This window comes from Taurulus bubalis (genome assembly GCF_910589615.1).
Source record: "Taurulus bubalis genome assembly, chromosome: 1".
Lineage (NCBI taxonomy): Eukaryota > Metazoa > Chordata > Actinopteri > Perciformes > Cottidae > Taurulus > Taurulus bubalis.
In genome coordinates this window covers 35436551-35572301 of record NC_136589.1, presented here as the reverse complement: position 1 = coordinate 35572301, position 135751 = coordinate 35436551, and the positions used below count along the sequence as shown (strand labels likewise).

At 44.5% G+C, this 135751-nt stretch overlaps 5 protein-coding genes and 1 pseudogene across 6 annotated transcripts; 3 read left to right on the top strand and 3 right to left on the bottom strand.

The window, feature by feature from the left end:
- Window positions 1-737: 737 nt before the first annotated feature.
- On the bottom strand, window positions 738-20716 carry LOC306749064 (phosphatase and actin regulator 1-like; annotated as a pseudogene). The gene is made up of 11 exons: window positions 20368-20716; window positions 17978-18142; window positions 12080-12160; window positions 10207-10410; window positions 9510-9849; window positions 8026-8222; window positions 7231-7387; window positions 4337-4392; window positions 3209-3270; window positions 2141-2281; window positions 738-818 (listed from the first exon to the last, which is right to left on the bottom strand). The product of its transcript is annotated as a phosphatase and actin regulator 1-like (transcript).
- A 16905-nt stretch (window positions 20717-37621) lies between these two features.
- On the top strand, window positions 37622-44483 carry LOC306736321 (NAD-dependent protein deacylase sirtuin-5, mitochondrial-like). The gene is made up of 9 exons (XM_079217939.1): window positions 37622-37723; window positions 38908-39017; window positions 40550-40683; window positions 41144-41369; window positions 41862-41949; window positions 42120-42173; window positions 43559-43682; window positions 43815-43930; window positions 44135-44483. The coding sequence occupies exons 2-9, from the start codon at window positions 38918-38920 to the stop codon at window positions 44202-44204; spliced, it is 912 nt and encodes a 303-aa protein (XP_079074065.1). The 5' UTR covers window positions 37622-37723; window positions 38908-38917; the 3' UTR covers window positions 44205-44483.
- A 10789-nt stretch (window positions 44484-55272) lies between these two features.
- Window positions 55273-89254, top strand: LOC306747874 (adenylate cyclase type 1-like; the record flags this gene model as incomplete). The annotated part of the gene is made up of 20 exons (XM_079230974.1): window positions 55273-55881; window positions 58929-59078; window positions 59430-59548; window positions 69360-69471; window positions 77270-77397; window positions 79414-79572; window positions 80006-80147; window positions 81306-81461; window positions 84578-84775; window positions 84889-84986; window positions 85118-85202; window positions 85788-85877; window positions 86226-86488; window positions 87159-87285; window positions 87692-87808; window positions 87928-88074; window positions 88179-88277; window positions 88369-88483; window positions 88598-88722; window positions 88832-89254. The coding sequence occupies 20 exons, from the start codon at window positions 55273-55275 to the stop codon at window positions 89252-89254; spliced, it is 3462 nt and encodes a 1153-aa protein (XP_079087100.1).
- A 6327-nt stretch (window positions 89255-95581) lies between these two features.
- Window positions 95582-96714, top strand: LOC306741286 (insulin-like growth factor-binding protein 1; the record flags this gene model as incomplete). Its single annotated transcript, XM_079223557.1, has 4 exons — window positions 95582-95930; window positions 96042-96178; window positions 96347-96475; window positions 96589-96714. The coding sequence occupies 4 exons, from the start codon at window positions 95582-95584 to the stop codon at window positions 96712-96714; spliced, it is 741 nt and encodes a 246-aa protein (XP_079079683.1).
- A 1909-nt stretch (window positions 96715-98623) lies between these two features.
- Window positions 98624-102394, bottom strand: LOC306736410 (insulin-like growth factor-binding protein 3; the record flags this gene model as incomplete). The annotated part of the gene is made up of 4 exons (XM_079218042.1): window positions 98624-98749; window positions 100329-100448; window positions 101239-101489; window positions 102016-102394. The coding sequence occupies 4 exons, from the start codon at window positions 102392-102394 to the stop codon at window positions 98624-98626; spliced, it is 876 nt and encodes a 291-aa protein (XP_079074168.1).
- A 6411-nt stretch (window positions 102395-108805) lies between these two features.
- Window positions 108806-131832, bottom strand: LOC306745241 (tensin-3-like; the record flags this gene model as incomplete). Its single annotated transcript, XM_079227994.1, has 26 exons — window positions 108806-110392; window positions 110517-110546; window positions 110748-110816; window positions 110913-111081; window positions 111279-111356; window positions 111528-111605; window positions 112630-112725; window positions 113877-114008; window positions 114115-114201; window positions 114322-114890; window positions 115536-115668; window positions 117197-117280; window positions 117377-117509; window positions 117601-117758; window positions 120582-121832; window positions 126353-126454; window positions 127559-127624; window positions 127881-128010; window positions 128132-128207; window positions 128399-128459; window positions 128956-129068; window positions 129553-129636; window positions 130664-130728; window positions 131046-131168; window positions 131417-131467; window positions 131683-131832. 26 exons carry the CDS (start codon window positions 131830-131832, stop codon window positions 110248-110250), a joined length of 4233 nt encoding a protein of 1410 aa, XP_079084120.1. The 3' UTR covers window positions 108806-110247.
- Between the last annotated feature and the right edge of the window lie 3919 nt (window positions 131833-135751).

Below are 135751 nucleotides of genomic sequence, written 5' to 3'. Positions count from 1 at the left end.
GGCAGGTGCAGTAAAGATGGATCTCCTTCTGATGTAGTGAGCTCAGAGAAAATCAAGCCTGCGTCCTCTCACAGAGTTCTCCATGAGGACTAGAGGCGACAGCGTAGTTAAGGAGAGGGTTTAAAAACATGTCCACTGAGACGAATCCACGGGTGTTGTCGATGAACCGAGGTACGGCTGCCCCCGGCAGATGTCGGAAGTGTCAAATCAATAGCGAAACAAAAGCTCTCCCGCGGTCCGAGCGCCAGCCTGAGAGCCCAGCGGAGAGAGAGAGAAAGAGAGAGAGGTTGAAGAGACGGTCAAGCTAATTCCATGGAGGGGGGGCCAATGTGAATCAGCTGGAGTCATTCGTGTGCTACTACAGTGGATGGAGTGGTGGGTGTCTGCGTCTTGTAAGCGTCGTACCGACTCAGTCGTGTGGGTCTTGAAAAAGGCATTTCAGAAGACATGGCCTTATTGTAGAAACGGGCACCATTTTACTGTCCAGCACTTAAGGTTCTCAGTGGAAGAGAGCGCCAGTCCGGCACTGCTCAAGACAGTGGTGGTCTACTATGGTCTGTGAAACCTGAGAGATGAAGAGGAAAAAGAAAGAAATGAAAATAAAAAGTGTTTTAAAACATTTTCAACGCATTTCATCACCTCAGCCAGAGCTCCCTGCAGCCGCGACCTTCAGCAGTGAGGGCAGCCCCCACACCAAATAAGGCGTGCCCGCGGGCGGGACTAACGGATTCTGTACGTTACCTGGTTAAATGGCGACTTGACTCGTGCACTTCCATCTCGTGGCTCTTGAAATCGTTGAGCTCCTTCCGTATCGCCGCCTGCGGTGGACAAACGAAAAGGACATTTGAGAAAGAGCCGTTGAGTCTTGGCACACAAACTGCGGCCTTCGCGCCTCGACTCTGCCTCCTTTTAAGCGTGCTTCATGCATCATTTACGCTTATCTGGAGGCCACAAATTGAAAATATTCGGCAGAATTCTCTTCTCGCATCACAAGAGCCCTCATTTTCCTCCCCTTCAAGACATCAAAGAGCATCAACAGTACTATACAATCTGTTGCTGTTCTACCTGGGTAGCCAGCCTGTGCTTTCTAAACTATTTATAACGATTTACATAGACTTAAACACGCATCGGGGAAACATTGAGATAGCATTTTTCTTTTTTACTTTCGACCAGTACAGGTTTATTTTTAGAACGAAGAGAGTGGAAGAGTGCGTTACAGGTTGTCAGTACTTGGATAAACATTTTTAAAAAATGTATTCCCAGGTTAATAAATATCTGAAGTCAGTTTAGTCAGGGTTTTTTAAGCACAAACCAAAAGCAGCTTCCATTCATGTAGTTACACACCTCCACATTTGGGACAACACCCAGTGAATCATGGCGTCTAAGTAGCACCGCTGGAGCAGTGCAGGGCTGAGTGCCTTGCCCAAGGGCAGGATGATTACAAGAGATCTTCTCAAAGTGAGGATGAGTCAAAGTTCCAGGGAAAAAAATGATGTGCTGTGCGTTTTTTTATACACTTATATCCCTCTCTAAAATGTTATGTGTTGTGACAGTAACCCAGGCAGGTGATGTCACCGCTTTTGATATTCGGCATGACTCAGAAAATGGCGCCCCATTCTCAGAGAGGATGCTTCTGTGACAGGAGAACAAACACTATTTAAATCTTTACTAGATGGTAGAAGGAAGATAAATAAATCTCAGCAGAGCTTCGCCGCGGCTGAGGGGTCCCGAGGCAGTGCTTGTACGATCGCTCTCTTATGTAAGGGGACTTGTTGCATAATCAAAAACGCTGAATCCCCGTGATTTTTCCCATGAGCGCTCCTCAGGTGTGACCTGCCGTGTTCAGAACTGCGCATCATCAAAAGCCAAAAGGAGGCAGCTCTGGGAAGAAAAAAAGAAAAATCAAGACCTCATTAAAAGTGAGACTCATGTACCGCTGGGCAATGAGCAGCAGGACCGCTACAGGGCGTTCACCCACAACGGGGTGGGGGGACAAAACAGCAGAGGTGGAACATGACGTGATGAGGAGGAGGAAGAACACAACACGTCCTGTTATCATTGCTCTCCTGCCTAAGGGATCGCGTCACAAGAGACGCAGAGAGATCTTGAGATCATATAGGGAAGTGCGAGCGATACTGGCCTTGTCAGCGGCTGTGAGCCGGGTCCAGGGTTTATCCGCCCGCCTGTCGTAGTCCTGGGCGTCTGACACGTCCACATAGTCACTGAATCGGATGAGAATCTTGGCCTGTCTCAGCTCCTCCACAGTGGGCCTCTGGCTCAGCTGGAAAGAGAGCATGAGAAAAAAAACAACAACAAATGAGTTGGAGAACAGATAAAACAGGTAGAGCTTTCCCAGTAAGCCGTCACGGTTAGCAGCATGCTTGCCAGATTCCTCGTAGATTCACTTCCTCTTACACATGCAGTCTTTCTTCTTACGTGGTTCAAGATCACACTGCTCTGGCATTCAGAATATGCATTGAATCAATGGGCGAAGATAATCTGCATATAAAAAAACACCACATCTATTGGTCATTTCAGAGAAGTGTCTCATAAATGAACCAGTTTTAGATGGAAAGCGTATTCCAATATTAGCTTATCACATTATCAGTATCGGCTTGGAGGACGTTGATGAATAACAAAGCAACACATTTTCAATCAGAAGTATTTTTCTGCGATAAAATGTTAGCGGTATCCTGATCAGAATTCTTAAATAAAAGTGTTACCTTAGAGTTATACACACAAATAAATATGATTCATTATGTTATATCGTTATCGTATTGGCCCGCGCATTTCGTCAAAAAACAAACACACGTATTTTGTTCATCGCTGAAAGGCATGTGATGAGGTCAAATAAAATCCCTCCAACAGCTGTGAGATATTTTTGTTTTGAGCAGCGTGTCCGCAGGTGAGCAGAAAGTGCGAGAACGTAATCGAAAGTGATGGGAACATGCTCGACGCCTCGCTACGGAGGGGGGTCGAAGGATTTGGCAGCCAACACGCTGGAGGGGCCAAGGGCGACAAGGGCGACAAGGGCGACAAGGGCGACAAGGACGCCGGCGTTCCCTGGGGGAGACCTGAGCACGACCACAGGGCCCGCTGCAGATGAGTCACCGTCAGTGTTTCGTTTCTCCTGCCAACCCTTCACCCCCCTCCAGATGCCCGAGGACCACGTGCGGGTTCGCACTTTCCGGAGCTATTTTGGACTCACCTTTCGCGATAGCCTTCTTTTTAACTCCCTCTTCTCTTCTATTTCCTCTTGCTCGTTGCGAGCTGCAGAGAACGAGAGGATAAGCGGTTACACTGAGAGTGTGCACAAAACGCTTAGACAACAGTGAAAAGGGGGGAAAAACACACTGTAATGCGTAATGTGGCTCATTAGATTCACATTAAACTGGATAAGTTTCAAACAGCCGAAGATAGTTTCCATCATTTGCCGTTTGATGCTTATTAGGAATGGGCACCAAGGGAGAATGATTGCTCTGTTCCTTTCAATTCGTCCCGGGGCTTTTTTGGTAAAGTGATTAACCCATTTAAGCATAAACATTCCTTTCTTCGTCTACAAATGAATTCCGATCACGTAAAAGCTCTTGCATTTCCCCACGAAACGTCAGCCATACTATACATATATTCACAGAGACCAAAAAAACAACCTCCAGCTCAGAGGCGCAAGTTAAAAGGAGAGACGAGAGTAAACAAAAAAGCATTCTGGGACACGGCCCCTGTTTGCGAAAGCTTTGGCAGGCGAACTGCGCCTGTGCTCTTGCTGAACACACACTGTAGCCGTAGTGCTACTCGCAGCTCTGGATTTTGCCCCAGAAAATGAAGCTTAACCTTGGTACTATGCTGCGTGCGAGTGGGGAGGATGCGACTTGGGAGGATGCGACTTGTCGCACGTGAATTCTTAGGCTTTGTCTTATCCTGCTTGGAGAGCCGGAGCTGCTAGTAAATGGGCCTTTGATGTGAGAAAGGCAGGGTCCCCGGCGACAGAGCTGCTGCTCTCTGATACTGCATGTGTTCGAGCAAAGCAACCAGTCTCCCCTGGACGTGGATCCTCGGGGAGCTCCACTGCCCGCCCGTCTGTCTGTCTGTCTGTCTGCCTCGGATGAAAAGACAGACCCACGGAGGAAGAGAAGATATATGCCACTAGCTTTCAAACAGATCGGCCTCTATGAGCTGAGGCCTGCATGCACAAAAGCCTGCGGCCAATATGATTTGATGAAGGGGTCACGTAGTTACTTCAAAGGTTTTGTCATTTAAAACTAATTTATTTTGTGTTATTTGTGAGCTCACCTTAGCTGCTTAGAGATAATGTTAATTACAACGAAGAGACACTCACGTTTGAGGATGTTCCTTTGCTCCAGCTCCTCCGCCGTGGGCCTCTGACTCAAGCGCCTGGTAAGAAACAAACATCCATCGTCAGCACATGATCCCTGGACACAGGTCAGCAAGGTAAAACTGTCAATATGGAGGGAGGTGGTGGGAAAGGCCCTAATGCAAAAATCAACCTACTTTACATGTAATATCATGTAAACATCAACTGTCATTTCAAGAGAAAGTCGAACATTTCACTGGTTCTGTGAAATAAATAGTTCAGAGAAAAGTCGCTTGTTTTTTCCTCCCGGTATTCACTTCCCTGCTTTGACAGCAGCTCCCGGTCAAGTTATCTTATTCACATTCTGCCTCTCAGCATGAGTGCTTTTACAACTGACAACGCTGGGCTTTGGAGAAAAAAGGCAATGCGTTAGTCCCAAGCTGAATTAAATAAAACATTAACTCAATGTGTCCTTACTTCCTGTACAACTTATTCATGAGCAACAGAGTCCAATGTTCCTTTCTCAACGGTAAAAGATTTGCATCTTCTTTTTTTTTTTTTTAAAGCTCTTGCTTAATGACGCCACTTTCCCAAGCCACGATCCCCAGATCCTCTTTTCAAATGGAATGATAATAGATTGCTGCAATGCAGGGAATGAGCCCATAAGCCAATATATTCCTGAAGACTCAGCTCTCATCTGATGCTGAATAAGGCAAGATGACGCGGCCACACACTCACTGAAAGGTTCCAGCGCTCGAGGCGGCTAAAAGCAAACCTGCCACACAGACGAAGACGCAAGGAACATGAAAGTCGGACACAGTTTCCCATCACATTTTTCTTATTTGCGGCAAGATCTGACGCATTCTGCATTCTGCATTATGCAGAGATTATCTCCAATATCTGGCTGAAATGGCTTGGATACAGAAAAGGTCACCGAGTGCTTTCAACTGGGGACTCTTATTATAGCGCTGTGTCAGGACCCTGCGGGAGTGGACCCGACAGTAGGCACCAGATCAATGATTGCCTCCATCTCGTTCAGATCTGGCAGCCATCTGGCCCTCTAAGCTCCTGTGTGCAGGGCTGGGTCTGTGCTCAGACCGGCTCGGCTCGAGTCATTTCTTCGTTATTGTTCGGGAAAAGTCAAAAGCACTGAATCCCGGGCCGGAGCTCTCTGGGACGGCCCCTTCCAAACGTTTTCCATCACATGCAGGTTTATTGAGGGCAGATGTCGGGACTAGAGACACGCGTATAATGACATTATATATGGAGTTACACATGGTTTTATGAAGTGGAAGCACAATTTGTTTGAAGCTGCACTAATCAATAGTTTGATATTAACAATGGATCAAATGAGTGTAATGTGAGAGCAGTTACTCTGAGGGACAAAGACTCCCCAAAGCTTCTGAAAGGACCAGGTTAAATTTTGTCTTGGGAATACGCTGATTTGCTTTATCGGAGTCTCTTTTCAGGAAATCAATATGCCTGCTCATGAAAAACAACACGCATAAGCTTTACATGTGCTGGTAGGTGGATGTTTTTACTGGCCCTCTTATACTAAGCTAAGCTAAATGTGGGGTATTCTTGCTCGCTTTGATATGTTTTAACGTATCATTTCATGTAATTTGTAGATTATGTCTAGAGTAACCATCTGCTAGCTGCTAGCTTCACATTTACCTGACAGATGAGAATTGGAATCAACCTCAGCTAGACAGCAAATAAGTCCATTTCCAAAAATGTCAAACGAGTTCTTTAAGAGAGACATAATCTACATATTACATGAAATGATACGTTAAAACATATAAAAGCGAGCGAGAATACCCCACATTTAGACAAAGACCCAGCAGTGCACTCTCTCAAGGGGACAAAGCAGAAAAGGCTTCCTCTCCAGGGTTCTGTGAGGTCAGTGCGTCCTCATAATCACTTCTGATTGGCCCGGCACAAGCGACAACATTACACCACACAGACGCTGATGACACCCTGCGAAGGACACTGTGACGGAGCCTTTTGGGAACATGACAACTAAGCAGGCCGGCCTTCTGGGAACAAGCTCTGCGATCCAATCACAGCGGGGCACTCGTGGGGCGCGTGCCAACGTCTCTCGGTGAGCCTCCATCCCTCTCCTTGCAACCATATTTCCCAAATCTCGCATCTTGTTTTGCTCTCCGGCTTTCATTTTTACCCGATGCGCTTGGCGGCCTTTCCCCACCTTCCCAACACATCCTCTCTCTCTTCACAGACAGTTAAGTCGCAGCGGAGTGGAATCAAATGAGGCGCGTGATGCGTTGTTTGATCTGGTGAATTACTAGAAGTCACATTTATGATCTCAACATATGTATACAGATTCCTGTGATTTGTACGCACTGCACCACTGTGGAGAGAGAGAGAGAGAGAGAAAACTGCTGGTATGAAGTGGATTGCGTGGTGCTGCTGTGTGGAGGAGTCGGGTAGAGATAGTTTGGCACATGCATCACCGTGGTGATTCAGTCAGCGAGGGAAGAAAGAGAGGAGAGAGAGAGACGAGTAAAATAAAAAAAGAGAGGGGGGGGCCATGGTGATGAATCACTGAAATTAGGTCAGCTCCATTTTCAGAGCCTCATTTTAACGAGATAAAGCGTTTATCCTTATCGGATGTTGAGACTGAGAGAAGAGAAGAAATGAAAGGATATAAAAATGTTTCAATGGAAGAAGAAAAAAGGCTCACATTTGAAACGACTTTGGACTGAGTCACAGCTCTACCAGCCAGCATAACGTCAGCCCAAAGTAAGACAAAACGGTCGGCTTGATTGAGGAGGGCTCAAGTGCCGCTTTTCCAGCAATTACTTAAACATTGTTTGGCCCATACATTGTGAATGTAGAAGTATTCACGTTTTTAAAATGCGAGAGTGTGTGAGAGTGTGTGAGAGTGTGTGTGTGCTCGCCTTGTGAGTTTGGTGCCGATCTGCTGCCAGGACTCCAGTCTTTCCTCATCCGTCTGCATGGGCAAGATGTTTTTCTCCTCCAGCTCTCTTTTGGATGGACGGTTACTCAGCTTGATGGCCAACGAGTCTTTCCTCAGCACCTTCTGAGCCAGGGAACCTGAACCAAACACAATTTGTATTTTGTGGTTTTGATGCTGAAATAAGTAGTTGCAAAGGTTTGAAGAAAGCTCCAAACATGGAATACTGCTCTACCTGACTATAGTCTAAAACCTACAGTGACTCTGATTTGATGTTTTGCACACTTCATGGAATGTTTGTCTGAACATATTGTATATTTGGGGAAAAACAAGACTCTACACCAAGTGTCCTGTACCTATAAGGGCCAACTCATACTTCCCTTAAAGTCGCACATTGAATGATTCCATCGCACACGGCTGATCACAATCTTTACGATCCAGCGTGCTCCCGTTTTAAAACAAGCGTGTGCGGCGCCAACGACACAAACAGCTTTGCACAGTTCAGCAGCTTTTGCTGGGGAGGTGGCGAGTGTTTCCACGGGCAGCAGCATGATTCAGTCCTGTGGGCCCGAAGCTTGGCATCCGCTTTGAAGGTCAAACTCCATCCGAGATCCAGGAGCGGTCAGGTGTGGATCAGGATGAGCCGAGCAAACGGGTGAACATGAGATGTCCATACTAACAGAACATGGGGGGAGGGGTGCTTTTTGTCACCTTTACCTCTTCGTTTGTGCGATCCAAACAAAGACTCCTCAAGGCCACCGCGACTGCAGCCACTCACTTGTAAATATGTCGTCGTCCTCGTCGTCTTCGTCGTCGTCATCCTCGTCGTCGTCCTCGTCCTTATACATGCTAGGCAGATCCTCGTAGTCGCACTCGTTGGGCATGTTCTCCTTGTCATCCTCGTAGTCGATGATCACAGACGGCATTTCTCTCCTGTCCAGGGGAAGACACTGGCCAACGCCGTGCAGCGCCGAGCTGGGGGAGGGAAAGGGACAAGAAATACATTTTAATCTTCTTTTTAAACAGTCAAAATAGTGTTTGTGGCATGTGGTATTACTGAAACGATCAGCCGCACAAACCTCTCTAAATCCAAAAAAGAAAGTGATTGAAAACAATAAAAAAGGGGCTTCTGGTACAATGATGGCTTAGTGGGTTTCTAATCCAAGCACAGAGGGAGAGGAGATGCAGAACTCCGGCTGAATGAGAGCGAGTACAAAGAGCCTGAATGCAGAAATACCAAATATGATTCTGTGCAGTCCTACGCAATGCCATGCAACCCTCTGCGCTACACGAGAGGCAGAGAGCTACTGAACTTGTATAATTCGACAACAGGGCGACAGAAATAAACTCACAGGAGCCGCCATTCACGCGCAAGTGCCGACCGCTCGCACGTTGGCTCGATCGATTCACCGCGGCCCAGTTGGAGCTCCTTTACGGCGAGCCTGCTGTTACGCAACCTCCTTTTGGAGCTTTCAATCCAATTGTGAGCAATGTCGCGGCCATTACTTCCTTATCCCCTGCCCAAATGGCTTTGGTGATGAAGAGATCCTAATGTCTGCGGTTACATAACGTCCAATCCGCTACCCTGTCCCTTTTTCTTTTTACTTCAAACGCGAAGAAAAACATTGCTCTTGTAAAGAGCAGCTGGTCATGTTATGTCAGGCCAACTGCTGGAGGGACGCCTCCTCCATGAGCCCGTGCCCACGCGTACACACATTTACTTTCAAAATTGGGCCATGGGCCGATTTAGACCTGTACACCGGCGCTCCATGGCAGGACGTGACCTCAATAACACCGGGATGAACTCGAGAGCAGCAGACCAGCCGGCACAAAAATACAGTCTGAGTAAACAGGGCGCTCTATGCTAATTATAATGCTTCCCCCCCCCCCACAGTAACTACTCTGATACGAGCAAGAGATGCATTGATCACAGACTTTACACACAATTATTTATAATATACAAAATAAATAAGGAAACTTGCAACCCTTTGAGGCCAATCAGTATCCAGCGATCGGTGAAATATATATATATATATATATATATATATATATATATATATATATATATATATATATATATATATATATATATATTTCAAATCCACACATTCCATACACAGTTTTGTTAAAATCCAAACAAGATATTATGTGATGCGCAGACAGATAAACAAATAGAGGCTGATCCATAGTCCCCCCGTCCCTGCCTGCCTTCACTGGGAGGACAATCAGATTGGATGACCCGAGCGCTGACGGCCAACCAACCTTTCAAACCTCTGCATGGAGAGCGCCAGGGTTTTATTGAGCTCCTCGATGATGCGGCTGGGCATGTGCAGGCTGCCGTACTGGAGCTGGAGCGGGTGGCCGTGGCTCTGGTGGAGGCCGGACAGCGCAGCCAGCTGGGAGGGCAGCAAGGAGCCATGGTGGAGGGGCATGCCCTGGGGAGGGCCACACTTTTGGGAGAGAGCGCAGAGGGGGTTGGGGGACGGACAAGGGGAGGAGTCCAGTCCCCCCTGAGGCACACAAATCATCACTTTCTTGGGAGGCAGAGGCGGGGAGTGCTTTCCCCCGGGCATACAGGGTAACTTCATTGGCTTGCAAGAATCTAGAAAGAAAGAAAAAAGAAAGGATTAATGGACATACATACTGGGTGCAACTTGTGTTATATCGCGGCCTTAGGACAATCAGACGTCGCAGCGCAGAGCGGTGGGAACTAGGCCAGGATAATGCCACTTCCCTCTGACGGATAATGACAGGGAGAGCCCAGCTGACATAACCACGGGGGACTTTAATGAGACTACTATAATCCTGTGCACATGTGGCAACGCAGGTAGTCATTTTAAAAGAGACAGCGGTCAAGGCTCATCTGACAAAACAAGAACTGCTGAAAGTAATAAGTAGGCCACAACTATTTCTGTATATGGGTTTGGGGGGGGGGGATAGAAACCGAGCATCAACTGACCTGTGCTATGGTTTGGGATCCTAGAGAAAGGCTTTGGAGGGAGAGCAGGAGGCTTTTTGTGGTACAGCGGCGGCTTGGTGGGTTTATCCTGAAGGTCACCCGAGTAGGTGACAGATTTCTTGTTGGAATGGACCATAGATGACTTAAGAGAGGGCTCCTGACTGCAGACTCTGCCGTCCATCGAGGATCCAAACTCAACGGTTGCTAAACATTATAAAAAGGAAAGAAAAAAAGAGAAGTGTCAGTCTGACAAGCATCAGAAACGTGATTTGACTGCACAAGAAAGACACGTCCCGGGAAGACCGTTCCAACAAAGTTTTAAATAAACTGCTGGGCTTTCGAGACCATGGGAAGTGGATTCAGAAAGCTCAGGCTGTTTAACGACCCGAGAGCCCTTTATCAGCACAAAGCAGACCAGGGAACGGCGTCAGCCAAGCAGTTTGACAGAACTTTTGCTCTTTTTTATTCTTTTACAGCACGAAGAACATTTGATTTTTTTTTGCATGATCACATTTTAAGGCTGACAGTATGATTCACAACACTGTTCACATATTCTGACAAACAATGCATTCATGTTGGGAGCACTCCCCCATTCCCAAATTTTCATCTCGACAGCCTTTTGAAGAGAAAACCACAAGAATGCTTAACCCCACTTATGATTAGGAAAGAAAGGTACTTTCTAACATTCAGAAAATCTTCCATGGGAGTTTTTGCTTATATTCAAGTCGTTGCTGTAACCAGCTGTCATACAAAAAGACCTTCAAAGGCCCTCATTTTGAAGCGTCCTCATGAGGAGATGGGATTGGATATTTAAATTCCGCCACTGAGAACCCCATCTAGTGATCTAGGGTTTGGCTGGCGTGTGCCACATTAAATCCAGGAACACAGAGTGGCAGTCAAAAAAACCGGCAAAGCCGATTTACAATCCAGCAACCAATCAAATGAAAGGTTAGCACATTTCTGCCAACATCATGGGATTTCTTTTATTTCTATTGTAGTTATATTTTTGCCCCTGCGGTTCTATTTCTATTTGGATCAGAGCCGATTCTTTGGACTACAAAGGGAGTTGTGTGGTATATCTATACATCAGAGGAATGAATGCCAGTGCTGATGGAACAATGCAGCTTTACTAGATCGAGGGACGCTTTGCTTTGCATGCATACAAATAACCACTGCTGATCTATCAAGCTGTGCACACAAGCTTTTATTTATTTATTATTTTGGGATGATGGAAACTAGGTTGTCACTGCAGGACACCTGGCCTAATTAATATGCACTGCATTCTAAGGAGTGGCAGCTATTGTACAAAAAAAGTGGCGATACTTTAAAAAAGGAGACACGGCGAACATTCTACAAATATAACAGTCTGGATTTCGGCACGTTTGAAGGCATTTGTTTTAGCCTTCTTCTTATTTTTGAACATTGTCCAAAAAGCTCAATTTGTAAAACAATAAAATATGGAAACGGCCACACATTTCCTCATCGTCTCTGTTCACATCTTGGCAGGAGGCTTTCTGAGCTTCTCCAACTTTGTTTTTGATGTCCCGTCAAGACTCAAATGTACTCTAGCTTTGAATATGGGGTGTCTAGGGCACATCAAATCAAGATCAAAGAGTGTATAAAACCCCACAAAATTTCTATAATGAAAGATTATATCACCAGATGCCCGTGCCAAATCTTGAAGAGCGCACTTCAGAGACTACTGATTAATGAGGAGATGAAATACTTCCAAATTCAGCACACTGCTTCTACCGCTATTACAGTTTCTGCTTAAAAGAGAGTCGGTTTCGAGCTCTGGTAAAAAAAAAAAATAAAAAAAAAAATCAGTCAATCAATTTTTAAAGCAGACTGGAACTGAAGAACATCGGCTCACCTTTTTCAAAGATCTCTTTCAGCACTCCTCTCTTGATCAACTCATCTCGACTCTGTCGCATTGACATCTTCCTCTCCAGAGCTGAGGGGGCAAAGGAGAACAACGTTAAAAGTCTTCACATTGGATAAACCTTTGAATAAACAAAACACGCCGAGAGATCTCCAGAGCCACGGCTTTGTGGAGATTTTTCACTTTTGATAATGAAATACCTGGACAACTATGATGGACATGGCCATTCCGATCTCCTTGTCTTTTTGCAAGATTAGTATTATTTATTATTAGTATTTATAGCAGCAGGGCGGCGTATGTGGAACAGACACAAAATAAAACGACAGTGCCCGTGCTCATTGACAGGACAGGACACATCACCCAGTACAACAATGTGGCTCGTTGAGTATTTAATAGCTTTTGGACAACAATGGAGGTAGATGCTAAAAGTAAGATATAGCAGGCTTTTGCCTGCACACGTGATACTTTTAATGGGATTAGACAATCAAATATCGGCCATCAACAAATTTATCCTAAAAGTAAATGCTCTTTTACCAATTTACCTGAACACAGCTGTACCACCAGTATATTATTGGCCTTGCAATACATCTATGCATGTCTTGTTTTTTTCAATCGTTTATCATATGAAAGATCTGAATTACAAGCAACTTCAGTTGAGAGATCAGTCGCATTAGTAACATCCTGGATGTTGTTGTAAAGATAATCTGGGAAACTGTGCGACTTCTCTTCTGATCACCTAAAGCTAAACCAAAAAAAAGAAAACGGGGCCTTGATGTATAAAAGAGATAAAGGGGTGGAGGAGCTATTCCAACAACACGTCTCATTGTAATGCATTATGCACAAGATAACACGTCCCAAAGCTACTGCTTCTATTCTTAGGCTTCAAAAGTTGAGGCACTTAACATCTTGTAGCAGTAGGCGGAAAACAAAAGCAGCTGAAAAAAAAAATCATGTTAGTAATTTCAGAAATTGTACCCCTGCATAGAAACAAATTAAGAATGTGAAATGAGGATCAGCAACGGCACTTGAGCGCACTGCGCCGGAATCTCCCTGCAGGCCTCTGTAGCGGCTGCTTAAGAGGGAGATCACAGATTGAGCCATGTGTGCTTTCCAGATGACCCAGGAGCCTCGTCTCTATCGGAGGGCGGTGTGTTCAATGCAAACACGTCCTCGCTGTGGATTCAGGAAAATACCCACAGCTTGACCTCTCTCTTTTCCTTGCCCCGAGTCACAACGCAGTGGATTTGAAACCAAATGCTGAGAGGAAAATGCAAAATAAATAATAATAAATAAACACAAATGAGAGTCATACAAATGTCAGACGGGCTAATTTGGATCCTCCGTGCTTCAGTGTTCGAAACTACGCCAGCAGAGCAAGTCATCATCAAACACTTTAACACTTTTTTACACATTATGAGTTCCTCCAGGATACCAGATGTTCAATATCACTCAATACTTCAAAAGGTTTTCAAGAGGAGCCCGTTTGAGATCAGCTCCGAGCCCGGAATTAGTTAAGCAGCGATGCATTAGGGAGGGTGGATAAAATATCCCCCAATATGTCACACAATCGTCTCCACTGGAGCCCGAGGAAGTGGTACATTGAAGAGTGTGACATGAAAGGAAATTGGACCATTTGTACATGTTACTTGGTATGCTGATGCAGACTGCTCCATAAAGAAAGTGATTATTTATTTTACAGATGTGACTAACTTAACATTGGGTCAAATCAAAAGGCAAATAAATACATCCATCAAACGGTTGACCCAGAATCAACATAGAGGAATGTATCTAATGCGGCCAGGCTATACTATTGTATTCATATTTCTATTAATAGTGTCTGTGCCAGATGAGCCTTACCTGGATAATGAGGAAAAATAAACCTCGTAGTACTCTGGAAGTGTGATCATCTCCTGTGCTTTTTGACATATAATGTCAATATACGATACGATATATATTTTCTTTCGGGATAAACGCCATTAAAAGACGAAAAAGACAATTTTATCCTCTGTAGCATCTGATTTCTTTAAATAAAAATCCTTCAATAAAAACTCATAAAATAAATAACTCATAAAAAAAAGATCAACAGTCTTTTGGATGACTGACACAATGTTCATCAAAATGATGAATGAAAACATCAGTGGCAACACTTTTCCAGGGTGGGGAAACCCAGGGCTAAAGGTCGATGCACGGCTGGTGTTCGCTGCGACATGTCCAGGGATTAATACCGCCGTCTCATCCAAAAATGAAAAGTAATTACTCAAAGCTTCATGACATAACCACTATGCCACGGGGATGTGCACGGTTACGCAATACCATTAGCTCAAAAGCCTTTGTGAGGATACGTCTTGACAGATTGTCAGCTAGAAGAAGAAGGTATTGTTGCGATGGACAACGCAGCTGGCCGAGCGTCCACTCAGGAGTTAAACCACTGGCTGTCCTCGTATGACATTTTGGTTTCATATTTAATGAGCGCATTAATAGCGTACAAGAAGTGGAATTTCATGTTTATTTCATCAGGAAGGTTTTGCAAGAGCCAGAAAAAAAGCCAGTAATGTTTTTTGTTTTTTTAAAAACAGCCACTCTCCTTAACTTTGATCCTGAATGTGATTGACTGGGTCACCTGAACATCATCAGCTGTGAGTCCACAATAAGGCCATGACTGGGCCGAGGGGCATTAACACCAATGGACGCAACGTATCTTTCATACCAGAGTCCATAAAGCAGACGCTGTCCTCTAAATCACCTTGAATGTCAGCATGCTCCATTTCGGACGATGCACCGCCGCGGACCAAGGCTGCGCCATCTGCACCGAGATGAGAAGATCAGACGCTCGTCTGAAAACTGGCAAGACTGAGTATACAGCCGGTATTGATCTGAGAACACTACGCTTTACTTTCTTTTCACAGAGAAAATATATTCCGCTGCGAAGTGACCCAGATAGTCAGAACGCATCCTACCAACCCTGAGGCTCAGTTGCTCAAAGTGGAGGCTTCTAGCGAGGCAATTCTCAGCCTCGCAAAACCCTGCATTAAAAAAAATACTTTCATGGAGCCTTTTATTCAATGAGAAGCTCACGCGTTAAAGGCTTGATGTGGCTAAACGCGTCCTTGCGGGGTGGAAAAAAAAAAAGAAGGATACAGCGGAGGAGAAGAAAAACGCCAATAAATGGCAAGAAACGGTGTGTTTAGACGACCGATGTTCACAAGAAAGAGCTTACTAATTGGATTATAAATAAAAAGAGGGAGATAGCGTCAGACTACCGTGTTCTTTTGATGAATCTCTGCTGAACGTACCGAGCGCGATAAGACAGCGTGATAGAGACACCCGACTGTCAGGCCCTCCCTGCTTCCTTCCTGAGGTGACGAGTACAGCCCCCCCCCCCCCAGAGCTGGCCTTCATCTGCTTAATATCACAATACGTTCATAATCCTCTACTGTGCTCAGTGCCCAATTATCCACAACAACATCTGCATGCCCAGTGGCTGGCCCGCTTCCCCGCTGGCACGGCAAACACGATCAACAGTGAGGCGTTCGCAGGCGTCTGCCGGGACAAGCTTTTGTCTTTGATGAGATGAATGTGAGGCGGCACACAGAAAAAAGGGACTGTTCAACCCTTTTTATCTATTTTCTTTTTATCCAATTATTCAATTATCAATCCAGATTGTTTGAGATATCGGCCGTGGAGACGTCTTCCTTCTCTTCCAATAGAATGGAACTACATGGATTGTGATTCTGCGGTACAAACCGTTGCTTTTAAGCAACAAGTTGAAGGCTGAAAGTATTAAGTGCGATAAATTAATAGTCTTATAGTATTTGTCATAATCATTTGGCAGCAGTTTTCTTATCCGTTAAAAAAAAAAGAAAAGAAAAAAGAGGTCATCCCAATCCAGGCTTTGAGGCTAGTAAATAAATAGGCTGCCATCTTAGCGTCGCCAAAGGAAATGAGGGCAAACGCACAGCAGCATGTGTAAGGGTCCATTTAAAAAATAAAAAACACACACAACACAAATCCATAGTGGGGCTACGGGGTCAACCAAAGTCGATACCGTTTCCTAGATGAAGTAAGCTGAATTTATGTCCTCTGAACACGGTTGTCATCACATGAGAAATGCTTTTTACAAGAGGGCTATAAGTGGGTAGTTACACCGAGCCATCTTTCTTCCTTGAAATAGTTGCGTTGCTCCTTTCTCCAAATGATCAGTTTTCCCTTATTTTCTGCTTTCCTTTTTTTGCCTAGCTGCTCGGCCTTGTTAGATAACATGCCTACTCAAAAATCCAATCTCGCTTCCAGCTGTCGTTCGCTATTCATGCATGCATACCACTGGATTCAGTGCTGTTCAAACCGCTGCACAGGCCCGGCACTCAGCCAGATAACACCGGGGTTCACCGAACTTTCCAGCAGGTGAACTTGGTTCCCTCCATTTTACAAAATACTGTGAATATGAAAAATAGCAAATCCGCAGAGGTGATTATAAAGATGTGAGACGTGGTTTCATAACGTTCCCCTTTGATGGGCTGTGGGTGCGATTTCAAAAGCCAGTCAGTTTGTCACTACTAGCGACCCCTTTGTCACATTACGCATTTATAGTCATTTGAGCCCCTGTTTAATATAAATGTATTTATTTGTGCAGCTTGAAATCCCTAGTTGATTTGTTGTTCAAATTCAACCCTGAGCCACTTCATGTCCCTTCAATAGGAGTTTTGCAGCGGCTCGAGCGACTTCTATACTCTGCCGGCCACAAGTGCAGGCCGCCATTACTCTTGTTCGGGGCTTTAAAAAATAAATAAAAAAAGGTTGGGTTCACACTTCTTGTTGAAAGTGACCGTGTGTGTTAGTGTCACTTTGGTTAAGGAACCTGCTTTAGCATCGGAACTACTTGCAAGACTGCCTGCAGCTAGAAAAAAACTAAAAGAAACACGGAGACTCCACTTAGGAGGCTGCTTCGGTAGGTCATAATTCCAGCATCAAAAAAGGATAGAATAGAACAAAAGAACCATTTGAAGAAAGCTGCATTATGCACAGAAAACAAGTGGAGAACAAAAGCGATGAAGAGCGCCTTTTCCACTCAACTCCACTGTGCATTAAGTCCATTGCAACGGGGGCTCAGCTCTTCATTGTTGTCCTTCACCACAACAGAGGAGATGCCGTTATCACACAGCATCCACGGTTGTTTTATCAAGTACTCATCTATCTTTGAAACTACAGTAGAAATGTCGGAAAGTCAAGCATCGAAAGCTCACAATTCAACAGCACTTTTGTGTTTTACTGGAAAAAAACGAAACAGCACTCTTGGGAACAGCAACAGTCAAATCCTTTAACCGACCAGAGAAGGTCAAATGCATGCTTTGTACTTGCGAGACCGATATTTTCAGGAAACTCACACCTGGGGAGTCACTAATTTTAAAATATAAAACAATTAAATGAAATCAAAACGCCCTGTCCTGTTCAGACCTCTGCGCATTTGCTCATCTTTTATGCAAGCAAGAATTCAGCTTCCCACCCGCAAGATGCAGTCTGACAAATTGTCTCCTCCTGTCCGCCGGGCTGACGGTAGAATTCCGGATGGTGTCAGCCGGAGAGAAAATAAGTATAGTCACATCTGAAGGCAGCGTGCCCTTCACTCGCCCCTCAAAAACACTGGCCTGCAACATCAAAGGAACTCTAAAAGAGACCTCAAAACCACGAAAAAACTCCACTTTGCTGCAGTTGCGATAACGCTGAAGCTTAATTATCTTTGGCCAAAAAAGATGTACACAGCATTTCTTCCCACTACCAGACGGGAGGGTATGACATCACATGGTTGTTTAATAGACATAACATGTGAGGAAGGGAGGGGGTTGTGCTAACATGCTGTGGAAATAAGAAGAAGAAGAAAAAAAAGACATGTACCAACGGATGTCTGCTTGAACTTCTCACTCTTCTTCTTCCTCCATTTCCAGGGCTTGAGGAGGCGTCTTAGAGTGGCAAACTTGCTCCGACGGCGGATGGGTGGAGTGTGGGAGCCGGAGAGAAAGGACTCGGAACGCATGGCGGCCAGCCTCTCTACTTCCTCAGCTGTAAGGGAATAAAAAGCAGAGGAAAAAACAGAAAGACAAGGTCTAGGTTAGATGAGGATGCAGAGGAGGTGATATTCTGGTGGTCATGCAGGAGAGACGGCACTGAATGCAGCAGACACTTTTGCTCACGTAGATCCAAGCAGTCAGAAGCCGGGCCAAGCGGCCCCCTGAATCCCCTCGTGACAGGATGAGGTGGGGAGAGGAGAAATAAACCTGCGGATCAGAAAGCATTAGCTCCAAGTCTAAACAGTTCGTAACCCAGCGGCTGGCATCAGCTTGCCAAAACACACTATTATAAAAAAAATAAAAACAGACTGATAAGCAGCACCTCATTAAGAAAGAGAAAAATTTCTGCTCCTCATCAAATATTCACAAGGCCCAGCTCATTTTGGGTATCAAAAGAGTTTGAGTCTAACACAAGTTATTAAATGAAAACAGAAAAAGGGTGTGTCAGGTTTGAGAGATTCCGCGATCCAGGAGTACAAACTACGGAGAACACTCGACTTACGAGCGGAGGTTTCAGCGGCAGAGGTTCGATCATAGCTGTGCTCTACCACTGTGGATGTCCTTCAATCAGAGGATTGGCGGTTCAATCCATGTCGGTCCTCGGACAAAGACACTTGAACCCAAATTGCTCTGGCGAGCTGTGTGTGTGTGAATGAGTAGGTTAGAGTTCCCGATGGGCAGGTGGCACCCTGCCATCCGTGTGTGAATGGGTGAATGATGACATGTGGCGTTAGAGCGCTTCGAGTGGTCGGATGACTAGAAAAAGGGCCATACGAGTCTGAGTCCAAGTCCAAAGGACCTAAAAACGCGGCAAACGAACAATGACGGGCCTTCAGAGATGGCCGCATCTTTCTATCGCACCCTTCGACCTCTAGAACCAATTTAAGGTGTATAGAAGGAAGTAGTATGCCCTGACAGATTTCAAAATCATTATGTTCACGTTCGTGGCGTTTTTCAGCACTGACCTATCACTTGGCAGGGCCAGTTGCCTCCCCGGGGGCGATGACACCAGCAGGGTAAATAATGTGACAGTAACGCAGTGGAAATCAGTCCTTCGACTGAACGCTCTGGTGCCTCAAAGCCAACCATCCTAGCACTCCCGCCACCACGCCGCTCTATAAATAGCTCCACACACACACACACACAATTAAAGCCAGTGGAGAGTCAAATTACTTCATTAGGAGGTCCAAAAACTCGATGAAAGACGGGAAGACAAAAGAGGCAAAGCAGAGTGACAACCAGCTCTGTGATAGCGAGAATGATGACACTTTTATGAACCGCAATAAAAGAAAGAAAAAGACATTTAACACTTCTTTGTAGGCCTCAACACATTAAGGAAACTTGGTGCATTCTGGGAGGCTGAACCCTCCGTGTATTCTCCACTGTGTGTCTGTATTGGTGCTGTGTGTGTTTACTTCTCCCCCAATCTTTCTTTTACTGGACCATTTCCAGGCACACAAAAGAACACACACACACACACACACACACACACACACACACACACACACACACACACGCAACCAGAATGACTACAACTCAAGTGCAAGGTGACGTAATTTTATCTCAATCTTTACGGAAATTCCTGGCAGAGTGGGAGAGAGCAGCTCAATCTGCAAAAGTATCCATGGTGATAACAAAAAAATGCTTTCAAGACATCCGGCCCATGTTGCGTTCAACCTGCCTTCTCCATCACTGGAACACAAACACACCAGAGTGGCTGCTTTTAATTAATAAAAAGGAAAAAGAAGAAGAAAAAACACTTGTTTGCATACCAAGATGGCTGAGTGATGATGTAATGACACTGGGCTGCTGGCTTTGTGCACACAGCCTGTACAGTTGCATGCCATCTAAATAGGTATAGTAAATAACAACTTTAGCTTCGATAATAAGCCACACACACCAATGTATATACATCTTTTTTTTTATGATGAAAAACCAACAAGGAGCCATTCAAGTCAGAGCCCAACCCCGACAAGAAGTTCTGATCCACTCAGAGGAGGCAGTTCCCACAACAGCGACAATGAATCCGCCGCGTTGCGTCTAAAAAGACACATATGAGTCACCGAACCGCCGTAACGAGCAGACACATCAAGGAAGAAGCAAAGCAACGCGCACTGAACGATGGAGCCCCGATGGAGCCATCGGCGCACCACGGGCATGGAGAGCATGAAGAGCACCCGGCAGCGCCGCAGGGCTCGAGCCTCTCCGCACACTCACCGTCCTGCGTGTCGTTGCCGCGGCTGCAGTTGCTGCAAATGTGCTTGATCTCCTTCCCGATGTGACAGTGGATCGCGAAGGGCATGTTGTTGTTGTGCTGGTGGAGCTGGCGGTGGTTGTGTTGGTGCTGTTGTTGTTGTTGTTGTTGTTGGTTGTTGTTGTGCGGATGCTGGCCATGTCCTTTCTTGTTGCCGAGGGACATGATTTTGACCAGGCTGAACGCCGCCGCCTTCTTCTTCTTCGGCTTCTCCACCGCCACGGGCGTTTCTCGGCACCCCGTGGCAAACCAGGTGCCGTGCATGATGGTGGGCGCGGGGTCCACTGTCGGGTAATTGGCCGTCTTGAACATTGGGGTGGCGGCGTGGAGGAGGAGGAGGACGCGAAAACGGAGCACTGCTCTGCGTTACCGACGGTTTGTCTTCAAATTAAGACGAAAAGAAGAAGAAGAAGAAGAAAATGAAGGGCCCATCAATTGAGTCCTGCCTGACCGACAGTAGCGGCTTCCATCGAGCCGAAAAACAGCCGCGCGCCTCTACTGCGTCCCGCACGCGCCTTTTACCTGAGATCACAATAACGAGCTGCTGTTGAGAAAGGAAAGAAAGATACGCATTCAAAGTGAGCTAATAATCACATAGAGGCTGAGCAGTGAAAGGCAGCGACTGCCTCTCCCTCTCAGAGCTGCGGACTGCAGTCGGTTGTAGCTAATCCACGATTAGTGGAGCTGAGCAGGGAGGCCTGTGATTGGCTGCGCGGCGCGCTCCTCTAATAGGCCGGCGAGTCCACGGAGGAAAAGTTGCCCGTGTGATAAGAGGATCCCACTATCTGTTCTTTTTATTCAAGCTACAAGACATGAGGGACCCTTTTCTTTGTTTAAAGAATATATAAATAACAAAACAGCTCCAACAATAACCAACATATTAATATTTAGTCAGAAGAGATAGATGTATTTAAAAAGGGAATACAGTCAAACATTAAGTAAGGGGATGGACAGGCTGATGATGCAGTTGCTGATGTCTTTAGCAGGTCATCATTGAGTCTTCCAAACTAGTAAGTACAAGTACTGCTGCGAAATCACTCACTATTCAAGTGTGTGTGTGTGTGTGTGTGTGTGTGTGTGTGTGTGTGTGTGTGTGTGTGTGTGTGTGTGTGTGTGTGTGTGTGTGTGTGTGTGTGAAATACGAGCATGTGCAAACAGTTGCAAGCGGCGCAGTAGACGTCCATTGTTAGTTCAGCATCATGCACAAATGGCGCCAAGAGCTCCTCGTCCTCTCAAAGTGCTGACTACAAAGGTAAAAGACTAGGTGAGATTTGGGAAGTCATCTTTAAAGTGCAAAGGAACAACGCGAACGACAACATCTGTCCAATAAGTGCAGACGAGAGCTCAGAGAATTCTAACAAAAGAAAAGTGCAGCAACAAGTGGCCATAATCAGCGGTCAGAGAGCTCAGCTGTACTTCAAGTGAGGAACAACAAATATTCCTTCTTTGAGTCACAAATTCCAAACAACAGCTGCAAAGTTTACCTCTTTATTTCGAAAGTTAAGGAAACTGGAACTGGCAAGAATGGGGATAGGCTTTGTTTGTGTGTGTGTGTGTGTGTGTGTGTGTGTGTGTGTGTGTGTGTGTGTGTGTGTGTGTGTGTGTGTGTGTGTGTGTGTACATTTTGCAGCAAAGAGTCAGAGGTCAACGGATAAATGAGCGAAAGTCTTCTTCAGGTAGAAAATACCTGCGACTCTGTCTGTGTGTGTTTGTGAATGAGAGCATATGAGGCTTTATAATACGGGTAGATCAAATCAAGCATTCTGATTGGTTGAGAGTGAGTCACGGGGTGTAGTTTATTCAGCCATAAAGTACTGTACAGCCTGTTTACATTTAGAGCGTTCCATATCAGTGCGCACTTAAAATAACAGGTAGATTTAAATTGCGCGACCGTTAGTTGTCATTTCAAAGTTGACAGTTACCAAACATGTTCGTGTAAACTTTGATATTTTGGGGGGAATGACTTTTGATGAGAATGTCAGCGGTGAATAATGTATTTGTGGTCCATGTTCCTGCTGTACAGTCAAACGTTGATACGGCTCACAATCAGGAGAGCAGAGCAGATAACGCTCTGAGAGCAGACTAGTTAGCGTGGAGCGAGTGCAGAAACTAAGATGAGGAATGAAAAGGGTTTGATCACAAAATCGTGATAATTTCCTGTGAGAGATAATTACGTCGGTAATTTCCCGACGCGAGTCAAGGCAAGTTCTCTAAACATCATGGAGGAGAAAAATGACGGAGAAAAGACAGACAAAAGCAGTGGAAGCACTTCTTTACATCGGTGTCATCCTCCACCCTGCTTTCAACCGGCAGTCAGTTTTATAGTCTGTGCGTATGTGCGTCCGTATGTGGACAACGGCAACCGCCGTACACATACGGGACTATTTACTCTGTCGCTGAAATGCGTTTGGTGGCTACAAATATTTTGTGCTGAAAGGGAGCTTACTATTACTATTTATAAAGTCGCAGATACCCGTATTATGAAAGCAATAAGGTACTCGAGGCAGTACTGTGTCTACAATAATGTACTGTTCAAGGGTGTTGTTAGGTCTGACGCGCAGCGATACAGTACTGCCTCTCATACCTTATTGCTTAATTAAAACACTCAGTAAACATGTGTTGCTGCCTCACTGCACTGCTCTCATAAACAAGGACGGCGTTAATCTGTTTACTTCCCTCAGTGCACATTATTCTGCCTGTAGACCTTGGATTACCTTAAAATGCACTCAAGGCCCGACGCTGGCATGGGCCTCCGAAGAACGTTGACCTGTACGGGTCTTACATCCTGTTAAGATCGGAGCCCACTTGGGCCTCAATTTCCTGTTAGAATCAGAGAATCGAAGCCACGAGACGTGTCATTTAGCAGCGCTAATCACTGCTGCGACATATCACTTGGCCTAATTCATAAATGAGAGCAGAAGAGAACATGCAAACCTATAACTTAACATAAAACGTTATCTCTACTTTGGACCGATTATTTGTCTTTTACTTTGAAATCATTCTATCCTTTGTGTCCGCTCTCTAGCTCGTTGTTTTCTGTCTCACTGTGCCGGCCCCTGCTGTCCATAGAGCTGTTATTTTGTGTTGTTGTTTCTTTTTGGAGGTGTACAAGTGACATTGTTCAGTATTACAAAATATTATAGAAAAACTACTTTCAATAATATTGTCCGGAAATTGGTGCTGTTGACCTATTTATATATATATATATATATATATATATATATATATATATATATATATATATATATATATATATATATGCTGCAATTTAAGCTTTGTTCAACACACATTGAAACATAATAGCATAATAACTGGAGCGTCTCCGTGTTGTGTGGTGGTTTTAAATTTCTTTCAGAAGCACTTCCCTCAAATTGTTTTTTGTGCATGTGAAACTAATTCAGCCTTAAAGCTTCTGGGTTCTTCAGCACCGGCCTTCACAAACAAAGTATAACTCCATGCAGTTGAGAACATACCTGACACGTGTCACACACTGTCACAATAAACTTAATCTGACGCGGTAAGCTCACCCAAAGCTGCTAAGAAGTATTTGCCAATCCTCTCTGACTCACAACTGATGGAAATGTTGGCTCATAGTGTTGTTGTCTTGAAGCCTCAGTAAAAGGTAGTTCTTATGTATCACCAAAAAAAATGAAAATATCAAGGAAATAGCGTAGTTTCTAAGGTAAAATAAGCTCTAAAATGGGTGACACTGCACTTGGAAGAGAGTTCCTTCATACTTCTGATTCTGGTTCTGACTGGTTCCGATGGATGTGGTGCAGGTTTTAAGCAAAACCTCCGACTGAGCAGCCTGTCACTACAAATCTGCTGTTCCTGTTCTCCCTGCATCTCTCTGTCTCTTCCCATCTGTCATTCTCTCTCTGCATTATTATCTGTCCTACTCTCTCGGAGTCACACACACACACACACACACACACACACGGTACCACATTTCCTTGATACAATCTCAAAGAGAACTATACATTTCGCAATACATTTTGACAGTGTAGCTGTTATCCTGCTGGGACACGATACAATATACATCTTTTTTAAAACACAAAAAAAAAAATGTCTGGCCTTGATGAACAGAAAATGATGAGATAACAAGATCATTATTTAGGTATCGCCAGAAAGCAAAAGATTGTTTCCTCATATTACTAAAAATGTTTGGGTCAAATCTTCTGTCGGTGAAGATAGCGGAAGGATACACATGTGACTACATCCGGTTTTCAAAATAAGATGTTAACAAGATATATATGTATTTTAACAACATGCACGTCTGAAAATAAGATTAAATGGATTATATAAAATATGTAAACATGTATCCCTGATGAATTAACAACAAAAAAACATCAAATTGGGAAGCATTGGTCTTCTTTCTTGGATTATTTTGTTGCAGGAAACATTTTTTTTTCAATTAAGCAGTTTCCTCATCTTCATCATTTTCAAATGATGTAGCAGAAGATGATCTCCGGGTTGTAACGCCTCTAAAGAGCTGTCAGGAATCCCAGCAGCAGCAGAAATAAAACACATCTTTGGTAAATACCATCAGTGAGTGTAACTTTGAGTGTCAGAGCTGCTGCTACCAGACTCTACACGCAGGACTTCATCCTCCTCGTCGTCGTCCTCCTCCTCCTCCTCCTGTCATTCTTCTCTCCTCATACCTTTCCTTCCTATCCCCTTTGTCTCGTCTTTTCACATCTCTCTGTTTCTAGATGTGCTGAATCTTGTCAGAGTAAATTCTGAGGCCGAATCCTTAGAAAGATCTTCCCAGAACAGGCCTTGATTGTTCTGTTTCCTCTCAGAGGTGGGCTTTTGTTTCAGAGTTGTGTCACTGAATGGCATAGAGTGAGTGTTGACACACCAAAACATCTTTTTACAACAGAAATAAAATATAAAAAGGACAAAAGAACAGTTTTGGTGGATACCAAATAACTGCATCGTACTGAGGCCAGATATCTTTGTTACTATAGCAACGGTGGCGCATGTACGTACTGCAGCTGGTCGCTCCCATGAATTTCCCTACATTTTTGTCATTTTTTCCCCTCCTGTTTATCACTAATGGCATCAACATCGTTGAGCTGTGTTGCATAGTGACATAAATGTCCCTCATCCCTTCTTTCCTGTCTTTCTCAACACCATTAACTGTCCAATAAAGACATGAAATGCAACAATAAATATGTGCCCACTGAAGTGCTCATTTGCATATTAATATCCCCAAGAAATGGTCCCATTTCATATTAGATGTTGGTATTTAATTTGCATTGTGAAGCTATAATAGTGTTGATAAAGAACACATCAAGTTCATTTCCAGGTTTTCTATCTATCTCCATTTTAGCTAATTTCAATGAAATTGCGTTGCTAGGGAACAGCTTGGATCCTTGTGTACTTCCTGTCAGCTGATGTCATTCACATAAACTGAAACAGGAAGTGGGAGACATTTAGAATGCTTACGTTAAAAATTGTGAAATGGTCTATACATTGTTGTGACATCACACCCGTACGGAAATGCTGACAACTCGTTTAAAAGGCACAGTTGCTGATTCACGCTTTATTGACTGTCAACAAAATGCAGTTGTAGCTTATTTGCCCCACAAGAAAAAAAGACAAACAAAACTCAAACAGTAATGCATTCCTGTTCCTCGCATCAGGAGGAACGGAAACAGCAACAAGAGGAAGTGCTCTAGTAATAGATACGAAGAGACTACACGTGTGTGTATTACGCAGTCCTCTGTTTGTGATGGACCGTCTTGAACTTGAGAGCAGCTATTATATCGCTTCAGAGACACATAGGTGACTCAAACGTATGCGATGGTTACCATAGAGATCTTAAGACTGGGACTGGGTTTTGAACAAAACTATTGGAGCACCTGGGTGGAGGGGAAGACTAATTCAGGAAGGTTAGAGTAGACAGGGATTTTCAACAAAACTACCCCGGCGCCTTATACAAAAACCATGAGTCCAATCAACAACAGAGCTAAGACTCTGCCGAACGTGGTGATGTAGTTTGTGGGATCAAGAATGTGAGCTTTAGAGCAGGTTAGAAAAGTGATACGATCGGCTTTCTTCAGGAAATCTGTGGTCAGAGTTAACATGGAGTCTAATGGAGCAAATGCTTCGAGTTCATGTCGCTTTCACGCTTCCTGAGCCAAATGTGTAAGTCTGTTGGATTCCATAGACACGTGTCTGCGACCAGCATAAAAGTTCCTACAATTTGACCTAAAAAAAGATGTATGAAGAGTAGAAATTGTAAGAATGATAGCAAGTTGTTTGGAAGAATCACAGAATACTTTTCGAGCTCCTTCTCCACTCTGCGATGTCACCAATCTAGCTCCGAACATTCCGTGCAATACACACCCATTATAACATCTGAAACGGACCGAACGTACACAGAGATTACATGGAAACTCTGCTCGCTATCGAGTCGCTATGTTGTCTTGACTCTTTTCACACAAGAACCCTACGTGTGTGTCTGTAAATCACTCTTGCCTGTCCGTTCCTCCTCTCTTCCTGTCTGTCTTGCCCTGTCTCAATACGTTTGACAAGTTCTGAATACCAAGGTGATAACACAACATATCAAGTGTTTTTGATATTTTCTTATATTCCTACAATTTTTTCCAATTCTTTTAAAAGTTACGGTAAAACTGAGCTAAATTAAATAAAATAAATTCATGTAGTTTTTATAAAACCCAACCATGACAGTATAGGTTAAGAATAAACCATTGTTACATTATATGAAGCAACCATTTATTTTGCAGTGATTACTGTTGTTGCAATGACAGGTTGGAGGAGGCCACTGCAAGCTGACAATGCTTGTTACAATGTGGCCATCTAGTGGGGCAATTCGGCAACAAATTATTTTACATCACGTGCGCACGTGACGTAATGCGTGCACTTCCCAAAGCGAATCACCTGTCAGATGTTTTCAGACGGATGTGATGTTAACCTATAAAACATGAAGCATCGTTCTGCTACCCAGCAGTATATACGGCAATCAAAATCTGCTCCATGAAGCCAGCTGCAACTCTGATGTGATGCACATTAATGCATCAACAACTACAACCTAGTGATTATTGTGGAATGGGACATTCTGCATAATCCTAACGCCGAATAATCAAACTCAGGGCCACGCCTCCACATGTGGTGCTGGAGTTGTGCCGCAACGATGATTTTGCCAGCCTCATCTGAGCAGAATAAACATGCTAGTTATTGGGACATAGATCTTTTTCCGGCACACTAAATTGTATGGTGTTATGGGTGCTTTCTTTTCCCCTTTTTTTTAGACCACAAGCTCTGAGGTTAAAGCTTCAGTGACAAACTTCCTGAAGCTTGTTCACACTCTAGTGGAAGATCGATGCCAGAGGGATATATTTTATCAGGTCAGTTGGTTAGTATACTATATCTTTTTAATTATCAAGATTATGTCTGATTGGAAAAATGCACACAAAAAAAACTCATTACAAAAGTCATTTTTTGATATTCGTTTGAATCAATTAAATGTTAATATTGTTGTTCTCTACAGAGCATTTGAGGCAATTTGAGGGACATAAGAAGGAAATTAACAAAACATATTAACTGAAACGCAAGGGCTCATTCGCCTATAATAGGATATAATACACTTATTCAGCATCACAAACATCCCGATCACAAAGTCCCACGCGGTAGGCGAGGAGCCTCTGTTGAAGTAGCACTCCCACCTTTTGACGAAAGGGAGTCAGACGGTGAAAAAGACGCCCAGACGTTTGAAAACTGCCGGCGGGACGTCCTCGAAAACCTTCACGTGTCTGGTTTGTGGCCAGGAAGTAGGCTTTTTAGGGAAGATCTATTTGCATCCTAATCCAAAGGCTCGGATCCAGAACAACGCTTCTAGAAGTGAGAAGAACTTTCCGGAAATCGTCCTCATGAAAAGACATTATTCCAAGTGGCACAAAGTCAGAGGCTTGAGGTTGTGCAAACTGGTTTGACACCAGCAAAACAAAAAGCTGTACCAGTGTGCGCCGCCTGCAAGAAGTGCTACACCAAGCCCGGGCTACTGAACGATCACGAAAAAGTGCACGCGGCGATTGCCACCTTAAGTAGCACCTGTACGAACACACGGGGCAGGAGCCGTACTTGTGCAGCGCGTTCGGGTAGGGCGCACATACACATCCCACAACTGCTGTATATGTATGATGGCCCTTTTTTCCCTTTTCCTTTCCTTTCCTTTTCTCTGTGAACTGTTTTTATTCACTGAAACGAGTTTTCAACCGAAAATGACGAGGCAAATATTTTGGAAATTGATCCGTTACTGGCCATTTTGAGATATTGCTTTCTTTGCTTCTTTCGCACTAGTGGGAAAAAATACATATTTGACTAAAACCAACAGATCCTTTACTAAAGTAAACCACACTGTCAAAATGCTCCATTACAAGTGTAATATCTGCATTCAGACTTGTGCAGAAGTATTGTCAGCAAACTGCACTTCTAATCTAGTGCATCTGTTGTAATATACCACTAGATGACAGACATGAGCAAAAGAGTTACTGAGGTTTCTGTTTGAGAAGTGATTGGGGCCAGGTCAGGAGCCACCGCTGCATCAATACCAGAAGATTTAAAACGACTCATATACTGTATGGATCATCATCATCATCAAACCATGGACGACTAATCGCTTCAGCCCTAACGTGTGCACACAGCTCCCCTCGTCTGATCCCGTGCTCTGCAGCAGAGATGGCATCGCTCCACCAGAGAGCAGTGGTGCTCCGGGGGACGACCTCGGCTCCATCAGCCAGAGGCCACCTGCATTTTATGAGCAGTCTCTGTTAGTTGATCCATTCCTTGCAGTTCTTCCATGGGCCAGATGACATATATAGAACAAATGACAAAATGACTTTTTTTTGACTACAGTGGCTGTGATCTTCTTTTAATTTGATGGGTTCAAGATGCAACTGATGCAAAATCTTTCATGAGGTCTGTTGTTGTCTCGAACATCAGACGTTTCATTTGTCTCTGGAGAGCTTTGCCTGCTAATTAACAAACAGCATCGCAAGGAGAGCTGACAGAGGGTGACAGACGGCAGCTTTATTTTGTTTGGAGGGGGGTCGTGTTAGTCATGTTTAAGCAAATAAAACATGATAAGGGGAAAAGGGAACGCCACATTCTATTTTGAGTCTTTTCGAAAGGGCCGTGGACAGGATGTGCTTCACAAAAGCACTCGTTTTGTGGTGTCACGGTTTTAATTACGTGCTCACTAAGAGTCCCGCTACTTGAAAGCAAGCAAGCGAATGGGAAATCAGAAAAAACAGAAGAAATCCCCTCAAAATGAGAGCAATCTTCAGTCGGGGCTTTGCAATGCTTCCTCTGGGACATGCTGGCTGTCTCTGTCTGCAGAGACACGCTGAGATGTTTTTTCTCTCCAACTGAAGCCTCCATCTGTCCTGCTCGTTCTTGATGAACACCACAGTGTGATGTGGACTATCATCTCCAGAGCTTACTTAGAGCCCCCCCTTGCTTCTGAAGCTGAGACTAATGTCCAGACACAGGTAGTTCGCTTCAGATGAGCCATTCTGTGTTTCTGCATGTCACAAATACAGAACAATTCTCCATCGACCATTTTACAATGATCCACAAACGGTATATAAGTCATTTTAAATCTTCTGGGATGTAGTGGTGGCTCCTGGTGTGGCCCCATTCGCCTTTTGAACCCAACCAACCAGACCAACAACTTTCTTTTTTAATATGAACAGAAACCTAGGTATCATTTTTTTGTTGATGTTAGAACTACCTCTATGACCTGAGAAAAAATGTTAATTGTTAGTATTTTTGTCTCTTTATTCATTTTATTTTCGTTATATGAAAAAAAACATTGTGTGCTTTTTGATACTATACCACTGGGAATCTTTGAAGCCAGAAATAAAATTAAAAAATCCTACACATTAAGCCTTTAAGTTTGATTTAGTCAATTGAAAAACATTATCTCTGCAGTTATTATGTGATGTGTGACAATACAAGATCAATTATAATTTTTTTCCCATATGATTTACTGGAGAAATGTCATATTGGCTAATTATTCTTCCTCTTCAGATCCCAAACATTTAGACACTTATAGACTATTCGTCTGTTCTAGTCTGCACACAACTGAAGATCACAGGCATAATTTACCATAATGTTCTGTGTCGAGCACACACTGTACATATCAAAAAAGGTTTATATAAGGGATTTATAAATGTAAAAAAGAATATCCACTCTATGTAGAATTATGGCAAAATTTAACCGGAGGGACGGTATGACAACATGATAACTAACACAGAAATCTTCATTATATTTTTACGAATGCTATATGGCAACGCTTTCCCAAAATGGAAGTAGCATTCGGACTAGAATCACATTTTGGAAATCGTAGAAATATTGACAAGGATTTTGAGATCCAAAAATGTATCCCGACTCTTCTCACGCGACGCGATTTTGAAGGACTGCTGAGTGGTGCAATGCAGCTTTGATTGAATTGAGTCCCAGGTTTGCAGCAGCGTTGAAGAGATTCTGACTCCGTAAAGTCTCGCACTCAGCAGAAATGTCCCCAAGAGCTCTGGGAGCTGCATTGGTGACGCCAGCAGCATTCTGTACACATTCATCATATACACATAATGGATGCCCCGAGTTTGTCCCCCTCCCATAACCTGCCTGACATTATCTTGCAGAGAATATACATTTTGTTGTCATTGTGTATCATATTCGGGATGAGACCCCACCCGTCATTGTGTTTTTTTTCCCCTTGTGCCCAGCAGGATCCACTGCGTGCTGCTGGAGTAGCAATGATTCAGGCGGGGAGAGAGAGAGAGAGAGAGAGAGAGAGAGAGAGAGAGAGAGAGAGAGAGAGAGAGAGAGAGAGAGAGAGAGAGAGAGAGAGAGAGAGAGAGAGAGAGAGAGCTCCCTGCAGGCCCTTGCAGATGACACCCTGCCTGTCGTTTCTTCATTGAAACCACCTCGCTATACAGAGGTTGGCCGGGGGTTTTTCTGGCCAGGTGACACTGATGGTGAATTGAACTTTCATGTTCAGGAGCATCCAGTACGGGCCTTGGATATAGTGTCGCTATTTTTGCTCAGATTTCCCTACTCATATTTTATTAAGACCTGGGACGCTTCACAAGAAGGCCTGTGTGCAACCAAGGAAGATGGATGCTCAGTTTTTTTGGTTTTGTTTTATGCAGGGCCGTTAGTCTATCATATATGGTGGAGTGTGTGTGTGTGTGTGTGTGTGTGTGTGTGTGTGTGTGTGTGTGCGTGTGTGTGTGTGTGTGTGATATACGAGAGATTGGAAGAGACAGAATTTGAGAACTGAGACAAACCTCTTGCCACTAATTATCACCGATTTGCAAAAACACGTATGCTAATAGCCTCAAGTTCTACAAACAGCTGGAGAAAAAAAAACGTACAAATTCAGCAGCCTCTGCAGCGGCTCCAGCCCAGCTAGTTAATCCCTTTGAAATACGAAGCTCAAATCGGTGATTGCAAATTCTGCTTGTTACTGACCTTGCAGTCACCTTTAGCTGCCTTAAAAAATTCCAACGAAGTGTGGGTCATCTGACTACCAGACCTTTAATCCGTGAGAGTGTGTGTGTATATATATACGTGGATACTTTCAAACTAGTTAACAGAGTTGTCAAAAGGCAACACTGAATATCACATGCTCTCTGAGGGGCTGCAGATAAATCTCTCCCAGTGGCCATGCGAAGTGTGTCTCTGATGTACTGTAAATCCTCTGGTAAACCCTGCAGGCACGCAGGGCTCTGCAGCAGAAATTTGTCCCGTCCCACCATGCATCTGGTGTGTATCGATTGTACTGTTTTGGACAGCGGGGATTGCAACGCGGAGCAGCAGAGAGAAAGAGAGAGAGAGAGAGAGAGAGAGAGAGAGAGAGAGAGAGAGAGAGAGAGAGAGAGGGAGAGAGGGAGAGAGGCAGGGAGAGGTGGGTGGGGAGAATGAGTTAGAGTTTAGCTTATAGCTTAATGTGGCTGCAACACAGAGCCAGGTTTGAGCATTGACTTATAAGGAGAGAGAGAGAGAGAACTTGTACAAATCCAAATACTGTATGTTCATGCATGCATTTACACGTGTACTTGCATCTAAATTTGCCATTTTTGTATTTGAATACAGCATGCATGTTGTATACGGGTAAGGATGAGGACTGCATGTTAGCTATCCCCCAACAACTGCAATGCAGCCAGGTCGGGGCTTCGGCTTTGTCTATTTGCATTCAGACCAGGCATAATGGTGGGAGCACCGGCCAACGGAGTCTCCACCCTGCTGCGCTTCACACAGCATCCAGCTGTTCAGCGCACTTCACATCTGCACAGAAGGTGTGCTGGGATTAAAGTCCCATATTATGCCAGACCAGACCTGAGAAATGGTGAATTTGGTAAATGGACTGTACTGTATAACGCTATAGTCATCAGAAAGTCAAGGAGATCACAGAACTCACAGGCCTGAACACACACACACACACACACACACACACACACACACGCACACACACACACACACAGATGGAGAGAGCAAACAGGCCACAGCGGGACCAAGTGGGCCTTAGGCCGCATTCATTCAGAAATCCGGCACCTTCCCACAGGTTTGTGAGGAGGTGTTTATTTGTACTTTTGAATGTGAAACAAATCAGACAATAAAGTTTTACACTTCCGATTCTTGGCTTTGTCCCCACTGACAAAGGTCCCCTCTCTTCTTCCACTCTCTAGCTCGTTGGATCTGGCAAGGAAAGTTCCATATACTTCCGGTTTAAATCACAATACAAAAGCATGCATGAGCACACAACTGCACTGTAAAACACAACTGCCACGTTTAGTGGATATATTCTCATACTATCCACTGAACGTACACTGACGATGACAGTAGAAGACCAAAAGGAGTCAGATACAGAGACCAAAGAGATGTAATATTTAAGGTTTGAGCAAAGGTGGTCGAAACCCCGAAGGAAGGAGGATGCTCGCTGCAAACCGGAAGCTTCTGTAATGTTGGAGAGTTTTGTTGCGTGTGTGTATTGCGCAGACAGAAAGCAGACGGGGAGGTAGTCGGGCTGCTGAACAATGGGCAAACAAAAACAAGCGGACCTCTTGCAGTGAGACGGATTCACGTGTCAGCAGGCAACACTCACACACGCGCATGACATGCCACACCAGCAAGGGGACCATTATGAGTGCACGCTCGGCACGCTCACAAGCGTGCACGTTGACACACAAATACACACGTTCTGCCTTTTTGCTAAAAATGAATAGACAAGATCTGTATCTATATAATAACAGGCAGTAATGATTGAAACCCGACCCCGTAAAAGTAGGTCACCCATCCATCTACACCTGAACCCGATAATGTTTTATGACAGGTGACACACAAGCATGTAAACGATGCCATATTGTTGTTCCGCCTTTGTGGCAGCGAGCAAGGGGCCATTTAATGGCGCAGGGCAAATTAGATTAGTGCAGGCGCTAAACAGGTCAGCGGCATAAAGCGACGTTTCACACGCGCTCTCTGATTCCATTACAGGCCCATTAGTACATGTCGTCTGTGTGCCATGATCCTGCAGAAGTAAAGCACGCAGGGTCTTCCACAGTACGCCACCATGCACGTGGGCCTCTGGGAATATAGCAAATTGTATCAGCTGCTTAAACACCGAACACAGTCGAGTTGGCTGTGGAGCTCCGTCTCATTGAGGCTAAAACGCGACTGAGTTAAAGCGACTCTATAATTGTGAAATGAAAACATGGATCCAGCAGAGGAAAATCACAATGACCCCTGGAGATTACAGGCAGTGGCAAGTCAGTGGCAAGTCTGTAGCAGGCGTCAGCTAGGTGTCAGGATAGCGGTAAGTCTGTGGCAAGCGTGTGGCAAGTATGTGGCAGGTGTCAGTCTGTGGCAAGTCTGTGGCAGGTGTCAGTCTGTGGCAAGTCTGTGGCAGGTGTCAGTCTGTGGCAAGTCTGTGGCAAGCGTCAGTCAAGTGCCAGGACAGCGGCAAGCAAACGTCACTCGTTCGGCACCCCTGGCATGTTAGTTAAAATGTATTTTGCCGTCTCTTATTGACACGTTAGGAAATTGGGAACACCCATTGTTGTTCCGACATCAGCTGCTGTAAATCATATTTATGATTTTAGTTGAGTCAATAGAGCCCCCATTCTCTGTATACATCCTGCGAGCAATCTCGTTGTACTTTTTTGTTTATCATTCATTTTGTTTATGTATGATTTTTCTGGTTTTGAAACTAAAAGGAACAAAATATACTCTTTCCAAATAATTACTTTTATAGTAATTTACAACAATCGGCTAAAATAATAAACATAAATCATCCTTTTTAATATAATTCAAAACTAGTTATCGAAACGTTTTTAAATACAAGTTGATACATATCTCCACTTGTCCTCTCCTTATATGTAATTAGGTGTCAGAGCTGGCAAAGCTGCCAGTGCCAGTAGTTATCACAGGAGTGCCACGACAAGTCAGAGACTTGCCACCAGTAGTCAGAGAGGTGCCACAGTCCTGACACCTGACTGACACCTGCAACACGCTTGCCACAGACTTGCCAGTGCCACAAGGAGGACCTTGGCCTTGCTGGACCCCTGGGGGATAAAAACATTTAGAGAAAGCAAAGTCACTGACTTGTACAGAAGTACAAAGAGATACGTAATTGCTTAGAGTTTCACCTCCTTGCCGCCCCCCATGTATGTCACTATTAAGCACCTGGGCACATACAACCACACAGCTTTTGGTTTCCTTGGCAATGTGCGAGCTAAATCCTGGTCCGCTTCTTCAGGTGGAAGTGAGTCAAGAGTGCTGTTGAACAAATCGCCCCCGTGCCGCACGCTATGCTTTGTGCGAGCTCGGTGTAGAGGAGGGAAATAAAAAAAGGAATAAAAAGGTATAACGAGCACAGAGACAGATGCCAGTGTCCTGCCGTTGATAACAGGCGCTTGTCTCCACAGGACAAACATGCGTTGGCATGAGCAACCAGAACTACAGAGGCTTATCTGAGACAAACATGCTGTTTGTTTTTTTGTTTTTTTTATTCATCGCACCAACCACCAACTGAGCACCATTGCTCCGTTGCTCTTTTCCAGCAGGACCTTGGCACACCTGGGATCCGTCAATACAGCAGAACTGAGCCACTGAGCAGTTGCAGAGGGGAAAGGTGCAGCGAAATCACAAAAAACCCAACCTCCAGAGAATAATAAATAACACACAATCTTCCACGCACATTAGTGCTTAAATGATTAGTTGATTATTATTATTGGATTTAAAGATGTCTGGTGAATTGCATGTTTTTTTTTATTGTGCCAGCTGCAACCATCACATATAGGGATTATTGAATGGCAAGCACAAGATCCGTAAAAGAGACAGCTGGATGCAGCGTGGATCTCAATAACACTGTAGTGCGAAGGATCTGAATCCTGTTGACTCAGTCAGCATAAAAATGCCACGTCACCATGGTAACAGGGGATGCGAAACACGCGCTTTGTTAAAGGGCGATGGAGCCAGAAGACTGTTCGCCACGAGCCTCGTCCCGCGGGGTCTATTTCAGTGTAAGGATGCGGTGATTAAAATGTACACACACACACACACACACACACACACACACACACACACACACACACACACACACACACACACACACACACACACACACACAAATAAATAAGAAACGTTGAACAAACCGGATATCCCATCAGATTGTGTGCACCGCTACCACGGGCAGGGCTTTTGGCCACTATGGGTCACGTTGAAGCTCCTTCATATTACATAACTGCGTTGGTAGAATTAACCGAGCGCTGACGACATCGAAATTCACACCCGACAGCTGTGAAAAATAAATAAAAAATGCTGCTTAATATCTGGACCCCCTCGGTGTTTTTTGTTGTTTTTCTTTTGCGCCAGACACGCGCCAGCAACCACCCGCTATAGTCCACAAAGTTGCGTAACATTTCTGTCACATTCCCCCTGCCTAACGAGCACATTTAGCGCCAACCATTAATATATCATGGAGGGATATCATCTCACGTTAAACTACAACACCGGCCCACAGGAACAATACCACGTCGGGATATTGTTGTCATTCTTTCAATTCGCGACAATCTCCCCCCACCCCAGTGCACCCGCAAGACATGGCAACACATCGAACATCGATTATATATTTAGGGGCAGGGAAAGGATGGATGCACGCCTATACCTGTCCGCAGGTTGAAGGAGAGCCGGGAGTCAACGAGGTACGGGGTGTCGCTCTTGGAGCGGAGTCTCCGGATCGGTCTGCGGTCTGTGCTGCTGTCTGGAGTGGTCGCCATCAATTTGAACCAGCGTCCGGGGAGGACTGCCGGCAGACTTGGGCAGACGCAGGAGCTCGGCCACTCACACAGAGAGGTGGCTGGAGAGGGGGAGGAGGGAGCTCACAGAGAGAGGGAGGAAGGGAGAGAGAGAGAGAGAGAGAGATGGAGATAGAGAGGGAGGGAGAGAGAGAGGGGGGGAGGGAGAGGGAGCGATATAGAGATATAGAGAGAGATATGGGGAGGGAGAGAGAGAGGGAGCAATATAGTGAGGGAGAGAGGGAGGGAGAGATATAGAGATATAGAGGGAGGGAGAGAGAGAGATGGAGAGATATAGAGAGAGATATGGGGAGAGAGAGAGGCGTTGGTGGCATGGGTGCAGGGTGAGGGGAAACATATATAATGATGACAATTTATGTGTGTGTGTGGGGGGGCTAAATCGAGCTCAGTTTTTAAGTGAAGAATTGGCTTGACCACAATTAAATAGGCAGTATTGTTGTGTAAATCATAGTAGACACTGCGTGCGATTAAACAGTAAAAGACAGATGGTACATAGTTGCACACTTACATATTTTAAAAAATGGTGAGAACCACAGAAGAAGAGATGCAATAAAAAAAGAGCAGATTTTAAGAGGGATCAGTGCAGATTAGATGTGATGTGTGATCAAGTTGTCAGTGATCGGATCTTGATCGTGTTTGTTGCAGCAGTGCAACATGAAAACACGGAGAGGAACACAGAGAAACACAGTGAGGCGTCCACGGTGTAGCTCTGGCCGTGATGTGGGGAATGAATGAATCATCCTGAATGAATAACACTGACGGCAGTCTACCACTAGGTGGCTCTCCTGAACTGCACTTTATTTTCTCTCTCTCAGCTTCAGTGCGTTTGTCTGTCAGAGCGCGGTTTACGACAGTGGCGGTGGGTTTACGGCCTCTCATGATAAACTGCAGCGATAGAGGTAAGAAGACTACAAACACGCTAACTCGGCGTGACTTTCTCCTTCAAGAAGTGTGGATATCTTCAAGCGAGGTGAGTACGATGAAGTTACCGCGGCGAGGTCATTTACATTGAGTTCACCGGTCCTGTTTTCAGCCGATATTATCCGTAAACACAACTGTTTGGATGTGAAACTTATAGTTCCTGTTTACGTGACAGAGAGCACGACGAGTTCGCGACGTTAACGTAACGTTAGATTTTTTTTTTTTAAAAGACGACACGCAACATGTAAGCTAAAGTTAACTTTGTGATATAAAAGTAAATGGTTGACTTGGTGGCCAACAAACCGCCATAACGACTAGCCGTTGTATTTGTTTATCGCCTCGTCAAACCTGTTGGGACACATTCGGCTCCCTGCACGAGGCGCGCCCATGTCTTGTTGTTATTGATAGTTTAAACAAGTATTAGGCCGTTTAAACCCCAGCTTACCTCTTAAGGCTCGGCCCCAACACAGTCAGGTGTTATGTTACTACAAGGCAGCGCACTAGCGTGTTACCCGGACTTGTTTTTATTGTTATGAATAGATTTTTGTTTTCACACACATGGTGTTTTGTAAAAGGTGTACACACACACATTCATGATCTTATCGGTGTCAAATCGCCAGGCCTCCTCAGGTTGTGGTGATTACCACTGCTCTTGAACGCACAGTCACGTGACATGCATTCCTGCAGCCATGTCCTGGTATTTACGTTTGATGTTCAAGTGTTGTACAAAGTGGAAAGAGTTGCACATACAGAGGCTCCCTTCTATTGACTTCCCTACTTAATAATAATAATAATCATTAAGTGTCAAAAACGTGTTTTCATTCATGGTAGAAAAGAACTAAACTAGACTACATGTTATTTATGGCTGCCCTGTTACACCAACTGTGGATGGCTGAAGATTTCTTTTGCATAATTTCGTATATACGTGCACCACAAATGTAACGTGACATAATTTGGTATCTTTGGACGCTTTTGTTTAGATCCCTGTTAGGATTTTACGGTAAAGATCCGTGGGTTTGAGCTACACGGCGTGAGTTTGTAAATAAAAGCGGATCGATTCGTTGACCTTGACGTTTGGGCACAGAAAAGTCACGAATGTGTGCATGTAATATAACAACTGCACAGATCTTCACACACACACACCACAAATGAACACACCCAGTTGGTTAGGACAATGCAATAATTCATTTTTCGTTTTGTGTTCTCCTTTCATGTCTTCCTCTGCCCTCTAAGGATAGCGACGATGCTTCTCCAAAATCGAGCCGCGCTGGCCCTCGGCCTTCGCATGTGCTCCACTCATGTGGCGAAAGGACCTTTGATGGACACAGCGAGGCCCGTTTCAGGTAACAGGAAAGCTGTTTGTGTGGGTCAATAGCGGCCCTTCATTAAACATTGGATATTATCAGCCATTCAGGTCGTCCTTCCTGACGGGCACTGTGCTGAATAATATCATTCAGCGAAATGCTGAAAATGAAAAGTTTTTTTCTTTTTCTTCCCTAAACATTTTGCAACAAGGTACAGAAACAATTCTAGCAAATGAGGTCGAAAATGAGTGAAACCTCAACCGAGTAGTAACTGCAAATGAATGAAAACCAAATATACCTAAATCAAGGACTATATAGATCATAATGAGTTGATATTGAACCGACTAGATTCAATGTTGATGAACCAGTGTTTAATGATTACATCTGTATTTGCATAAATTACCTCTTCCTCAGATCAATTATTCCTGAATCCATTAATGCATAGTTTGCAGCGGGGACACCAAAAACACTACAACACATGACTAAAATATTTATATAGTAATACTTACTGATATATTGGCCCTCCCAAGACCTGGCATGAATAGACATATTGTTTGGAGGACTGTTCAAATTGCTGCTGCATATCAGGACTAGCTCAAATAGCAGTATGGGGGAATACCACGATCTGGTATCAGATACCATTATTTTATTAAGTAACAATTCTGTACATTTTTATTGATGTATTTATTTATCATATTTTGTTGAACAAAGTTGGTGAGGTTTGCTTTCCACATAAAATAATGATCCCAGTCACTTTCACCCAGTGAGGATTGCAGCATGTCAACCACTCGGTACCGGAATCTGTATCTCGGGATCGGGCCGATACCCAAATCCAGGTATCGGGTAAAAGGTCGGCGCGGTCTCTCCCTGGTTTAAAAAAGAACTGTTTACCTCAAATCTCGGATCACTCAAACTCAAACTCAACTGCTTGTTGACCTGTCTTCCATGGTTTGGCCGGTTCATCCATCCATTATCAGCCGCTTATCCGGGGTCGGGTCGCGGTGTCAGCAGGTTCAGCAGGCCGACCCAGGCTTCCCTCTCACTCGCAACACTTTCCAGCTCATTCTGGGGGATCCCGAGGCATTCCAAGGCCAGCCGGGAGATATAATCCCTCCAGCGTGTCCTTGGTCTTCCCCGGGGTCTCCTACAGTTGGACGTGCCTGGAAAACCTCTAATGGGAGGCGTCCAGGAGGCATCCTGATTAGATGCCCGAACCACCTCAGCTGACTCCTTTCGACACGAAGGAGCAGCGGCTCGACTCCAAGCTCCCTCCTGATGTCCGAGCTCCTTACCTTAAGGCTCAGTCTTAGAGATACTAAAGCTGAGCCCGGCCACCCTACGGAGGAAGCTCATTTCGGCCGCTTGTATCCGAGATCTTGTTCTTTCGGTCACGACCCAGAGTTCGTGACCATAGGTGAGGGTTGGAACGTAGACCGACCAGTAAATGGAGAGCTTCGCCTTCAGGCTCAGCTCCCTCTTCACCAGGGGTGGCTGGTGTGGTTCAGAAAATATCCAGAGTCCTAGAAAGCACTTCGTCATATGCTGCTCTTCCTTGTGTTTTCTCTCCACAGACATGTCTGAATTCCGCAAGGTCTTTTCCAAAGCCAAGCACATAGCAATCATCACAGGGGCAGGCGTGAGTGCGGAGAGCGGAGTACCGACCTTCAGGGGAGAAAATGAGAAGTGGAGAAAGTGGCAATCTCAGGTAATTTCTTAAAAAGCAACACACAAACACACACAAAGTTGTGCGTGGGTGTATTACTTTACATTTCTTTGTCTTTTTTTATTTAGGTCAATGTTTCGTTTTTGGTCTAACATCCAGCTGTGGTCCAGAGTTGTTGCTGTGGAGTGGGTGTATTTAATGTTTACATAATACATCTTCACAGCTCAGTGGATTTATCTCGGCAGCAACAGCCAGCAAAGAGAGAAACGGAGGTTGTTGCATAATCTGGTTCCTTGTCGTGGGCTGCAGCAAGATTTACCTCCAGGAGAGAATCCAAAATAGTGTTTCATAAAAAATAAAGATAACCTCCCTCCCTAATTGAGGTGTTTAAACTTAATCTATGCTGCTTTTCACTCTGTCCAATTCTTGCCTCTAAACGTTTTGGATCTTTTTCTCCTTGAGTTTTGACCCAAAACTCACGCCTGTGTTGATGCATCCACAGGACCTCGCCACCCCAGAGGCCTTCTCTCGAACCCCGTCTCGGGTCTGGGAGTTCTACCACTACAGAAGGGAGCTGGCTCTGAACAAGAAGCCCAGTGCCGCCCACATGGCCATCGCGGAGTGTGAGGCCCGGCTGAAGAAGCAGGGACGCTCCGTGGTTGTCATCACCCAGTGCACGGATGACCTGCACCGGCAGGCCGGGTCCAAACACGTGCTCAAGATCCACGGTGAGTTGGGCAGACTTGGGCTGGAACCACAGACTGTATGCTGAATGCTAATTTTATAGGAACACATGTTTTGAATGTGTTGCCATTTAGAGACCAAATTGCTCAAGGAGGGTGAAATGAAGAGGATTCATTGCCCTATGGGCATTAGTAAAGTAAATCATAACTGGAATCCCGAAGCCGCTCCTGAGTCAGTGATTACTGGAAACTATGACTGCATATCCCATGGTTTTACTGGGTTATAGAAACATTTAGTGATTCACAGTTGTTGGTCTTTCAAACAAACAACCCATGAGCCCACAGAGCTAGTCACTCACTCAATGTCGGTACACCAACTCTGAAAAGTCCTGTTTAAAGTGTTGATTCTCTCAATCCGATCTTCAGAAGGCTTTTCTGTTTTCACACAGTTTTAAAGGGTGGAGTTTTTCTTTACGTATGAGTCAGCAAAACCAAACTACTAATAAAACAGCTGTGTTTTTCCCTGTGTAACTGCAGGCAGTCTGATGGAGACGCGCTGTGTGAGCTGTGGACATGTGACCGTGAACAGGCGCAGCCCCATATGTGCTGCCCTAAAGGACAAAGGGTATAAGGCAGCACATCTGGAGTACACATACGCGCACACACACACACACACACACACACACGCACCCTGATAAACATGCAGGACATGTAGCCTGATCTCTTCAGTTTGACCCCCAAAGTGGAGGGAAAAGTGTAATTTAACCCCACAGTGTTTGTTCTCTTATTGTGCAGTGCACCTGACCCAGATGTTGCTGATGCCCAGATTCCTGTGGATAAACTGCCACGGTAGGATTACTGTCACCTCATATTAATAACACTGAGGTCAGATTTACTAAGCCTTTTGCACTGCTTTTCTGATGCATGCTACGCATGGAGTTTTCCTTGTATTAAACAGGTGCTCCACCCTGAAAACACAGTCATCTTTGCATTCTGCGTGGCTGCAGAGAAGTGTGTTTCTCTCTCCTCCTCCCTTGGTCTTTGCATTTAAGGGGGGGGAGTTGTGTAAATACCGGACGATTTGGATTATTGCTTCATTTTGCGTGTGCCAGTTTTCTCTCCCTGTAAAGAGCAGGTGCAAGCATGTTTAAAAAAAGAAGATTGTTGTGGGAAAGAAAATCACGAGTGAACCTGTCTTGCACAGAAATATCTATTGCAGCAGACAAGTGTGATAATGAAAAACATCCAAATGTTCCATTGTACCAAAAGAAAATGCTCATTAAACTTTCACCCTAATGTTTAGTCAACGGTGGAACGTCTACGACGGTGTATTAGTGCCACTGTAGAGGTAGAAAATATATATTAATAACTACAGAACAAGAGGAAATATTCCGAAAAATAAACTCTGAAATTCCCAGATTAAAGTCATACATTTACAAACCTCACAAATCTGCAATATTATTATAATAAAATATTGTGGTGCAAAATCCATGGCGACGCCAGCCATCTGACCTCCGTTCCTCCTAAATTGATGAGTCATCGTGGTCAGGATGTCGTCTGAGTGACGCAAAGGTCCTGAAAGATGCAAACACGTTTTATTTTCATGCTCTTATACGACCATAAATAAATGCAAACATTGTGGAAGTCACAGTAAAGGGGAGAGTCCAACCGTTGAGAAGACGCTGCCCTGGACACGGCACAGGAAAAGGCACATGACGTGAACCACCGATTATGGTGAATTATGTCCTTAGAGGTCGCCGGGGAGACGGAGAACACCCGGCTTAGCCTGCTGCCCTGTGACCCGGCCCCCGCGTAAGTGGATGAGAACCAATGGATGGAGAGTCCGCTTCACGCTGTTACCACTTTAAGCTCAGAATATCCCCGGTTTGTTTATCCGTCTAGTAAATTTACGACTTTAATCTCAGAAGTTTTTATTCTCATTTCCATAATGATCTTATCATTTGTAAAAAAAATGTAAACTTATAATTACCCCCAATCCATAAATCTCTTTATTCTACCAGCACGTGTTTGTGAGATACTAGCTGTATTAACCTCCACCTTCCACCTGCTCCGCTTTGAGCTCCTGCTGGACCTGCTGCTCCTTCTAAGCCGCCCTCACCACCTGTTGCAGCCTCTTGTCTTTCGATTTCCGCTTATTTTGTGTTACGGACATTTATTCCGTGCTGAATGCAGAATGACACGATGAATTGTTGCTTGGTTCCGCTGTGTCAAAGGTGCGGAGAAAGCGACTGCCGCGGTCTGCTGAGGCCCAACGTGGTGTTTTTCGGGGAAACTCTGGACTCTCACATCCTGACTAAGGTGGAAAAAGAGATGGAGACCTGTGACCTCTGTCTAGTGGTGAGTCCTTCCTCGTGCTCATCATATTATTTTCCTTGTGTAATAATTGTTGCATCAGATCTCTCAAGGAAATGCTGTACAGTGGTATTGAAGCTGACACCCGTGTCACTGCTCTCTGTTGTGAACCCATAGGTGGGCACGTCTTCAATTGTTTACCCGGCAGCCATGTTTGGTCCCCAGATTGCATCCAGGGGCGTCCCAGTGGCGGAATTTAACATGAACGCAACACCAAAGACTGAGTACTTCACGTAAGTGACATGCCACCTTTCTGGTTCTCTAATGAATGAAGTTAGCGTGACAACATATGCGAAACCAGACCAGCAGGTTGGGCCTCTGAGAGATTTGTGTGTGTGTGTGTGTGTGTGTGTGTGTGTGTGTGTGTGTGTGTGTGTGTGTGTGTGTGTGTGTGTGTGTGTGTGTGTGTGTGTGTGTGTGTGTGTGTTGCGACGCAGGTACCACTTCCAGGGTCCATGTGGAACTACGCTGCCTCCAGCTTTGGCGCGTCACGAGTCCGAGGTTTAAGAAGCTGTTCGTAAAGAGAATGACTTGACGAACGGCAACCAGCGGCTTCTTCTATAGACTAATGTAATCCAAACGTTTGCCTTACAGTTCAGCTGTTGATGCTCGGTAGAGGGAGAGCTAAGTTCCGACCACTTCTTCTTCTTTTTCCTTTGATATAGATCTCTTTATACTTGAATATACTGTGTAGCGCAAAAAAACTGGAAATGATGGGATATTGTACGTTTTACATGTTGGCTGTTTTAAGTTTGAGGCAGTAGCTAAGCAGCTTTAATATATATATATATATATATATATATATATATATATATATATATATATATATATATATATATATATATATATATATATATATATATATATATATATATATATATACAAAAGAATGCACTATGTATGTAGTTCTTGGCATAGGATGGTCGTGTTATTATACACACACACACATCTTGTGTATTAGATGCTGGTGAAGGATCGTAATACTTTGCTCTAGATGGGAACAGATTACTCCTAGTGCTCGATGGAGAATACTCCTCTTTTTCCTCTCTCTCTCTCTACTGAATGAACAGATGTACGGAGCGTAACATAATCTTGTGCCTTTTCAAAACTGTTTACACAACCTTGACCAAATGCTCGCTTTAAACCTCAAGTGCGAATCAAATGTTACAGAGATTTAGTTGAGTGTACAGAGTTTGCTTCTGACCAAGGACAGAGAGGGGAGAAATTCTGTCCCTTCAATCCTGATTCAGCAATATTTCCATCTTGTGGTGTTTTGAATTAGTTTGACATCTGTACAGTTACATGTCATGGGGTTATTCATCATACATTTTTTTCATACGTTGGAAATCGTCTAAAAGTGTCTGCATTCATATATTTGAGAACGGGATTATGTCTTTTTTTTTTTTTTGGGCCCATAAACATCACGCACAATTTATTATGATGACTGCTGCCAATGCAAAAATGCATCATGTAATTATTAAAACACTAAATGCACGTGTGCTGTTTGTGTCTTTTATTATCATTGCATTGAGTGTACTGTACTGTGATTGCCCCAAATGGACAGCAGATGCCAGCATGTAGCTTTCTATCCCAACCGAAGCTCACGCAGTAAGGCCCTGCCCTGGAAAGACGGCACAGAAAAACAATATGGTATCCACTTAGATTCCTCTCTTAGTATGCATGAGTGAGAGGAAACGCAGACTTAAGTGCCCCAGGGCCATCGGTGAACTCCGATTTGTAACGGCTGAGCTGCGCCGAGGAGACGGTATCGACTTAAATCACACTACTGCTGAGAATGGAAACAGTTTGAGAAGTGAGACACACATCTGTTATCCTAGCTGATCTCTGAACATGGAGCTGCATACATTTTGGGATTTCATTCAGTATTAATTGAGGGGGTGTCATTTAAACATGATTGACTGAGTGAAAAAAAATACTGTTCATGGGTGTAATTTTATTTGTATTTTTAGGATTTAAGAGTCAACCTTTTCTTTTTGCCTTTTGACGGCTTAAATCAAAGCAACGTCAACTTGCGACCACTGATAAACCAAAAGAGTGACATTTGATTTATTAGAATATAGTAAGAAACTAACCGATGATTCCAAAAGAAAATGCATTTCGTGCATTGCAGATAAAGAAACCCCTTACATTGATATTGCGAATCCTTTTGGTTTCCTGGGTCCTGGCTGGAACGATCACGGCCTCGTCCATTGTAGAGGCAAAAGAAAGAAAAAAAATCCAACTCCTAAAGGTGTTCATCTTCATTGACTGACTGGACTAACGTGGTTAAGTCACCCAGTGGAAATGAGAGAGACAGCAGGGCTAAGTCATTCAAATTAGCAGTGGAAGGCTTTGTTCATTAGACAGTGCTACGATGATGTGCTGATAGTCGTAAAGGTATTATCTCCAGAGACACAATTTGCCTTGTTTGTTCAACAATTAGCAACAACAATCAAATCCTTCCGTCTGTCCACCAAGTATATCCATCTGTCAATGTAAATCATCATCATCATCATCATCATCATTGTTGGCATGATTAGATTTCCTCATTTCCTCTTCTACCGCCGCTGCTTCCCCTTCAAGGAGAGGTAAGGCCAAGTCCCATTTGTCATCAGGAGGTGAAAGTACATAGAGGGGCACTTAAGAGAGATCTCAGCCGTCTGATCGTCATTCCTGTAGCTGGTGTGAACAAGGCTGCCCGGAGAGCTGGCAGCTCCTCTTCCAAGTCCTACAGCTCATTCATGATGAAACGGGAGCAGTGCAGAGGTTTCTTGTCTGACCCAAAAGCCGCCGGGTTAATAGACTCGCCATCATTCAACTCTGCAAATATCCCTCTGTCTCTTCCAATGGGGTGGTAGATGCTGTCTCACTGTGTGTGTAGGTATATATTGGTTTTAATATGACACTTTGTGTGTGTGTGTGTGTACCGGTGTGATTTTTCTTTCTGTGAGCAGACCGGCGGAAGTGTCAGGCCACACCGGGTCGGGCTCGGTGAGAAGCCGCGGACATTACACAGACACACAGAGCTTGTCATCGTCCATTAGGCCAATTAGCGACGACACGGCCCATTCTGCTATTTCAGGACTACAGTATCAAACTGAGGAGGGTTGCTCAAATCCTACATATCAATTAACTTCGTGAAAACGTGTGAAACCAATGCCTGGGGGAGAGACGAAAAGAAAAAGGCCAGGACAGATGACACAGATGACAGCATTGCAGCCACATTTCTGAAGAATAGCTGCATCCTAAATCACACATATTAACAATGTGTCCACCATCATTTCATGTGATAATTCATTTAATGTTGTACAATACATTTGAGGATGGTTTAATCATATTATGTATGTACATGCATACATCATTGATAATGAGTGAATGTATTTAATTTTTTTAATTTTAGTAAAAATGTACAATGTGTAAATCATATTGAGAATCTCTGTCATTAGGTCTTTTTTCGGAACTGAATTTGTGTCTGTCGCTTGTTTTTCTTCTTTTTTGTTTTGTGAACATTTATAACATAATATAAATATACGTTAAAGATGTGCTTCAATCAATTGATGAGCTTCCAGAAAAATCGATCTCATTGTAAAATAATAATAAGCTCTCAATATTGAAATTTAGCTGCATGGTTCAGGGGAAAACAGAACTATACAGAGGCTTAGGTGTTTTCTATTTAGCAACTGTCAATTCACAGCACTGGCGACGAGCCAGGGGCTTGCCTCACATGCACACACACACACACACACGCACACACACACACACACACACACACACACACAAGCACACACACACGCCCAGTGCTAGCAACACATACTAATCTCCTCGTGGCCTCCTCTTCCCAGCCTTTCCTCGAACTCTTTGTGTTTAGCAGACATGGCTTCAACACCAAAGGTTTGCGGCTAATTGCTCCGTTGCCATGGGAACCATCGTTGTTTAAATGTGGTGATGGCACTCGTCCCCCGCCCCCCCGGCCCTCGAGAACTGACCGGACCCCACCCTGTACGGTGGGTTTTGAGACGCTTTAACTTTTACTCCCCGTGAGGAAAAAGGCTTCATATACAGAATATGACCCCAACCTGAATTATGCTGATTCGGGTGCTTTGAGGTATAGCCTGATTGGGAGGGAGCTGTTGTTTGAGAAAGGCTCAGGTGCAAGCTAATCTGCTCTAACTCTGCACTAATTAGGATCAAGGCCAGCGGCCACTTTCACCCGGTTATTGATCAGCAGAGAAGTATTTGGCTCCATTATGAGAACAGCGGCACACCAGAAGAGGAAGCTCTCCCCGCCCCGCCCTGCCTGCATGCCTGCCCGAATGTTGTTTGTGTCTTTGAAATTCAATATCCAGTTCCTATTCAGTGTCAGGCGTTCCCAAGTGTCTCATCGGTTACATCTCCAATCAGCCTTGCTGTGTTTTTGCTTGTTTTTGAGAGACTTCCTGTGCTCTTTAACTGACCCCGTCTGACCCACTCGGTAGTCACTGTGTTGGTTTGAATTAGCCGGCAGGACGGGCATCTCGAGCCGACCCGTTTTTTTCTTCTGTCGCTCATTACTTGCTGCCACCATCTCTCGCTTTCTCATTTCACTCCACTTGAGAAAGGCTTTGCTATGACATAAACTATTCCCGAAAGCTATTTCCACTCACAAAGTAAATTGCAGAGGTCTGGGCTATAAAGTCTGGATCGCAAGCAATCAGATTGTAGAGCCCCCCCCTTAAGTTAGTCAAACTTATTTGGAAGACAAAACAAAGATGAATGGTTTAAAAAAAATAACGATTACCGACAGTCTTCCAGTGGACAGAAGATGTTTGTCCGTATCGCCCAGCTCTACGCTCGTCGTTTTGTACTCACCAAAGTAATGGCTGAGGTCTGGAAACATGGTGACAATGCTGCTAAAGTCCAATGGGGCAAGAAACCGGGCAGTCAGACGATCAGACGGCCAACACTAAAGACTCCTGACCCGTAGGTCTTTTGATTTATCGAAAAACGACAGAAACGTCACGGTAGAGCATGTTTTCTGCAAATATGATAAATAAATTACCTTTCTTTAAAAATGTTCTTTACTCCTGCGTGGATTAAACACTTGTTAATGTTAAATACTCGTGTTATTAACAACTTTAGTGCAAACACTACAGTTTCGAGTGAAATTTTAGGGGGAAAAAATATTGCAGCAATAGACGCTGACTATGTTTAGATGCATACACACAAATACAGAGTGATCCGATTTCAGAAAAACTGTTGAATTTACCTCCACTCTGTTTTTGAGAAATTAGAGTTAGCATGTGCTCGCTATTATCAATTTAGATACATAATTGTAAATCTCGATTTGATCAGTAGTAAATAGTGCAGTGTTTTTTCATTACCAGGTATGTAAGTGAACAGGTAGATTTTAATGGAATCTCTATCTCTCTCTTTCTCTTTATTTCAGTGGGGCACGTGACAGCTTGGAGGAAGGAGGGAGCAGGAGGAAGCAAGGCACATGGACTGGACGCACTCACACATTGCCTCTCCCAGATTACTTGAACTATCAGGAGCTTTAAGAGGATTTCACAATGGGGAGGGTGTTGCACTTGAATCTCATGCACCTGATGGCTATTGATCCATTCTAAGCTTAGCACAGAGACACACGCCAAACAGCCACGGTTGTTACTTCTTGTTTTTTGAAAACAAGCCTCTGACCTTGCGTCTTCAGTTTACAGTGTTTAGAGGTGCGGGGGCCTTCTCCTTTGAATTCAAATCCACAGTTTAATACTTTGAAATAGCACCGCCCCGATGTGTCTGTATCACGGTTGTTGGACAGAAAGTGTTTACGCGTGTAATCCACACACCGCAGAAAAGGAGTGTATGAAAAATAAACTCCTGAGTCACTTTCTTCGCACAATCCCAATTCCATCATAGTGTGCAGTTAAAATGAATGGGCCCGTAAACAGTACACTCCAGCCGCTGGGCCTATTAGCATCGCCGATGTGAGTGGAAGATTGGAGGGGCGGTGTTGTCTGTTAGCGGAGGAGACGCTGATTGAGTCCCTCGGATGTGTTGGTTGATAAGCGAAAGGTCGCAATCAGCAAGCTGTCATGTGAGAAAAACGGGACGTCATGTATGCCGTTTAGGGAAAGGAAGGGAGATGACATGCGCTAACGATCCTCACCAAGCAAACCGAGGAGGTGTCGCTTCAAGATCCTGAGGCAAGTATTGCTTTTACATAGTATTTACCTCCAGATCTCTTTAGTTTAATCTCTCACATATAATATTAGAAGGCATTGCGAAATAATTAGGAAGGAGAAGACATCCGAGATTATCCGGATTTTTGCACATTCGTTAAATCACCCCTTGACCCCAAAAATAATGTCTTATTCCACTGTGTGGATAAGTGTATTGATTCCATAAATCGAGATTAATTAATTAATTAGGATTAAAAAAAAAAATTGCGGTTGTTTATTTTTTATACACAAAAAGCAAAATAGTGATACGGTCTAGCAGAAGGCGTCAAATTTTGAAATTCTGAGCACATAAATTGCCTCCACGCGGCTCTGAGCTAACCAGCGGGACACACCAGATGCACTAACGTACGCTATAAGGCACGCAAGGCCGGGCCAGCGATGTAAACAAATCAAGGAGAAGGTTGAATAACACAACCCTGTCTCCTAAAAATTACGTTCCCCCAGAACTAATACGCATTCTCAATTACGTTTGATCAGAAACGTATCTCCTCCCTGATTATGTTTGTGTTTGACGTATTACAAATACGTTGATTATACACGTATGTTGATTATACACGTATTTAGTTTTATTGTTTTTATGTTTGTGTTTGACCTATTACAAATATGTTTATAATTGTGTGTTTGTGTTATTGTTTTCTTGCTTTCCCGCTGAATTTAAGCATATTTTAATTTCTAAACTCTGTTGAGGAAAAAAAAAAGGATTCCCTCAGTAGCAGCAAGCAAAGAGGGGCGGGGTGAGGCCGGGTGACGGGGCCGGTCTTCAGACCGCTTGGCCGCCGTTGTGAGGCCGGTAACGGCACCCGGTCGCACCGGGGCCCGGTTTTCAGACCGATTGGGTAACAGCCTCTGTCGCGCCGGTTCCGGTCTTCTCTGAGTCGGGTTGTTTGGGAATGCAGCCCAAAGTGTGTGATAAACTCCATGGTGCAGTAAACCACTGCAATCATCAGCAGACACTCGTATCTCTGTGGTCAAATCAGCCGGAGAATCTGACGTGAAAAATATTCAAACGGCCGGAAACAGCCACGGGACACAACTTCCGGTTTTCAAAATACGAACTGATATGGATGTGTTCAGAACAATTCTGACTGCATCCACACATCTTAACTGTACTAGTATGTTGTGTTTCACGTATTACAACATGAATATTTTTCACGTCAGATTATCCAGCTGATTTGACCACAGAGATCCAAGTGTCTGCTGATGATTGCAGTGGTTTACTGCACCATGGAGTTCATCACTGCATTCAGTATAATCAACGTATTTGTAATACGTCAAACACAGACATAATCAGGGAGGAGATACGTTTCTGATCAAACGTAATTGAGAATGCGTATTAGTTCTGGGGGAACGTAATTTTTAGGAGACAGGGTTGAATAACAGCACACACACAGAGGGGGAGGGACTTCATCCTCTGAGACGTAACTCCACTATATCCTTAGCCAATAGCTTTGTGCAGCTCTAAGAACCTTTAATGTCCATCCATCCATCCATTATCCAAACCGCTTATGCTGTTTGGGGTCACGGAGCCGATCCCAGCTGTCATTGGGCGAAGGCAGGGTACACCCTGGACTAGTCGCCAGTCTATCGCAGGGCACGTTTCATTTCATGAATACATAATACTTATAAACAATACTTATAAGTGGCTGAACTGTTAGATCAGAAGTTTTTTGTGTGAGGCTTCTTTAAAACACAGTCCAAACCTGTCCGATGACCTTGTTGACACTGAACTGACAACTGCACCAACACACCTTGTGTTCAAATCCTGGATTCTGGTGTTGTATATATAGCAGCATCGAAGGGGACAAATCATTCTCGGTGCTGAATGAAGGATAAAGCTTGTGGATTTGTTTTCTCCCCCGCCCGCGTCCAGTTTTGATTTGGTAATTATGTGTGCATTATGTTTTCGGCCCTGGCAAATGGAGTTGTGCAGTCTCTTGCTCGAGGCCGGAATGGGACCCATTTCTTTCAAGTTGATGTGAAAACAGTGGACTCCTGGCCGTATTTGATGTATTCCTTCTGTTCTATTTCACAAGTAAAGGGAAAGAAGCCGATCCCACCATGTTCTGAATGTACAAATCTCATCTGTATAAATAAAGCTCTCATACCTCGTAGAGTTCTCCTTCTTTTCTTATCCTTCCAGAGACGTTTATCAGAGGAAACCAGGAGCAGCACACCTGACTGATAATCGTGGAAAAAGAAGAAGAAGGTGTTCTGTTTCTTAGCACATTTTAATTAAGGCTGACATTAGCTAATTCACAACATGCATTGCCGGTCCCTCCTGGGTCTGGCTTAGCTGTTTCATTTGCTGGTGTTGAGCCAATGTGTCTGTGATTATAAGATCAGCAATGCCTCAACCATGCACATCTGGACCCTGGTGGGACTTGCCTTCTGCTGGGCAATCATTACAGATGATCACTTGATGACAGCGAGTGGAGAGCAGTATTTAGATGGAGAATATTTTTCTGCTTTTTCACTGCTTTCCATCCCAATATCCCCCACAAACAAAAACAATGCTGTGGTTGGACATGGAGAAGACACATTTGAGAGCCAACTTGGTAACAAGCAAGATCCTTTATGTGTGTAGATCATCTTATTTTTAAAGAAGCTGCAACTGACAAGTGGCGGAGAAGGATTTAATTGCTCCGGAGAGCTCAAGCTGTTGAGTCATCAAGCTGTTATTCAAATAAACGATTTTGCGATGTAAATATGTCAGATACATAATCATCTGCTTCACACCACTTCGGATGCTCAGCTGTTTCATGTCTTTTCAGTCTGAGAGACGATTTTTTGTTTGTTTTCATGTGTAAAGAGCAAGAGACAGAAATAGAAAGACAGACGCATGAGGAAGCGGAGACGTTGTTTTAGCAGAGAGAGGAGGCACCGCAGCAGAAAGGAGGCACAACAGCAGAAAGGAGGCACAACAGCAGAAAGGAGGCACAGCAGCAGAGAGGAGGCTGCTGTCTCCTTGTCCGACGCCCTTGGAGTGCAGCGCTGTGGTGTGAACTCCCACAAGACCTCTCTTTGTTGTCACAAGATGAGGGCTGGCGGAGTGTGACCGCGGCGCTTACACCTGAAGCCATCAAAAAGGGGGAGCGGATGACACTTTTATCCCATAACCTCCTCCCACCAATGTTCGTGGTCACACACAGGCCAAGAGGTCCCCCTGCATGGAAAGACTGCACACCTTTCACACAAATGCAAAGAAAGCATCTGCCAATCAATTGGCAAAAAAAAAAAAAAAAAAATTACAAAAACAAGCACAAACCTGCATGTGCAGATACATAAATGGCAATCTGAATGTCAGATTTTCATCTTGTTTGACATTTGCATCAAAGGAATGTGAGATGTCTTACAAATTGGAAAGAAAGAAAGAAAGAAAGAAAAAAAAGAATGAAAGAAAGAAAGAAAGAAAGAAAAAAACGTCAGTGCTGATTCATTGAGATTAATTTAGGAGCTGCTACACGTGGGGTATTTAAATATTGATCAGGGCGATGGCAGGAGATCAATGCCAGATTAATTACACTCCTGCGGACTACACATGACGATGCTGTTTTGTTTCATTTGTGTGTCACCTCAGGCTGGTTGGAAGTAACCCCTGTCATCGACACACTGTCACAGCGTTTGAGTGCCATGAAGTCCAGCTGACAGGGGAGGAGGGTAAACACTGAAGCTGAAGCAACGTGTCCCACATCCGGATGTCTCACGTGTCTCTGCGGGAGCGAGGACAGAGTGAGAAGGGCCACGACAAAATCATTTAGTGTGGACAAAAGTTGGACTATAACTTTCATTATATTCAAATATTATATTTTGAGTCTGTATTTTATCTTAAATGTCCCCCCAAAAGTAAAGTATCAAAAACAGAGGACAGCAGCGAAGCCTGCACGTTTTTGAGAATAATTAATTTTCTGCCAAAGGGGCTAATCGATTAATCTTCTAATCGTGTCAGGTCTGGTGTGGACTCGGCATCGACTCGATCGAGCTTTTTTTGTTCTCTGATGTGTTGAAAGTGTTCTTTTCTTTTGCTCATAGAGAGACTGCATGGTCTTTTGTAGAGGGCCGTCGTCTCACAATGTGGTCGGTTGCCAAAATACTTTAGTTCTGTGTCTCCAGTCAGACCGGTGTGGAAGCGAGGACACAAACAGCTGAGAGAGAGAGAGAGAGAGAGAGAGAGAGAGAGAGAGAGAGAGAGAGAGAGAGAGAGAGAGACAGGGAGGTGAACAGAAGGCGTGCTAGTGTCCTGCAAAGCACGGCGCGGTGCTGGACTTTGGCATCCATCTGTCACTTTCTCGCACCCTGCCTGGCACTGTCGGGTCACGGCGACGGCAGCCTGTGACGGATGACTAATCTTCCCCTGGTGAATGAGACGCCACCCACTGAATGCCAAGAGGGTGCTGTTGGTGAGGGTAGCTGCCTCGCTGGCAACACAGAAATCCTATGATGAATGGCATGCAAGCATGTTATCCCCAACACACATGCATGCCAGCCACACACAGTATAGTTGCTGCTGCCAGCCTATAGTGAAAATGGAGAATTCCATGAATCACGGTCTGAAAGCATTGGCTATACTACAATATTAATTCTGCATCTTACTTCCTCTCCCCTCTCTCTCTCTCTCTATCTCTCTCTGTGTGTGTGTGTGTGTGTGTGTGTGTGTGTGTGTGTGTGTGTGTGTGTGTGTGTGTGTGTGTGTGTGAGAGTGGAGGAGACAGGAAAAGGAAGAGCATAAATGGATCAATACATGTAAAGAAACATAACTAGATTGCGCAGGCTTTAATGATGGAAACATGTCATCATGTGTAGGTGGAACAGAGCATCACATTATTGGTGATGTATGCGCGGCTCTGTCACATTAGTGCGCTCTGCAGCCGCACCAGTCACATCGTCTTGACTGTGTGTTGAGTAGCTGAGACCTGTCTTATCTTCACCTCATAATGCGCAGGCGTGATCCTATCTGAGCCTTGCAAAAAAAAGAAAAAGAAAAAAAAAGAAAAGCTTTTACCATCTGAACTAGACGTCGTGTGCGCTGCTCTTCGTGTGGCGCACAAACGACAGCTAAAAAGAACAAATATAAATATATAGCTGTATATATATATTATTTTATTTTTTTATTTATTTGCAGATCACGTGGAAAATACAGCCGGGACATGAAGGTTTCACTGGTCGCTGATCTCTCCTCCGAACAACACTATTCAACCTGTGGATAGTGTGGAGCGCGCCTGCGGCCACCTGCCAGTTCTCCGGCTATATCTGGGACGCTCTGCCTGCAGCCGGCTGTCCTGTGCGCGTCTGTTCCCAGTCTGCGTCGGCGTGGGATCCACTCTTCCGTTCGACCCGAGCCGTGAGCAGGTATTCAGTTTATGAATGGCACTGACATGGAGGAAATACCGTTTCAGAAAGTCAAAACCAGGCGGAAGAGAAGTCACTGTCCGACGGGCGTCCCTCTAACCACCATCGCGTGCGAGGACGAGTTCGATTGCAAGGAGCTCGAGTCCCTCTTCCAGAACTACAACCTGAAGCTGGAGCAGACGTCCACCCTCAAAGCCCTGGCCGTGCTCATCTTCATGTCCTCGACGCTGACCGTGATGGAGTTGCTGTCCGGCCCCAGCCTCACCATCTCCAAGGGGTCCCATCCGGTCCACTGTGTCGTCTTCGTCTCCCTGTTCATCGTGACGAACGTCAAGTACCTGCAGGTGACTCAGCTCCAGCAGATCGTCAACCTGGCGCTTCTCTTCGGCTTCACCTTCTCCTTCCTCTGCTGCCCCTTCTCGCTGGGCGCCATGGGCATGGAGCCGCCGACGTCCCCGGAGCAGGGCGTGTGGCAGCTCATCCTGGTCACCTTCGTCGCGTACGCGCTCCTACCTGTGCGGACGCTCTTGGCGGTCGTGTTTGGAATAATGGTCTCCATCTCGCATTTGATTGTGACCGCCACTTCTGTCACGGCGAAGACGCAGAGACTGTGGAGAACGGTGCGTATGTATGTGTTAACACACGTTGCGCCTTTTTTTGGTTGTTGGTATGTTAAATGTGTGGTGTAGACTCGTGCAGTGAAACAAAAAAAGAAAAGAAAAAGCAAAGTTCAGCACCAAGGACAGCTCCCCGTGGTTGCGCTTGATGGAGTTTGGTCAGGGTCTGATCACGTTTGAGAAAAGTGTGTATTTCTGAAAACGTTTAGGGCAACAAAACAATTAGATACACATCAATTAAGTGTAGTTCTTGGTTCCAAAAAGAACAAAACTAGCTCAAAGAAGACTTGATCTAGTGGGCAAACACAACATGAGACTGAATTGTCTGCTTGGTCACTTTTCCCCACCTGTGAGTGAGTCTCCATATCCTTTTACAGAGGTTGGGAAATACTGATGTACTTGCATGGGGCCGTTACTGTGGTGATGCACATGTATACCAGTGCCCCCCCCCCCCCCCCCCCCCCCCTCCCCCCCCCCTCCCCCCCTCCGCACCCGCACCCGCCCAACCACCCAAAAAAGAAAACTTGATTCAGGCCCAAAAGAGCTGCCTAGGAATCAGAGTGACATCCTGCTAGCACCAGAAGTAGGGCAAACACCGAGCCCCCCCCACACACACACAAACACATACACACACACACACACACACTATATATATATATATATATATATATATATATATATATATATATATATATATATATATATATATATATATATATATGCTTCCGTTATAGAAAAAGAGGGCACAGTTATTCATGTCATTTCCGAGCCGAAATAGAAATCGGTGTGCCGCTCTCTGTGCGTTTGTATCTTATACCCCCAGTCACAATACTCCCACTTCTGACTGACTGTCACCAGGTGTGAGGAGGAGAAGATATGTAACATCAGTCAAACCCCTCTGGGGGCGGCGCAGGTGGAACACGTCTGCCTCCTCCGCGCAAGCAATATGACACAAAGATTGTGCGCTTGGTGGGAAGCGAAATTGAGACGTGATTGGTTCATCGCGTCCTTGCACGATGACAAGCGTTGTTTGCGGAGGAGAGTGTTTCCACCTGCATGCAGGGGCTGTGTGAGCTACCTGCATTGCCATGTGAAGGACACTGCTAGCTGCACTACCAGAGATGGCTAATCCATTAAGCTGAGAGATGAGCTGTGTGACCTCGCGTGGCCCTGGGCTTGTGTCGGCCACACACCTATAGGTGCTGGGCACTCCGCCTGTGGCTCAGTCCACCTGAAATATCTTACGAAAAATCAAGAGCAAGAGCAAGAGTGGGATATTAATTGAAAAAAATAGGATATTGCTAGTGCCCTATTTCAGCTGTCTGCTCTTATTCTTTGTAGTGCCCTGTTGTGCTGGTGCAACAGAGAGTTGGGAGTAATACAATTGTCACATGGCATTAGTTTACAACATTGAATGTAGCTTCGATTGGACACTGAACAACCATTATAATAAATCCAGAGCACATTCACGCCACATACCTACACAGTGTCTGCTATAAATAATGTAACCAGTGCCAGAGAGTTTGTTTATACCGCTGTCCATTCACATTAAGCACAGCAGTAATAGCCTGCCTTATTTAATAAAATCCCTATGGCACAACAGAATACTACAGATGTACATATTGAAAATCATAATTTTTTTACATAATCAACGCCAAATGTAAATGTTTCCTCGCTGTGTAAAATTGTGGATGGGTGAAATAGATTTGGAGTGAGTATACAGCACATTACTGTCAGTTATTGCCATCTCAGGGCAAAATTGGGGTTTACCACGGCACAGAGGCAGAGGAGTGTTCTCCGCCACTCATTTCAGATGTCCACATTTACTTACTGGAGGCTATGAAGTAACTTGAGCAGCGTTTGAACATGTTGATGTTTGCCAGCGCTGCTGCCGAGCACAAAGACAGACTGCTGCTGCCAAACATGCAATCCATTATTCATTGGACTGGGAAACAAGCCTGTCTGTGGAAAGAGGAAGTTTGTTCAATTTGAGAGTATATCACGTGAAACTTTTCACGTATTTTTTTTTTTTAAATAAGTGAAGTGTAAAGTAATTGGTTATAGATTTATTTATTTTTGAGGGAAAGCTATGCTGTGGAAAACACTTATGATGAATGGCCGAAGACATGAAGAGAATGAGTTCCTTTAATCTTGTGAATATACGACCGCTGCCCCCCAGTAACAGCTAGCTGGTGGACACTGGAGGTAGATCTTGTTTGGTTTGGATACAAATTCATAGCCAGCTGACCCCAGTCAAGTAGAAAGAAAAGAAAACAACAACTCTCTTTTCTCAGTGTCCCGGACAAGGTTGAAGCGGTCATGCTGCTGTGCATCTGCTGTGATGGATGAACCAGAGCACGGGTTCTCAGACGCTTTAATGTTGCCCGCTCCAAAAGAGAGAAATGTTCGGCCCCTCTACCCTCTCACCCTTCTCTCGTATAGGAGGATGCCACATATACAGTGTGTGTGTGTGTGTGTGTAATCCAAATGCAACAGGATGGAGAATAGTGCCTTTATTCTATTCAACACAACTTTGTTTATCCGTGTAAATAAAACCTAAGCACACTTCAGATAGGAAAAGAAAGACACTGAAATGTAATTAATCCAAAAAACAAAACTTTAATAATACATTTAACTCACAACATGTGGAATTACGCACGGTAATGAAGCCACAGAAAAACATATCTATGAAGACTTGAGGGGACCCATTTAATACTTAAACCTTTCAAAGGCCCTTTCAAAGGTACCTAATCCCCAGTTATAGGACCTCAGAATTAGAGGACACAATTTCACATCTGCAAGTGTACATGCATATGCACAGCTCTTTCACCAAATACACACATTTAAGAATGTTCCGACACACACAGACAAGCTCGCAAACAGAATACCAATCAAATCCCTCTTAAGCAGTCAGGAGTATATAAAGCAACACACGTCTCTTAATGAGTCCCTAATACCGCACACGTGTCTTTAACAACTGTACTAAATGATTTGAAACAGTGTGTTTTTATGTTCCTTTTTTAATAAAAAAAATCTCCTTCTGTTTGCAGTTGGTTGCCAACACAGTGCTGTTCACCAGTGTCAACCTGTCGGGGCTGTTTGTGCGCATCCTGACAGAACGAGCCCAGCGGAAGGCCTTCCTGCAGGCTCGCAACTGCATTGAAGAGCGACTCCGCATGGAGGACGAGAACGAGAAACAGGTAAAGGCACCTGTGCATTGCTGAAACTATGGGTAAAATTAGATGTGCGTCTGTTTTCTCTCTCCCTCCAACCCCCCCCCCCCCCCCCCCCCCCCCCCCCCCCCCCCTTGTGCCGTGAGTCACTTCAACACATTATTCATTTTGACTAGATTTCATACCTTTTTGTCTGACACATTTCTTATCGCTTCTAACACTTTGTCCTATGATAACTTTGCTGTGTTTGACTGTATAAATGTATATTTGAGCTTACTTTATCTGCTCTCCCCCTCCCTTTTCTGTTCACACACACACACACACACACACACACACACACACACACACACACACACACACACTCACGCTCACGCGCAGGAGCGCCTGCTAATGAGTCTGTTGCCCAGGAACGTAGCTATGGAGATGAAAGAGGATTTCCTGAAGCCCCCAGAAAGGATCTTTCATAAAATCTACATCCAGCGCCACGACAATGTCAGGTAGGATCCTCACATGGACAGCACACAGCCACAAACCAATCCCGGTGGTGATTAAATCCCTCTTGGATTCACTTATTAACCAACAGCACTTTTAACCGTGGTATTTGGAGATGCTATATTCTCTGCATGAGAGACTTTCCAGCTGAAATGATGGAATAAATGCTGTCCCAATGCATTATGGTGCATACTTAAAAAGAGAAAAAAAAGGAACTGGATAACTTGACCAAACATGTCATTTGGAAAGAACACCGAGGGCTATGTAATGTGGTGTGATCTGACCCAACAGTGTCCTGAAACATTAACACGGCCCCAGGCTGCAAAACTGAAATATTTAATTCTTCACAGTGACTATGAAGGGTGAGCCTCCGACTCACTCGTTTATTATCAGCCCCCATAACACGGTCTCCAAAGACGCCTTCTATTTGTTTAATACGGGTGGGCAATTTTGTTAGAGAAATGGGCAACAAGGAGCAAACCCAAATATGGTCATATTCTGGCTCCGCTACGGTTTATATGCCAGTGGTGCATATGCCAACTTGTGGGCCATCATAGCTTGGCAGCCCACAGGGGAAACAAGGCTTTCTGAGTTAGGGTGCCTACTGGGGAATATAAAGAAAGACAGATAAAGCAATGCTTTGTGAGGAGGAGATTCCTCTGGCACTTATCCAGTGTCTCTCTTTGAGAAGTTATAGGAACTCCTTTTTTTTCAGAAGACACCACCTTTCCGGCCTTCCAGACATTTGTGAGTGGACTGGCCCTTCAGCGTTTGAGCACATTTCCTGTCTTCGTGTCATTTATCGTGGTCTAATATACAGTCTGCAGGGGACGGTGGAAATATTCAGATCCTCTATAGAGGCCAAAACCCTGTCCCATGTGTATCTGAAGTACTCCTTTGAGCCACAAGGGAGTAACCGTTCTGATAACTGTAGCTATACTTACAACATTGCATTGAATGAAAGGTCGCGTGTACATTCTGATTGAGAGGATGACCTGGATATATTTTCAATAATACACGCATGGAACAATGTTGGGATTTGATCAAACGCATATCTCTTCAAAAATGTCTGTTTTACCGATCCAAGATGATATATACGGTGATGTGGCAATAGCAGTAAGAATGTTTAGGAACGTTCATTTACGGACAGATTCACTCTTTGGCCTTTTGTGAGCCGGCTAGCGATGGATTGTCAATAGCCAAACCATTTATTTCTGTCCTTCAGGAAACATTGATAAATATGAAATAACCATATGGTAAAGACTCTTATTCTTTACTCCTGTTTTAATTAAATACCTGCCACCTTATTATTGAAGTTATAAAGAAAACATATTTCCAGTTGTATCTTCCGCTGACTATGTTTACATGCATGCCAACAAATAGTGTGATCAGATGAAGACGATAGTTTGTCTTAACTTTACTGCGGTATCGTTACTATAATCATTTTTTTCTTCTTTTTCTTCTTCTTATTACTACTACAATAGATACATTAGAAATAAAGTAGCATTTTAAATGCCTTAGCTAGTCGAGAAGAAACTTTAACTACTGTGTTAACACAAATGTTAATAGTTTAACTGAACAAAACAAATCATCTTTTCCAAATTGATTTAAAGTTTTTTGAATGTAAAATCTTTATCTGCAAAGTTGCTACAGCACTCTGATAGATAGAGTGGAGTATAGGTTGCAATAAATAAACTATCTCAGAACAGTAAATTCACTTATTTACATCTGGCAGTGCAAATCTGCAATGAAGACTTGCCTCCTGCAGCTGCAGTTGCCTGCGATTGACCTTCCGACCCCATTTTTTTGCTCGCGTTCTCCTTTACCATCACCTCTCTCGCTCCAACGCTCCCTAAGTTTCCTTTTCCTCGTCTCCTCTTCCTCCTATCCTCCGTGCTCTTGGAGCAGCAGGGAGGCTTGAGGAGAAGAGTTTGCTTAGCCCCAGGATTACGTTGCTACAGGGGATTAAATGCAATGGAGACTAAATTCTTGTTGCATAACGGCGTGTGTGCGCGCAGTGGTTATATATGGACACATCTCGGCGGAGCTCTGCTGATTGCTTCTGTGCCCTGAACTCCTTCAGATAGCGCCACCCCTTCGAGAGCGATCTAGACTGGATGCGGACGTGATTTATGTGATTTGGGTGGACTGTAATTAGAAAGTAAACAGTGTGGCGCACAATGTACTGTTGGTTTTCTTCATTATGCTCTGAGACTGCAGTGTTTGATCTGATTAAAACCCAGCCACGGGGATATTGTAGTAATCACTCACGAAAGAAAGACAAAACGACAAGTAACAAACCTGAAGTTTGGGGATATTATCGCCCCATGTTGACATATACACTTTCATTATTACTTTTGACGGTTGTATAAACTGATGTATATAAAAATGCTCCTGAGCTGAAAACAACAGTGATTAGCATACAGGAAGACATTTATTTACAGTAATTCATTCTGAATTGTTTTCTGAAGTCACGTTTTATAAATTACATTTTCTTCTTATTTCTATGATTAATAATGTGAAAATAGCGACGGATTATGAGCCTACACCTTTTAAAATCACACCACTAACACCACAATCAAAGACCTTTCAGTCTTATCATCTCTTATATAATCCAATACAACGCACACTTTCACCGCTCTTCGTTTTGTAATTCACAAGCATTCATTGCCACCGTGTCTATTTCTAACATTTCATTCCACTCCCACACACATATAAATAGCGAATACAAGCACAACATGCGAGTTGAAGGAAAAATTCCTCTCCCAATGAAGGCATTCCGTTTACAAAGTAGATGTAATATTGCTCACTCAGACCATCACGAAGAAGTTGTACTTTAGTTGTGAGCATCCTGCACACCCGTCTGCGTCGGCCCCGTTATTGGCCCGACGTCAGCACATACACAGCCCACATACTGCAGCTCCAGAGGGGCCCATACAAAGTTAACCCTTGAGTTGGCTCGTGTCTTCCGCTACGTGATTAAATTGAAACCGTGTCTGCCAAAATAGCAACAGTAATGCCTCCCACGGGGGAAGGGGAAAAGGAGATAATTGAGGGAATAACTTTCCACGAATATGTGCCATTGGAGAGGAAACAATGGATGAGGGCGTAAGGGAGGTCGAATTGGAAAAAATTAGAAGACGAGCTGTCGTCACCACAGGAAAAATCGTAAATATTACGTCGCCTAATCACTTGTATTGTTGTGCTTTGACTTGCTGAGGATGGTAAACCTGAGTTGGGGATGAGGTTTTGACTCTGACCAGGGAATATGCTACACTTACAGTAAGTACAGGAGATGGACTAACTCTTAGCTGTTGCCAACAGTGCTGCAGCGTCTGTTTTGAAGGTTTTTGCCGGAGGACATTCAAAATCAGATACGGGGGCTCCCAGTCTGCGATCCCGGCGCTTCTCAGCGGTCCAACTCATAAAACTGAGAGTGCCTTCGAGGTGTGAGATTACTCACTGAATTTTCTTCGTAATGCATCTGCAAAGTCTGTGTCAAACCTCTCTGGAAACACTTCAAATTCACATGTGTATATTATGCTATGCATATATATATATATATATATATATATATATATATATATATATATATATATATATATATATATATATATAATATATATATATATATATATATATATATATATATATATATATATATACGCATATATATACATATATATATACATATATATATATATATGTATATATATACATATTTATATGTAAAAACTAATGCAGTGGAGTTTGAAAATAAGCCTCAGATGTTTGTGCTAATAACTGAATGCTCAGCACACTCCCCACATTCATATTTATCTTTATGATTTAGTCCGCCTGTCCTCGCACACGTGGACACGGCTCCTTATTACCAAGTAAGCTTATATGTATTCCTGGATTTATGTACCTGCATGATGTGCTGAGTGGGACAAGTTCCTCATGTTGGGAAGGTATTTAATCATAAACATTTGAACATGCAGTTAGTAACATAATATCATTGGCTTATTTATAATTCTTCAGCTTTCTTATGACCCATATTCTATATTTTTTAAAGATAATCTTTATTTGTTTGCCTTTATTACAGCTACAGACAAACAGGAAAGGCCGAGAGATAACGGGTCGCACTGGAAAGCCCCCTGACCTTAACTCTGTGCGGAGCACAGGGCCTACGTGCCATGCATGCGTCACATTAAAGTGGAGACAATAGTAGGCATGGGGTTTAAATGAGGTAAACACGGCCAAAAATAACCGAGTGCAGTGAAGTTCACGTTGGGTCACGAAAAGAGACCATGCCCTCAATGGGATTCTCCCTGCAGCACGTCATGACTGGTCTATGCTTCATGCTACATGCAGGAGTGTTCACAGCGATTCGGTTCAAACAAACTCAGGTCCATTTGCTCGGTTAGTACGGTTTACTTGGGCTGGTGTGAAAGCTGCCCATCGAAACCCAAGTGGGGACCAAAGAACCGAACCGAAACCTCCTGGAAAGATGGGTCTCAGTTAGAGGTTTGAAAGCTCACAAACCCGTAGCAGCTATGCGTTTTTTAGCACCGTTTCAAAAGGTGAATAACAAATATATCCATCTGCTGGTTCACGAAATGATCCATATTGATCTGTATTTACGGCCATGTATATAAGCATGTCTGCTTTGCTATTTTCCCTGATTAATAGATCATTAATATTCTAGTAAAAACTGTGTGACAGGGATCACACGCCTCATGCACGTGTCCGTCAGTGTGAACAGGAACCGCACCAAAAAGAATCTTCTTTTTTTTTTCACCCTTGGTCCGGACCAAATGAACCAAACTACACGTTGGAAAGTCACGCTTTCCTTAAGTTTCTTTCCAGAAAAATACCCCAAACCTTTGTATGCCTGCATGAACATTTCAGCCTAAATCGAACCGAACTACTGACTGAAGGAAATAAGTTGTAGCCTCGAGCTGAGATGCGATTATATGCTGTCACACAACTCATTCATCAGCTTCCAGTGCAGTAGTCGTCCCGAGCCATTCTCTGGTGTTTCTTTTTGCCTTTTTGAGGGCCGCGTACTTGAAAGCAATAAAGCCAGTGGAGAGACGATTCACACAATACAGTCTCGCGAAGGAGCACTTGAATTTTAAGGCTTGCAGTCGTCATGGGAATTGCCGAAACGGCACAGTTTGCTGCCTCCACATGTCGAGTAGCCACGCAGATATCATGAACCAGACAAGAGCGGAGACATGTGGTCACATTGCAGGATTCTGTTAGCAAGCGCACTCGGGATCATCCTAAACATGGGTTTGCATGGCTTCTATCTCGCCTGTGTAATATTATCACATGAGAGAGAGAGAGATGTAGTGCTACTGTGCTATTTTTAAAAGCAGAGCTCTGAAAATGATTAGCATAGTTCAGTCTATGTAAAGACACACAGAAATGACTGATTCATCTCCGAATAGAACAACAGGATTTCATTGTGTCGTTTGCATCCTTCCTCTCTTCCCGCAACTACTAAAATAAATAGTTCCCTTGCAAGAATACGGCTGGATTTCCAGCTGGCTTTTGAGCGATTACCTAAGGTTGGGGACTGCGAAATGAAAATTAATTTAACGATCAGCTTGTCATTTTTACTTAGTTTACATTTCCAGGTCTTTGAAGAGAGTGACAGAAGGCTCAGAGACATTCGAGTGCAAATTATAATCGTCAGTTCAACTTTTAAGACGGCTCGTTCAAGGCAGTTCACGAGAAATGGTTTTGGGATCCGGAGCAGGCATGAAAACAAATATTGTCGTGTTAGCTTGAGGGATTAAATAACTGGGCATCAAAATGAATTTGGTGTTCATCCAGCTCTTTGCTTTATTTTTGGGTAACATTGAAGATGCTTCGACTGCATTCGTGCACAATTTTTTTTCCACGGAGATGAAATACACTATAGTATCGGCTCAGTTCTTCTCAGAGTTTCGGTGAATTCAAGTGTTTACGCCGTCACAGTGTTTAACGTTTCAAATATTGGTCGGGCCACAGATAGTTGCCGATTAAAACATTCACAAAAGGGTAATCTATTTCCCCTCGTTACAGTGACATCTGCGAGGCAACAAAAATGACATTTCGCCCGTTAAGAGATCCAGGCCTCTGTCACACCGTGAAAACACCAGCCCACATGCAGGCAACCGTCTGCCGTCAGAGCGAGAGCGGACATGCAAGTTGGACAGGACAGTCAGAGTATGACGACTAATCCCTTTAGGAAAGTGACCTTTCCTCCAGAGCCTGTTGTCACGTTACAATGAAACACGGCGAATAAGATAATCAGCACAAATCAGTAACGGCACAGAAGAAAGGAAACCGTCAGGATACAATGTTTAAAGTCAACCTGATGTTTCAAATCTTTAAAACACTTTTTGTGTGAGGATCTAAAATGTAAATGTTGTGCCAAATTTTCTGTCTTTCGAAAGAGGGTGAAACTCTTTTTGGACACGTTTACAGAAACACTGTCAGAATGGAATGGAGCCTCACTCGCTAACGATAGCCAGGCAGCAACCTCCGGGGTTTGAGGAGTGAAACCAATGCTGAAGTGCCTTAAACCTGTATTCTCTCTAATGGCCAGCAGGGGGCGACTCTTATGGTTGCAAAAAGAAGTCTGATTGTATAGAAGTCTATGAGAATATTACCGTACTTCTCCCTTGATTAATTCCCTCAGCAAACATTGTCAACATGCGTTTATGGTCTCAAAGTCTTCTTCAACACAGCATGATGTTCATTTAGTAAAAGAATGTGGAAAGAATAGACAATAAATCAGGGCATGCCTTAGGGCGGGGCTACCTTGTGATTGACAGGTGGCTACCACAGAGTTGTCCGTTCTGGGAGTTGTCTGTGTTTTTGTATTACAACTTTACCCTTTAATCACTTCATTTTACAAAAATTTATTTCAGAAACCGTTTATTACCGAGGTATGTTTCACATATGAGGAATTTGTCTTGGCGAGTGGTGCATACATTAGACAAAAGACAATAAACAACAGTCAACACAGTGCAAGAAATAGAAACATATTACATTTACAATAGAATATAAAATAAAGTGCACAAACAAACAGATGACAGAACTTTAAACAAGTGTACTGTAAGTGTATGTGAAAGTGTAATGTGAAAGTGACAAGTGTATATGAATATGAAGTAGGGATGTGCATGGGAATGACCGATAGGAGATTGTCTGGGAATGACAAAGTCAGTCAGTGGGGGACCCGGGCTCTCTTAATGAGCCCGACTGCCGACGGGAAGAAGCTGTTCGTGTGGCGTGAGGGCTCGGTCCTGATGGACCGCATCCTCCTGCCAGATGGAAGGGACACGAACAGTTCGTGTCCAGGGTGAGAGCGGTCGGCTACAATCTTTCTTGGTCGCTTTAGAGTCCTTAAAGAGAATTTAACTGAATTGTTATTCAGTTAAACCTTTGGTGTCCTAAAGATGTAGTGCTTAGGTCCACCCTCTCCTGTCACTTCTGGTAACAAAAAGCCAAACTGTCAAACCCGAGGCTGGTTGACATAAAGGTGATTATGTCGACTTCTTATATATAGCCTATCATATAAGCACTGATTCCCACTAATAAGCTGATGAGTGCGAGTCCGGACCAGACGCCGTTGGCTGGAGACCTCTATCGCAACCATTCGCTTCTGTGCATTGACTTAACATATAATCTACTCCCGCGAATATTTCGCAACTCTTTTGGTGTGAACACGGCATAACTGATAGATAATTGAGATTCATACATTCTTTATGGTGCGTTTCTATTTTAACCGGAACCCTCGTAGCCCTCGTTCAGCGGTCCAGGAAGCACACGTTGTAAACCATCTCACGTGATTCTACTCGGCCAATCAAGTATGTGTATTCCGATCATTATCGAGTGAGATAAACACGCACACAGGAGAGACGGGGAGGAAAGACCCGACAGTTTGAGAATCACGTGAGTCAGAGAAGTTATTTCACATGGTGTGCTCGAAAAAGAGAAAAGTGGACAGCAAGCCCAGATCCTTTAACCAAGAATGGACAGACTCTCGTTTGTTCAATCTTCCCATGTGCCGTTCAAAACCAGTGTGTCTCATCTGTTCAGAGGCCGGGGCGATTATTGAAAGTGGCAACGTGAAGCGCCACTAAGAGACAAAGCACAACTCTTTTGAGCAAACCCACCCACTGTATGTGTCTATACACACACACACACACACACACATATATATATATATATATATATATATATATATATATATATATATATATATATATATATATATATATATATATATTTGAGCCCAATAGAATCACATTCATTCACTGCCCAACAATGATGTTCACAGAGAGGAGAATAGAGCTGAAACAAGTGGTTTTAATAACACAGATAAAGTCACTGCACACAAATTTCTCTTTTTTAGAAGATGACAATAATATGGATTTCTTGGCTTTTTTGATTGACATCCCATCACACCTGAATAAAATTAATCATCATATTTTCAAAAGCTTTCTGTTATGTATTGCATTACACATTTTACTTGAAATGAAAGAAGCACATTTATTTATTAAAAACATATGTATTATTTACAATTAATTAAATGTGAAATCTGACAGTAAATACTGTTGCGATATTAGTTAATTGAACTTTCTTTCCATGATTTGACAGTTGTTGACTACATTTGTACGTTGATACAGCTGTTGTGTATACTCAATAAATATGGCACTACATTTGTATTGACATTATTGAGATGTTCCAGACCTTTGCATGAGGACATTCTCTCTAACTGGACCTCGCTGAATATCGATTGAACACCTCTGCACTAGATGTTAGTTTTGATTCATGTTAGTTTATGTCAGCACTTTTCACACACTCTAGCCAGTGTTAGCTGTCATTGCTCTCTCACTGTTTCTTCCATGGCCCAGTTGTGGTGACGACTAATAACCAGCAACAGATAACCTCGGCCCTCGGTAAGCTCCACTGTGAATCCAATGAGGACGCGGAGTAACTAACATGCAGAGTCACTGAGCAACAGACGGAGCCCTCAAATCACAGATGGGACTAACGGCTAAAAGAGGCGGTGAACAACATTTGCCCCCCCTTAGCCAGTTAACTGCTTCTGTGGCTCTTGGAACTGCAGTGATACCAATAACTATTTTAGTGCCCGCCTACACAGACACTGGACCAATTGCATTGCAGCGCCGACAGTCGCAACCGAAGATCCGTGCCACCTGGAGAGCATTAATGTAGGAGGTGCTATAACAGCAAAGAAGTAAATTAATCGGAACATTTCTTCTTTTTTTTGGTAATTGCGATTCTGACTCAATCAGTACACAACTCCAAACAAAACGTCCTGATTTCACATATATGTTTTTTTCTTTTTTTCTCATGAGAAAAAAAAAGTGAGGTGACAGCGCCTTGATGGTTGCAATATATCCCAGAATGGTGCTTCACCAGCTCCTAACAGGACATGTCTCCACCTTGATCCCCATGAGAATGCTCTTGCTTCTATTTTGAGTCGCTGCGCTTGACTGCGCTTGCCAGTTAGAGAACGGAGCACTGCTCTCTCTCTCTCTCTTTTTTTCCTCTTTCTTTTTGCTTCTACAGGTCATTAATTTGAATGTTTGATTAGCTTCCTGTAAAAAAAAAAAAAAAACATTATCAAAAGAGAATGTTCAAATTGACTTGAAGCTCAGGCTTCCATAGATGCCACTTACAAAAACCTGAGAGCTAATCTGATCAGACACCCAATAATCATTTTTTCTTTCTTTCTTTCTCCTCCTTCATACATGCTGCTATAAATAACCTGCTTTGACTGAAAAGCTTCTCTTTCTCTCTCCGCCACAGCATCCTGTTTGCAGACATAGTCGGTTTCACCAGTCTGGCCTCCCAGTGCACGGCCCAGGAACTGGTTAAACTGCTAAATGAGCTGTTTGGAAAGTTTGATGAGCTTGCAACGGTGAGTTTGTTTCCCCTTCCTTGAACACATATCCCTCAATTACAGCCACTGTTGGCATGGAAAGCTGCTCTTTTGCTCGTGCTCCGTCCAAACTTTGACACGGGATGGAAGTGTGTGTGTGTGTGTGTGTGTGTGTGTGTGTACTGCTTTGGCCATAGGCCTCTGGCACATGCCACTATTGTACCAGCTTAGCATTATGTCACTGTGAATACTGGAAGCCCATATGATGCTTAATATGATTACCCGGTGCTTCATTTGAGGAAGAGTTGACAGACCTCTCTAATCTGGGCCAGATTTACCCAGGGCTAAACCTCGCCTCCGCTCGTCACTCGCTGTGTGGACGGACTGAATGAGGGGACCACTGAGTTGTCCTTGTCCCAATGTCTCTTGGGTTTGCATGTAGAGGAAGAAAAAAAAAAGATTCCAGCTCTCCCATCTGTCAATATGTCGCTCTTTGCGATTTCCGTGCCGAAAAGCCGCTCAACTTTTGCCACGAGTTTAACTGCTGCGGTTAATCTCGCCGCTTCCGAATGTGACGTGATCAGCGCTGGTGTGACAAATAAACCTTTGAATCAAAATGCCACAGGTACCTCAACGTGCTTTTTTCTTTTTTACTTGAAATGGTGCTGATGGAAATCAAAGCACACCTCCAGGACAGGTGGGATATCGCGATATTCTTCGAAACTGGGAATTTGCTTGACACATATATTTAGTTTGGTGAGAAGGTTGAGCCCCTGAGCCCCCGCAGATCACCCTGCCACAGCCTTATCTACATGTAATCTGGCCTCTATTACTTACACTAGGCACATGCCCTTGTCAAATCCATTAATCCACAGGATTACAACTAACCCTTTTTTTTGCCTTCATAGAAGGTTTTGCTTGGGAGCTTCTATTTTTAACTTGTTTGTTTACGGGCACAAAATTAGAACCGACTAAAAAGAGAGTGTCTCTCAATTTGACTTGTTGTCAAATGATTGTCATTGCCTTTCCAATTAGTCTTGGATCGGTTGCTTTACCCGGCTCTGGCTGTTTTGCATGACAGCTGCAGTCTGTCTTTATCCTTCGGAAAGTTGAGTTCTGAGATTCCATGCATGCAATAAACACACACACTCACACACACACACGCGCACACACACACAGACGCTCTCATTTTCAAGTCAATTGATGTCAACAAGTCGATGCACTTTAAATTTCAAAGATGCTGCAATTCATTTAGCTTCAAATGATAGTTTCACTTCCATCTCCCGGAGTAGTTTGGCTTGGAGAAATGCAATCTTTTTACTACGTCTGTTTCCTTGCTGTTATGATTGGATCCGTCTCATTCTTTGGGTTACAACCGAATAGATTGGTCTGATCTCCGCTCGGCTGCCAGCTGGGAGCCTTGTGCCGCACTGAAACGCTGTCCCCGGCCATGAAACTTGTCATCAAATGTTCTGGCCTCGCCCTGACCCAAAGCCCCCCTCATTCTGATCCACTTTGGCAGGAAGTGGCAGTGCCGGTGAGTCATGGCTGTGGTTACTGTGGCCACGTAGACTCGTCCCGTTCCATAGTCAGAGCGGGCGATGCCACATGGCCACCGGGCATCATCTCATAATACCATTCCAGCACCATCCCCACACCACCTGTCCACTCTTTGGACTTGTCAAGCTGCATGGGAAGTGGGCCAGGAACGCAGTGTACTCCTAGAGTGTTGTTGTAGTAGACCAAGTCTCCTCTCCTCTCCTTTCTTCTCCCCTCCCCTCCTCTCCTCTCCTCTCCTCTCCTCTCCTATCCTTAACCAGCCGACTTTATATAGAGATACATGAAGATAAGCCTTTTAATCTCAGGTAGCAGCTTCTGAACTTGACACATTATCACTTTAACAATTAATACTTAGACATTAGATTAAACAATATTTTGTTTGCATTTAGGAACAGTTTGCCACTTTTCAACCTTATCTCCATGTCAATGCTCACAAAAGAAACTTATTTTTCTTATTGTTTACCCATCCTGTGTCAAATACACAGGAGATCATTTTGTCAATTTCAAACTTAAGTAAACTATTTCAGTGTTTCTCCTTCCCTTATATGTTCTTAGCTGTATGCAGCTAAGAAAAAGCTGTGGATAAAAGACTGAAGTGTTATCTCCTGTCGTCGCGATCTTGGCAGCGACGACAGAGACTTAAGTCCCGGCTAATCCAGAAACGGGCAAAGAGGCGGATCTTACGTAGGAAAGGGTGACGCAGCAAAGCAGACGTAAAGCGGCCACCTGGGACGGCATCCACTTGTCGCTCAAAGCTACCAGGCCCTGAGTTATGCCTTTCAGCCTTGATAATCTTTAAACGGGTACAGTTGTCATGAACTAGCCTTAGGAACCAAAACCAGTTTTTGGGTTCCAGGCCATTTGAGGAACTACTTATATGCTTTAGGGCGTAGCTACCTCATGATTGATAGGACGCTACCAGAGCGCCTGGGGTTTTCTGTTCATGAAAGTTAATTGTCACCTTTTAGGTTACATAACAAGGCCTTTCTTCAGCATTCAGTTGTACTTAGCTCTACTCTCTTGCTTCAAAACGGCAGTGAACAAACCAACGGGAGACAGTATAGGGTTAGGAGGCATGACAAACAACCCCCCTCGGACTGTGCCGCGTGAAGTATTGGGGGTAGCTTGTAGATTGAAATTTACAGGAAACCCACTCACACAGATCAGTATTTGCGGTTTGATTCCCACCACCCACGACAACGCAAGCTGGGAGTAATTATAACGCTTCACCACCCGGCTGAGAATCTGCCGACTGTACCGCTGAGAACGAAGACGAGGGGCGCCGAACATCGCAGGGAAGCTTTGAAACCGCATCTCTACTCGAACTTGGCCTTTGGTGAAATCGAGAAAATGTAACAAAACAGAGCCGACAAAATCACACAGGGCTGAAGAGACGGAGTCTAGAAGCGGCCTGAGCGTGACTGTATGCAGTTATTTTGTTTTAAATACAGGCAACAAAATGTAGAAAGCCTTCATATTTAGGACGTAAATGTTTGTTTTATAAGGAACGTAAGAGAAGAAGGAGATTTGCTTCGAAGGGATAAGAATGTAAATTAGCACACCAACTGATCACTCTATCAACACTTCCTCTCCCTGGCTGAGTTTGCAACCGTCTGTCCGGCACTCGGAACGACAGCTTCTGTTGCGAGAGGGACTCTGTGATTAATGTACTGTTGTTGTGATGCTATATAACATTAATAGCTCTGGACTGGTTCTGCTTTTGTGTCTGTCTGTGTGTGCCATCGCCGTTTCCATGGCAGACTTTCACAAAGCTTTTCTTTCTTGTGTCTCTTTTCTCTCCTCTCACAACACCTCCCTGCATCACAGCTCTGAGACTCCTCCGCTCCCTGTTTCTCAGCTTTTTGATTGACACGCAGCAGCCTACTTCCCTCAACTGTGTGTCTTTTGTGCCCCGTGGTTCTCTGCACTCTCTTCCTCTCTCGCGTTTCCATTTTTAGGATGGCTCAATGATGGAGCTATCTGCTGCCTCTTACTTCCCTCGACAAGTCAGAGTTCCCCTTCCCATTCACACACGTATGACCCGCGAAAGGCTTACAGAACTGCCTGCGCCACGAGTGCAGCGCATTGATGCATGCTGGAGGTGACGGGATTCATTGCTATATTTGCAACCTGGGTATATTTTTACTTTTTTTTTTCCTACACTATTTGGAAGAGAGTTCACCTATATGTATATCATATCATCACCTGTCATTACTGCAATTCTCTTCATACATTATACTACATTACATAACAAATACTAGATAAGTCGTGAGCAACCTGAGAGCGGGTCCAATTTCAACTGTGAAACACTAAAGATTCCCAAAGCAGCGGAAGAAAGTGAACTGAAAACAATTATATTCCCAAGGAAAGCGCGTTTCTGCAAAAAGTTAGACTTAAAAAAAAATGCTTCCATCTGCTTTGTAAATGTGATCATTTGTACATCTGCAGGTTTATATAACACAAACCCCTATGCCAAGAAAGATTGAACAAAATACAACTGCTCAGGATGCTAATAAAAATACATTCTCAAATTAGGCACGAGGACTGTTCAGTGCCCACACTGTGACAGCTGCCTGCCAGAAAGGAAAGTTTGGGTGTAAACACAGCTCCATTAGTCCTGTTTGGGTTTGTCTCACGAGCGAGTGCAAGGATCACTGTCAAGAGCTGCAGTTTCCCCTCAGACGCATGTCCTGAAAACTGTGGACTGAAGCAAAACCCAAGCCAAACTAGCCAGCTTGAGATCTTGACTGAGGAGTACGGGAGAAAAAAAGGCTTCAGTTTAAAAAAAACTAAAAACATTATGATGATGATGATTGGTTGACTTTGCAGTGAAGCAACATGCCATTAATTAGGGGACTCACATGAGGCAGGTACAAAATAAGGAAGGTCAGCAGAGGCCAAGGCGTCTGGACTTTCAGTCACTAATGCGGGTCAAATTCCAAAAGCACTGGATCCTACACTTCCCAGAATGCATCTCTAGTAATTTCCATTCACTCACTGACTAATACCATGCCCAGTATTTTTATCGAAACAAACATAGTTTTTAACGCTGACTGTCTTGTTAAAAATGTGTATTCCCACACTATGACATCATCAGGCTTCTTTTTCTTGAGGTCTTTTTACCTCAAGAACACTTTTTTTTATATTGTGACAGTTTTTAATATTGTGAGAGAGAAACGTTGACTCACACAGTTTACTCATCTCAAACTGAAAAGACTGACAGAAACTAAAAGCTGCACAGACATTTTTTACAGAATTAGATTAAGCTTCACAAATGGTGAAAACAGTGCTCCTCGTTTCCATTTCCAATCTAATGTTCAGAAAAAGCAGTGCCTGCTTCGTAAATAAAACACTGTTGGACCGCCGAACATTTGTTGTTTGTTGTATCCGTCATATCTGTGAAATATATCTATATTAATATGTTTGCTTAGCGGATCTCCAGCCCCCGCACGTTCCAACCCACCAGTTTGTGGTGGGTGGAAGTGTTGATATATTATTCATTTGTTGTTGCACATGAATTATTGCTTATCAATTCAAATCAATAAAAGGCAGCATGGGTGACAAAAAAGGGAAATATCCAGTCTGTGCTTATGTGAAGGCAGAGATGGAGAAGTCAAAGAGGCAGCGTGGAGAGAACTTTTGTATCCACTCTTTGAAAATGAATCACCGTCTGCCTTTATTGACGAAATGACATCATTAAATAATTCAAGCCGAGGTGGATGGGAAAATATGTGTTGACTATGTATTGGCCTTATATAAAACAAATAAAATAGTGTGATTGCTTAGTAATTAAGAAAATCATTTCAACCGTAGTTGAACAACAATTGACAAAGGGCAGATTCAGAGACAGACAGTTGCAAATGCACCTTACGCTTCCCTGTGTTCCTTTTTGTCTCCCTCTCTTTTTGGGAGTGCTCTCCAGTTTCCATCTCTGCAAGCATTTGCGTGCGCTGTACGTAAGGTGCCTGGTAATGTAACTACACCTCACTTTTGAGGCTGCTGCCTGTGCTCGCAATATATTCTGACCTCACTGGAAACATGAATTATCCAAAACAGTCATCTTAAAAATTAATGTTGGCTTCCTTTCTAATGGAAATTGCGAGTAGGTGTCTAAGTCTACCTGTCCCTATATGCACACAGTAGCCGTCTTGACCGTCCGGATTGCCCACAATGCCTCAGTCACATGACGGTGGTAATCCTGCTTGGGACTGAATCAGCCTCTAAACCCTCGCAGTGCAGATTAGCACAGGAAAAGTACAGAGTAGGAGACTCTGTAAGTACCAGGGCTTTCCCCTGCTTCCTGTAGCTTCAACTGTGCCTCACTAGAGCGCCATCTGTTCCTGCTTCACCGTGACCCGAGTGACCCCAAAGAGGCCTCATTAGCTCCGTTAGAGTCAAGCAAGGGCGTTATTGTCAAATGGAAACGGGATAGAACCAGATCAAGACCCGGTTCACAAGATTTAAAATGTAAAGTATATGCTAGCCTTGTGTTTTTCGATTTATTGAGGGAGGTAACAACTTTGAAGTGAAGATATTTAGCTGTTCATTTCAGCACTGAGCTCATTGTATATATATATATATATATATATATATATATATATATATATATATATATATATTGTATATATATAACCCTATATTATAAACCTATAGGTTATATAATGGTGGTGTATTTTTATAAGTACCTAATTGTCTCATTATGTCTCTCCGTTCCGTCCATTCTTGTAAATGCACAATCTCCGGAAAGCCTGGAGGCGTTTAAAAAAATGTGGCACAAATGCCCACTAGATTTTGATGGTCAAAGGTCAGAAGTCGAGGGAACAGTGACCTTGGACAGACACCTGCGCCGTGGCGGTAATTCTCGAGGTTTGAATCCTCATTTGAGATCAATGATTATTTCAATTCGCGTTGCAGTATTTCTAACCGGAAAAGCTTTTTTTCACAGAGAACTGCTCAACAGTCGACATGCTTCTCTCGATGTTCCCTAAATGTTAAAAATAGAGCATCCGTCTTGTCTTGTGCCCACCGATGTGCATAATTATGAGGCTTTGTGCTCTTCACATGCATGGCCAGTGATCCCATTACCTCCATGGAAACAATAAAGGGTTATGCAAAGGCGTCCTCGGTAACCTGGTAAAATCTCTGTCTGTTGCTCATATCCTCTAATAATGGGTTGTATCGGTAAGCCGCCTTTTCATGCCACTGCTTATTGTCCCTAAAGAGTGAGAGAGTGACTCACCTTATTCCCTAAAGTGAGACTGATCCTTTGATTTACCGCTGCATTGTGAGAACCACTTCAGTGTTGGTGGTACTTCAGGGTCTCGAGAGTTCGCATGCTGTACAAATGTTAGTCCACGTGGAGATCCGCGACATTGTCGTGTTCTGTATGTTGTCTAACTGTCTTATCTGACTTGTATTGACTGCCTCTGTCTTTCGGATTGTGTGCCTGTATTTATTCATTTCTACCTCACACGGCATCTTTTGGTCAGATACTGTATCTCCATTGCCTTCAACTGTCTCTGTGATCGGCCATTTTGAACTATACTTGGCGGTTGTTGCCAGTGACATAGCTCTACGCTGTCAAACAACCTTGCGGCATAAAACAATCAATCCAATATCCAGTATCACATTACAACGTCTGGTTAACCAGCGCCAATGACCCATTCATCTGGCGATCATCAGGGGGGACTCTGGCTCAGTGGTTAGCATGCCCGTCTTTCAATCAGAGTATAGGTGGCTCGAGCCCCGGCTCCGCTAGTCCACGTCGATGTGTCCTTGAGCAAGACACCTAACCCCAAATTGCTCCCCGTTGCTGTGTATAGAGCAAAAATGTAAGTCACTTTGGATAAAAGCGTCAGCTAAATGTAATGTAATGTAAGAGCGCCACTCACCCCCGTTGTAATCACAACATTGTTAAACTTTGTGTACGACGAGGAGGTAATGAATAATTCAAATCGACCTTGGAACTTGCAGCGATGGATAGCCCGAAGCTACATTTACAAATTACACTGATGAATATGGATCAGTGTAATGGATAAACTATAATTAAATGTCAGAATATTTTAAACTGAGACGCTGCTGCTCTCAGGCGCCACGGTTGCAACTTTGATTCAGCTTTGAGAGGGAATGCCTTTTGGTACTTTTTTTTTTTTTCAACGCTTACTGAGGCGACCACGATGATGCTTGTTGAGGATGGAACGTAGAGGTAAAGATGATGTTGTTACTGGTCCTCATTGGGGGAAGACACAGAATCACATTCTCTTTTTGTAATCGTCAGGAGAACCACTGTCGGAGGATTAAGATCCTGGGGGATTGTTACTACTGTGTGTCCGGACTGACCCAACCCAAGACTGACCACGCCCACTGCTGTGTAGAGATGGGACTGGACATGATTGACACCATAACGTGAGTGTTCATATTTGTTGTCTTTTATCGAGCAGTATTACAATAGTGAACTTTAAAGTGTCATTCCACCGCAGGAATGAAATCATTATCTGTCCATTTGCTTTTCTAAACAGGTGCGGCTGAAGCCGAAGAAATTGTTCATTTAATTGTTCTATTCTCAACTGAGCCCATGTTAAGAGATTTCAAGTAGACTCAACTGCAGCCTGATTAGCCATGTATGCTGTGAATGGATTGTAACACTGAACATCTGAGTGAGCAGAACTACAGTTGGCTCAGTGAGGGGAGAAGAGGGCTTTCGTGGAGAAAGAAAATCAGATATTGTATTGAGCTTGCTGTCCCCGCGTATAGCACCAAAGGAGAGTGAGAGATTGAGATGCAGCGGAAGATTAAATCAGAAACCTTCATGACTTGATTGGAGGCTTCTTAATTACGATCTGACTTTTTTTTTCGCAACACTTGATTAAACAGAAATGCTCAACTTAGCAGTCTTTTTTGTTGTTTAGTCTATTTCTGTATGTTAGAGCAAAATAGAGCATTTTGAGCAGTGTCTGTTCCCCGTGTGCTTCTTGACAGATTGCCACATCTATTTATAGAGAATGCTTGTAGTGAGGGTTTTAGATTATTCGCCTGCAGCTAACCTCGATCATTATACATAATGCTTGATTTAATAGTGAATATTCAATCAACTATGTTGTTTTAAAGTAATACTGATAATGTTTTTCCTTTAACAAACACACAATTAACAGTATAGCGGCCTTACCCACAATGGATCACCTGTAAAACATATTGATCGTCGACTGTTTGAGAACTTTTCAATATTACTGCAGATCTAAATGTTCCAGCACGTGAAAGTCAACATCCTCAGCCACAGTTTTCTCATTATTTGTCTCGTTTGTGTCTATAGAGTCTCGTTTGACAGACATGTATTATTAGTATAAGCATAAGTCTTATTCAATGACACAGTGCTTGTGTTCAATAATATATTGTTCAAACTCTTTTGGGAAATTTACCCAATTTCGGCACAACTTCTCTTTTGGGATGACATTACGTTACAAAAAGAATGATTGGTTTAGGCAACAAAACCAGATTTAATCCTTTAGGTTTTGGAAGACAAAGCAAAGGAGAGACCGCACAGTTTGAGACACGCCGCGGAGCGCACTCATGAAACTACATTGCAGCCAGGATGTGGTTGTTGACGTCTTAATCTAGTTAAAGTTACAGAGTTCAGCACTGCGTCGTTGCTGTTGTTGTTGTTGTCGCACTCACCTGTCTGAAAAGCAAAGTGAAGTCTTTCACAGTTCAGGTTCAACTTTTCCTCTCGTTCATTCTCAAAGCATGATACAAACAGTCCATTCTGCTACTACTACTACTACTACTACTACTACTACTACTACTACTACTACTAATAATAATAATAATAATAATAATGCATTTCATTTTTAATGCACTTTTCTTTCAAAAGAGTCTAAGAGTGCCACAGAGCCAATATATAGTGAAACAAATAAAAACATAGTTAAAGCAAACCATAATAAAAAATTAATAGCTGACAATGAATTAACACAAAGTAAAAATAATGCCTTCCTGAATAAAACGTTTTTTAGGCCAGTCTCAAGAGTTCAGTGGCTGTGTTGCCCTTTAAGTGGTCAGGGAGACTGTTCCATAGGTGTGGCGCTGCCGAGCAAAAGGCCTGGTCGCACATGTTACTCAGCCCAGTATGACCAGTCTTCTCAATCTCTCTGGTCATACTGCGTTCCTTCAATAAAAAAAGTTGTCTCTTGTTAGAAATAGTAAAATGACCGTTTATTCGTGTGCACTTGTACTGAAAACAAAATTACAAGTTAACAAAAACTACTTTGTTCCAGCAAAAAGAGTAAATGTAATTCTTTACTTTCACACCTGGAATTGTTTCATTGTTGTACTTCTGCTGCACTGCCCTTTTAATGCTCCACCTGTTTATAGACGTATAGATATAAATACAAACCTCACTTCAACGCTCCATGTGTTCTATCCCTGCAGGTCGGTAGCAGAAGCCACAGAGGTCAACCTAAACATGCGTGTGGGCTTGCACACAGGTCGGGTGCTGTGTGGAGTGCTGGGCCTCAGGAAATGGCAATATGATGTGTGGTCCAATGATGTGACCCTAGCCAATGTAATGGAGGCTGGAGGACTACCGGGGTCAGTACTGGACATTTAGCATGAAGACCAGCCTCAACAGCAATGAACACCGCACATGCATATTGTCCTAAAAAAAGAATACATATACATATACATATATATATATATATATATATATATATATATATATATATGTATTCTTTTTTGGACACCGCACATGCATATTGTCCTAAAAAAAGAATACATATATATATATATATATATATATATATATATATATATACGTTTTCTTTTTTTCTTTTTTTTTACCATGATTCTGACACTTTTTTTATACTGGTAATTGTTTTTAAGATTTAGCAAAGACTCAGCAGGATGTCAGGCCTCCTTTTGACAGTCTCTGTGACACTCTTCTGCAGATGACCTGCTCAGGACTGTTGGTGCCTATGAGGCTGCTTGTGTATTACCCTGTCCCATCTCCGCATGTGTTCCACAGGAAAGTCCACATCACCAAATCTACGCTGGAGTGCCTAAACGGAGATTATGAGGTGGAGCCTGGAAACGGTCACGAAAGGAACGCCTTCCTCCAAAAACATGAAATTGAAACCTTCTTTATAGTGCCATCTCACCGACGGAAGGTATCGCACTGTAATTCTGTGCTGCTGAATGCATATTGAGCTTGCTAGCGGAGTAGAATGATCAAGATGAAAGCATCAGTCGTTTCTTGAGATGACACTTCCTATAAGACGTCGGCCTTAGCTACCTGGACAGTTGCTTCTGCAGGACGTATGCTAATCAGTATTAACCGACTTATGTGGTAAGTCCGAGAAGGCTAGGTTAAAAAAGCAGACTTATCTCGACCTGCCTTCACCTCTATGCCAATGTGTACAATCAAACCTTCAAATAGAAGCAGGCCTATAGTGTTGACTGAAGTGTCCTGCGTCATATGATGGAGCTCACTTCCAGTCCTGTACTGGATTGGACTGGGGCCATAAAGCCCGTGGCACCGACTGTCTCGAGTCCGCACAGTCCGACGTACTTACATACGTGTGTGGAGTGTGTGTCTCCCAACAGATGTGCCACAAGCAGCTGGAGAGGGAATTTCAGTCTTGGTTTCATATTACTCTCCTCTTTTTCTACCTCTCCTCTCCTCTCTTGCAGCAGGTTTTTATCTTACGCAATGTAAGGCTTGCACGTAAGGTTACACGGGGCCTCGTATGAACCCGTAACACCCCAGTTGCGTGCATTTTTCTTCGATATGCGGGAGACTTCGCTAATCCTCTTAATAGAGCTGATGGTTCGACTTCATCAAAGGCATGGCTCAGAGAAAGATGTGCCCTGACTAAGCTGTGTTGGATAGGCTGCTACTCATTCTGCCATTGTGCCTTTATTTATTTGCTCCCGCCTTCGACGTTGTGCAGCGAGCCAAACAAATGTCTTACTGAAAATGACATCTCCTCAAACGCTTTTAGCTTGTGCTTAATTTTGATCAATCTTTCTAAAATAGCTTTGTCAAAGAGAAATGAGGGCAGCAGAATCCTAAAACTATTAAAACCACCTGTGGGACTGACCCTATCTGAACCACTTTCTAGTGAAATTCCTGAGCCTGATAATAATGATTGCATGTGTGTGCATGACCATGTGTCCTTGTGCATGCTGTCCAATGCCTGTGCATGATTTATAGACCCTTACATAATATAAATATATGTATATATATATATACATATATATACAGATATATATCTGTGTGGGGTATCATGACTAAATCCTTGTTCCCGTTTCTTATCTGGTGACAGATATTCCCAGGATTGATTCTTTCGGATATAAAGCCCGCCAAAAAGATGAAGTTCAAAACTGTGTGCTACTTACTAGTGCAGCTTATGCACTGCAGGAAGATGTTCAAGGCTGAGATTCCCTTCTCCAATGTCATGAACTGCGAGGACGGTGATAAGGTATAAACTCTCAGTGTCTGTGTTGACGTTTCTGTGTTTGTTCGTGCTGTGACTTACGTAAATGGAGACAAAAAGATGTACAAGTCTGAATGTCTAGAGTTTTCTGCAATAGTTAAAATATACTTGGTAAACACTTGTTTGACTTATTGATTTTGATTATTCTAAAGGCCCGTAAATGTGGGCCTGATCTCTTTATTTAAACCACAACCTGAATTTTAGTTGTCTTTATTCCTGATGTTGTTTAAGCATTGCAGGATACTGTGGTGATGAAAGCTACTTGAGCAACAATATCCATCAGTCACATGCTTTCTGTAGAACTGTACATCTAATGAGAGGCATTTAAAGTTTTTGTTCTTCATATTAACATTTTTTATTGAATATATATTTCTGGGAGTCTTGCAAAAAATAAAAGCCATGACAATTCAATAATGTGCTTTAACACCAGGACATACATTAGTGTGGGCTAAAAACATTATTCCAACAGAACGAAGCTGCTGATCGTCCAAGGGTACAAACATTGTAGGAGCTGCAGCGCGTGTTCATGGATTCCCTCGTGATTTACTGGCTTTCTTAACTCATGGACATACAGTAGATATTTTTAGCATGTCCAAGAGATGCTCCCGTCCCCAACGCTGTCACACAAATGTTCTCTGTCACCTCATTGAACATTGTACAGTGCAGTCTTGCAGGCATGTTCGTAGCACAGACAGTTTCTGCCATCCGTCGTCGTCGTCTGTATGGATCTTTGCTGTGGACTTTAGACTCAAACATTAATCGTTAAGCATTTTGAGTTCACTGCATATGTCGGGGGTTTTGGGCCGGTTGGACAAAGAGTGAGCGGTTTGAATGTGTCACCTTGTGCTTTAGGAAGTTACGGTGGTCACCGCTTCCTGACATCTAATAGATAAAGTGATTAATCAAGAAAACAATTGTCAGAATAATTGATTATTAGGCTAATGGCCAGGTACAGCCCTCTAAATGGACTCTCTTAGATTTGACTTTGACACCCAATATGCCACTTCACATAAGTCTCTTTCCAAGTCATTCACATATCATGAATCTGTGAGAAATTGCCAAATTAAGGAGAAAATAATTCAACATTCCGAGTAGTTAAAAAGGCTTCACAAACTCGCCCTAGCAGCTGTACATGTTGGTCAGTAAATAGATACGGATGAATGCTTTGTCGTAAGAAGCTAGGGAATGGTGGGAAGGGATGGTCATATATCAAGACCTCAATATATCATGACACACTGGCAATCTAGCCAAATGTCAAAGAGCTCACTCGACCTTGTGTGCCTTAACATAAATCCAGTGGCCTGGCAGCTGTGTAATTCTTGTAACAGCTGTTGTAATCCAGATTTTCAGGTGTGTGTGAGTTGGGTATATACATTTTTCTCATATTGGGGACTAACCACAGATCAAAGAAATATGAAATATGAAATACATAGTTCCCATGAGTTTGTTTTGGGGTAAGGACTTAGATAAGGGTTGGCGAGGTATGTTACAGTTGTGGTTAAGGTCAGGACAAGCATCCAAGGATGTCAAAACGAGTATAGTAGTGCAGATTTGTGTTTTAGATATTTTCTATGAAAGTTTTAGAAAGCATCATTTTTCTGCTTTTATGATGTCGCCCTTAGTGGCTGCATCCAGTAAACCATAACCTCACACGACATGTCCCCTCTTAGATCTACATTACTGATAATGACAACACTGTCGCAGCGTAGACAGAAGGCAGATTCATATAAAATGAAAGACAAATGGAAAAGTGGCGACAGGTTAAGTCATACATGCACCCACTGCTGAAGGGTAATTTTGCATTCAGACCACAGACACTTGAATTGTGTTGAAATACATATGCATTCAAGGCACGGAGGGGAGCAATACGGATGAATAGGATTTTTGGTGCAGCAGACATGGCTGCATGATGTGTCCTGTGCTACATTGAGCGCAATATGGAATATAAGGAGAAGTCGGCATCTGTGCTGCTGCCTCGTGAATAACAAACCGAAAGCATGAGGGAAGCACAGAGAACTAAGGGATGGAAACAGAGAGATAAAGGAAGAAGAACGACAAGATGGGGGAGGGAAGAATTAACAGAGACAGGGAATGATGTAAGTAAGGAAAGGGTGAAGCAGGGATGTGAAGAAGGAAGTAGGGATGAATACACAAAATCATGGATGAAAAGCAGAAAGAAAAGAAAGAATAGATAAAAGCTGAGAAGGGAAGACGAGTGAAAGGATACGTACACAGAAGCAGGCAAGGAAAGAGGGAGTAAGGAAGAATATACAGAGCCATGGAAGGAAGGAACTAAGGAAGAATAGATGTAATCAAAGAAGTGGGAAAGGAAAGATGGACGTTTAGGTAAGAATATATGGAATTGTGGTAGGTAAGGAGGAAGTAAGGAAGAATATGCACAAGTGAGAAAGGAAAGAAGCAAGAAAAGGAAAGGAGGAAGTAAGGAAGACTATATAGAGCAGGGAAGGAAGGAGGAATATACTGAGGCAGGGAAGGAAATAAGGAAGTAAAGAAGACTACACGGAGCAGGAAAGGAAGGAAAGAAGAATATGCAGAAGCATGGAGAAAAGGACAGAAAGCAAAGGAGGAAAACAAGGAAGTCAGTGAGATGTATACATTCATGTGATGTCATGAACTCATGAACCCTCTGGTGATCCTTGCTCACCCTTTGCTCCCCTGCGGTTCCACCGAGCTACACAATTCATTCACCATGCTCCCTTACATGTACACACACACACACACACACACACACACACACACACACACAAACATCCACTCTGCCATGTTAACTCTCTGGCTTTGCTCCAATGCCCAATGTTTTGCAAAGCAGCTCCCTTTGGCTGCCGAAGACACTTAGCCACAGCGGGGTGCATTCAGTAATGAAGTTAAGTGTGAAGGCAATGTCCTAATTTGAAAGTATAATCAGCTGCCCGTGTTTATTGTTGACTCTTTTTCACCCTGGCTCCTCATATGATAATGCTCCAGTAGTGCGGAGAAGACAGGGCGCTGCATCGCAGCCTATTCATCACACTGTTGTCTTTCGAGCTCTACATTTTTATTTTGTGAATTACTGCTTTCTTTCCCTCTCCATCTCCACACAGCGGCGGGCCATGCGGACGGCTCCGCAGAAACTGAGGAACCGCTCCAATGCGAACCAAGCTAATGTGGTCCAGAGCAGCCCCAGAACCCGGGTCAACCGCTACATCGGCCGCCTGATCGAGGCCCGCCAGACCGAGTCGGACACGGCGGACCTCAACTTCCTCACGCTCATGTACAAGTGCTCGGAGCGCGAGCAGAGGGTGAGGGTGCTTCAAGACACCGCGAGACAACACCGCACCTGTGCTTGTTGTGCATTAAACCTCAGAATGACACGTTGTCACCCACTCTCTGTCTGCTCTCTGGCATCACGCAGTACCACCAGCTTCCCGATGAGCACTTCATCAGCGCAGTGGTCCTCTCTCTGATCCTCGCCGCCTTGTTTGGCCTTGTCTATCTTCTCATCATACCGCAGTACGTGCAGCACAATCTGTTGCCCTGTTGCTTCCCCTCTCTCCATTTCCCTCTTAGTTACTCAGGTCTTTGTCTTTTTGACTAACCCCCCGCCATCTTCTTCTCTCTTGTTTTTTTTTGCATCCACTCAGGGGCACAGTGGTACTTGTCCTTCTCGTCTTCTGCATCTGTTTCCTAGTCGCTTGTATCATGTACCTGCATATCACTAGAGTACAGGTAAACACGTCCTTCTCGCCTTCCTTTCCTCAGTCACCTTCTGCTCACACCTCAAACAAAACAGAGCTGTCAAGTTTCCTCGTTTTAATTTCCCTCTGCTGCACCTCTTCTTTTTTTTGCTGACTAAAGAGAAATATGTAAATGTGTTTCACAAAGGCTCGTAATAACGATTCAGTATTCATTGGCTTCAAGATTACTTTCTAAGCCCCTGTGCTGTGTTTAAACTAGTCTATTCATTTCAGCTTTTGTTGAGGTTGATGGGCGTCCTCAAAGCTCCTGCCTGTGTCAGTTTAAAAGTTGTTTTTACACTTTCATGTTTTCCCTCTCTCTCTCTGCTGTTCTTTGCTTGCTCTACTCACCTCCCGCTATACCCCAATCAGCATTTACATATTTGATTTCCAGCCTCTCTTTCTATGCTATTCTAATGCTAACACACTTTGTCTCATCGTAGTCTTGCCATATATAGTATCAAACACGTATAGACTGCAATATAAATATTATTATTGTGACTGATGTATGCATCAGTCACAATTCCTCATGGTGCCCGTCGCCTTCACCTGACTTGTCTTTGTTGTTGTCTCGCAGTGTTTCCCAGGGTGCCTGACCATTCAGATTCGCACTGCTCTCTGTATTCTTATAGTGCTCTTAATCTACGCTGTGGCCCAGGCCTGTGTGGTAAGTGGGAAAAAGGCAACAGTAACAAATCCACTAGTCACCCACCAAAAAACACCCACCATTATGGGCAACCAGTAAGACAAATGGTGCCATGCCTTGGACTGTAATTGTAGATACTTTTTAGAAAAATAAAAAAAGGTAGTGCTTTGCATGCTATACTAGACTTGTGAGATGATTTATTCTTACAGATTTTATAAATAGTCACAATTGTCCTTGTTTAGATGATGGTACAGTAAATAAAGTTTAAAAAAAAGAAGAAAGCGATATCATACTAACTATTTCGATGAGAGTAGGCTACCATTGTCTACTTTTATCCTTATGCACATGTATCTGTCTCGCCTCGATCAGGTGGGCTGCATGCCCTCGTTGTGGGGTAGTGCCAACGCCAACAGCTCCATCGTCATCATCGATGTGGACAGCGGCGCCAACCACACCATGGAGGAGCTGCCTTGTGACGGCGCCCGCTACGCCTACCTGTCCTGCGTGGTGGGCACACTCACCCTCGCACTTTTCCTGCGGGTCTCCTGGCTGCCAAAGATGGTGCTGATGGTCCTTCTGGGGGTGCTGTATGTCACCGTGTTGGAGCTCAGCGGCTTTCGCAAGAGTGCAGGGTGAGAGGTTCACGGCACGGCATGACCGCACACAACACCGCTGGTTTGCACTTTTAAAAGATTATCTGCGATTCCCTGGGAAATGATTGGCTGTGTGAGCATCTGCATTTGATCCGGAGAAGGGACGGATAACCAGGAGTTTGAAGGAACATTTCCAGTCCATGTTCTCAGATGTATGTGTGTGGAGGAGTCTTTTGCTTGTCTGCAGCCCACACACTCTTTCATTTTGCACCCTTTGAAGCAGCACATGTGCTCATTAGTTCCAAATCAGAAGCCTGAAAGGACAATGTGGTAGAGAAGGGGACCCGGACAATTCTATTGGCACACAGATCAGTGTCCCTGAAAAGTGATCATGTCGAATTTAATAAGGTTATTGAGATATTATTATTTCATTTGTTTCAATAATATAATATTGTACGGTTCAAAGTTTCAAGCACAATTTAATCGCTTTCATTTGTACCTTTTCCTTTATTTAAGATTTAGTTTTGAAGTAAATATATATATATATATATATATATATATATATATATATATATATATATATATATATATGTGTGTGTAATACAACTTTTTTGCTCTCGACACTGTGGGGGGTCCACTCAACCCTCATGTGTAGTTTTCTGTGTGGTCCAGTCCGGTGCTGACTTGTGCGTTGGTCTCTCTTCCACAGTGGGGGGTCCTTCCACATCCGGGGCTATGAGCCCATCCTGTCTCTGTTGCTCTTTGTCAGCGCCCTGGCCCTCCACTCCAGGCAACTTGACCTCAAACTACGCTTGGACTTCCTTTGGGCTGTGCAGGTCAGGAAGTGTGTGAATCCAGTGTGGATGTCATAATATACGTTGTGTGCTGCAGAAATGCTGCCATTTCAACCTTGATATATGTAAACTTGTATGGAGGATTTGTATTTATAGGCCGCCAGCTGTCTGTACTTTGGCAAACTCGAGGGTAAGGCGCTTGTTTTCACTTGGCGCCAGGAGGGTATTTTGCATAGTAGAATTGCAAAAGCTGATCTAATCTAATCTAATCATTTAACCAGCAGCATTAGTCATGTAATGTACCCAAGTCCATCCAACTATGAGCCACACAGCCCACGTTGTAAGGTTTGCTACTGACCCCGTGTGGTGAAAATGTGGGACATGCTCCAGTCCTCACGGGCGTATTTGTTTATTTCTGTTTGTTTGTGTGTGTTGCGTTTTCTGTCAGGCGGAGGAGGACCGAGACGGCATGGAGAAAGTCAAGCTGGACAACAGGAGGATTCTCTTCAATCTTCTGCCCGCACACGTGGCTCAGCACTTCCTGTTGTCGAACCCCAGGAACATGGTGAGCCTCGCTAATAGACAGGCAGACAAACAGGTAGATGAACAGACAGAAACCCCGAATGAGAAGACACCAAAATGCACTTTGACACCGTTACACTGTATTCTATTGTTCTGCATTAGGATCTCTACTATCAGTCCTACGCACAAGTCGGTGTCCTGTTTGCATCAATCCCAAACTTCAACGATTTCTACATCGAACTGGACGGCAACAACATGGGAGTGGAGTGCCTGAGACTACTGAATGAGATCATTGCGGACTTTGACGAGGTGGGATGCAGATTTGCAGTTTTTATTTCCCTCCCTTCGACTTTGAAAACAGACCTGCGGGAGATTTAAACAGTGTCTGCATTTTGTACTTATTTGAATTGCAGCTCATGGATAAAGAGTGCTACAAAGACATAGAGAAAATCAAAACCATTGGCAGTACATACATGGCAGCTGTGGGCCTCGTCCCCACCATTGGTACCAAGGTGACGTGTCATTTTCGTCATAACGCCAAGACAATACGGGGGATCGTTTCATGCATAGATACTCACCGCTCCGTGTACTCCTCCTCTTCAGGACAAGAAGTCTGTGTACGACCATCTGAGCACAATAGCAGACTACGCCATAGAGATGTTTGACGTTTTGGATGAAATCAACTACCAGTCGTACAACGAGTTTGTGTTGCGAGTGGGTATGTCTACCCTTTGTATGAAGCCGTCAGCACAATCACAAAGTAAACCACAACTACACAATCTCAGACATTAATTTGTCCATTTTGTTTACCGTGTTCTCATGTGTCATGCAGGTATCAATGTGGGTCCTGTCGTTGCGGGGGTGATTGGGGCTCGGCGACCCCAGTATGACATCTGGGGGAACACGGTCAACGTGGCCAGCAGGATGGACAGCACTGGAGTACCGGGAAAGATACAGGTATCTAAACGCACCTTAGATTACGATATCTATCTCAAAGTAATTGGGAAGTGTAGTTTCCAAACCCAAACCCAAAAGTGTTTTCCGACAGTGGTTTCTGTGTTTCCAGGTGACCGAAGACTGCTATCGCCTGCTGAACACCAACTACGACCTGGTGTGCCGCGGCAAAGTCAGTGTCAAGGGTAAAGGCGAGATGCTGACCTACTTCCTGGAGGGCAAGGTTCAGTGCGTGGGCACCGTGACCACCTCTTCGGTCGTGCGCTCCGCCAGCCTGGCACGCCGGATCCACTCCTGCGGCAAGACCAGCGTCCCGACCAACCTGGGCAGCGTCTCCTCCGTCGCCAGCCTGAACGCCTTCGCCAGCATGGGCAGCAACATCCATGTGAACGCCGGCAACAGCAGCAACAGCCAAGCGATGACGTGCCTGCCTTCCACCTGCGTGCCAGTCGTGGGCGAGGAGGACGAGGAGGACATCGAGGTGACAGAGATCCGGATCGAGGCGGCGGCAGCCGTCGTAGATGTTGCGGTATAGGAAGAAAGACAAACTTCACTGCAAAGAAAGGGAGGGAGAAAGCCTGGTGGGAGGCCTAGAGAAGACAGGGCTGTCCAGGTGTTTCCTACAAATCCTGAGCTACTGGCACAGCCAAGAATATGCTCATTCAGGGTGTGAACTTCTGAAGAAATGACACGGTGATACGGGACAATCATATTCACTCGGAGGGATTTTTTTTAACTTCTTGCCACTCTTGGGAGACAAGAAAGCCCCGAATCTCAAATCCTGTCTTTAACATCTCTAACGCTGGATGATTAGATTCGTGGCGTTCCCGGGTTCCCCTCAGATCCAGGTATAATGCGTATCTTTGTTTTCTATGTTGTGCATAATCCGTGTACAGGGGATATGTGCGTTGATATCCAGACAAAGACTGATCACGCTATTGCTTTTGCACTGTCTTTCTGATTATGCCAAGGATACAATGCAACGGTGTCGTTTCTTTTTTGGTGTGCGTAAGCATGCACGTGTGTGTACTTGTGAGCGTGCGTATGCATGTGTGGTTAACTCTGAATTGTAAACGAAACAGCACAAAATACTTTTTTCTTTTATACTCAGAGCTCATTGGATGAAATAGTTTTTATCTTTTTCTTTTTCTTTTTAGACATATTTACAGTTGATAGTGCATGACTTTTTTAAGAGTTGACACAGCCATAGTAACGGCACTCCTGTTGAAAGAAAACCAAAGTATTGAGCTTTCCATAGACCTTTAATTTCACTGCTCATATTGCCTCAACATAATGGAGCAACACACGAGAGAGAAGGTTGAAAATGTTTGGCCTTTGGGGCTCTTTCAGACGTCACAGGTGGACTTTAACTGGAAGTTAAGGCCCCCCTCGTTGTGGGGTGCAGATATACATGTAGATATCCAGGAAGGCATTCATTCACACAGAAGAGAGCGCATACAAATGCACGACCTAGTCCTTTAGCCTAAACCTGTCTATAGCTCTGTGCACATGGACGAGTCTTCTCGAGGCCGCGCAAACTTTTGGTGCAGTGTCTGGCTGCTGTCCTCTCTGAGGCATGCATTGCCCTATACTCCAGCTTTTTTTTTCTTTTTTCGCTATATTAAAGCCACATTTTGAGTTTTCCTCAAAATATATATATAAATATAAGCTTTAGCACGTCTCTCAGAAGCAGTCTCAGAAATATGAGGCCCTTTCGAATATCTTTGTAGCCTCTTTATCGGCGTTGGACTTTCACTCGATCCGCAAATGTGTAAATACATCATGTTTCAAGTTTTTTGCCTTACTCAATAAGCTTACAGTGATTGCAACCTGCCTTTTTAGATATATTCACTTTGATATGCAGATCATACTTTTTGTAAATAGCCAAAAAGCTGTAAACTATGTTGTATCTTGTACAGTGTAAAGTTGGGTTATTGAATATTTTGTAATAAAGACAATATTGGTGTATAAAATAATCAAACGAGTACGGCTGTGAATGTCGATGAAAGGCGGCCGCCACGATATGACACAAAGTAGGTGTACAGGATTGTGGTTGAGGTAGGAAATGAAAATCTTTTAGTACATTTTTAGGATGCGCCATATGCGGATTTAATCTATTTACATTAGGGCAACAAATATAGCTTTTTACTTTTTTTTCCTTCCCCATTCGTTGCACTCTATAAATTGTCAGTTCTCACACCTTAGTTTATGGCTCTTAGAATAACAGCTGTCACTCTACGCTGCAAAATGCAGCAGACAATGGTTTATTATGCCGAACGGTGGACTCCAACAACCCACAGCCAGATGAGTGTCACCATGTCACAAACACTGAGCGGGGGATCAAAACTGTTTTCCCAGCGTTGACGCAGAATTTATCTTGGGTTCACTCAGTGTAACAGTTAAGTCAACACACGGCCGGCTTGCTCAAACAATTCCAGTACAGTACAGAATTGGAATTATTTTTGTTTAGGAATGAAATAAAAATGAATACAAAATCTGGTCTGTTATTGAAGATTTGGGATAAATTGTAACGTGACTGTATCCTGAAGGAGTTCTTACTTTACAGAAAGTGTCCTGGCTGACTGGCTGAAGTTGACATTAAGCAATGAAGGGAATCCAAGGTGAATGATGGTTCACAAATAACACTCCCCCTTGTGTCAGCAGGGCTCAAAGGGGTCAAGATGAGGGGTTAATAATTGAATTTCAATAACTATGAAAACAGTAGACATTTTTTTACGCTTAATTTTGTATAAATATGCAATTTTATGCTAATTTCAAAGGAAGTCTCTTTGAAGGAACTATGTATTTTGGAACACATTTTAGTGAAAATAGAGATGATGTTCTGAGTTTAGTTAGTTGTAAACAGTTGTTGATTTCCAGAGAAATTTCCTTGCAAAAACTGTTAAATAATATTTTTTTGAAGGATCATGTTTAGGTTTTTTGTTTGTTGGAAATGAAACCCAGGGCAGCTGTCAAGGACTCAGCCTACGTGGGGGCGCACCTTCTACCAGGTGAGTCAGAGGTCAAAACAAAACACGCACACATAAAAACCCCTTGAGGTCTTACAGCCGTGTTGATTACATTGATAATAGTGTGTAAGAGTCAGGAGGAATGGGAATGGCTGCGTCCAAAATTCCAAACCAACATGTTATTTAGCACACGCTAAAACATGTGAGTTTTTTTATGTCTGAAACCTCAATATGAAACAAATAGTATGCAAATTGCATACTATTTCCAGGGTAATATTACAGCATGGAAACACGGGACGCTACGGCGGCATACATATCCCACAGTGCAATGCATGTGGTGACGACACCGACGACAGACAATGGCGGACAGCTCTGTCACGTTAAAGATTAGGTTAAAGATTCCACTTTGCTTTAGAGTAATGGATTTTTTAAATGCAGACTTCATGATTCTGTCACACAAGGTAATACATTAAATAATTTGGTTTATATATATATAATTAGTACCAGATTACATAGTTTGTTCCAGGAATTATTATTTTTTTTTTTAACCTCCCTCCAGAGCTCCAGAGCACATTACACGACTTTCTCCACTGGAGTCTGACGAATAAACTGAAACTGTATGTGTCATTTTGAAATACCAAGTAACCATTAAAAAATAGTTTTAAATTGACATATATTACAGCACACTGATTTGATTTTATACAAACTTTGGTTCCTGAGTCTGAAAGGACAGCCACTGCCACCTGATTTCAATAATCAACTAACGACAGCCTGAAACTGCAGGAGCCTTATACACCAGAAGAGCTCAGTCCCGCTACATAGACATTCAGCAGCAACATGTAAGTTTCAAAACCACTGTATTTAATATAAATATGTGAAACTGTTTATTTATTATTCTAAAATGCATCACTAAATGGACCTTTTATATTAATTCAGCTCTTTACTTTGAAAATAACATAAGAGAAAATGTGGGAACAGAGGCTACGTCTGGACCCCATATTGGAAGAGTCAGAGACGGAAGATGAAATCAAAGGAAGCAAAACCGAAGAAGAAGAGGAGGAGGAGGAAGAGGAGGAGGAGGAGGAGGAGGAGACAAAAGAGGTGATTGCAGAAGATGAGAGCGAAGAAGATGCTCTGCTGAGGGTTCTGAGACCTCGAAGGATGTCTCGTTCCCTCACCCAGGAGAGTTTTCTTCGCATCCAATCTACCAAGAATAATCGTGAAGAAACGTCTAAGTTCTCAGAGTCAGACTGGATCACACAGACGGTGGAACCAAGTAAGGAATCTACACCGATTCGGCAGACAAGGTTGGGAGACAAGCAGAGGCTGAAAATAAAGGTAAGTTTGGTGTTCTAGGGGCTCAATTAAAATTATATATCAGGCACCTTAAATGTTGTTGTTTTTTAAGGTCTCCAAATGGAAAAGAAATACAACCGCTGAACCGTCAGTGCAGAAAAAGAGAAACAGTGAAGTGAAGAAGAAGAAGAAGGGTTCTCTGGCTGTGAGTGCTCGCTCCAAGCAAAGATGTTTTTAATACAGACTATGACAGGAGTTTTTGTTCACCAATGCTCTCAAATATGTTTCCAAGGAGGAGCCGTTTCCTCAGTGGCTGGTGAACCTGATGGTCAACATTGAAGAGGCAACGACTCACCAGCTGGTGGTGGAGTAACTCTTCTCGTGGGCGGGCATCCTCAAGGTGAAAGGTGTGGCGGCGGCCTCTGCAACGTAGGACGAAATCGACGCGGCTGGCGGTGCCATTTTTGAATGGGCCTGGCAGAGTAAAGTCCATGTGCAAGCACCGTTTCTTTGTCATCAGTAAACAAAGAAAACAAAAAAAACAGCTCAGATACAATCATAAGGCATACATGAAGTATTGACTTGCTCTCATGTCAAAATAATAGTATTTGTTGTGTTTGTACCCTTTTTTTTCTTTTCTTTCAAAACTCTTTCTGATGTCATTTTTTTGTGTGTGTCCCATCAGAAATACTTAATGGGAAAAATTGTGCAACACAGACTTTGTCTGTCTCCTGATATGGAAAAAGAGACCAAAGGCAATTCTATATCTGCGCGCCAATCAAACATTTCTTTTGGGAAAGGCCACCACTCCTCACGTACACGTGTTTTTCTGAAGTCTTCAGATCACTTTACTTAGTAGAAGAAGGAATACCAAAATATCCTGCTTTAAAATGTTTACCTCAGTGAAAGTATCCAAGGTGTTATTCTGACCAATGGCCCTTGTGAGTTTATATTACAGGATTATCTTTACATATGCATTTATTTTAACCTACAAAAAGCTCTTTTTCTGTTTTGTATACACATTAACTATTAACTTTAACAATCAAATGTACTGAAGCAAAAAAGTGCTATATTTGCTTCTCACATGTGGTGAGGTAAAAGTATAAAGTAACATAACAATTTGACAGTCATTACACATCTGTGAGTTTCTATAGTTGTCGTTATATATTGGTCCCTCTTGGTTTGGTATTATTACAGTGTGTGAATCTTTTTTTTTTTTTTTTAGTTCAGCACATTTTGGGTGAGTGTCCATATCAGATTTTTTAAATTTATTTTTCAAAAGGTAAAGCTCGGGGTCACGTAGAGTACAGATGGGTGTTTGTGTGTCAGAGTCAGTCGAGGTATCTGCCAATGGCCGTACACAGCTGTGACAAATACTACACCAAGGAAACAGCCAGTGTGAGCGCCACGTTATATTGTTGACAGTTTTTTTTTTTAGGCCGTATTTTATTTTTATTGCAAAAGTAATGTGCGTTATGCCCTTTTTAAAATGTTGAACAATAGAACTAAGGTAAATTGGTCACGTTGCAAAATGTGCTTCGAATGTGTTCTTGCCCTATTAAGAAGAAAGCTCCTCTAGTCTGTCCTACAATTGGATAATTTCAGGTTTGCTACTTTTTAAGTTTAGTGCAAGTTAAGCTTCGATGGAGCAGGATGTGGAGCAACATTTCTTTCTGACCGCAGATTGTAGACTGTATTTCAGTTAATACCAGCAGAAGGTCCGTTTTTGATTGTCTATCATAGCATACAGATACAATTTTGTTTAATTTTTGTTTTCAGGGAATACACTGCTAGCCTCATTTCTCGGATAGCTGACCAAGGAAAGCATGAAGCCTACAGAGGAGCCCATTTGAGTGGGACATGGCCGTCTATATGAGTCAGAACCCTTTAGGTCCTGCAAGCTGCCACGATACCACCAGAATACAACCGTCTTCCTTTAGACAAACATGTTGTGATTCCAGCAGAAGCAATCCATAATGTTGGAGTTATGCAACACCAGAGGCGTATGGTCTTGTTTATCTGTCTGCCCGATAACAGGAACCGTCACCAAATAAGGAGGCTAAAGGGACTAACAGGATTTCAGTGTGAAAACAGTGTCAAAGCACAATCGGTCAGTATTACTTCACAAAATAAGAGTCTGTCAGCAACAACAGCTATCACCCCACCAGTCACGGACTATAAGCGTGCCATCAGTATTCCTCATAGATGCCATCCAATAGAACTGTGTTGCGTGTCTTTAAAGGGCAGTATTCATGCGGTTGTTTTCATAACCTCAAAGGGGAAAAAACATGAAGATCTGAATACGAAAACAGGGTTGTTTTGATGTACAATCACTTTATGTTCCAAAGTCAATATTGACTGCAGACCTGGTGAACCTGGCTCTACGCACGTCATGCGTCGGGTCATCCACCGATTAAAGCTGCTTTGTAAAAGATGTTTCACATCTGCCGCAAGTGTGTCAATCATTAACTCCTCTGGAGGCCAGATGTCCGTATAAATACCGCTGGTTCGCAGAAATCACTTTAGAAGGAAAAGTAAAGGCCTACCGAACAGATTTGCAGAGCCACGTCTGAGAAGAGGAGCCTTTTTGTCTGAAGATGCCTGGATTACATGAGAAGCTGACACTCGTTGCAGCAGCGACCGCTCTGGCCGTCCTGTCCTCGGTGAGGTCGTCCCCGGTGGTGGCGCCGGAGCCCATCCGCTGCGCTGCCTGTTCGCAGGAGACACTCAACGGCTGTCCCGCCGTGCCGGCGGGCTGCGCTCAGGTGCTGAGGGAGACCGGGTGCGGATGCTGCATGGCCTGCGCTCTGGAGAGAGGGGCGTCCTGCGGGGTCCACACAGCCCACTGCGGCCAGGGCCTCCGCTGCACTCCCAGGCCCGGCGAGGCCCGGCCACTCCACGCTCTGACCAGAGGACAGGGGGTCTGCACCGAGGACCTGGGCCAAGGTAGTCTCAAGAGTTTCACGTACTGCTTTTTTTAAGATCTAGAAATGGCACAAATGGTAAAAAAATACTATACTTAATACTATATAATAATACTTTCTCAAACGTTTACAGAGGAAGCTGTCCCTGACCACGGCTCTCTGCACTACCTGCTGGGCCTCAACCTTCCCTTGGATCCCGAAGAAACTACTGAGGGCCAAGAGGGTATCAGGACCAAGGTCAACGCCATCCGCAACAAGCTAATGCAAGAGGTGAGCCAAAAAAAAACATCAACATGACTGAGCTGAGGATTTTGCCTTCCTTCCACTAGAGGGAGCACAAAAGGAGCCGTGGAGATGATTGGGATTAATTTGTTTATTTACTTGTGCATGTGAATACATTGTGTGTATTTGTTCTCACTGTGCATCTCTCTTCCACAGGGTCCCTGTCACGTCGAGCTGCACGCAGCAGTGAACCTGATATCCAGCTCGCAGAGGAAACTTGGAGAGAAGTTCACCACGTTCTACCTCCCCAACTGTGACAAGCGCGGCTACTACCAGGCCAAGCAGGTGAGAGGGAAGCGGAGCAGAGAAACGTGCTCCAACTGTTAAAACAGAGAGAGATTCATCCTAAAGCTAACTGGGCTGATTTATTCATGTGGTTCTCTCTCTCTCTCCATCAGTGTGAGTCCTCTCTGGTCGGACCGCCCGCGCGCTGCTGGTGCGTCTCTCCCTGGAACGGGGAGAAGCTCCCGGGATCGAGTGACCTGCTGGGTGACTCAGAGTGTCATCAAGAAGTCACCCACTAGAGGAAGGACTCGCTCATGAACACACTTTTAAACATGATGACCTGATGAACTGACTTCATACAACAACAACAACAACAACAACAACAACAAAAAACGTACTCATCCACACAAAATGTAAAAATCCTATTTCGGAAGAGGGAAATTTCCTCTCATATTATTTACATGATATATGTATCAAGCCTTATTTATTCTTACTACATTAACCATTTGTCATTTTTAGATTTTTTATATGTTTGCCCGTATTTTTTTCTCGATTGTAAATAGGGCAACACTGTATACATTTGTGTTTCTCACTAAATAACTCCATTGCTCAAAACCACAAGTCTACAGCTCTGCCAAGCACATTTCAGAGGCTTCAGGATCATTTTTTTTTTTTTTTTTTTTTTTTTATTCATTCAAAACTGGAGCTGTGCACGGCATGACACGACACAGCCGCTCATTCATTCAACGTGTTGACGTTGTCTGAATGTATCTCCATTGGCGTTTCCTCAATGGGTATTGGGGGAAATACTTAAAGTGCCGCAAGTATGTGCACGGTGACCAAGCACAAACATATCAGGGCTCATCCCGGCCAGCGTGAGGTTTGGGATGGGCTGTTCTGCATTTGTCTACCTCACCAGTCTCTGCAGGTCCACGGGTTTAGCGAAGGATTTTATGGGGGCTCTTCCCAGATACACCTTCTTTTCTCTCGACCTATTCTTTGCATCTATTGAAGTATTTATTATGATCCACTCAGTGTGAATTCTGGTTTTTGTTTGTTTGTTGAGAGTTCATGCGGTGGACCAAGTTGTTTGTAAATGCTGCTATCCAATTATTGGTTTTGTTGAAACAATGTGTATATTCTTCTAATTCTGTAGATGTGCGTCCCATTAAAATGTTATTTAATCGCGATGGCGTCGTGTTTTAAATGTGTTTTTAAAGAGTCCTGTTTCATACACAGAGCGAGAAAGGGCAAGATGGGGACAAAAAAACAAACAAATGCAATACCTGGATAATTTTATTCTGCCTTTATTAAGTAAAAAATAGACCTCTGAGGGGTTGCATTGTACATGCAAACAGCGTATTAAACACTTAAACCGAGGCAAGTGATGGAGGTGATCACCGGCTACACAGATATGAGAGATAACACTTCGTGGCCTTTATCCCAAAAATTCAGCTTATGCAAAAGTGAGAACAAAACAGTAACAACCACAGTACAGACTTAAGGAAATGTCCCTCTTCTTGTGGCTTCAGATCCAGCAATAGAACATGTATTTTCTTTTATAAAGCATATGCACTGTAGTGTTTGAGCTGCACAGTCCAGTCCCATGTCCTGAGGAGCAGGAAGCCACCGGAAACAAAAAGGAGTTCATAGAAAAGTAAGGCACTGCATGCTTACTTCGAAAGACATGTTCATACATACATAGATTTACATAGATACACGCACACAATGTCTTTATAACAAATCACGAGCATACAAATTATGACAAGCATGTCACACATGTGCAATGCCACTCAATTGTGCGTAAATGAAGAGCACTCATCAATGTGTGACAAATGTCTGTTTTTGTTTTCTTCCCATAATCGGAACGAGGCCTCTGAGATAAATCACATCCTCTTAAAGTTGTCCTGGTTGGGTCAAGAGACAAAAAAAAGAAGCTTGTGAAGAGTCCATCCATTGCAGAAAAGTACAGTATCTTTTTTCTTCTTCTTCCTCCTCATCCACCCCTTCCTGGTACTCTTCCTCTGTTCCCCTTGCTCCGCCTCACACGAAAAAGGTCCCACAAGCAACAGATGGAAATAGCAAACATCCATTTATTGGCGGAGCCATCTCTTGACCTCTCTCCCAATATCCTCAGTGTCTCCATTTGTTTACAATTCTTCTTGCTCTCACAAAAAAAAAAATCCCTCCCTCCGTCCTGCCCCGCTCCTATTGGCTCTCGGAGTTGTAGTACTGGGCGTCTCCTCGCTCCTTCTCATCGAAACCTGGCAAGGGCTGCCCGTATTTGTCCACGCACCAACAGAAGCCTCGCTTTCTGCCTTTGGACGGACGGCACTGGAAGTGAAGGAAAGGGACAAGGTGAAGGGAGGGAGGGGAAATGAGGAGAGGAGGGGGTGGAGGTGTGTGTGTGTGTATGTGTGTGTGTGTGTGTGGGGGGCAGCTAAAAGTGTACTTCCAGTTGAATATGCAGCATTATGAGAAGCCACTTTACTCAATGAAGTAGAACAGCCATAGTTAAGAAGCATTAATGGTGAGATTGTGCTGAGTCGACGCAGCCTTGGTCATCCGACACTCTGTGGTATTTTGAGCTGCTTTTATGGTCTACCTCCTGTTACGCACACATATAGAGAAACCTTTAAGGTAAACAGAAACCTGGTAAAATATTTGCTTAGTCCCGTTTGTGAACAACTGGGTACCAAGATCTATTTTCAGAAGCCGGTGGCCAGTGCGAATCATCTGTTGCTGATTATACCCCACAGCTCCAAATTATGGGTACTACAAATGACTTACAGAGTCTGTGGAGCTACCCAAGGGCTGTTATTTTACTGCCAATTTTACTAAAGGTCAACCTCCACTCTAGTAAAACACGCAGCCATTCATTTCAAGGGCTCAGGCAGAGGAGTCTGTCGCTGATCGGGAGGGGAGGCCTCCGCATTTAGTTCAACATGTCAGCGGGGTTCGACTGAGAGGACGCAGATCACTGCTGCATAGGAAGTGCAGTCTTATGATATGCTAGACCAACGGATCACAAACTGCATGGTAAAACAAACACAGAAATCAGCAGATTCCTTTTTTTTTTTTAAGTGCATCTGCTTCCAGCGTAACATCTGTCCTGACATTTACTGTTATTAAGCGCTGTGTTTTTGCTTCAAAATCATGCAAACGTCCAAATTAAACTGACCGAAGTGAAATGTCTACCGAGCCCTCAGCGGCGGTGCACTGGCTCCGCTCTACATAAACAAAGACAATGAGCCTGGCGTTGTGAGGCTATAGGTTATGAGATGATTGCAGGCCGAGGCGAACACTTCCATTAAGCAGGAGGGACTCCGATTGCAGGGGCCCTAAGTGCCTCCATATGAATGCGTCAGAACCACTTGTTTATTACGAGCCGACCGTGGGTGAACCACGTGAGCGCGGCGGGGATGGCTGCGGCTCTATTTCTGTGCACGCTTTTCTCAAAAGTCCAGCAATTATGGGGGGGGAGCGCGTCGGCCACCTTGACGTCTGTCTCCTTGGGAGGGTTCCCGTTAAACGGCCGTCGTCCCAGCCGTCAACCCCACTGGGGTTTGGCCCCTGTGGCTCCCGTCTCCGGAGCCAGTGGCTCGGGTCTACCTCACTGGTGTGGTGGTGCAATGATGAGGCTCTAATGACTACCGATGAATGCAGGAAGACAGCTACGCGTCTGTAATTGGGCTGCAGGAGCCCGAAAGTTTGAGTCACTAAACTACAGCATCGAATCTTTATTAATGTAGCATGTAAAAAAAAGGAAAAGTGGGTTTCCTTCTCACAGCCTCTCGAAGGTTGTAAACAGTGTAGATGTTTAAAATGATGAGTCGCCTCTTGGGAAATCAAATCTGTATTGATTAATGACAATCAATATCTGAACATATAATCGTCCATTTTTTTCTTTTACCTGTTTTCTCTTATAGAAGCCCTTCTTGTCACAGTTTGGTATGCGGAAACCTCTGGGGTTGAGAATGTCTGTAATCTTGAGGTTGCTGAGAATGCTCTCAATCTCTCTCCGACAGGGACCCTGCAGATGAGGGGACACAGAAGCAGAGGCTGCACTTCAACATCTCCTGCTCCAATGCCATTCGCACGAGCTAACATTTCATTTTGCAGTGTGGTTGGTGCATGCATTCTTTGTTGCTTTTGGAGGGGTGGGATAAGGATGTTAACAAAGCTTACTCAGGCTGCAACACACACTGCTCCGCCATAATACCTAAACAATGGATGCTGCAACACGATGTGACGCACGAGAAATCGATTGATCCAACCGAATTACGGCCGGCTTAACAGTTCGCCAAAGCGGCTTAACACTTTACACAAAGATGGGGGAAGAAAGTGCATTTGGACGGGCTCAAAGATTGAGCCAAAAGGCTTGTCCTTGAGTCCAAGTACTCGAGTCCCTAATCAAAGCAGCCAGTCAAAGCCCATTACTAGTGTGTGCTCACTTCTCTGGCCAGAGAGAAGATCAAAATAGCAGCGGGGCTTCCCAACAGGCACTCACACGGGCCAATCCATCATTCGCTGGCTCCCAGTACGCCCGGCACGCGGACGCCTTGTGGCCAAACAACCGCCTGACCCAGGTCAGCCGCAGGGCCGCCGTACCCGCTCGCTGCCATGCCGTTCTACTGCCAACCATCGGCACCGCTACCCAAAACATTCCATCACCCGCAATGGGAGAAAAACACCAAAACACAGAGGAAGAAGAGAAAAACATTCCTCCAGTATGCTCCGGAGAGAGAGAGAGAGAGAGAGAGAGAGAGAGAGAGAGAGAGAGAGAGAAAAAAAAATAAAAAGAAGTTGGTTGTGGTACTTACATACTCAGGCTCCTGTTTGGTCTCCAGAGAGAAGTTTTGTTGGTCTGTGATGAGTGGTCCCGGGAGCGCCTCCATTTTAAAGCTCTGCGTTCTCTTCTGCTGCTCCCGTCGGAGCACCTCCGACTTGGCCGAGGGGAAGAACGGGTGAAACGGAGGTCTCAGGGGTCCCGTGGGTCTGTGGGTGCTGGACGGGGTCTGCAGGCCGGACCCAGTGGAATTGCGCTCCTCGGCCAGAGTCTCGATGTTCTCTGCTGAAGTGTGAGGACAAGCCCGTGTTAAAACAATTTGAACGCCAATTGAGACATGTGTCACGCCCAGGGTCAGAAGGGTTCTGTTACATCTTTCACATCGGTAGGAAATATAAATATGCAAAATGACCACCACCACCACCACTGGATTCCAAATGTGTTACAACCTCAGCTAGCTTGTATGGCCTGGTCCCTCTCCCTTTAAGAACCCAAGATAAATAGTTACATTATCACCTGAGAGTCAACATTGCATCTGATTCAGGGAGCCTCAGGGCTTCACACCGACTTAAAAAAAGAAAGAAAAAGGAAACAACTTCCTGATATTGAGTTGTTGCACCATCACATTCGAACTCAAGGCTCAAAACTATTTCCCTCTTCCATTATTACATTGTCCTCCCTCAATTAGTGCGTGTGGCTTTAAGCTGCAATGGACTCTCTCCTCATCACATCGTGCTTTGGCGTCAAAAGCTCGGGAAACGAATGCAAAAGTCTGCACATACAACGATTTTAACACCTGAGGCACAACTACCTGGCAGTTCATTGACCGGAGGAGTCGGTCCGGCGGAGACTCGGCTTCGGTGAGTGGCGTTTGCGCAAATCCCGCGTCCCTCCAGCAGCGCCTGCAGAGGTTTAGTCTCCCCGGGCTGGTGCTGACACGTGAGCGCGGAGCCGCATCTCCCGGAGTACACGCCGCACGGCTGGCCGAAGCTCAGCGCGCAGGTCAGGCAGCAGCCGCAGCCCGGCTCGCGGACCCTCTCGGCGCAGTCCCGGGGCAGAGGTTTGCACAGTAGCCGCGCGCCGACGTCGCACGGGTCGCATCTCACGACAGGTCCGACCGCACCTGACCTCCGCGTGAACGCCGCCAGGAGGAGTGTGACGCAGCAGAGGGAAGCGAAGCGGGAGTCCATGGTGGCGTCCGGGGTGTGGGACGTCGCGCCTGTGTCCGACTGCGGTGACTTCTCACTGGGCAGCTGCTCTCTAATTCACGTGAAGCCACCGGACAAAACATCTCAATATATATAGACCCCGCGCGACTGTAGTCACACCCCCGAGGAGCAGCCTGCGGTCTGCCGGAGCATCGCCTCGGCTCCGTTACTCCCGTGAGACCATCCGAGCAAGTGCGGAGCGGCGGCCGGCCATCAGCGGCGGCTCTGTGACAAGTGGTTTGAATAAAATAAGACTAATAAGAATTACAAAATACTGAACAATTTAGCAACCACTTTGCGTGAGCTGCGGGATTTAATTGAGATCTTACTGATCTGCATTTCTAAATAAAATGCATTTGCCAGGCGATTAGACCAAAGGAAGTAATCATGTTAATACACGGCAATGTGTTTTAATGTGTGTCAACTCTCAGATTGAAGGGCGCACACACACTTTAGTCCAGGCATCTGCCATGCACTGAGTCGTTCATAGGGGGCGCCAATAATGTGTGTGTGTGTGTGTGTGTGTGTCAAGCACTCACAGCTTCCTCAGCTGTGATGCAGCTCTAATTTCTCAATGATTCAGTGACTATTGCGGTGAATTTAAGAGGCCAAAGTGACTTCATCTGCATGATGAGAGTATGTGATGGCATTTGTTTGTGTGTGTGTGTGTGTGTGTGTGTGTGTGTGTGTGTGTGTGTGTGTGTGTGTGTGTGTGTGTGTGTGTGTGTGTGTGTACTGATCCGCAGCCCGAGGCACATGACCTTGCATGACCTGTGAAGGGTTTGAGTGCATAAACCGTGATCCACGCGTAAGATGATAATTTTGAGCTTCGGTCCAGTGTTTAAGCTGCAAACAGACAACGTGTTAAAGCAGAGGAATGTTACTACTTTAGCATCTACTGAAGCACCTAAGAGAACTATTTTGTGTGGATGACTACTTTACCTTTTATTCTATTCTTCTGCTCACTACATTTATTTGAGAACTATGTTATCCTGCAGCATGATACTTTACAAATGGTTATTGAATATTGTGCATTTTTATAGATGAGACAACTCAACAGAGTTTTTTTTATAGGTCTTATATTTTCTGAAAATGTGTATCACAAAATATAAATGTCTCAATGTAATATATGTATTGATATGTACATTGAGAAGATTCTATTTTGTGATACAAATTTTCTGAAAATATAAGTTTGAAAATGCAAATGAAACGCGTTTGGATATCAATAATATTTTTGTTAGACGATCCAGGTGATGAGTTTTTATAAACGGGTTCCATGGATGCCAGCGGAAAGTCACAATACAATTCAGACACAAGATCAGCTGTGGCTGTCCAGTGTGCACGATAAGTTTTGAAGAAATACCGGCGGTGCCGAACATAAATCAAGGTGACCTGTCCCGATCGTGTTCTGTGCTTTTGACGCACGCAAAAAAAGAAGAAGAAGAAAAACCACCTTGTGTATCTGGTCCCCACACACGCAGCACACCAGTGGTCTTCCTGAAGTTGTTGTCAGGATGTGCGACATAGCTGTGACCGCCCTGGCTGTTTGTCAGTGCCACAAAGCAGATATCTTAAAATAAGGACGCATACCACACGTGTGAGTGAGAAAATTCCTGAGTAATTACATCTGAAGCGTTCTTTTAGGTCCACTATAAATGGGTTTACAGACGAGCGGGGTGACACACCAACAGACAGGTCTACAGCAGAGCAGTGCTCAGAGGAATGCCAAACATTTGTTTCATAAGCTGCAAACAAAAAAAAAAAGCCTGCTGAGTTTTCCCTCCCTCTCCTCTCTCCACTCCTCTCTCTTCAGAAGGGGGTCTCTCAGCCACCTGTGCATATTCAGCATAGCAGAGCAGAGCGCAGGGAGCAATGTACCGGAGGAATGTTGTCCCGCGGAGCAGCCGCTCAATAAAAGAGGGACTGTGAAGAATTTGCTTTTGCACACACAAACACACACACACACACACACACACACACACACACACACACACACACACACACACACACGATATTACTGTACATGTGTTTAACGTGACCCGCTGTCAGAGGCCAACCGCAGCTGCTTGTCAAACCCTAATCCGAGGCAATTTTCCACCGTTTTAAGGTGATTCGGGACGAATCGGACACGCTGGCTCGAGAGCTTCCGAGAGTGGTCTCGCAGTGGCTTCGGCAGCAGCGTTGCTGCAGCACGTCGCACAGGGGGGGATGGAGCGTTACTGTAGTGGCGGGGGTACGGTTCAAGAATCTGCAGCGAGGGGCCAAAGCTCATGGATTGAAAAGCACATAGAGTCTAATCAGCTGGAGGTCGGAGGAACACGTCTGGGTTGACCCAGGAGAAGGCTGCATGGTGTGTGGGCCCCTCTCAAACACCCACCAGCTCTTACCCCATTCTTACACATATTGGCATTGTGTGTGTGTGAGTGTGTGTGAAGGGAGAGTGTTTGGGTACATATCGTTTGTGGGTGTGTTGAGTAGGGAATGTTTGGGAGTGCGGCTGCTGATCACATGATGAGTCTGGTACGGTCACTGTTATCCACCCCGGTAATCTCGCGACCGTCTCTCATATAATTGCCCCCGTCTGAGAGCTTTTGGAGCATATTTGAATTGAACGCAACGGCCTCTCTGTTATGATTAATGTAATCATCTTTTCCCCTTTTGATTCTGCTCTGACTGGCATCCACACCGAGCTTCGACAGCCATCCGATTATTAGATGTGGTTTGAATGGTGGACAAAATCAAGAGCAAAAAGGAGAGGGGAGAGGGGGGGCAACCTTTCATCTAATTCCAGGGGCAGTTAATTTTTTTTTTTTGGAATGGTCTGTTCATGGAACTGTCATGGTCCCCATTTCTAGAGGCTTGGCCCCCGAAGGCAGTCCAAGGCTGTAATTAGGCCAGAGCGCTGAGGAGGACGAAGAGAGAGAGGAGCTCCATGTGCTCAGGCTGACGGATTGCAGAGCACTTCTTATGTTTTTCTCTGTGTCTCATATAGATGCCGTAGGACTTCTGAACATGCATTCACACATGTAACGCACATCTCCTCACATGTGCTAAATACCGATTCTCATGGTTGCTCTCGGTCATGTTCCAGATTAATTTAGCAACTGAATTGTTTGGAAAGCGTGAGATTAATGTAAACATGAACTTCCAATAAAGTAGTCAATAAAATATCTAATTGAGCTTCTTGGCCATCAAAACTTGAGTACGAATGAAACGGAAAACGACATGTTTTATTCTTGCACTATTATGTGTAATTTTCTGACTGACACCAACTCAGAATTGCTCATCGTAGACAAAGACAAAGTTACAGCTAGTGGAGGAGGGAATATCCCTAGCAGATGCACACAAATCCTACAATGCTCCATTGAGGGATGGCGGCCTGTGGTTTGCGAGATGTGGTTTGATGCCAACATGAAGAGAATAGACTGCACAATGTTAGAGCTGTTCCTCACAGGGCCACCCAGCTCCGCTAATTTACTTTACTCAGTAGCCAAATGCAAGAATGATTCCTCAAAGCCATATTTCCTAGAAATTCCTTTTGTTGTTGAATCTCTTTTATGCAGCTACATGTTATTGTTGATGTGTAGTATTTTGTTGGTCGGTTTGAATAAGGATAAGCCAAAGGGCTTTGAAAAGACACGACGAGTGGAGTTTAGCCCGACGAGGCGGCTCTGATGCTGGAGGGGACACTTCAGAGCGTCGTGGTTTGAAGCCATTAGTTGGGAGTCAGAAGGTGTTGGCCAAAAAGCCATGATGCATCGGCGTGAAGTATATTTATTGACACGAAAAAACAATAAACCTCCCCCCAGTTGTACCATGAGATGTGATTGACACCCCACTACCAGGTGGTTGACAAAAACCTCATCAATCATCGTCAATATCCACTTTTACGTTATTGCCATTGTTAAATAACATGCAGTTTAAAGTCGATTAAAATGAACAAAGGCAGTATTGATAAAGGAGTACTTGAGGTCAAATTCACATGAATCTACATCACAAAGGCAGCCCCGTGACCTCACTGCTTGTTCTTTCCAGTTCAGTGACCATGACTACGGCCACTTGAGACATGGCATATTCACACACACACACACACACACACACACACACACACACACTGGGAGTAGACTGGGAGTCACGGAGCACCCGTTAGCTCTGGAACTGGCAACCCTCCAGTCAATGGATCACCTTTTACTGTCTGTTTTTTGTGTGGCAACTCCATGTGTGACACGACATATACAGTACATGCAGTTTCGACACGTAACATACATTTCAAAATGTACTTCGAAACAACAACAAAAACACGCTGCATATTACTTAATAACAACTAATGATCCATTGACGACGTCGAGCACCATCTTGACCCGACCCCAAACTATTCCAGGGCCCGATATGAAAGCCCACAATTAATCTCATTACGTTTTGAGGTTTTTGGCTTCTGCTAAAAACAAAATTGAGGGGCCTCAAATTGTGCAGCCATGCCAGAATGCACTTTCTATTTTTGCTCCCCAACCTTTATTCCGCCTCAGAGGAACGAGATGAGCCATGCCCCTCTAATTAAGTGGCTGTAAAAATTCTCCAGAGCTCAGGGGGGGTGCTCCAGCCATGAGAATGAGCTCCGTCAGCCTTGATAAACGCGGCCTTTCACCACCGTATTATCCACAAAGTGAAACCCGATTGAAAGAGGCTGGCGTTAATCTGTGACGTTTGCTTGGAAAACTGCTATTTGTTAAGACGGGCATACTGTATGTGACCGGCTCAATCAGCATCTGTTACGGGTCCTTGCTCGGATCGAGAATGTCAACACAATACCAGTGATTATATTACAGAGGCTCATCAGTGGTCCCCATGTGTGGGTTGATAGTTCGAAAATAAGCCAAAGGGCAAGTTCTTGTCTGTTATTACGTACATTCTCACGTAGCAATAATCAACCGGCAAATGGTGAGACACATAAATCAAGTTTGCTGGGGAATTATTTGCAGGATCAAGTCAGGCCTACATAGCGTGTCATGCTCACACGCACACTGTTATTACCTGTGTGAAATATTGTCTCTTGACAGGGCTCCTCTGCGGTCTAATAATGTTACCTGCTTCTCTCTCTGGACTTTCCCCGGCTTCTTTTATTTCGAGGCCACTCCGGCGCCAAATAACAGAGGAACACTGGGCCCTCCGCAGCCGCCACACCTGGGCCCTCGCTTCCTTCCTGCCCTCCCCGGGAATTCTTCACTTTCACCACCTGCAAAGGGACAGTAGTGAGGGGGGGGGGGGGGGGAGGGTCTACTCCATTACACCTTTTCCTCCCTCTTCTTGGCTAGGCAGTGCACTTTTATTCCCCCCGAGCGCCATTAGAGCAACCTGTCCAGGCTTGTGTGGAGGTAAAAATCCTCTTTTACTGTGCTTCATAAAAGAGACAGTGGACACGTGTGTGTGTGTGTGTGTGTGTGTGTGTGTGTGTGTGTGTGTGTGTGTGTGTGTGTGTTTGTGTGTGTGTGTGTGTGTGTGTGTGTGTGTGTGTGTGTGTGTTTGTATGTATATGCACAGAGAAACAAAGAAAACTGATGAACAGCCGAATTAAAAGATGTCATGGTGAATCCACTTAGGTCCGTCACCACTACTATGGCTCATATTTAAGTTACACTGCAGACCATGGAAATGAAGCCACGTCACAGAAACCACTCGACTTGACTCCATGTGCAGGTTCAAAAGTGTTGCGTTGCTAGCGCCCTCTGCTGGCTACATATTTAACTGAATCTATCTATCTATCTATCTATCTATCTATCTATCTATCTATCTATCTATCTATCTATATATATATATATATATATATATATATATATATATATATATATATATATATATATATATATATATATATATATATATATATCTATCTATATATATATATATATATATATATATATATATATATATATATATACACACACACACACACACACACACACACACCTGTTTCCAGCTGAGTTTTCGTATTACTGACCTCTGGGCAGTTGCATCTAGGTCTGCTTCCTTTTTCAAATCCTCTGTTGCATCACGTGACTGTCTACGCAGAGGACGCGGCCCGGTGTCGGAGAACTTGAGAGGCGAGACCAGGTGAGTGTTCAGTGTTACTTGATTCAAACTTTATAAAAAAATATAGTGGCGACCCAAACGTGATGTGCAGGACAATTAACTGCGTGTGAGGATCGCTAACCACCACTGTCACGTGTTATGTCTAATTATGAAGCTAAACTAGCTTAATGAGCACGGACACTAGCTCGCTCTGGAACAACATGCGCCCAACTTCTCTTAACATGGTGCATCTCCTTTGGTTACTTCTTGCAAAACAACAACAACGAAGTCTAAAGGGTTAAACTAACAGACCAGGGAGATTATAAGTACATGTTTCATGTTGTTTTATTTACAGAACACATCAAACAATCCATTGTCAAATATACAAATAAACTGTTCACATGTGGCATGTTATACACAGAGGCAGAGTATTGTATGAGATAAGTATGAGGTACAGATAATAGATAACAACGATAACAAATATGTGTACATAACCAATGGAAGAATAGCAAACAGAGCTGCATCGTGGTCGTAGGTCCCTCTCGAGGTCAAATGGCTGCCCAGCACACAGAAAGTTGAAAGAATACACTTTTCTGGTCTCGCCGGGCTGATCGACCGGGCTGATGAACAGCTTTAGTCGGGTTTGAGTTGTATTGTAAATGTCACTGACAGATGAGTAACGAGGTGCGTGTCAAATCCTAAATGTATTTGTGCAACTCAAACACTGAGTGCTTTTCTTTCTTCAAAGAACTTTAAAAAAACAAGAACACAATTGCAGCAGTTCTTCTCTCCATATAGCAGCATATGCCCTTTAAAAAATAAAAATAAATTGATACTGAAGCACTGCAGTGCTGTTAATGGCCACGAGCCCCCCTCCCCAAAAGGGTGGAAAAATAAAGTTTGGCAACTTTGAGTGGAACGCCACTTGTACTATCTCCTACGCAAAGTACTGATGGGTTTTTAACCAACTCATGTCAAATCAATATATATTAGGGTTTCATTAAAATATTTGTCTATGGTTTCTCTCATTGCGACACACACACACACACACACACACACACACACACACACACACACACACACACACACACACCCCTTAAGAAGAAAAAATATTTAACAGATTCAGAGACGCCACTTACATGCTGTGCATGTACAAAAGTCTGTGGTTTAAAAAAATAAAACATTTACATTGCATAGATAAAATAGGATAATCCTGTATGAGTTGTAGCCCGTCCTTAAATCCTAATCATACATATTGGATGCGCTGCTTTTTCTGCATTTTAAACTCCACAACAAATACGTCACAGGGGGACAGATGCAGCACACAGGATAAGACTTTACAGGATGTGAATAGCTTACATGAAGTTGGTTTTGGTTAAATATTAGAAAAAGTTAACATGCGACAAGGTGTGTTTTTTCTTGATTCGTCCATCAAAATTGCAGCCTTTGTGTTATGCGTCATGTACTTAAAATATGTTAAAGAGAATATATCTAACGGTATGAGACATTTTATTATTATAGTTTTGTTGTTTGGCTACTTTACAGTTCATTTTACAGGACAGAACAACAACAGCAGAGAAGGTATTTACATGTTTCTATTGAAAGATGTAATTAAATGCCCTGGTGCTGGTAGGTGATCATTATGTACGTAATATCCAGTTAATATCCAGGGATAACGCCACCATCTTCGGCCCTTACGCGGTGTCCTTTGTTCAGCCTTTCAGTCTTTATTCCGGTAAAAGTCTGCCCGGGCTCCGGCTGAGTCCCACCTACTTACTCTTCTGCGAGCCAATCATCACCTTGGAAACAAAGTTGACGATGGCACTCGCCGGCTGCTCGGGGTCGTGCTCTGCAAACAGGTGACACACGTTGTCCATGGAAGTGCCAGTTTTCCTCGCCACAAAGCCAAAGATCCTGCAGAAGGTGGAGAGAAAAACACTGTCATCCGCCTGGAACGGACACAAGTTCCTTTAAAAAGAACTGCTGTAGTGCTGCTCTGGTTGCACCAACGTGAGAAGTATAATCATTGTTTACTTACTTTGCTGAAGTGCAGCCATCTTTTTTCCACCTGTGAGCAAGTGAAAGGAGGATGGTTATTTGCTTTGCAGAACTTTCCAACTGCCCATTTCAAATTAGCAGTGACAAATGTGTAAAAAAAAAGAAGCTTTGCAGGATACATTTTGACATCCCACATAATAACCGATTTGCCGAACAATATGTGAAACCCTCACATGACTCTCCTTTCAACTTTAAAATCAGCAATACTCACTTTCTGTCTTGAGGGTCCAATGCACAAAATATGACGGTGTTGACATTGTAATGCCTCCTGAAGAACAGCCTAAAAAAAGATAGGGGTTAGTTGTGATTATTGTGAGGGGAAAAAAAGAAAAATAATCTCTGCACGTGTCTATGGTGTGTGTGTGAATGCACCCACTTCCTCTGGTTGTCAGTGAGGGTGATCCCCTGGGAAGACACCTTGAAGTGAACTACAGTGGAGGTCGGGGGAGAGTTGGAGCTCAGAGACATGCTGGCGGCTTTCTGCACCGCCTGGACGCCCGTCAGCGACTCCATCTCCACGGAGCCTAGGTACCACACGTTGCAGGCTGCGGGGAACAAATTGGGCCGATTCAAATCACGCCCTGAAGTGCAAATAACGGTGGAGCGACGAGGTCCACAATAACAACAGAACAGGGGGGGAAGAAAACAAATTTGTGGATCCGCGCCGGTGTTTATGTAGAAGCGCGATCGCTGCTTTGCCGTGATGTCTATTCGGAGCGAGTGACCTGAGACGCCTGATTACCTGCGCCCTGTTTTAGCAGCTCGGCCGCGGAGTTGATGACCGACTGTGAGGTAGTCTCCACAACATCTTCCAGAGGATCTGCGAACGAGAAAAGCAACACACACAAAAAAACGTCTTCATGAACAAAGAAAGTGACAGCAGCGGTCAGACAGCTAAGCAGACATACGGGAAGCCACAGACCCTAGATAATGTTTATTTTCTCTCTGGAACATTAAATTAGGTGTGTGACTGTGTGTGTTGAGCATTTACCTCGGTCAGGTATGATGAGTTTGCAGGGCAGGGCCAAGGGGGTGATTGAATGTTGGCAGACCAGTGCGGTTAAGCTTCCTGCAACACAATAAGATATCAGATGCATGTTACAGTGAGGCGTGATGCTTTAGTGCCACATTGATTACGGAGTGAGTGCTCAGCATTTATGCAACCGTCACACACTGTGCATAGTTACAACTGCCGTTCAAAGGTTCGGGGGTCACTGTCTTTTGTGCTTTTAGGTTGTCAGAAATCCACTTTACGGTTACATTTTAGAAGAGGGGAATATTAACAGGTGTCTCCCTCAGGCAAAGTTATTCTTAACTCATCACAATAGAAATAGGTCTGCACTATCGGGATTTCAGCTGAACATTCTGTGGACAAATCAGTTTAAATCCCTTCGATGCGATCACTGAGTTGGGCCCAAAATATTTATTTGCACCGTTGTGTTTCATTAAGGATCGATAGTCACTTCTGCTTTTCTGGACTAGAAAATCTATTCAAAATCGAAGGGAACTTGGGGAGTGTAATACCTCTATCATTTGGGGACAAAAATATTTCAAATGTAAATAATATATTTGGTGTCTGAATTATATTTTCTTTTTTGGTCTCTCTTAATAATAGTCATTATTGAAAGGAAAGAAGCATCATTATAACAGGTGACTCCAAAAATGTTAACGGTAGTGTATATATATATATATATATATATATATATATATATATATATATATACTGGAAAAAGAGGAAAGGAACATACAATGCAAAGCTATAACCAATAAACACTTTTTTTTTTTTTTTTTAACAACGCAATTACAAGTCAGGGGTAGATGAAAAAACATGAATCTGGTTAAAAAGGACAGATGAAAACATGCAACAGCGAGCCTTGGATAAAGTGCTCAGTGTATTCTTTAAGGTGCAGACACCAAGCAGCAGTACAGTGGTACGACGTGCTGAAGCCCAACAGAGGGCTGTGTGTGTGTGTGTGTGTGTGTGTGTGTGTGTGTGTAGGCCTTCACTTCATGCAGTGTAGCCAAACGGCCAGGAGGTGTCCCTGTTGTTAACAGCTGTGAAAGGAGTAGGTAGTAGGTAAGTCGGTACTCACCAAAGTAGGGTTCATTGGGGCAACCCTTCAACCGCACTCCTTTCTGCGTACACTCAATCAGGAAGTGGCGCACCAGTTCATTGGCCAGATCGCCTCCTGCTCGCAGATACAGAAAGAGATACGACAGATGATTAATTCCTCTCAACAGTCTGTTTGAGCTAAACTGTCCTCCGTCGTACACCCTAGATTTACTCTGACCTAAATAACGGCCCCAAGCGTTTATCTCAGTGCAACATGTAATTTCCCAGCCTCCAAGAGTAACCCAAAACACGTTAAATCGCTACATTCAAGTCTCTCCAGAGATTAATGGGATTAGGATTCGACAGAAGCGCCTGCGAGGGGGCAGGAGGAGCCTATGTGAGGAATGTCTCGACACAAAGGCTCGGAGAAAGGCCCCCACGCTCCTTAAGGTGGGTTGGGTTTCACACTTCTGAGGAGGCCACAATGCCCCAAGCCGAAAGTGTGGAGAAGGGCCGTGTCAGGACGACGACTTCGCCGCACAGGTGCCGTGCGTAGGGGGTGAAGGCAAACAAAAGGACAGGTGTGAGTGGGCGGCGGCGGGCAGGAAGGGCATCCTCGATGGGATACGGTAAATGGTCCAGCTCACTTCTGATGTGATTTAATATCCTCTGGCCCCTTTTTGCATCACTCAGTCAGCCTTTTGTTTTCATGTTGAAACACGGCAAGAGAATGTTTGGCCTTTGTTTTCTTCCATTTAAAAAAAATCCTTCCCAGTATTTACCTGAATATACTAAACAAAACACACTGGGGTGTAAATAACCAAGCAGCCCGTTTTGACAACCGGTCCTTGGATGTTACATCCGTGTCAGACAGAGCGCTATGTGGGGCAGACTGCTTCCCAGGAGAAGGCCCCGGGATCAGAGATGGCTTACGGACCCGGCACATCTTTTGTCCGGGGCTGAAACATTAGCTGAACAACAGACTATCGGGGCAAAAAAGGGTCCGCTCGGCTCCGTCGCCGTGATGCCCGGGAGAGAAACGCGCCGACGAGCTCTCACACCCAACACACTGCTCATATTGCACCATGAAGGGCGAGCGCGGCGGGGGCTGTAACCGTAGACGGCTTTGTGTGTGATTGTGTGATGTACGATTCCCAGGGAATCTGTATCTACCGGATATCTTCTCTATAAAGAGTCACCTAACTTTTTGTTTTCTGTCCTTCTGCAGACTTTCGAGGCTTGTAGATATATTTTTTTATTTCAACAGAGAAAGCACATCTACCGTACCTTTCTTGGTTTGTTGGAGAACTGAGGGCGGGGGAGTAGCCACCTTCATCGCCAGCCCATAGGCCCCCCTGAAGGAATGGCTGTCCCGCACGATGAAGCAGCCAGGCTCCTTGTCCTTCAGGACCAAAATGGCTGAGTGAAGAGAAACATTATTGTGAGGCGGCTCTTTAGTTCTATGGAAAAGTTTCCATTTCTTTTATTACTTTGGCACAGAAGCAGACACCGGGAGCGAGCGTACCTTGATCCCTTGAGATATCTGGCTTGTACCAGAACTTTGATGTGTCCTGCACAAATTTGACAGTAACCTGCTTGCTCGCCAGTACATCTGGAAAACAGAATGATTGTGCAAAAATAATCAGCACATGCTTCATTGATTTTGCGCGTGGGTTATCAAGCCATGTGACAGCAGGGACGGCATCAGCTTCACAAAGGTGCCGTGGCTCACCTGGCAGAGGTGAGGCTGTGCCCAGCGTCTGGGCTGAGAGGTCGGGCAAAACGTTGGGGAAGGGAATACTCAGGGAGCTCCCACTGTGGGGACTTGAGAACCCGCTGAGGGCCGGAGACGCCGTCCCCAGTGAATGCTCCCCATCGGACGCCCTCTTCTTCTCGGGCAGAAGCGGGGGCTGCAGCATCTGGATCTGGGGCAGCTGTGGCTGACTCCGGACGTCCACGGAGGTCAAAAGTTCCCTGTCCACGCCTCCGTTTCCCAGCAGAACGGCGGCGGCGTTGGGACAGTCGGCGCCATAGCCGAGACCCGAGTCTTCCTGCTCCTCGAAGCTATGAGCCGGACTGCGGCTGAGAGCGTAGCGAGCCATGCGGTTCCGCTGGCTGCTTCGGGGGGAGCTGTGGGCGTTGGGGGCCGGGTGGATGTGGGGGTGGTGCAAGGGAGGAGAGTGGTGGCCATAGTCCGTCGACATGGAGTGCGGCGGCGGTTGTCGGGTCGAGGGATAGCTGCTCAGAGACGTGTGGCGGGTCAGGACGGGATGCTCTGGCCAGGCCTGACTCGTGGAGGAACTTAGAACAACAGAAAACAATAGATAAATAAACATACTGTAAATTAACACAAGTTAAGTTTGCAATCTAATGTAGAAAAAAAAAAGAAGTTCAACTAAATATTGCAGGAAAATCTGCACAATGTATGCAAATTAATCCAAATGAATGCACGTTTCCATCCACTATTGTTCCTGGCAATATTAGGAGACGGGCGAATCAAGAGAAAGATAAAGTTGGTCATCAAAACTAATGAAGAAGATAACTAAGAGGAAGACCGCCGGTCAAATCTCAAACTAAAACTTGAAAAATGTGAAAGAAGTATTGCATTTATGTTTATGTCATGTATTCACTTTGTTTTTATTAATGCACAAACTGTTCCAGCCATGCGTAAAAAAATATTTAAATGTATTTAAATAATAAATAAAACAAAAAATAATGTGCATGACAACATGCCAATGGGTTCGTCCTCATTGTTTATATCACTGGGTTCAGCACTTAAGCAGATAACTTGATGATTGTACAGCAATTCATGTAAAAGTGCTGCAAATACTCTCGATCCGACTGGAAATCAAACACCAGTCTGAAGTTTCTTTTGGAAATGATTTTCTTCTGGCAATAAAAAAAGGCCAGTGCAGCTGAAAGGTTCTGCATAGGACCGTTCTGTACCTGTCCGTCCACTGATGGGTCCCGACAATAGCAGCAGAGTGTGTGGCACTTAGCGTCCTGTGGCAGTTGATGGAGGAGTCTGCTAAACCGCCGCCTCCAACGTGACTGATCATCTCGGAATATCCTCGGGGTTCTGCGTGAGAGCGAGAAAACCAATCAGGAACCGGAATTCAAGCACATTCACACAATTCAAGCGCTGGTTTAGTTTTTTTGAAATAATGCTGAATTCAATGAAAGTGAACACAACTTCATGAATCGAAAACAAAAATCCACACAAAACAAACTTAAAAAGGGGAAAATGAGCTGGCTGTGACAAAGACGAACAACAAGTCCCTTGGGGAGAGCGCTGGGTTCTTTCCAGTAACAAACAATCAATATTGAAGTTGAAATTAAATATAAAAAACGGCCTGCATGGCCTCAAACGCGGCCATCAATCTACATGAAACCACTCATCAATTGCCCCAGCCACAACCCACGAGTCAACAAATCAGACTCCGTTGCAGCTAGAAATTAAAAGCCCTCTGACATAATTATCTAAAAAGCTTTTATTTCAATCAGCCAGAGCCTGGAGCCACTGAATCTGAAAGCTCATGTTTCAACTCCTCTCTGGGTACTGAAATAGGAACGAGAGGTGCAAAGCGGAAAAAGGCACCAAACTGCTCCCAGGCCCCACAACCTTTAGACAAACAAGTCTATTTGGGGTCAAAGCGGAGTGAACATTAAAGTACGTGGGTTGTTCCTGATGTGTGCCGTCTTGTGACAACACCGATCCCAAAACACGGCAAATAAAAAGCTTGTTTTAATTATTTAAACGTCTTTGGGGTGCGACCTATACTCCAGTTTTCTCCGCTAGTTCTATGATCAATAACATGTCAAAAAAACACGAAACATTAAAGGATTTGGGGGGGGATTTCCATCAAAGTCCACAAACGCTGTGTGGACTATGAAGTGCTATGAATAAACAATTCTTCCCACTTCTGACAATCTCATATCCGGGGTGTGCTCGACCTCAGATAAACAACACCAAAAAGAAAACATCCACACGAAACAAAAAAAGCTCAATTTTAATCTTAAAATCAACACTGTTATGTCTAAAAGAATATCTTCAGACCGTGACCACACAGACGTTCTCCCAAAGAAAGAAAGGCCACAGGCCGGTTCGGAATCTCCCTCCTTTCACATTTATGAGACGTCTGTGTTTTGGGCCTCAAGTCTCGAAAACCTCTAAAATTCCCCCAAACAACAATGCCACTATTATAAGGGTAAAAGCAGGAGGGACCTGAAACAGAAAGTAGAACCACACGCGCGGTCGCAGAACAGACATGAAAGAAGACTTTCGCAATTAGCTCCCACTCACCATCTTTAAATGGCCAAATGGAACAATGGCAAGTTTAAGAAAACCGTCTTAACGAGTTACGTTGTCTTCTTCACTTCCTATGACGAAGTGCCTCAAATCCATAGGCTTAGAAAAAGGTCAAAAGAGTCATATTTTTAAGATCACAACGGAGTGACATTTCTGCATTTTAAATATATACCGCCAAATTATACGGAGAATTGTTTTTCCGTTTTCTATTCCTGAACACTGACCACGTTTCTTCCCTCAGCTTGAAGGACCTCCATAACAGATTCACACGTTGCGTTTTGAAGAGAGGTGCACCTACCGTGGTCCGTTCTGTAGCCTCCGTAAGACTGCATGCTGGGAGACGGTGTTTGCATGAGCTGAGTCAATTCCGACATACTTGTCACTGAAAACACAAAAGAGACGAGGATGGGAACTTTGAATTCAACCTAAAAAAGAGAAAGCTGGTCGCAAGTACCCGCAAACTCTTACGGCTACTTACCATACGGTGTTGGTGGAGAGATGGGGAAGGCGGGAGTGGGTGGAGTCATGTCGCTCCCAGCCTCAACCCCGCTGTCCATCTCGGGGCCCTGGGCCCTGTAGTCCGCACTGTCAGTCCTGTACAGCAGGGGGTGCTGTAGCAAAACGACACACGCATGCGTACATGTAACCAACTGCACCGAACAGAGTGATTCCTGAGGGTGGGAAGGTCTGCGTTGACTGTACCTGGGACTGTGGCGCGCAGGGGGAGTACGTCCGCTGGCCCCTGTACTCCTCCGTCCCGCCCCACCCCGAGTTGCAGAAGCCCGGCCGATCCGTGACGTCACTTCCTTGGCGACACTGACTCCGCGTGATGCCCACCAGTCCGTCACTGGACTGCACAGCTGGATACACACAGATGGAGAGCAGCAACCAGATCGTTAATATATTCCTAGATATACAGGCATCGCTGATTCCAGGGAAGCAAAGTACTTACAAAAATATATTATAATATTAACATTGAAAGAACCTTTTAGGAAAGTATTACATTTTCTTTTCCCATCTCCTCTAATCAAGGTACGATTGAATACTGACGTTGTACGGCTAAAGTTTGGGAATGATGACGTTTTAATTTAGCACGTCCATAAAGGCACCACGGGGCACTTCCTACAACCGTGTTTTGAGAGGACAGCTGAGGAATGCCAGGGGGTCTGGCTGGTGGGCTGCAGGGTGTGTGTGTGTGTGTGTGTGTGTGTGTTGGGTAGAGGGGGGGCAATGTTGTGACTGCTCTGAAGAGTGTTGCCACTCAGCACCAGGGTGTTAATTTGAAGCCCTCCCAGCGAGCCACGACCTCTCTGCCCTAAAGAATGCTAATGGCGCAGGGGGGCTAATGCCGGGGATCATTACTCACTTTGTCCGGGCCGAGTCAGTGTCATACACACAGTGTCATACACACTTTTTCTTCTTCTTGCCTTTCATTAAATACATCAGCGCGCTGTTGTTGGGAGACGTTATTTCTCTCCGATGACACTTTCCCCGCCATCATTTCCGTCACCTAATATACCCTTGAGACTAGGTGTGGGCGATAAAAGGATGAACACAGTATTGGGAGGCCTCATATATTTTGGCTGTTCCCACTGAGGTGGCTCTGCCTTGAACTCTCTAGTTGTATCGGGGCCCATAGCAGATCAATGAGCAGGATGGCTTTAAGGCCATATTGACCTTCGCATTAATGTGATTAACTCCTCGGTGAGTGCGGTCCGTCATTCAGTGGACTCCTCCCCAAAACGTTCCCATCTGGTTACCTTTGCTAGAAATGATTTCTCACTTGAATTTCTCTATAAATGTACTTTATACCACAATATGGTGATATAAAAATATGTATCCTCATAACAGACGAATTGATCCATAACGCTCATCCATACTAAAGAGGGGAATCTTACACTGGGACATTAAAGGGCTCCAGGAAACAGTCCTGAAGCCTGGAGATGATGCGGTGTTCATATGTAAAGATTATCTTGCTGAACAAAAAGTGCAAGTCTCAAAAACTTGTGTTTGCCACAGAACTTATTTTCTGCAATACTCAAAATATCCAATGGAAAAATCCCATTGGCTTTTTGGAGAGGAAACCAGTGCGATGCTCTGGGGTTGAACAACAACAAAAAAACATGATCTCTCTGCAGCACTCTATTTGATCCAACATCACAATGAAAGCACACAAATTCATCAAGTAATTACTGATAATAACATAAGCAACAGCTGTATTTTACAGATATGGGACCAAATTTTCCTGCAAGCCTGAGTTCTCCTGAGTTCATAGCGTTCCTCCCCTCCATCTCCATCTTCTCCATTTCTTCCCAGTAAAAACAATAACAAGATGGAGGCGTGGGTGGCAATGACGTGACGAGATGGGGGGGCGGACACACGACTGGTCTAGTTACACAGATACTGGGTGCAAACTTTAGCCAAATAGCACTGTTGGAGCTTGCATTGCTTTCAACAGTCAAAATGAATCATTCATAAAAATAAATCAATATCATTTGGCCAGCCTGGAGCTGAGCCTTTTTTTGCTCCAACTTCATGCTGCAGCACAGGCAGACAGAGTGACCCCGTTGCAAACAGATACAAAAAGCCTACGTTTACAACAATCCGTTACTTCCTGCAGCTTATCTGCAAACGAGCAAAAAGTTACAGCCTTTGGCATCCGTTTCTTGGAATGACGCTTCTCTGTAGCCGATATGCACAGACAGGTATGCCTTTGGATTCGAATGGAAAAAACGTCGCCTCCGGCCTCACTTGTTCCTCTCTTGGAAATTCCTCAGGCCTCCCCATCTTGTGCCGATCACATCCACACAGCTTTTATGCATTCTTCTCTGCTTCACTGGTTCTCAGCCAAAAAAAAGAAAAAACATCTAGTGCAAATATTCAAGCCAACCTGCAAGAGTGAGCCATATCTAATATAAAAAAAGGTCTATTCTCTGTAGCAGAGAGAGAGGATTTTTATAATCTTGCTATTTATATGAAATTGTACAGCTTGTTGGTAGAAGCGCACACGCAGTTACTCAACCAGTGTTTTTAGATCATAGACTGCATTCTTGAGTATCCTCCCCCCGGGGATCTGTCCTGGAATCAGTTTCAACATGAACAAAGTGGAAACCGTTTTTGCTGTATATTTACGTTGCGTAACCTCCGTCTGCACGACAGACGCAACAACAACAACAACAACAAAGATGACGGACGTTTAATGGCAGGAATGAGCAGTTGGAGGTTTGGGGGCACTCTTTGATTTAGTAAATGTCCGCACTCCTCCGTATGCAACATCTATAATCAAAACACAGAGCGACGGCAATGTTCAGAGAGCTTGATGACAGCTGCTCTCCCTCTCTTCATGTACCGTGCTGATGCCCCACTCGGATAGCTGCACAGACAAGTCTGGACGGCGCTCCCCCCCAAAAGAAGAGTCACCCTGAAAACATCTGAAAACCTGGCACCAGCCCTGGTATTTCTGCCACTAAAACCCGACAGGTGGGAGGAGCGCTTTGTTCACTGAAGTCTGTCGTGAAGGGAGGAGAAAGGCGGAGGCTGTTGGAGAGGGCTGTTTTGAAATATGCCCCGCACGTTAATTAAAGCTGTTTATTAGATGTTTATAGCAAGACAACGTTTCATAATGGCCCGACACTTCTTTTTCACACCACACCATCACCACCACCACACCCAGACTGTCTTACCTGTCTGCTGTGTGTTTTTCAGGACCGCTGCTGCGTTGTTACTATCGCCGAAGCGCCGATCGATGCCGTTCGAGCATTTGGAGACCGAGCCGTTCGCTCGTGTACCGCCGCTCCTCTTGAGGGAGCCACTGTGTCCGGGGACCGCCACGAACGTGGGATCCAGGTCCATGATCAGCTGGTTGAGCTGGTCGATGGAGTGGTCGATGTCCATCGTGAGCGACTTGAACTCCTCGTCGCGCTTGTTGTTGTTATTGTTGTTGACCGTTGCCCGTTCCGGCGCCGTGCTCCCCAGAGCGTCCGTCACCGTGTCCCTTGCTGGGGGACCCCGGGGCTCCGCGGGCGGGCCTGATTTGGCTGAGCTGCTGCCTAGCTTGTTCCCCGGGAACCCCTCGGCGTCGTTCCCATCCTCGGGCATGTAGATGAACTGCTGCGCGGCGACCATCTGCTGCTGGCGAACCCAGGACTGCGTGGAATAGCTGCCCTGTCTGTAGACGTGCTGCTTGGCCGCGGGAGCGCCGCTGGGATTAGCGGAGGCCACAGAGTTGCTCCTGGGGCCGAGGCAGCCCCTTATTGCCGAGGTGTAGGCCCTCTCATACTCCTCCGTGGGAGGGGCTGCCGGGTGGTGGAGGTGATGCTGGCTGTGGCTTTGCTGCTGCTGCTGCTGCTGCTGCTCCTCTCCTCCGGGGCTCCCGAAGCCATCTGACAGCAGGGAGTTCTGGCTGCTCTTGTGGCAGGAGGACGACAAGGTGCCCAGGCTGTCCACGCTGTGCAGATCGTGACCCGTGATGACCTCATCGTCCAGGATGTCCGTTTCCCTCTCTCGGGGTCTGGCGTCTCCGTTGATGTGCACTTGCGCCGGGGCCATCTGCTGGATGACCACTCGGGGACCTTGATCACCCATCTCCCCCAGTGAGGGGTCCTCAAGGCCGAAGCCACTTAAAAGGCGCTTCAGCTGGACCTTTTCCTGCTGGCTGGGGCCCTGGTTAGGCCTGAGGGTGCTGCTGGTGCTGTTGGGGGTAGCGGTGGTGGTGTTGGTGGCAGGGACGGGTGCAGGTGCAGGTGCGGGTCTGTCGGCCCACAGAGAAGTGCTGGACAGGCCCGAGTCACTGCTGACAGAGAGGGCGTGGTCGCTGTGGTCGGGGCTGGAGGTGGCGGAGGTGGTGCGGGCCCCTCTGCCCAGCGTCGCCTCTCCTCCGCTGGGGCTCCTCTTGGTCGCCGCTTTGTCCCGGGTCAGGCCTTGAGAGCGTGGCGCTGCAAAATAGAAGAGACGCAGCGCTTCATACGGTAAGCTAGGCAATGGGCACACGGACACACAGAGGCACACAAGGCAGCGGTGGGGGACTCACGCAGATGCAAAACACAAAGATGGCACAAAACCCCCACAAAACTCCACAATCCGTTACGGAGAAAGCTCAATCACACCGCACCTGACAAAGACAACATTCCAGACAATACAGAGCAAACATCAAGGACTGCACATAACTGGGGACATTAACACATTCAACAGAGGGGACAAGAAACGTGTGAATCAGCGTGTGACAATCACCCAAAATGTTCAAATCCCTCTTTTTGCAGATTCTGATCCGAGTTTACTCCAAGCAAAGGCATTCCACTCGTCCTGCTGTGACAACTCCCACCAGTCTCCGAGGTGACCCGTCACGCTGCTCGTGTATGCACCGCGCGCCGAGGACAAAAAAGCTTCTTTTTTTTTCTTCTCATGCTCTGGTTATATAATAGATGTTAAGTCTTCTGCAGGCCGGCCACAAGAGTCAGGACGGCTGCGCCTGACCCCTGCATTCCTCACCCTGCCGTGATCGAGCCACCTATACTCCCTCTCGCCTGCCCCTTGACCCTCCCACCACCTCCCAGCATATGTCCAAACAACCTCCTTAATCCTCAGAAGTGAAAGAAAAAAAAAGAAAAATCATCAGTCACTTTTGCAAAAGGAAGGGGTCAAATCCATCAGAGAGGAAAACAACGAAAAATCAAGTTGAGCCTTTACTTACACAAAACCGAAGTGCGTTGCCAAGTGAGTCGGACTTTCTGTCTCACTGTCACTCTCTCCTCCACAATAGAGAGCTGGAACACAACTCCTGCGATTCGCCCTCAATCTGCCGCCTTAAGTACATCAGTCAAACCATGACTGGAGGAGCTGAATACCAGACACGCATGATAAAGGCTCCCTCCTCCTCTCCAAAAGCTCCTGCATGTATGGCTTCCTCCCCCCTCCAACACACTCCTTCCCTTTACTCACACGCACACGCCAGTTGAACCTGCATCCGGCCTCGAGCAGCCTCGGCTCTCAGGCCTCCACGCCGGTCAGTTCCGCCCGGGAGTTTGCCCAAAAAATCCCTCTCGTAACATTCCTCCTGGCAAGGTGCAAGCAGGTTTTAAGGCAGATGTTTCTCCCCACCCCCTTCCACACAGGCCCCTCTTCATCTCACTCTGTCACCCCTGACATCGTGCTGCCTCCCTTTTCCTTTACCTTTACCTTTCCCTCCCCCTCGCAGCCACCCATCTGTCCTCAAGAAGCAGAAAAGATAAATAAGAATCTCTTACCTCCACTGCCAGGTAGGTGCACGTGACAATCCCAGTCTTGGTGGAAACAAAACTCGCAAAGGCGAGGAGGCAACGCGGGCACACGAGAGCGGACATGGCTTTTAAGAGGCAGATATTGGTCAGGGTCAAATCAAGGGAGCACCAAGAAGTTGGCCCCTTGCTTTCTTCCTCTGCTGAGAAGGTGAGAGGGTTTGCACTCCACGCAAGAAGGGGGGGGGGGACCTTGAGATCTCCAAATAAGGGCAGAGGAATGTAAACAAGTGAGGCGGGGCTTAGGTGTGGAGGCGGGCTGGAGGAGAGCCGTAATCCGACCTCTTGGGGGACTACCCCACCAGGGAGAGAGGGGAGGGGAGAAGAAAGAAAAGAAAGAAAGAAAGAAAGAAAGATAGGGCTGGAGAGGATAGGAGAGAGAGAGCGCGAGAGAGAGAAAAAAACACATTCTTCCAGCTTCAGACTTTTTTTTTTTTACTCCAGTAAAAAGATACTTTTTAATTAAAGCAATCCTTGCCTACATGAAGCTCAGAGAAGCAGAAGCCGAGTTGTTTTTCCTCTCCCTCTTTGTGTGTCATGAAATTGCACGCCGGCCGCACTCGTGAACAATATCGCAGAGGAAACAGATGTGCACCCCCCCCACAAAAAAAACCTCAATAGTGGGGTTCAAGCGATTGTTTAAAAAAATAAAATAAAATAAACCGTTTCACCTATCGGGATTACACTCCCATTAAATGGTTAACCGAGTGTGTTTCTCGACTTGAGAAAAATCAGCCCAACCGTTTATATCTCGCGTTCATCATGGCGGCTGTGGTATGGGGCCAGGCCCTGAATAATCCGCCAATTACAGTGCAGAGGGCGGCGAAGCCAGAACCGCTCCTCAAGCTGGTTCTCGCAGGAGGAGGTCTGGTTGTGTATGGATATGCAATTACTCAGCCCAGTGCCATTCCTTCTCAGCTACTACCGTCCCGCGCCTCCCAAATGCCAAAACCGTGAGTCGAAAGCACAGTGACGATCATCCTCCCAGAGAGTCTCAGCATGTTAAACTGTGGTAAACGTTTCCTCACACACACCCCTGCTGGCTTCTCGCCATGCAGACACTTTTGAGAGACTTCAATACCGCCAAGGGGAATACACATTTTAAAGTTCAACATCAGCATCTCCTTGCAGAAATAACATCTCAGTTCATCTGGGTAACCCAAAGATTTTGTAATTTTTCTCTTTTTCGTGCGTGGTAGGTAGGCAACACAGGTTGCAGCTAATCAGTTGCTCAGTGCAGTCGTCCTGGGTTGGAGGTTTTTTTCTCGCAGCCACTCCAATGTAGAAGTGTTTTATGTGCCATAAACTCATCGGGAATTTTGCTCAGGTAAAGCAGGTGACAAAAGGAACAATCGAATTCTATTCGAAATATTTTCAGAATATCTTTAATGACCTCTTACTAAAAGGAAAAGGCCATTTATTTTATTATAACTGTTGCCGTCATTGTGCTCTCAAAAATATGAGATCATGTTCTTCAAACAGAACTCTCGCCAGGGCCGTGGACTGGTGGTCTTAGTCTGGTCTGATTAAGTCCCCCTTCTCTTTTTTTTGCATTGCGTTCTGTATTCTACTGCGTGATTGAGATATTAGTTTGTTGCTGTGAACGGTCTACACTCTACCAGAGAAGCCCGGTCCGAGGATCACCCAGACCTGGTTCTGGAAAGACGGTGAGAAGGCCATCCACCTGCATGGCACTGAGGTACGCAGCACTTCTCGTTATAATAATATATGTAATATTCACAACCGGGTATTCATGGCCGTGTGGCCAGGATGCACAAAGACGGGCAACAGTAAACTTAAGCAAACAAGCTTTCTGGAGAAACAAAAACTCAACTCTTCAGTCACAACGTGGGGGCATAAGCGCACTCGGCCATTAAAGTAAACGAGGTTGTCTTTCCACAAGCTTAGAGCTACAGTGGCGAAACGTCTTTCAGACTTCCTCCTCCCGGCCGGCCTCTGAGTGACAGCCTCTCGGGAGTCAAACTGGGACCGCCAGAGGACTGGTGGTAAGTAGATGCAGAATTCCAACCAAGCTCCCAGTCTCCCAGTCTCAGACGTAGTGTTTACATGAGAAAAGCAAGGCTGTAAATATCCCACATGAATGCTTTCGGAATCAAGGCAAGAGAAGAAGAAGAAAAAAAATCCTCCTTTGTTAATATCTGTGCTTGGCTTTGATGAATCCTTAAACGGGAGTGTTTAGCTCTTTCATTGCATTCCCAGAGGTGTGCATACAATTATACGTGGATGGGTTGGGGGGGATTTTAAATGAAGATAACAAAATTGAAAGCCAGCTCATTTTCAGCTGAACGTCGCTTATAAAAACACTCAATGAAATACTGGGAAAAGGGTGGATCTGTGTTGTAAAGCAACCACCACGTTGCTCTATTCTGGGAGGTTGTTGTGAATTCTGTGGTTGAGTGGAGAGCCGCGACCGCGGCTCGGACGGGACGCCCCAACAGGGTGGCTCTGAGTGTGAGTCTGTGTGTGTGTGTCTGTGCAGGCACTAGGAAGAGTGTGTGTATATATATATGTATATGTGCGTGTGTGTGTGTGTGTGTGTGTGTGTGTGGGGGATGGTTGAAGCATGCCGATTCATTTGATGAAACAACAAAAAAAGAAACCTCTTGAGAACCGATTTGCTCTTCCTCTGAACTCAGCATCCCACTACACACAACAACACCCCTGCCTGTCCGTTCACGCAGAAACAACACCGCTTGTTGTACAGCAACCCAAAATGTACATTTCCAGCTTCCCCTGTCCTTCCCTCGCCATAATAAAAGCCCTGTCTCCACAGAGCCCGCCTGGGTTGGAAGTCCCGCTCTTGAACAACAATCCCCCCCCCCTACGCTAGCAATGCTTGCAACATAAACCAAAGTTAGTGGCGACTGTGTGCACATGTTAATGCAATCACACTGCAGTCCCTCAGTAACATGGAGCACAGGAACCGTCACGCTGCGTTAATTACACAGAAAGGAAGAGAGAGATGGTGTGTGTTTGTGGAACAGAGGGAACATACCGAACAGTGGGAAAGCAACCGAGAATGTAATGTCTAAAAAGCAGTCTTTGCATCCTTCTTTCCTTCATAAAACAGCCTCTGACATTTTGCATTAATGAGGCAGACCATAGTTTCGTTATAAAGTCCTGTGAGTCATGTAGCGACTGATGCAGGGCTGTAAGCGTACCTTCGCCGTCACCGATGTTCTGGTAGGAGTCCCAGCGGATGAGAGGATCCGCCGTGTTGTAGTCCACAATAACATCCGCCCCGTTTTGCCACCTGTCGGCACCTGGACCCAACAAATTATACATTTGTTGATACTGCAGTAGCCTTTATAGAAAAATAATGTGTCAATATTTGTAACGTCTGTCACGTGTATATATTTGGGGTTGGGCAATCATTTTATATTAGAAGCTTTCAGTGGTATTGTATCACTTTCGTCAGTCCTAAAGATACAGAATAATAATATTACATATTATCCACAAATCTTAATACCAGAATACAAAACAATGAGAAGAGAAATGCTTTTTTAGCTAAAAAAGCCGGAAAGGAATGGTTTCATGTTTTTGAAAATGTGTTTATTTGCTTTCTTGCCGAGAGTGAGGCGAGTAGTTCAATACTGTTCACGACTGACATGCTATGTCAGTTAGCTTAGCTTAGCATAAAGACTGGAAAAGAGCGGCAAAAGCTGGCCGGCCTCTGTCCACGGTAAAAGTGTAAAGAGTTATGTTTCACATATAGGCTTTGTTAAGGATTAAACAAACCATAAATAGTCTGTTAACATGTGAACTGTGGTTTGCACAGTCTTTATGCTAAGCTAAGGTAACGGTCTCCTGACTGCAGCTTCATATTTACTGTGCAGACATGTGATATTTTCATCCAACTCTCGGCGAGAAAGCTAGCTAACAAGCAAAACTAACTATTCCTTTAAAAATAGCCCTGGCATATCACGGGACATTGGGTTTTGCTTCCACCCCTGATGCTGCAGATTGAAATCATATCTACATTATGTTATTGTTGGAGTGGGGGCAAAAATGTCAGGCAATATCACACTTTTGATCAAATGACCCCCCCAAAAAATAGGTATGAGTATACATGAACTGTATTCGATGAACACTCAAGCAGATGTATACGACACATGCTGCACACAACATAGTTCCACTCCTGTGGGGCAGCACATGCTGTGCCTCAGTCTTTACCTGTCTGTCAGCACACACTTCACACTACAATTCCCCCTCTGCAGCATTCCACATCCCTTCTCTCCATGGGGGCAGGGGGGAGGCCCAGAGCAAAGGACAACGCGTAGGGGGGGAAATGGGCAAAAGCCTCATGTCCACTACCTCTCCCTGGAGCAACCTCTGAGAACAGAACCTGTGAGGAGTTGGGAACCCACCTGGGATCTTCTCTGGTCCCTCGGAGAACACCAGCTCCACTTTACCATAGTCTGCAAATCTGGGATCTGGAGAGTGAGCACACCGGAATGCCATTAGTGTGTGGCCACTCATTCAGGAGCGGGAATGGATGAGCGAATAGGATTCTCTCGGAAACACGTAACATGTTTGGTTGGGAAAAGAAGATTATTGGTCTCGAAGGGCCGGGTCTAAATTAAGTCCAGACCGAGCCCTGCAGATGCCGCGCGGAGCAGAGGAGTCGCCGTAAACTAGCTGCGGCACGTTGAGACGTTTTTTCTTTTCCTTTTTCCTTTTAAGGTCTACCTTTGTTGGCAGTCTCCATGTCCTCTTTGTCAAACATCAGGTTGTAGCCCTGCACTGCTCCCGTGTGGAACTGCAGCCGGAAAACAACTTCCCGCTCCGAAGTTACGTGACTCTTGTGATAGCATTTAATCTGAAAAAGAAAAAGACACAAAAATGAATATTGTGATTGCTACAATAAATACCGACGGCAGAAACTCTGAGAAGTGAAATTTGTTTGTGGTTTTTTTTTTATGAATTCCCCCCCCCTGTACCATGATGTCTCCTTTCAGAAGCTGGGCAGGCTCCAGGGTGATGCATACGCGGCCTCTATGGCCTGGACCAATGTGACTGGAACAAAAAACAACGGAGAAGGTAGTCAAAGTGAGCCAGATTTTGGGAAGCGATCGCAGACGTTTACAGAAAGCAGCAACTCTGAATCAAAATCAGCATCGAAGTCAGTCACATAGAAAATTGCTTTGATATCCTCCAATATTCTCTCTGGTAAACAAGTTACTGCACCATATGTGTGAGCTACTTACTAGACCCCAGATGAATACACGGTCTGCATTCCCTGGTAGACCTTGATGTATGGACGACATACTGAAACGAAGAAGAAAAAAAAGAAAATTGAAAAGGTACAAATGCACTGATAGCGTGACCTTAAGTAGCATGTTGGACAAGATACTCAGATTGTTTTGCTGACAGCAAGTGTGATAAGCTGTTGTTGTGAGAAAGGGGTTTCAGCTCCACGGCGTGACGCAAAACCTCGGTGAAATGAGCAAAAACAGCAATTTACATGTGTACACGGCTGTGAATTCCCCCTGGGTTTACTGGGAACCCAAAAAGAAGTTATTCTCCTCGGCTCCGTTTATGCACGCGTGTGCGTGTGCGTGCGTGTGTGTTGGAAAAAGAGAAAAGATGTAAAGGAGAGATAAGTCTCCGTCTTGTTTATTGCTCCGGCTCTGATGTGGTCGCGTCTGGGTTCGCTTCGTGCTGCGGCGGCGACTACGTTTTCATTTGGGAGTTGCGGTTGTGTGTGTGTGTGTGTGTGTGTGTGTGTGTGTGTGTGTATGGTGGTAAACAATGTGAATTTAACCTCCGGCGGCGTCGAAGTTTGGGATCCCGTGGAGGACGACGCAGTGCAGGAACAAGGGCGACGCGTTGATCTTCATGGAGCCGCTCAGAAGGCTGTTGAGGATCCAAACGTACCTGGCGTGAAACGGCAGAAAGTGGACGTAAATAACACACAGGACTACCGCAGCTGTCCCAACAACCAAAAACACAACTCAACAACAATATGACAAAAAAAAAAAGTGGGCAAGACTGGCCCCTTGGTGTTAACTGTTTTAAGGGGTTTCAAATCTGCGCTCGCATCAAGAGCTCCTAAAGGATATCCAGCCATACTAATACGGGCTCATCTGGCCTTGTTGTGAGACACCAGTTGAGCCGTCAGTGCGGTCGTTGTGTGACGAATCACAGTAGTGCACAGGGTTAGTCCCCCATGGGGTCCCATTCTCATTACAACCATCCACAATGACGGTCTTTTCAGTGGTAAATAAATAAATAGACAAAACAGCACCGAGACACGCAACAATGTTTGTGGTGAATCCGGTGGGACATGAATGTGTTTAGATGTGGGTCGCACAAAGCGCCATTAAAAAAAAGGTCCGTGTTCAGTGTTTTGGGGTCTCACCGTTTCTGCGAAGGCGTCATCAGAGCCGAGACCTTATCGTCATAGTACTTCCTCATGGCGAAACGGTCCAACGCCTGATCAGCACTTTTGAGGGAGACAGTGAGACACATTAAACACTTTGGGTAATTATGACTCAGGAGAGAGAGAGATTACACTCTGCTGCTCTGTAATGGCGTTAACCCCAACTTAAATTGGGACGACACACACACACACACACACACACAAAATGGACATGAGTGAAAGTTAGCGGAGAGACAGGGGATTCCAGCAGAGAGGAAGAGAATGTCAGCCTTAAGTAAACAGGGAGGGGGTAGAGGAGGCCAGAGTGTGTGCACAGACCGGCTATTCAGACGGACCTAAAACCAACAAGCTCCGGAGCCTTTTCACCACAGCCCTGTTTCGCTCTCGTCGGCCCTCTCCCTCTGCACCCCACCCCCATGAATCTATTCCATTGTAAATCGGCCTCATTGTTTTCCTATCTCTTCCTCCTCTACCTCTTTTTTTTTTGGCCCTCCGTCTTTCACATTCGCCCTACCGACCCGGTCTTCCCCCCCCCGGCGGGGACGCAAACAGCGAGGGTAAGCGGCGGCTAAATCGAAGGCCGCTGTGTGCTTTCGCCACAATGACTGCTGTGTGCAGAGAGGATCTGCATAGCGGGCGCAACAGCAGGCCGCCTCTTCCTAATGTTTGCTGCATTCCTTCACTTCAGGGCTTCGACAATAACAATGGCTTGAAAATTAGAATCAGTTTCTCTGCCCCCGTGAATGGATTTCATGAAGCTGACACTGTGGCCACAAGCTATTTATTGCGGTGACTAACGTGTTTCCATAGTTGAATCGTGGAATTCAACACGGGGTGATTCAACGGCTTAAATTGTGTGTTTTTTTTTCCTTTTGAATTTGAGACAGGTGACTTTTTCTGTGACTCACTCACACTGTGAATCACCGTGACTCTGAATCAAAGCAGGTAAATTAATCAGCCGTGGTTAGGCGAGGACATTTCTTTGTGGTCTTCGGCAGCTGTTGTGAGTTGTCGCCGTCTCAGGTTCGCCGTAATCCTGACCTCAAACGAAATTTACAGTAAAACATGGGACACACACAGTGGTGCTTACCTGGCTGATACGTCGGTAAAATGCACAAAGGATGAAATGACGACGCCGATTCGACCCTTGCCGCCCTGAGGAAACAAGAGAGGACACAGACGGATTCACTACACGTGCAGCACTTTTCTCAGTCTCCACGAGTACTTCCTTTCCCAATCTCCATCCTATTGTGAGGGATGGGGGCCGACATGAAGACACACCATTTTCTGTCAAATATATTGGTCATTTCACGTGACATAAAACTGTATCTCTATATGTTTGAAGGGGGTATATATTTTCGTTCACCAATCGGGATTTTTAAACCAGAATATGATGCCGTGAGAAATACAGAAAATACATTTTCAGGTTTTTATAACACTTAAAAATAAAAAATAAAAAATGAGATGCTCACCCTGCAGTGTATAACCGCCACGTGGAGGGGGTCGGCATTGAGCCAGCTCTCCATGGCCTTACAGATGGTGCAGATCTTGTCCAGAGGTGGCGCGTGCATGTCCGGCCAGCCGGTATCTAGAGTCTGAAAGCACACCCCTCACTGTAAACAGACACAGTAGCTCTCTATACTAGCTCTGCAATGCTAATCAGTGGCGTGCTGTTTACTGTGGCTGGGTGAGACGGAGCTGATCAAAGAGAATGAACAGACTCAAGCCATTTAAAAATAATTGGTCTTTTCCAAGCTGATGGATGTAGACATGCTCACCCTGCCAGGGTTTATTGTCAACTCATCCGTTCATTTTACAGATGAATCAGAAAATGTGAACTCACCTTCGGGTTCATTTTGGTGAGATCATGTCTTTTCTCCGACAGGTTGATAATCTAAAAAGGGGAAGACACAACACAGCCAGTGATTTATAACGTTGTCTCTTAGATTGCTGCATTCTGCTTTTAACGCCGTGTCTTGCGTAAGCACCAGTGAAAGATGCACTGTGCGCCCCGAGGTCAACCCTCTCACGTCAATATCCCACCGGCCCCCGACATCAGTATACCGTTTGCACTTTGACACAGTGAGCGGCACGTGGGTGAGCACTGACCAGGTAATTGTCCGCATGCTTGGACTTGAGCATCCGCGTGACATCCTTCAGGTTGTGGGAGTAGATCTCCTCGGTGCACCCCCGGGGGAAGGACACGGCGATGATGCGCTCCGTGACGTACGTCAGGTCGAGTTCGTATCCCTCCTCCATGCTGAGTTTCGGGACTTCCTGTGGAAAAAATACCCAAGCAAAGACACAGGGTGACTCAGGTCCTTCAATGAACTCACACCATCCCCACTTAAAAATCTGACTTTTGTGAGTGGGGATGTGTGACTTTGCTGCAGTCAATATTTGGCGGTCAAAGTCCTCAGCTTTAGTCACGGTGTCCTAGTTCGCCACAGATATCTTTAGAGATCGATCTCAATTCCAGATTGTGTGACAGAGAGTGTCTTGTTTGCACAGAAGCGGTCAACAGTGTGAGTCACAATCACTTCACTGGTTGAAACAAAACAACATGAATCAAGAGCTTTTTTTAACATGTGAGAGATTAGTGCCACTTATCTCCACTGCAAAAATATATATACCCCCCCGCCCCCCTCCTCCAATATCAGTCAGTCGGAGCAACAGTGACAAAGAAGGGAAACAAACTTTCAAACAATTCCGGATAGAACCAGTTGCTGTAAATCCCTGGCCGGTGGCGTGTCCCTGTGACCTCATGGCACTTCCTGCACTGGTGGTCTGCAGAGAGCCTGTCTCACCCCACCACAACCACAGACACATCCCTTATTCTCTTATCTAGTTATCTCTGTATGCTCTGAGCTGGTTGTCAGTCCAAGAATAGCAAAGTGTTGCCTGCGGCCAGAGCTACTGCCGACACCATTCGACTGTAGATCAAATGAACTAATCGTTTTTCATCGATCATTTTTATAATCCTTGGGAGAACTTATTAGATATTATATACTAAGTAGTAAACTATTTGTATTAATAATATATTATACTATAATAATACTATACAATACTTGATATGCTATACTGCTGTAGTATAGTATATTGAATGGTCCCACATTGTACTGTATTACTTTGTGTACTATATTATGTTTCTGTATTCATACAGACAAACATGATCAAGTTACTTTACTTGATCATGGATTACATTATTCTGCTGTAAACAGTCATAGTGGTATAATATTACATATACTATACTTTGTAGCTACAACTATGCCACTATATTTTCAGCAGTATTGCATTAGTTAAAGTGCAACCCTGTGGGTACTGTGTTTGTACTTGCCTTGTAGTATTGAGTTTAATACGCTTGTGTAGTTCCTGATGTTCTTCCTTGACTTTTCGCTTTGTATCTGTACTTAATATTGTATTTTATAAATATAATAGATTATTGTTGTAGATTATTATTTGAGATAAGTGATCAATGGAGCTTGATAAATGTTTCAGATTTCACACAAGCACACACTCTTACAGACAGAAACACATTCCTAAAGCTGCCAAAGATATCATCATCCTTCTTGAATAACTCCAATTGTTTGTTGTGATTGAACGATCCACAGTCAAGAATGTGTCCGTCAATTAAGTCTGCAATGACTGCAGGCTACAGCCCGACACTTTGAAGGGGGCCAGAGCGGGAGCCATAAACCAGGGACAGTGTAGCCCCGGCTTAAACCAACCCTCAGAGCGGAATGAAAGAGGCCATGTGTATGAAGAGGTCATCACTCGGGGAAACAGGGCTGGGTGTTGTGTGCGTGTGTGTTGGTGGGGGTGGTGGGGGTCCTCTGGGATTGTTGGAACTAATGGCGGGGTTAGTCTATTTCCCCTGAGAATCTGAGAGGAAAACTGTTGACTAATGGGAAATTAATGAACAGGCTGGCCAGTACTTCGGCTCTGTGTGTCTCTCCAGGGCACGGGCACGGGAAGAAGGCTTTGTCATGGAGGTGTCAAATCCTGCACCAACTAGAAGAGGGAAGGATAGTCTAACAAACACTTACCGGCAAAAACTTCACTCACTTACTTAATTTGGTGTCATTAGGATCTGCTATATTTAAAGTTTGACATTTTGGGTAAATATGCTCGGCGAGAGTTCCATGAAAAGATTGCTACCACTGTGCGATAAAAAATTAAGTTAACGTTACTGCCAGTCGCTGGTTAGCTTGGTTTAGCTTAAAGACTGGAAGCAGGGACACGGCTAGGCCGGCTCGGTCTATACTCGGTAACACAATCTGCGAAGGAAAACACAGCTTGGCGTCATGTATCTCAAGGGTTTAAACAAAGACCAAAGTGTGAAAAACGACACAGCGGGTTATGTGCTGGGCTCCTAGCTTACTCTTGACTTGCTTACGCCAAGAAATAGTCAGGCCCATAACCACCCCCTCAAACCACAACTCGTTTGTTTTTCTTCCAAACATTTTTTGGGATGAGCTGTTGGCAGACTTTATGACCTAGTATGGACCGAGCCAGGCTAGCTGTGTCCCTGTTTCCAGTCTTCATGCTAAAGCAAGCTAACCAGCTACTGGCAGTAGCGTTAGCTTTAAAACTACAAGCGTGAATAACTCATTTCAAGGTCACTAAACTAAGAGAGGTTTCGACCAAATTAAATGAAATACATAAAAATGCAAAACAAAAGTAGCTAAAAAATCACATTATAAAATAATTCAGAATTTTCTAACTATCCACTTTGAATGATTGATTTCTCATGAAATGTTGATGCATAACATCGTAGTAAGCAACGTCCTTCTACTAGCTAGACCTCTCACTTCTCCCACTCATCATTCAGGCTGACATGAGCGACTTGCCCCGGCACGCACTGAAGATAATTGGTCTTTAATTTGCACCGACCGCTTTTGTTCCCGGTTTGAGGCGCAGCATTAGCTCACAAAGGCAGAATAAGCAGTGCCAAGGAACGCAAAACCCCGAGCCCACCCATGGCACTGGGAGAGAGAGGCTGGTAGAGGAGCCGGGTAGGCAGAGAGACTGGAGTGAACGGGTTGCCAGGTCTACTGTGAACAAGCAGCGACAGGTTTACTGAGGTCAGGATGTTAGGGGATTAAGGTGTGTCTGGCTCCCCCAGCTCCAACCCCTGCAGGTAAGAGCTTGACTAAGCTGCGTGCATGCTGTCAGACGCATTCACACATGCATGACCATCACTCGGGACCGGCTCCAAGCGCAACGCCGAATGAAAATACTAATTATTCAAACATTCCATTTGTGCGTGAACAAAGCGCAGGGAAGACGGAACAGGGAGGCATAATCAAAGCGCTGGGACGAAAGGCCCCATTTCTATTTCAGGAGCCACACCCTTCACCTGGCCCCGTACTCTGTGGAATCCTCCATTTTGTAGGAGCAGGTGAACCACCAGGTGAAAGAAGACAGCATCGTGTGGCAGGACCCGAGCTGCAGCGATAACCGTCTCAAAAATCCAGGCATCAGCTCGTCAGACCCTGTGGGTGAAATCACGACCTCGTCATGTGAACAGTGATCTCATCGTTGTTTTCATTTTTGAGACCGCTGTGGCAACAACAGTTGGCGAAAACGTTGCATGCTTGTCTCACACACAAATAATAAAGACTCCCCCGAGCCTGGTGTTGAGCCACAGCAACCAAATCCATTTACTCAAAAGTGTGTTTGTATGTGATTAGGCTGGTTGCTATATGTCTACGTGCTCCCCAACTGTATTTTAATCAACAAAGATTCAGTGTAGCCATCATCGTTCAGATCACTTTTACATATTTATTTTACAAACCAGTGGAAGAGGAAATACAGCGTAGAGACTTGGTTAAGTGTGATTTGGGTCGATTTTGCTTTCATAACATGTCTTATTTCAGACTAGAAAAAAGAAGATACCCATACCCTAAATTCACCAAATGTGAGCATTAGATAATGCCTCAAAGTTTTCTCAAATTGAGCCAAAAATGTCCATACACTAAACTTTGAGTATCTCTGACTCACATATGTCAACATTGGCTTTATCCAATTTAAGCACATATATGAAATTAAGATATAATGTCTAATTTGCATATCTAAACATACACTTTCATAAAACTCTTAAAATAAAAATATTGTTTTGGCTAAGTCATCAACTTGGGTTCTTTCATGCTGAGCAACTTTTGTTTTTGCTATCAAT

Coding starts and splice junctions, on each gene's coding strand:
- LOC306736321 (XM_079217939.1), top strand. CDS start 38,918: ATGCTTCTCCAAAATCGAGCCGCGCTGGCCCTCGGCCTTCGCATGTGC. Junction 42,174..43,558: donor CCTGTGGATAAACTGCCACG/GTAGGATTACTG, acceptor GCTGTGTCAAAG/GTGCGGAGAAAGCGACTGCC. Junction 43,683..43,814: donor CCTGTGACCTCTGTCTAGTG/GTGAGTCCTTCC, acceptor GTGAACCCATAG/GTGGGCACGTCTTCAATTGT.